Source organism: Trichosurus vulpecula, chromosome 1 (assembly GCF_011100635.1).
Source record: "Trichosurus vulpecula isolate mTriVul1 chromosome 1, mTriVul1.pri, whole genome shotgun sequence".
NCBI classification, from domain to species: Eukaryota; Metazoa; Chordata; class Mammalia; order Diprotodontia; family Phalangeridae; genus Trichosurus; species Trichosurus vulpecula.
The window spans coordinates 126,213,022-126,357,200 of record NC_050573.1 but is presented as its reverse complement, the minus strand read 5'-3'; the positions used below and the strand labels follow the sequence as shown (position 1 = coordinate 126,357,200).

The following is a 144,179-nucleotide window of genomic DNA, read 5'->3' as shown; positions in this document are numbered from 1 at the left end:
GATTCCAAAACGTAGGAGAATGTTCATGGTCATCCTTGAGGTCATGAATCTTGCCTTACTGATATATAATTACCACTACAAATGGAGGAAGAGATAGAAAATTATGATAATTAATACCATTAAATAATAATTTTATTGAAACATATTCTATACTCCCTGGACAATGACTGGAATATGAATTTATGATGAAATACAAACATATTTTAGTAAGATCTATACTGAAACATTTTCTACTCTTAGAATAATGCCTGAATTATGTTTATAGTAATATGTGTAAGTATGAAGTTCTATACTGTTATAAAGTCATATTTCAGGCATTCAGATTTGAGGAGGATAAAACATATTCTAATATAACCCTTCTTTTAAAAATCATTTAATCTCTTTTCCTCTTCATCTATCAGCATTAGCCTTTTTGTCAGTTAGACATTGGAAGATGATAACTCTAGATTCTTAATAATTATATCAATTGACTAATCAATAAGCATTTATCAAGTGAGACAAATTTATGCCATAACAGCATTGTAAAGACAAACAACTTTGAAATAGTTAAGAAATCTGATCAATGCAATGACCAACCACGATGCTAGAGGACCCATAATGAAGAATGCTGCCTATCTCCTGACAGAAAGGTCATTGGTTAAATATGTAAAATGAGAGACACGTTGTTTGACATGGCCAATATGGGACGTTTATAAGCTGACTATGCATAGTTGTCACAAAGTTTTGCTTTGTTCTTTTCAGTGGGAGAGAGAAGTAGAAAGAGAAGAAAATGATACTTACCAAATTAAAAAAAATGTTAAAAGAAACTGAATTGATAGGAGAAAGATACTAACTACAGCTAGCGGTTAATTTGTAGGAAAAATATTGTGGAACTGGACCTGAACTGATATGTTCTTTAAAAAAATGCATCCCTACCAGTAATCTTACATTCCTAAAAGGAATGTATAGCTTATCTGCCATCCTGCGATCCATCTTAACAGTGAGAGTGGGATAAGGACCACAGAAACTATAATTAGTCTTCTTCTGGGACCTATTTATCAATGAGAATGGGAGTTGGGGTAAGAACATCCAATGATAATAGTTAGAATTTATTTTATAGCTAACATTTATATTATAGCTAGCCTTTATGTGCCATTTTAAGATTTATAAAGTGCTTTATTTATTTATTTTGAAAATCTCATTGATTCTCCTAAGTCTATAGTCATCTGTAAGTTTGGAATATTGAAATGTCACTGAGAGAATATAAAGGATACAAATGCAAATGGATATGAGAGAGAGAGAGGGAGAGAGAGAGAGAGAGAGAGAGAGAGAGAGAGAGAGAGAGAAGGAAGGAAGGAAGGAAGGAAGGAAGGAAGGAAGGAAGGAAGGAAGGAAGGAAGGAAGGACAGGAAGACAGGAAGACAGTACTGAAAGATAACTACTGTTATCTTGAACAACTTGCTCTTGTTCAGTCGTGTTGATTTTTCATGACCACATGTGAGGGTTTCATGGCAAAGATACTGGAGTGGTTTGTCATTTCCTTCTCCGGCTCATTTCACAGATGAGGAAATTGACGAAAACAGGGTTAAGTGACTTGTCCAGGGATGAAATCAGACTTCCTGGTTCCATGCCCTGTGCTGTATCCACTGGGCTAACTAGCTTCCCCAAGAAGACAACATATTTCAGGTTAAATACATTGGCCAACCAAGGTTCCAGATGAATGATGTTAAAACACTTTCGGTTAAGAAATAGGAAAACAGTAGAAAGATATATGTTCTGTCAGTTGTACTCTATGAGATGATCCAATCCCCCACAAAGATCACATTACATGGTGGTGGTGAGGGGGATTTTTGTATTCCTATGTGATCCCTGTATCAAAACAAAATGTGTTAATCAATCAATGCCTGTCTTCCATAGCAGAAAGGCTTTACCTAAACTTCTTGGAATATCACCGTTCTTTGAATATTTACCTCACAGCTATAACCCAGGCAACACCTTTCCTGGTATGTGCATTCATTCTCACACTCCCCTGAGGTTACTTTTCTGTACTTTGACATATTGTTTCTTTTTGGCAAACAATAAACTCCCTTAGAGGAGGGAATTTTATTTTGTTGGCTTTGAGTCTTTATTGATTAATAAAGTTCACATAATAGCTCTGATGGAAGGCTGGGTCAATTGAATTAAAGTCAAAACAATTCCTCTTACAAAGCAAGGCATTTTAATATCTTTGTGTGTCATTCACCTTTTTGGTAGTCTGGTAAAACCTGTGGGCTCAAAATAATGTTCATTATGTTTATCCATAACTGAAGGAAGTACCAAATTTCTGTTAAAGGTTATTAAAAAATAAGGATATAATTTTCCCCATCCAAATTCACAGACTCCCTGATACAAATCCATAGATGCCTAAGGGGTCTACAGACCTCAGGTTAAGAAACTCTGTTATAACAAATGAGTGGAAAAGGGTGGAAGGGAAGAAAATAGTTAATAGTTATTGGAATTTTCTCAGTCAAGAGAATCTTGTTAATCATTGACATTTTAGAAAAGATGATGCTGGGTGTACTTGTGGATTGGAGTGAATTAGGAAAAGTGTATATGAGGAATAATAGTAGTCATGAAAAAGAGTCAGGCCAAGGAATTAATATGAGATGGAAAAGATTGGAAGATAAGTAAACCACATAATTTTTTTTTAATCAAAGGACAACTACACAGAAGAACATGAAGCAGAGATCAAGGAACTTGGTCATGCCACAGCCAAAGCAGGATGACTAAATAACTCACAGAAGCAAATATCCATTAAGAATTGTAGTGCAGCAATGAGAAAGAAAGGATTTAAGGTGAGGAGTTTTCAAAGCAAGAATCACAATGGTTCTTTTGGAAACTAAGCAAGATCTGGACATGAACATCTGTCCTACAGTGACAGAAAGTAAGGGACAAATATTAGCTTTTCGTTAAAAAGGAAATCAGTGTGTGTGTGTGTCTGTGTGTCTGTGTGTGTGTGTGTGTGTCTGTGTGTGTGCATTTAGCCAAGAGAGGGTTAATGAACATACTTTTTTTATAACCCCCTACTTAAAATGGAAGTGAAATGTTGTTATAAACCCCTTGAAAGTAGGGAGTTACCTGCTTTTTATTTGTATCCCCAACACCAAGGAAAATACCTGTTGCATAGTAGACAGTGAATATATGCTTGTTGATAGGTCATTTGATCAATTATTGTAATGAAGAAGTTGAGAATGAAACATATAATAAAAGTGGACTTTTTTGACACTACGCTGACTTGAAATGATATTGACATAATATTACTTAATTTATCAAGTTCATTCCTTTTTTCTCAATTTCTTCAAAATATTTAAAGTGATGTTGGGAAATAAAAAGATAAAAAATATATTCATTTCAAGGTGATTTCCCCTCACAAAAACTGAGAGGCCTTCCTTCTCTTTCAAATTAGTTTTTATTCTCATCTGTACACACACACATACACATACACACACACACACACACACACACACACACACACACACAATTTTTATGTAGACCCTGGGATCAAAGATGCTGATTGTTTATTTCTTTAAAATTAAAGGTCAGGTAGGTTGTCTCATTTCTATTTGAGCTGCAAAACTCTTTCAGAATCACATTTGCTTATCTATCAAAAATATCAGAAGGACTGGGTATTGCCCTCAATCTATTCAAACAACTCTAGCCATTCTGTATATCTAAATCAACAAGATCCTGCTTGGGGCAGAATGCACAGAAACACTTCCTAGGAATTATTTACATCCATTCTATTTCTGACATTTTTCCTGTAGAAGATCCATATGTCCATTGCAGAAAATTTTAAATGTTAGATTAGATAGTCAAAGGGGCTTTCTAACCTTATGTAAATTGAATCACTTTTATCCTTTATCCACGTAAAAGTATTTACATGAAGCATGTTAAAAGTCTTCTTTAGACTTACAGCTTTGGAAAATCTTGAGTGGGTCCTTGGAGCCCCATGAAGGAGCATTAGTCCATTATTTCCTGATGATTTACCTGAAGCAATATAATTGATGATTTCTTTGATGAGAGCAGCTTAGCACATATTTTAGCATCCTCATGATTTTTAAAGTCACTGTTTTTTAGTGAAAACAACTAAAATCTGAGGCATCAGCTGTAGCTTATTTCATTAGTAATTTATTTTGCCTAGAGCCTTTATTGAATACCTGAATCACATCCCTTTCTGCATCCTGCACAAATAAAATTAAAGATGAATACATCTGGTATAAAACAAATGTTAAACATTAATTCTTATACCTGTAAAATATGGTAATGAATTCTTAATATGGAAAGGAACCAATTAAAGACAAAAAATGAATGTTTTTACATCTTGAGCAAAATGACAAAGTGTTTCTTTGATCCCATAAGAGCACAATTATATTGCAGAAAGTTGTACCATCTTTGCCAACTGGCTAAGGGGTAAAAATTAAAGATAACTCATGTTTTAGATGTCAATCAATTCAGGTCAGTCAACAAGCATTTATTCAGGGCTAACATGTACCAGGAACTGTGCTAAGTTTGGGAATATAAAGAAAGACCAGAGCATAGTCCCTCCCTTCATAAAGCTTATAGTCTAATAGTGTAAACAATATTTGAAGATATACATATGAACTATTTGCATCATAAATAAATAAATAAATAAATGTTCATCTCAAGGAGGACTGAGGGAGTAAGAACAATGAATGCTTCTTGCAGAAGGTTGGATCTGAAGTGAGTCTTGACAAAATCCAGGGGAAACTATAGGGTGTAAGTGAGGAGGATTACGATCATGGAGAGACATCAAGTGGAAAGGCACTGAGTTGGGTAGAGTTTGTGGAAGGGATTAAAATATAGGAAGATCACATAGCTAGGAAGAGATCAGGTTTGAAAGACTTTTAGTGCCAAACAGAAAATAGCATATTTGATTCTTGAGGCAGAAGAGAAGGTGTATAATTTATTGAGGGAGGTAGAGGAGTTATGTTTTCATGCCTATGTTTTAGGAAGATTACTTTGATAGATAAGTGGAGAGTGAGATGAAGTATAGAGACTTGAAAGAGGAATACCAACCAGAATGTTATTACAATAGTCCAGGGATGAGGTAATGAGGACTAGTAAATATTTCACCTTTTTTTTTAATTAAGATTAAATGGATCAGGGGCAGATAGGTAGCACAGTGAGTTGAGCACTGGCCCTGGAGTCAGGAGGACCCGAGTTCAAATCTGGCCTCAGACACTTGACACACTTACTAGCTGTGTCACCTTGGGCAAGTCGCTTAAGTCCAATTGCCCTGCCTTCCCCCCTGCAAAACAAATAAAAATAAAAATAAAAATAAAAAAGATCAAACAGAGCAGGGTAGATAAAATACTTTGCAAAATGCAAAATTATGTGCATATATATATACATATTTATACACACAGATATACACATATACACATGTCACATAACATGTGATGACAATTATCATAATAACTTATTAGATACAGATGTGATTTTGGAAATCTCTCTTATTTTTACTCATCATTGATTATTCTTTAACTTCTAATATTAGAGATGTACCTGATTAGTTGACAGTTTAGGGGATATTTCAATGGCACACAGTTAGTACATAGTCAAAACTGGACATGAACGCAGATTTTCTGAACTCTAAGTCTGACCTTGTATTATGCAAAGAAATGCTACTGGAGTCAGATAGTAGACAGAATATTAAACTTGTAGTTGGGAAACTGTAGGTTCAAATTCTTCAGACAAAAGCTATGTGGCCATTGATTAAGCACTTAACCACTAAGTGGCTCATGTAACTACCTGGAATTATGCATTTCTGTTGAGGAATCCCACACTGGGAGATCACTACATAGATGAAATCAAAGATGCTGAAGTACTTATCTATTATTGTTATTATTATGAATGCTAATGATTATGTTGTCTTTCTATGCAAGAGTTCCTTAAAGGTAAACAAAATATGTGAAACCCTGGAAGGCTACTATAGTCAATAAATATTTATTAATTTTTACTCTATACCATGAATTGTTCTAAGAGTTAGGGATAGAAATAAGAAAAAAAAATAGTCCCTGCCCTCAGGAAGCTTACAATCTAATGTGGAAGACAATACACAAAAATAGGCTAAAAGGGAAAATTGGCTGCAGAGAAATGAGGGGCATCAGAAGTTCCTTGGAACACATGTAAAATGATCCCAGTGCCAATAGCAAGCAGAGTACCTGATGGAAAATGAAGTTAACTGGCAAGTTCTGAGTAAAATAATAATAATTCTCATTTATGTGGTGCTTTAGGTCTTGAAAGCTGCTGTGCATATGCTATGAGAGAAGTAAAGTGATTTTCTTGAGGTCACAGAGCTAATGAGTACCTAAGTCTGTTTCAACATATATCTTCCTTACTCCGAGCACATCATCTATCTACTATATCATTCAAGTGCATCCAGAGGACATATTAGCAGCATAGACAATTTACAAAAGACTCCCATCCTTCTCCTGAGGGTTTTTTTCAGTATCAGTATTCTGTATACGGTATCACAATTCCATGCTGTACAACAAACTTATACAATCAAAGATCAAATAAAGTATTCTCTTTTAGTAATTCAGGAACTAGACTTCCTTTTACAGAGAGCAAGATATGTCTCCAATACCAAAATATTTACTACAATAAACAGTGATAAAGTTTACAATCTATCATATTTGAGCTTAACTAAAATCCATTAAGACCCTGGTGCTTAATAAATGCAAAAAATGACATCCATCTTTAATAATTTCTTTTTGTTGAAGGGAGGCTGACAATGGGAGGTATTAATCATATTCCTTGGATATTAAAAAAAAATCACAATACCCATAAGAATGAGACATTGTCCAGTCTTTGTTAGCATGTATTCATTTCCTATCTCTCTTATTAACCATATTATTCACTGTTTGAAGCAATACTATATAATGATTATTTATCTCTTTTAATCGGAAATTACATTCTGAGAAACTACAAAAATACTGATATATTTTTGCTACTGGTAGCAATTAATGGTGAGTATTATTACAATACTACAGTACTACAATACCACCTTCAGAGGGATATCCTGAGGAATAAAGAGGCTAAATTTGTGTGAGGCCAATCTGTAAGTGAAAGATCTTCCCAGCCCATTCAATAGGCCTCAGGTTGGGCTAACAAAGGGAGGCTTGATTAGAGGTAGGCCTACACCTTTGTGATGCCAATCAAGGATTAAAGACCTTTCCCACCCACTGAATAGACCTCAAGTGGGGCCAATTAAGGGAAGCTTAGCTAGAGGTTTGTTTGTAGGCAGGCCTAATCCCTTTACTTACTAAGGACTAAGCCTCAGGCCCACATTCTTCTGCTGATTGGGCATGAAGCCCTTGGGCCATAAAAAAAAGATATACACCCCAGCACATAGCCATTGAGAACTGAGAATTCAGAATTCATCAGAGAAACCAGAATTCAGAATTGAGGCCAAGGAAAAGGAGTTGACAGATCTGCAGAAGAGAGGGCTGAGCAGAGAGTGGAAACCAGGGAGTTTCAGTGACCTGAGAACTGAGCAGGGAGAGAATGAATGCAAGCAGACAATTAGAATTTGTGAGTGATTGTTTATGGGAATGCCCTGGGGGGGGGGGGAAGGTTACTCAATCACTTGATTTCTTGCTATAATGCTGTGTTATAATTTCCTTGTTGCTACATTGAGGTGAACTTACTAGATTTTGGAATATAATTACTGCTATATCAATTTGGAGTTGTTGGTGTTGGGTATTTATCCTTTGGAGCCTAAATAAATGTTTTAATTCCTCTGCCTTCTGCCTAGAGAGTTTTTCATACTTTGGGATTCCAAACTATACAGTCATGTTCATGGTCATCCTGGAGGTCATGAATCTTTCCTTACTGATACAGTTTGGCAGGTCTTATGAAACTTTTGGATGAAAGCTACTACAGAAGTACCGAGTCCTGAAATCTATTCTGCTATGTATTGGTTGACAAAACTTTTACCTAGGTATGAAGAACATATTCCTGGGTGTTCTCCAACACTGTGAGAAAGTCAGAATTTGTTCTGACCAGACCCAAAGATTTAAAAGAATAGCAAAATGACAAGAGAGACAAAATGAATCAAGAAAAATCAATCCATGGTTTCAGGTTAGAAAATATCCCTTCAGAACAATCCATTTTCTGCCCATTTTCTTCCAGTTCTTAAAAACTAATTTATAAGGTAAAGTCTAATACAGCTACCATTCTTTAATAATATAATCATAGGAAGGGAAAATGCCCTGCCTGTAGGGCCCAAATTTTCTGTAGGTATTTGTTTTTGGCCAAGTGAAATAACAGTTTTTGCTTGGTTGTTTGTTTTCTCAGAGCATGCTAGCATTCTAAGAGTAGAGGTCAGAAGACCTAATCTGTCAGGAATAGCTAATGATTATGAGAAGGTCTCTCTAGAACCACTTAGCAAGGTAAAACCATTCTTAGTATTACAAAGGTACCAGGCCTATAAAAGCAATATACATGTGCTTGAGAAACTAGACCTAGTGAGGAAGATGGCCATTATCCTTTCAGGAATAATGTTACTAGAAATAAAGGAATGAAAAAAAATGAATACTAAAGCTAAGTGTAAGACATAACACCAACATATTTCAAAAGAAAAATTATATGAACTTATCGAATGCATAACTCCTGATTTTGCTTTAACATTAGTGACACTTCATGTGATACATTGTAAATCCTTCAAATAGGCAGATATATACCATAATAGAAATGCATGATTCTGGTAATAGAAAAGATCTAAGGAATCCTATTTCATGGCTTAAATATGAAAACATAAAGAAATCCCAAGTGTTAGGCTTGTACTGATTTCCCACCTGATAAGTTGCTAAAACTTAATATTGTAAATAATAAATCGTTGTGCATACCACTAAATATGTGTGACAGAACAATGTTTCCCCTATATAATAAATAAATAAACTACTTCATTGTTTCATGCTTGAAATTCAATGATGTTTGGTCATATTAGAAAATAATTGCAAATTATTTCATAAATCATCACTGGAGTTTTTCAAAAGATACGTAAAATCTAAAAAAAGCAGTATGGTGTAGTGGATAAAAGGCCATCCTACGAGTTGTGAAAGACGTGAGATGAAGTCAAAAAGAAAGTGCTAGTAGAATGGAATTATGCATCTCAAGGGTCGGGCCAATACTTTTTTCACTGTCATTAATTTATAAAAACGTGACTTTTCAAATTGAGGGACAGAAATTTCCCAACTGATAGTTCCACTCAAATAAGAAGTTGCATATCTTGAGCAGAAAGAAAAAAAATAATAATAATTCAATAAATATAGTAAGTCAATTGTGAGAGAAATGAATTTGCTTTGTATTAGAATCTATTTCAGTGCCTTCTTACAAGTGAACTAAATGCCAAAAAATACTAGCTGATAAAACTTTTTATGGTCTCATCATAATCAGCGTAAGATATTCTAACAGCTATTACTGGGGAATAATGGTATAAAAGTCTTGCTCCCTTTTGAGCTGATTAGTGCTATAATAAGTGGAGCTAATTCATTAATTCATTAGATAGTCATTCAGAAGAAACATGCAGAAGCAAGCAGGTAAATATTTGGATAGGCAGATCTATTTCATTTTTGTCTAACCTGTCTGTGAGCCCTTTGACCAATTAAAGTTTAGCTCCCATTTCAAATTCAAGTACATTGTCAAAACTATTCCCCTATCAGGTACTCTACCACCTGTTTGGAGAAGTCCAGTCATTGTAGGAGGTAACAAAAATGATGTAATTGGCATTCATTCTTTATAGCAAAGTCAGGATATCTACATTTTACGTAACTGGTACCTGGTATAGTTAAGAGTGACCTACTTACCCTAATAATTTCTCAGAATTCTGAGTTGATTAACAGAACAGATTTTTGTGAATATTTTAAACCAACTGGGCCACTGTTGTTTTCCATTATGATAACTGTTATCATAACAGTTATTATAGCCACTGTTTTCATAGCCACATACAGGTAGAGCCAAAATCTCAGATACAAAACACAAGTGGACTTAATAGCTCTATAAACCTTTCTTAGCTCAAAGAAACAATGCCCATCAGTGGAGGGGAGTGGTAAAGGCGAGGCACTATTAGCTCTTCCTGTTTTCCATTCTCTATTCCCAAGTCATAGTACCTGTGGAGAAAAGAGATGAGATATCTTGGGATATCAGTGGCTGGTATAACATTTTCTCACTGTTTGGGGTATACCCTACTAACTGGTAAAATCAGTGCATGCCACAAGTTAAACCATAGTTTATCAGGCAGATAGTCTAAGGTGCCTTCATAGATACCTTTTGAAACCATAGTTTATCAGGCAGATAGTCTAAGGTGCCTTCATAGATACCTTTTGAAGTATCCTAAGAAGTCACTATTGATATTTCAATGTTGAATAGATTGACTCTTACCCGATCCCTTCTATTCCCATGCAAACATTTCTTTCCTCTTCCTATGAGCTATCTATGACCCTTCCCCAGCCCTCAGATGTGCTTTACTCTTATATGAATGTCTAAATAATCTTTTTTATAAACATTCAATTTCAGGCATAGAAATCTTGCTTGGTGAGGAGCTCTAAAACTTCTTATATTCCTTATCTAGCATATGCCTTATCCTACCCATCCAGTGGTGACCTCTCTTTTCCTCTCTCTTCTTTTTTCCAGTGAGTTTCTGATCAAGTTCAACTCCACAATACAAAAGTCTGCTTTGATAGAGTAGACCTGTGTAGATCAGACCTACAGTAATAGTAACTTAAATTCTTACACATTTTGCAAAATTAATATTTCCTACTTATCCACAAACTCACTACCTAACTATATAATCCTTAAAATTAAATGTCTATAATTAGTCAGTCACTAGACACTCAGCTTATACTGTTTGTGCATCTCTTCCCTTTGATAGATGTGCTTTCTATAGATAATAATGTTTGTTTTGGCCCTCATTGCCTAAAGACCAAGTACATTAAGGGCACTACAGAATCCTAGGGTTACGGTGATTATATAAATCAAATGTAAGGCTCCTTGAGGGCAAGAATCCTCTCATATACTTTCTATTTTTGTGTTTATATATCTTGTGATGATCATAGGGCCTGCAACATTGTAGACAATTAAATATATTTGTTGATTGACATGTAAAATTGACAGGAAATGTTGATTAATGGTTAAGGGATGTTGCTAAGGAAAAATAGAAAGTAAGCACTATGATTTCAAGCATCAGTGACAAAGTCAATGGAAATACCATTTACAATGGAAATACCATTAGCAAAAATTGGGATTTCAAGAGATTTATTGTAGAGTAGGAAAGTAGCCAGTAGAGGTAGAGAAAGTTAGAATGCTCCAAAGAGGGTCTTTACAATTCAGTTTCCTGGGAGAGGTGAAGATGAGATCAAAGGCATGGATATAATTTTTAGCACTGGTATTAAGACATGTCATCTCTTCACTCATAGTTGTACATAATGCATGAAGACACCAACAAGTTTCATATAGGGAAGAGTAGAGTTGGAGCAGTTTAAATCACATGAGTTAGATGTTAGTAGTAAAGCAAGTTCATATTCAGGAAAAAAATAGAGGATTGGAGGAAAGGGCTTGAAGATAATGAAAAATGTCAAAGAATCATCCAAGACAATGTGAAAAGATATCAGTATTCAAATACTGAAATAGGCTGGTGATCTTATTAATTTAAGTGAAGATTATAACCCATTTATAGCTACTCACCCTGTGTTACTGTTTCTTATGCCCTGCAACTAGTTTTCTAAAGAGACTACCTAATGTGATGGAGGTATTCCTTTCTTTCTCCTCAAATTGTGAGGGCACCAGTGGAACACTGGTTGTCTAGGTCTCATGCCTCATTTTTGCAAAGGGACCAGTTCATTCTCTTAATGTGCATAGCATCTTGATTATTTTCCCTGCCTCTTATTCTTTAAAGTTCATCATTGATTAGATATTAAAACCTAGTTATACCTGCTATGTTCCTCTCCATTGCCTTGTATGTGATTTACATTTTATGTCTTCTGAGCAAATCCAGTTCAAATTTCGTTGTCATATTCCAGCAAAACGTTAATATTGAAAAGAAGACCAAGATGAGAGGTCAGAGTTTTCTCAAACATGATTAGCCTTTAGAGAAATCGAGTTTAAGGTAACTGAAATGTTATCAGATACTATGAATCATGCTATAGGTATCATCTTTGCAGTGTTGAGACTAGATGCATTTCCACAGAGAGCAAGGATGTAGTAACCAAAATGTTCTTAGTATCTCCCACCAGAAGTATCTTCTCCTCTGAGTGTTCTCAGAATAGATGTGCTCCCACAGAGAGCAAGCATGTAGTAACCACAATGTTCTGCCTGTCTCCAACCACAAATATCTTGTCCACTGAATGTTATATAGTTATGCTGACATTTTTTTCCCTTCCCCTTCCTGGAGGTGAGGGGTGCACAGGTCTTACACATTACAAACACTTTCCAAAAGCATCAACCAGTTGGGTTAATTTTATTTTTTCTTCTCCCTCAAACACTCCAATGCATGCATATGCAGGGGAAGGGAGAGGACTAAGTGAGGGGAGGTGGCTAACAGATATAGATGGTGGGTGGGGCAAGCAGACTTTGAGCTGCCTGCTCTCCTCTCTCCTGACTCTGGGGAACAGGAAACTCACCCTTCCTCATCTAAAACAGTCTTTACTAAATGTTAACCTGCTTGGTTTTGTGGTCATAGCTTGGCTGGAAGTGTGGTTGTTAAACTTCTTCCTGCAACATCCAACTTCTGATTTTACCTGGCGTCTTGAGCTGAGGTGGCTACGTCTTCTGTCTAAGGTTGAATTGAGCCCAGTTTTCCATTATCTGACTTGGTGCTGAAAGTACTTTGAGTGAGGAACACAAAACTATTCATACCATGCTTTTATCTGTATTAGTCCTTCATTTTTGAAGAGGACCATGATATCAGAGAAATGATGAAATGACTTGCAGTTGACTTGGATTTGAGTGAGGGAGGGCTGTGCAAGGTCACCAGCTTCACTTTCTCCTCCAGAGCCATCTGGATCCAGTGACCTGATATTAATCAGGATGACTGAAGATGAACCAGGATGCTATGGGAGACCCTGACCCTTTTAGGCTAAGGCCTTTTCATGTACTTAGAGTAAGGCAACACCCACTTAGTGAATAGGCTTCTGTAAGAAGTGAATCAAGGGATGACCCCTTTACAAATGAACCTGGGGGGGGGGGAAGGAAGACCCTCTGGGTTGCTGTTCCAAAGTTACCATTGACATTCACTTTAAGCCAGGAGGGCCCAAAATAAAGCCATTAAGTGGAGCTTGGGCAGGAACCTATTGTGGTCCTATCTATGAGCTTCAGAGTGAACTGGTTTTAATGTTTTGTGAAAGAGAGAGAGAGAGAGAGAGAGAGAGAGAGAGAGAGAGAGAAAGAAACAAAGAAAAGAAAGAAAAAAAGAAATCTAGCCAATAAACCCCAAGTTAAGTGGGCAGCTTCTGGCCATCAAAATTTACCTTCCTTTGGAAAAGAGAAGGAGAAGGAGAGGGAGAGGGAGAGAGAGGGGGTGAGGCTGAGGGTAAGGAGAGGGAGAGAATGAAGATGAGCTGAGTTGCCCAACTGGCTGGGTTCCCTTTTTCTTCTTCAGCAGTTTTTAATCTTCAGAGGCCAATTTCTTTTTGAATACAGAATACTTTGCCAGTTAGTTAGACTCTACATGTATTTAATGTGTATTTTGAACCTACTTCCTTTGATTAAGAGGATATATATAGAAAAAGACCTATCCATCTATCTATCTGTCTATCTATTCTTGTCCGTTAATTAGCATTTATTAACCACCTTTTATGTGTCAGGCACTGTGCTCAGTGCTTCAGATACAAAAAATGGGGCAAGACAGGCCTTGCTCTTAAAGAGCTCACATTCTAATGAGGGAGACAACAAACAAATGAATACTATATATCTCTTGCTATAGACAGATATATTTGTAGATATTTATCCATTTATATCTACATCAATATTGAGAGACAGAAACAGGGAAGAGACAGAGACAGAGAGAATTAGAGATAACTGAAGGAAGGCATTCACATTAGGGGGGTTAGGAATGGCTGTTTGTAGGGGTGAAAGCTGGAATTTTAGATAGGATTTAAAGGAAACCCAGAGGCAGAGTTATGGAGAGAAAAAATTCCAGGTATGGGAGACATCAGTAAAAGTTCCCACAGTCAGGAGATGGAGTGTCCTGTTCAAGCAACATCAAGGAGGCTAGTGTCTCGGGATCACTGAGTATATGTGAGAGTTCAGGGAAAAGGGGAACAAGATATGAGGAAACTGGAGAGATGCGAAAGGTTCAAGTTATGAAATGCTTTGAAGATCAAACATAAAATTTTATATTGGAGCATGGAGATGATAGGGAGCAACTGGAGTTTATTGAATGGGGGTGGTAGGTAATAGTGATGGTGACATGGTCAGACCTGCCCTTTAAGAAAATCAATTTGAGACATGAGTAGAAGGTGGAATGTAATGGGGAAAAACTTGAGGCAGAGAGACAATGAAAAGGCTTTTTATCAATGTTCCAGGTATGAGGTAATGAGGTCCTATACCAGGTGACAGTGTCAGAGGACAAAATGGGGGCATATACAAAGGCTATTATGAAGGTATAATTAACAGGACATGGCAGCAGATTCAATTTGGGAGTCAGGAGTGAAGAGTCAAGGATGATTTGACTTAGCACAACTTAGGTTGTTCCCATGATGATTGGGAAGATGATGGTATCTTCTATAGTAAAAAAAAAAAAAAAAAAAAAAACCTAGGAAGAGGAGACAGCTTTGGAGTTGAGGCTAGTTAGTTTTGTTTTTCTTGTTTTGTTTTGTTTTGTTTTTTCCCAAGCCTCTATAAGCTTTACATATAGAAATCTTTGTAATTCCCAAATAAATCATTTGCAAGAATCCTGTTCCCTCAAGCCAATTTCAAGGGAGAAGTTTCTATGAAAGAAATCCCATAATAATTACTTAAGTCCCAATTTTTCCACCACTCAATAATATCTAGGTCACCCTTGTGAAGCAGAGGTAGAACATGCCCTCGACCTACCTTTTCCCCCCAAAATTTCTACTTTTAATATTTCTGTATGTAGCCAGTTGCAAATATCTAAGGATTTGAGTTGCTCTAAACTGATATGCCTGGGTCTATAATGGTCCCCATAGTGACAATCTAAGCATTAGCATGTACAGGATACTGAATTCATGGTGAAAATTGTTTGTATTTCAATGTCTTAGTTATACTAGAATGTAAACTTAATAAAAATAGCTTTATAAAAGTTCATAAACTGAAAAAATAAATTAATTTTGCAAAAACTGTGATAACTTGCTTAGTAACAGGTTAAATCTCTTGGACATTATCTGAATAGTCAGATAATGTGTGACATATTACAATAATTGAAGAGCTGGGTTTAAAACTAATTTCCTCAGTCCCATTCTCAAATCCATAGGGAAGGTTGGTATTTGCATACACAAATCATACAGTTTTGACTAAAATAGTATAAATTTTTTTGACTCATCAAATATTCATCATCTTCAAATTGTCAAACTTTAAGTAGAAAAAGGAAAGTTCAGTGATTTCCCTCTTTACGTTAACAACATATTTCTAATCTGCCTGTTGTGAGCAGTTGTGTGGGGTTGGTGACCGGAAAAAATCAAAGACAAATTTCATTTTAATTTCATATTACAGTCATCTGGAAGACTAATGACACTGTAGGCTAGAAGTGCTATTTTGGGTTGGTAAACTGCATTTCATAATGACTTTATGATAAACTTATCAATCCAAGTTTTAGAGACTACTTATTTTCCTCAATCTTTATAAAATGAAATAAGATCACGGAATTCTACTTTCTTTTAACTAGGAGATCATGATTTTTAAGTGTCAACTCATAGTGATATTAGGATGCCCATTTCATGCATACATATTCAGAAGATTATATAATGTTCAATCTTGCCATAAGAAAAATGTTACAAGAATGACAGAATGGGAGTTAACCCTAAATTAATATAATTCTGAGGTTTATAGATTTAGAACTGGAAATGGGCCAGAGGTGAAAGTCGTCTACTTCAAATATCTTATTTTAAAGATAAGAAAACTGAACACCAGAGTGGGTTAAGATCGTATAGGTAGTCAGTTAAAGCTCTTCTGTCTCCAAATGTAATGTTCCTTCCAAAGTATGTATTAATTCCGCCTCTTGTATTAGCAAATTGTATGTCTGTAAACAAGTTACTTATGGACTATCACTAGTGAACTTATACAAAGTACAGGAAGTCTTTTTCTATTCACCATCCCACCCTAGAGAAACGACCTCTCTCCTCCTAATTGGTGAGTGATGTATTGGTAAACAAAATGGGCTCTTAGCACCCAGTTCAACCAAGTGCCCTTGAAGAGTTTAGACCTTGTTTCCTTGATTAGATTTAGGAGTCCTTGATGACCTCCTTGCCTCAGGGAAGGGCCTAGTTTACACATGAGTTTGAGTGACATGTTTGGGACATCAGAGGCTTTTAGACCATGTGGGTTTAAGTTGCCTCTTTGTGACAATTCTAGGTCACATGGGTGAGTTGCTGTGACGATTCTAGGTCACATGGGTGAGCTGCATGTGTGATTCACCCTTGAGCCTGAAAAAGATATAAAACCAGTGGTTGACTTTCTCTTTTTTGGAGCTCTTACCCACAGCAGTGATGGTGTGTGACTCTGGGCCAGCCCTTGTTATGAGCTCCCGGGCTGAACCCAGATGTTGGTACTATGAATTGCATTGGGTCTGTCTGTGAATGTTTGAACTTTGTTTGTATTTTGCTCTAAAGTTCAGGGTGCTGACTTTTTCCCTTGAACTAAGTGAATGATATTTGTATGCTGGATTAAAATAAGCTTGATAATCCCTTAATGTTGCTTTCCTTACTAAAGCAGATCAAAAGAACCTGGGCTTTGGAAGCGTTCTTGTTGTTGGGTTTGTGTTGGTCTTTCACCCCTGCAACAGCTGCTAGCCAGATTGTTGAAACAAGTGACTGCATGCCTGGATTAGAAGAGTGGTTTTCACTCACCAAGCCTTCCTTCCTCCCTCCCTAATCTTTCTCCTCCTTAGCCTGTCAGAGGTATCATATTAGCTAATTTTTCAGATTCCAAGGCTGGCCCTCTAGCCATTATGTCAGGCTGCCTCTCTCTGTGGATGGAATACATTGTTGGAAAGTCCATTAGTCCTCAAAATTTGTCATGCTGTAATTCCTTAAGCCAATGAATGAATCTTGCTCATGAAGTATATATGACATTTTGTGCAACGGTTTGCCTAACCTCTATCTTCTAAGATACGTTACCTGGGCATATGCTTTTTTTGTGATTTTTCTTCCATTATTCTTTTCCAGTTTGATGTCAAATACATACCATAATCTTTGTTCAAGCCCTTTAAATGTTGTTTAAATTTAAATAATTCAGAACACATTCTGTTAATTTAAAAATCTCAGGGTCCCCTTCCTGACTTCACCATGGAAACATAATTTGATTAAAAATGTCCATTTTCTACATCAAAATTGAGATGACTTTTTTGGGAAATCACTAAAAATGTGCTTATGAATTTCAACATTCAGTTTGCAAAAAGGGAAAGAAAAATGGAAAGTTGTGCTAGACTGAATAAATTGCTCATCAGAATTCACCAGCTTGAAAAATTGCCTATGCATTTGGAGCTCATGCACATCTTCTGTGCAATTCAACCTTCAACCCCAGCCCAGTCATTTGGCAGTTAAGAAATTATTGAGGAGTTCAGTGCAAGCATTTCAACATGCTAGGGACTGGCTGCTAATTCTGACCAATGAATTTTAAATGATAAATGTTAGCATGAGATTTTTAAAGACATTCGATAATATCTCTTTTGCTATTTTTTCTTTTTTTTTTTTTGTTTTGTCTTAATTTGAAAACTTTCACCCTTGATAGAAGGGTAGACACACAGAACTGACAATATACCCTAAGCCTTATCTAAAAATGAGTGATGATCCAGTAATTTTTTTTTATGAATATTGATTTCTCCTGATTTTAATTTAGTGCAGAAATAGTGATTGCTTTAGTTATGTTTTTATCTGGAACAAGGTAGCATCAAAAAAATTTAACCAAAATTGAAGCTAAACTGGTATTTTTAAAAGTTATTTCAAGCTCAGACACTTCCAGGTGATCAAATGGACATTTTTCTTTATCCTGGTTTTTAACCAAATAATACTAATGCATATTGCATCTGTGCATATACTGAGGAAGTGATGTGATGGCACATTTATTAGGAGCCAATAGTGTAAAACGTCTTTTTTAAAGTCCCTATGGAAAGCTGCTCTGAAGTAAATAAATCTTATGCCCTAGTTATGCTCTAAAATGCAATGTAAACAAATGATTATAAATGTATTATTCTGACATGGGTGAAATATTACAGTGTCATTTAACAAATAATTATTAATCACTTGCTTTGAGTTACCACATATGCTGCTAGATACTGTAGGAAAAAGCTTATATTCTTGAAGAAGAGACAAGATATATGTATAAATAAGACCATGTTTGTACCATAAGATTCATATCACAATTAAATATGACTTTGGATGAAGTAAATATTACTTAGGGCTTGAGGAACACTCAAGGGCATTGGGCACCATAGAATTTATAGAAGAGTTGCCATTTAACCTGACTTCCATGAACTTTTACAAACTTTTCCTTATTCCCCATGTTTCAAAGGGATTCTTGTGTTGCCTACACCTCATACAATTCCTCACTATTTTGAAAGAACGACTCAGGGGACATAGCCTGTACAAGGCCTTGACTGATGCCCTTGCTCTTGATAGTCATATAATGAGAAGATTCTGGGAAGACTGCAGTGTATGTCAGAGAATTCCAAGCTCTTTAGATAAAATAGCACCTCAGGGTGAACATAGGTAAAAACAAACAGGAATTAGGGCAGGACAGTGGTTCTCCTGGGACAATTAGAGAAGACATGAAAAAAAAATACCAGGATGAGTTTTGGTCCCTGAGAAGAGTAAACACCTCCAGGCTAGGGTGGGTGAAACCTGGGGCTAGCTAGGTTAGGGTATAGCCCCACCCCCAGCCACAGGAACTTTCCCCTCCTGGACAGTGTGGCAAGTTGGGTGTCTGGGCAGGAGAAGATTGAGGGACCCTCTGTTGCTAAAGAAGGCCAGACCCAGCTGTGCTACCAAGGTGTAGCTCTGGGCTAAAAGGAACCGGCACAGGTTCCAGTGAGCACAGAAGCAGTGGAGCAGGACTTTGTTGGCTGTGGGCACTTACAGAAGGGCAGAGTTCTTGATTTCAGTTCCAGGCCAGAGGGGAGAACGAAAAGAGAATCTGAGGCCAGAAGCACTAACCCTCTTACCCCAGAACTACAGCTGATTACAAAAAATAAGCTGCTACAAATAAAATTTAAAAAAAAAAGCAGGCAAAGGAGAAAGAATTAAACCATATAAAGTTACTACGGGAATAGAGAAGACTGGGGTTCATCTTCAGAAGAGGATACTGAAGAAAAACAAAAAAAAAACCCCAAAAACCCTCTCTTACCCCAAAGAGTAACATCAAATGGTCACCTGCCCCAAAAGTATTAATAAAATTTTAAAAAATACTTTAAAAATTAAATGAGAGAGATTGAAGAATTTTTTTTAACATAACAATTGAAGACAAAGAAAATGAAAAGAAAATCAACCAATTAGGAAAAGAGATTCAGAATCTTAAAGAAGAAAATGAATTCTTGAAAATTACAGGTGGAACTAAACCATACCAGAGCGGGACTAGGCGTAGGCCCAGGGCTGAATTACTAGCTGCAGTGGTGATCCCCAGGCTCTTGGGGCAGGACAGGAGTCCATCGGAGCTAGCTGAGAGAGAAGTGCCCATCAATAGCCCATCGATTGGGGAATGGCTAAACAAATTGTGGTATATGAATGTAATGGAATACTATTGTGCGATAAGAAATGAGGAGCAGATGGAATTCATAAGAACCTGGAGAGTCTTATATGATGTGATGATGAGTGAAGGGAGTAGAACCAGGAGAACATTGTACCCAACCACAGACATATTGATTCTGTGATGACTAATTTTATAGATTAGGCTCTTCTCAACAATTCTAAGACAATTCTAAGTTCTAAGACAGTTCCAAAAGACTCATGATGGAAAAGGCTGTCCGTATCCAGAGAAATAATCATGGAATCTGAATGCAGATGGAAGCAAACTATTTGCTCTCTATTTAAAAAAAAAAATTGTTTTATTTTTGGTTTTGTTACATCTTCTCATGGTTTATTTCATTGGTCATAATTCTTCTTCTTTAATTATTGGAAAAGAAATTTAATGTGAAGGTATATGTAGAACCTATATCAGATTACATGGTGTCTATGGGAGAGGGGTGAGGAGAAGAAGAGGGAGAAAAGTTGGAAATCAAAACCTTGTGGAACTGAGCATTGTAAACTAAAAAAAAAAAATTAATAAAAAAAGAAAATTACAATTGGGTGAGGGGGAAGACAGTGAAGTTATGAGACCAAGAAATAATAAAATAAAATATAAAGAATGAAAAAATAGAAGAGAATGTAAAACACCTTATAAGAAAAACAATTATTCTGGAGCTCAGATTAAAAAAAGAAAATGTAACAATAATCAGACTACCAGAAAGCTACAGTCAGAAGAAGAATCTTGAGACAATGTTAGAAGAAATAAAAGAAAATCTTCCTGAAGCATTAGAACTTGGGGGGAAAGTAGAAATGGAAAAAAGCCCACCAGTCACCACCTGTAAGAGATCCTACAAGGAAAACCTAGGGGAATATTAGTCAAATTCTGAAACTTCCAGCTCAAGGAGAAATACATTTCACAAGACAAAAAAAAAAACATTTTAAATATGGTGATGCCACAATTAGTATCACACAAGATGTAGCAGCAGTGACACTAAAAGGTCTTAGAGCATCATATAATGAAGGGGAAAGAACTGGGGTTGTGGCCGAAAATATTATACCCAGCAAAGTTAAGCATGATCCTGAATGAAAAAAAAAAATTAATGAATTGCCAGATTTTCAGGATTTTGTTTAAAAAAAAACCTGAACTTAAGAGAACATGACATATAAGATCCAAGAGAAATATAATTACAAGGAACTCAATAAAGACAGCCTGCTTACTTTTTATATGAGGAAATGTAAAACGTATGTCTAAGTTTGTTATTAGTAATTGGGTAGTTTTAATAAAAAGATTGGGGTAGACCTGAATATGATACGATTCTAAAAAAGTAAAACCATTTAGGAAAAAGTAAAAAGAGTAATTATCTTATACAAATGGGTTATGAGAGGAAGAACTGACAGAGGAATTAGATGGAGAAGATGGGCTGGTAGCTCGGGAACCCTACTTTCATTGGGAATGGGTTTAAGAGCAAATAATACATATATATCTAGAAGGTTATAAAAGTCAATTAAATTCAGAAAGAAATGAAAGGCAAAGGGGATAGGGAGGGGGAAAGGGAAAGAGAGGGAGTTTTAGAGGGGAGGGTGAGGGAATAGGTTAAGGTGGGTATAGAAGGGTGTTTAGATTAACATGAATGGGAGGATAAGGGAGGGATCCTTGGAGGGGGCATATGTTAAGTAATAGGAGGTAGTGGGTAGAAGTGAAGTAGAGTAGTCAGGAGTGATAGGAAATAAGAGATACACATAAACATAAAATAGAGATCAGAAGTAGAATTTATTAGTAAATAAAAATCAGTGGTAGTAATCATGATCTCAGACAAAATTAGAGCTAACATTTAATCAAAAGAGAAAAATAGGGAAACTACACTATATGTCAGCCATATTAATCAATATTGTTTTAGACTATTTAAAATAACTAGACAGTACAAGATTGGAATATTGCTGTGGTATAGGAAATGATTTGTTGGTGGATTTAGAAAAAAATGGAAAGACTCAGACTTATGAAGGAAGAGGCTATCCACTCAGAGAAAGAGGATAAATAAGTATAGTAGTCTTACATTGATGCATATAAATGTATATGTCTATATAAGAGTATGATTATAGATATCTAAGTATGTGTATTGTATGTGTATGCATGTATATATGTATATAAGTATATGTATGTATATGTGTATATGTATATGTGTGTGGTTCTATATCCGTGCTTCATGCTTAATTGTAGCCTTCTTGGGGTGGGGGGAGGAAGAGGGGAAAAAGGAACAAAGTAAAAAGTGTACAGCAGAGAATAAAAGAAAATTTACAAGGAAGGAAAGATGGACAGCTCTGCACACAATGCATAATATTTATTATATAGGCTTTCTTGAAATTGAAATTTATTGCTGTATATTTTGAAATCTCTCATATTCTGCTGTGCACATGGCAATGCTTTTTTCTTTTCTTATTTTGTATTTAAGCTTTAATATTGGTTTATATGTTTCTTTTTCTTTTATTGTGTATTTAAGTTTTAGTATTTTAGTTTTTTAAAATGTTTTAAAAAGTCATATAATAATAGTTTTAGAGTCCAACATTCTCAGATGAGAAAATGGAAGTACAACAAAATTAACTTAGCTACCCAGCATCACACAGCTTGTTGTCTTTGTCCTTTCAGGCTTCTCTTTGATCCCATGCATGACTTGGAGAGACTGCTGTCAATGTGGCAGAATTCAGTAACTGCTATCAATTCTACCCCTACCATGCAGATAGAGATTCTGTCCCAGGATTTGTACTCTGCAAGTTAACAAATTATTTCACTAGTCTTCTAGTTAGTCAACTTGGAAAATAGCTCACTGCAATACTATTTATCCCGCATTTTTTAAGGTTACTATGTTTTCTGAATACCATTACCAGCATATGTTTGATTCTAACTAAGTGTCTCAAGGACTTCTGGGGAGGCTGGGAACCTACTGAGAATTCTTGACCTGCACTGTGTACCTTACTCTGGAGGCCAGATTCAGGAGAGCAGAAAGTGAGCTTTGAATAATTGCATTGATCTATTTCCTTTCCCTGTAATTTTCACTTTCTTTATGTTAAAATGTGAAAGATAATGTATTCCACAGTCTAAACAACCATCATCAAGCTGAAAGCCTTTCCTGATAATGAGCAAAACATTAACATTCTCAGGGGAAAGAATATCTTTCCCCTAGGTTGTCAAAGTAGAGAATTTACCTCAGTGATTTCATTAGATCCTCTGAGTTTTTATTGTCTCTATTTTTGTAGGAACGTAACTGTCTTTAGGTATAAGGCCAAATACAATTTCCTAGATTTTAGATTTGATTTATTTATTTTAAGTCATATTTTCAAAGTGGAATATAGGCAATAAAAAAAGAAAATACTTTTTTAGGATCCTATGAAATCATCATGAGATATTCTCTGCCTTATTGGGGAAAAGCATATAGCTGAGGATTTCCTCTGTTGGTAGTACCATTCTTGCTTTTTCCATCCTGAATGGGCCGCATGAATCTAGCTACTAATATATTTAAATGCCACATGATTGACAACAGATTGTTAGATTATAGATTCCAAGTATGAAATGATTTCAGCTGACATTGAGTCCTTGTTTTACAAATGATCCAGAGTGTTTTAAGTGACTTGCCCAATGTCACAAGTGAAACAAATTTCAGACATATGATTTGAATCTAGTTCCTTTGATTCTAGTAAGGTGCCCTTCTGAGTCCACCATGCTCTTTTGATGACACCTTCCTTTTGAAGGACAATACAATGAAGGAGCACACTTCTGTTTACCGCTATTACGTATGTAAAAACAGGAAGAACATTTATATGTATATGTATATATAATATACACATACACACATATACACATACATATGTATGTATACATACATGTATATGAATGTATATATACCAAACTAGTCCTAGTTTTGAGATAAGTTTTTCAACTTGAAACCCAGGAACAATGAGATCACAAGAGTTTAGGTAGGCATGAAAAACTCATCCTGCTTACTGACATTCAAAGTGAGCTTCCTGGGGCTTGGAAGGACATTGTGTCCTAAATGTTTTGCTTTTTAAAGTTTCAGGGGGCTTATGTTACAACCAGTGAATAAACTTTTCAAATAAATGGTCTAGTTTATAACCCTTAACATGGAAGTGTAACAGTTCTGTGCCTGATGAACTTCTATAATAGGTAACCCATATGAAGGAAGCAGATTGGGGGAATTCAGCAAATAGAAATATTCCTCAAGACTGACAAACTAGAATCTCAGAATGTTGATGAAGTTCCTATAATAGCAAGTGAGGGTCAATGGAGTAGTACATGTGAAATGCTATATCATTGTAAACATGTTATTTTTATGACAGATATTAATGTTTCCTTTGAGTTTTCTGATACTTTCCCAAGGCTACTACATGACTCCTTCACAAAAAGATGCCTCATTATGAAAGAGATGTTACCTTAGGTCATTCTTAAAAGCTGGTCCAGCAAAGAACAATCTCTGGCAACATGGACAAAAAGGGGAGGCATTTACTCCAACACTAGTGATAGAACGCATCCAATGTCCAAGGACTAGATTAGTAGAGTATTGCAGAGTGACCATTAGTTGGTTGTTTCATAGGACTTATTTCATAGTATCATAAATTTAGAGCTGGAATAGATCTTGGAAGTGAAGAGGTCCAACCCCTTAGTTTTACAGATGAGAAAACTGACTTTCCCAGGGTCACCTACCTAATGTCTGAGATAGGATTAAACCCAGGTCTTCCTGAATCCAAGCCTAGCACTTGACCTCTTACTCTAGTGATGCATTGGTCATGGAAAATCATTTAAAAGAACACAAAAAACCTGAAAAGTAACAAATAGCCCTCAGAACTATACAATCTCCTTTGTCGTCTGTAGCATTAGAGGAAGATTAATGGAAAAACTAGCATTCATGTTAAGAATAATAATTTTGAGATCATCTAATAACATTCATTTAACCATTGGTTCTCTAAATCATAGATCCTTCTCCAAGTTAATAGTCTTCCTGTACTCTGCCCTGCTTAGATTCCATCTGGAGCATTGTGGTCAGTTCTAGACATCATAGTTTTAGAACAGCTCTAATAAGCTGGAGAGTGTCCAGAGGAAGAAAACCAAGATGGTGAATGGCCCTGATGATCAAGGCTTATAAAAATTAATTAAAAGAATTGTAAATATCCAACCTGATGAGAAGACATAGAATGGATATAGTAGCAGCCTTCTAAAATTTGAAGGATTGCCCTATAGAAAAATAAGGAATAGTTTGTTTTTCTTTGCTCCTAAAGCTGGAACAATGATTAATGCACAGAGTTTCACAGAGGCAGATGAAGGAAAACTTGCTAATAATTAAAGTGATCAAAAATTGACACGTTCTGTCTCAAAAAGTAGTGGGCTTTACAAACAAGAGCTAGATGTTCACCTTATTCCATAAATAATAATAATAGTTGTTATTACTTTAATAATGATATGAACAGCAATAAAATAATAATAAAGTTTATATAGCACTTTATAGTTTATAAATAACATTCCAAATATTATCTCTTATATTCAAAAAAACCCTAGAAGATAGATTCTATAATTATTTTCATTTTTGCAGATGAGGAAACTGAGGCAGACATGTTAAGTGGCTTTGCCCATAATCATTATCTTAAGAAGGCTGGATTTGAACTCAGGTTTTCCTGATTACATTTCTAGTCATCTATCATGGAGAAGATATCATTACTGGTAATGTTTAGACTATGAGAGTTAAGGTGCCTCCCAAGCATGAATTGTGTATTCTCTATGTTATAGAATGAACATACAGAAATAATAAACAAAAGGAATTTTCAGTTAAATGGAAGGATGACTTACAAATTGTGCTCTTCTCATATTTAATATTTTCACTTTATATCTTTAATTTCCTACTGATGCTGCTCTTCAGTGACATGGCCCTCCTTGGCAGGTAGAGTAAGCACAAACTTACTGAGCCCAAAAGACCAGGCCCTTTTGTACTTCTCATTTGTGCAGTTACTTAAACTCCATTAATTTTCTGTAGAAAATATATTTTATATGACTTCACATGTATAATTGATACATTACTTGAATTCTCACCAAAATATTAAGCAAATTACCGAGGGAAATTCAACCAATATGTTTCTTTTTTATTAAGATTTTTTTTTTATTTTTAGTTTACAACACTCAGTTCCACGTGATTTTGAGACCCAGGTTTTCTTCCCTTCCCCCATCCACAAGACTGTATGTATTCTGATATATCTTCTACATATAACTTCACATTGAACTTATTTAAACAATAGTCAAGTTGTAAAGAAGAATTATCACCAATGGAATGAATCATGAGAAAGAAGAAACAAAACCAAAAAAAAAAAACAAAAGCAAAAACAAAAGAAAGAAAAATAACAAAAGAAAAAGGAGAGCAAACAGTTTGCCTCAATCTGCATTCAGACTCCATAGTTCTTTCTCTGAATGTAGATAGCTCTCTTCATCATGAGTCCTTTGGAGTTGTCTTTCAACCTTGTATAGCTGAGAAGAGCAAAGTCTATCAAGGTTAGTCATCACAGAATCATGTATCTGTGGTTCTGTATAATATTCTCCTAGTTCTGCTCTGCTCACTGAGCATTATATTGTGTAGGTTTTTCCAGGTTATTATGAAGTCTGTGTCTTCTTCATTTCTTACAGCACAATAGTATTCCATTACATTCATACACCACAACTTGTTCAGCCATTCCCTAATTGATGGGCATCCTCTTGCTTTCCAATTCTTTGCTACTACAAAAAGAGCTGCTATAAATGTTTTTGTACATATGGGTCCCTTTCCCCCTTGTATGATGTCTTTAGGATACAACACTAGAAGTGGTATTGCTAGTACAAAGAGTATGAGCATTTTATAGCCCTTTGGGCATAGTTCCATATTTCTCTCCAGAATGGCTGGATCAGTTCACGACTGCAGCAGCATTGTAACAGTGTTCCAATTTTCCCACATCCTCTCCAACATTTATCATTTTCCTGTTTTGTCATTTTAGCCAATCTGACAGGAGAGATGTGGTACCTAAGAGTTGTTTTGATTTGCAGTTCTCTAATCAGCAGTGATTTTGAGCATTTTTTCATATGCCTATAGATATCTTTAATTTCTTCCTCTGAAAACTGCCTGTTCATATGCTTTGACCATTTCTCAATTGGAGAGTGATTTTTATTCCTATAAATTTGGCTCAGTTGCCTGTATATTTCAGAGATGAGGCCTTTATCATAGACATTGTTTGTAAAGATTTTCTTCCAATTTCTGCTTCCCTCCTAATTTTTGTTGCATTGGCTTTTTTGTACAAAAACCTTTCAATTTAATATAATCAAAATAATCCATTTTGCATTTTGTAATGCTCTCTATCTCTTGATGTGTCATGAATTCTTTGCTTTTCCATAAATCTTATAGGTAAACTATTCCTTTCTCTCTCAAATTGCTTATAGTATCAGCCTTTATTCCTAAATCATGAACCGTTTTGACTTTATTTTGGTATACGCTGCAAGATATTGGTCAATGCTCAGTTTCTTCCCTACCATTTTCCAACTTTCCCAGCAGTTTTTGTGAAATAGTGAATTCTTAGCCCAGAAGCTGGATTCTTCAGGTTTATCAAAGAGTGTATTGCTGTAGTCATTCACTTCTACATCTTGAGTACCTATCCTATTCCACTGATCCATGACTCTGTTTCTTAGTCAGTACCAGGTAGTTTTGATGATTGCTACTTTATACTACAGTTTAATATCTGCTTTGGCTTGGCCACCTTCCCTAGCATTTCTTATGATTAATACCCTAGTTATTCTAGACATCTTGTTCCTCCAGATGAATTTTGATATTATTTTTGGTAGTTTGCTGGGTATGGTACCAAACAGATAGATTAATTTAGGTAAAATTTTAATTTTTATTATTTTAACTCGGCCTAACCATGAGCAACTGATATTTTTCCATTTATTTAGATCGGACTTTATTTGCGGGAAACGTGTTTTGTAATTGTGTTCATTTATGTTCTGGGTTTGTCTTGGCAGATAGACTCCCAAATATTTTATGGTGTCTACAGTAACTTTAAATGGAATTTCTCTTTCTATCTCTTGTTGTTGGGCTTTGTTAGTAATGTGAAGGAATGCTGAAGATTTATGTGGGTTTATTTTATATCCTGCAGCTCTGCTAAAGTTGTTTATTATTTCAAGTATTCTTTTACTTGATTCTCTAGGATTCTCCAAGTAAATCATTGTATCATATGCAAAAAGTGATAATTTAGTTTCTTCTTTGCCTATTCTAATCCCTTCAGTTTCTTTTTCTTCTCTATTGCTACAGCTAACATTTCTAATACCAAATTGAATAGTAGGGGTGATAACGGACATCCTTGTTTCACCCCTGAACTTATTGGGAATGCATCTACCTTATCCCCATTACAAATAATGCTTGTTAATGGTTTTAGGTAGATGCTATTTATAATTTTAAGGAAGGCTCCATTTATTCCTATGCTTTCTGAGGTGTTTCTTATAGGAATCGGTGTTGTATTTTGTCAAAGGGTTTTTCTTCATCTATTGAGATGATCACATGGTTTCTGCTAGTTTTGAAGATCAATTGTGTTGATAGTTTTCGTAATATTGAACTAGCATTGCATTCCAGCAAAAAATCCTGCCTGGTCGTAGTGTATTATTCTTGTGATAAATTGCTGCAACCCTTTTGCTAATATTTTATTTAAAATTTTTGCATCAATATTCATTAGGGAAATTGGTCTGTAATTTTCTTTCTGTGTTTTGAGTCTTCCTGGTTTGGGTATTAGTACCATATTTGTTTCATGAAAAGAATTTGGTAGGACTCCTTCACATATTTTCTCAAATAGTCTATAAAATATAGGAATTAATTGTTCTATAAGTGTTTGATAGAATTCACATGTAAAACCATCTGGTCCTGGAGATTTTTTCCTAGGCTGTTCATTGATGGCTTGCTTAATTTCTTTTTCTGAGATGTGGTTGTTCAGAAATTTTATTTCCTCTTCTTTTAACCTGGGCAATTTACACTTTTGTACCTATTCATCCATATCTCAAAGGTTGTGAAATTTGTGGGCATAAAATTGGGCAAAATAATTGCTAATTATTATTTTGATTTCCTCTTTTTTAGGGGTGAATTCACTCTTCATTTTTGATACTGGTAATTTGATTTTTTCTTTTTTTAATTAAATTTACAAAAAAGTTTATCAATTTTATTGTTTTTTTTTTCATAAAACCAGGTCTTTGTTTCATTTATTAATACAATAGTTTTCTTGGTTTCAATTTTATTTATCTCTCCTTTGATTTTCAGTATTTCTAATTTGGTATTTAATTGGGGATTTTCAATTTGTTCTTTTTCTAGCTTTTTCACTTGCATGCCCAATTCATTGATCTCCTTTTTCTCTATTGTATTCATGTAAGCATTTAGAGATAAAAAATTTCCCCTAAGAACTGCTTTTGCTGCATCCTATAAGTTTTGGTATGTTTTCTCATTATTGTCGTTCTCTTGAATGAAGTTATTAATTGTATCTATGATTTGTTCTGTGGCCCACTCATTCTTTGGAGTTGGATTATTTAGTTTCCAATTAATTTGTAGTTTATTTTTCTATGGTTGTTTATTATAAATAATTTTTATTGCGTCATGACCTGAAAAGGATGCTTTGATTATTTCTGCCTTTCTGCACTGGATTGTGAGGTTTTTGTTTTGTTTTTTTTTTCCCTAGTACATTGTCAATTTTTGAGTACATGCCATGTACCACTGAGAAAAATATATATTCCTTTTTATCCCCATTCAGTTTTCTCCAGAGGTCTATCATATCTGCCTTTTCTAAAATTCTGTTCACCTTCTTAACTTCTTTGTTATTTATTTTTTTTTATTTTTTATTTATTTTTAGTTTACCACACACGGTTCTACATAGTTTTGAGTTCCAGTTTTTCTCCCCTCCCTCCCCCCTCCCTCCCCAAGACGGCATAAAGTCTCATATAACTGTCATGTATAACTTCGCATTGAATTAATTTATGCTCTAGTCAAGTCGTGGAGAAGAATTTTGACCAATGGAATGAATCATGAGAAAGAAGAAACAGAACCAAAAAAAAAAAAACCAAAAAAAAAACCCAAAACCAAAAACAAAAGAGAAGCAGAAAAGGCGAGCATGTAGTAGTGTGCCTCAGTCTGTATTCAAACTTCGCAGTTCTTTCTCTGAATGAAGATAGCATTCTCCATCGTGAGTCCCCTGGAGTTGTCCTTGCCCCTTTAGGTTGCTGAGAGAAGCGCAGTATGTCAGGGTTGGTCCTCACGGAATCCACATATCTGTGGCTGTGCACAACGTTCTCCTGGCTCTGCTCCGCTCACTCAGCATTATGTCGTGTAGGTTTTTCCAGGTTGTTATGAAGTCTGCATCATCCTCATTTCTTATGGCACAATAGTATTCCATCACCTTCATATACCACAGCTTGTTCAGCCATTCCCCAATTGATGGGCATCCCTTTGCTTTCCATTTCTTCGCTACCACAAAGAGAGCTGCTATAAATATTCTTGTACATATGGGTCCTTTTCCCGCTTGCGTGATTTCTTTGGGATACAACCCTAGAAGTGGTATTACTGGGTCAAAGGGTATGAACATTTCTATAGCCCTTTGGGCATAGTTCCACACCGCCCTCCAAAATGGCTGGATCAGCTCGCAACTCCACCAGCAATGCAACAATGTTCCAATTTCCCCACATCCTTTCCAGCATTTATCATTCTCCTGATTTGTTATTTTAGCCAATCTGACAGGAGAGATGTGGTATCTAAGAGTTGTTTTGATTTGCATTTCTCTAATCAGCAGCGATCCAGAGCATTTTTCCATATGCCTGTAGATAGCTTTAATTTCTTCCTCTGAAAACTGCCTGTTCATATACTTTGACCATTTCTCAATTGGGGAATGGCTTGTATTCCTATATATTTGGCTTAGCTCCCTGTATATTTCAGAAATGAGGCCTTTATCAGAGATACTAGTTGCAAAGATTTTCTCCCAATTTTCTGCTTCCCTCCTAATTCTTGTTGCATTGGCTTTTTTTGTACAAAAACATTTCAATTTGACATAATCAAAATTATCCACTTTGCATTTTGTAATGCTCTCTATCTCTTGTTGGGTCATGAATTCTTTACTTTTCCACAAATCTGATAAGTAAACTATTCCTTGCTTTCCCAAATTACTTAGAGTATCAACTTTTACTCCTAAATCATGAACCCATTTTGACTTTATTTTGGTATATGGTGTAAGATATTGGTCTATGCCCAGTTTTTGCCCTACCATTTTCCAATTTTCCCAACAGTTTTTGTGAAATAGTGAATTATTAGCCCAGAAACTGGCTTCTTTGGGTTTATCAAAGAGTAGATTGCTAAACTTGTTGATTTCACCTACTTGTGTACCTATCCTATACCACTGATCCACACCCCTGTTTCTTAACCAGTACCAGGCAGTTTTGATGACTGCTGCTGTGTAGTACAGTTTAATATCTGGTGTGGCTAAACCACCATCCCTAGCATGTCTTTTCATTAATATCCTAGATACTCTAGACCTCTTGTTTTTCCAAATGAATTTTGTTATTATTTTGTCCAGCTCAGTAAAAAAAAATTTTGGTAGTTCGATTGGTATGGCACTGAATAGATAGATTAATTTAGGTAGAATTGTCATTTTTATTATATTAGCTCGGCCTAACCATGAGCAACTGATATTTCTCCATTTATTTAGATCTGATTTTATTCATGTGAAAAGTGTGTCATAGTTATGTTCATATAGGCCCTGGGTTTGTCTTGGCAAATAGACTCCCAAATATTTTATAGTGCCTTCAGTAACTTTGAATGGAATTTCTCTTTCTATCTCTTGCTGTTGGGCTTTGTCAGTAATGTATAGGAATGCTGAGGATTTATGTGGGTTTATTTTATATCCTGCAACTTTGCTAAAGTTGTTTATTATTTCAAGTAGTTTTTTACTTGATTCTCTAGGATTCTCTAGATAAATCATCATATCATCTGCAAAAAGTGATAATTTAGTTTCTTCTTTTCCTATTCTAATTCCTTCAATTTCTTTTTCTTCTCTTATTGCTACAGCTAATGTTTCTAGAACCAAATTGATTAATAGGGGTGATAATGGACATCCTTGTTTCACCCCTGATCTTATTGGGAATGCATCTAGTTTATCCCCATTACAAATAATGCTTGTTGATGGTTTTAGGTAGATGCTATTTATAATTTTGAGGAAGGTTCCCCTTATTCCTATGCTTTCTAGTGTTTTTAATAGGAATGGGTGTTGTACTTTGTCAAAGGCTTTTTCTGCGTCTATTGAGATGATCATATGGTTTTTGCTAGTTTTGTTGTTGATATGATCAATTATGCTAATAGTTTTCCTAATATTGAACCAGCCTTGCATTCCTGGAATAAATCCTACCTGGTCATGGTGTATTATTCTCGTAATGAGTTGCTGCAATCTTTTTGCTAATATTTTATTTAAAATTTTTGCATCAATATTCATTAGAGAAATTGGTCTATAATTTTCTTTCTCTGTTTTAACTCTACCTGGTTTAGGTATTAGTACCATATTTGTGTCATAAAAAGAATTTGGTAGGACTCCTTCTTCCCCTATTTTCCCAAATAGTCTGCAAAGTATTGGAATTAGTTGTTCTTTAAATGTTTGATAGAATTCACATGTAAAACCATCTGGCCCTGGAGATTTTTTCCTAGGGAGTTCGTTGATGGCCTGCTCAATTTCTTTTTCTGATATGGGGTCATTAAGAAATTTCACTTCCTTCTCTGTTAGTCTGGGCAGTTTATGTTTTTGTAGATATTCATCCATATCTCTAAGGTTGTCAAATTTATGGGCATACAGTTGGGCAAAATAATTCCTAATTATTGTTTTGATTTCCTCTTCATTAGAGGTGACCTCACCCTTTTCATTTTTTATACTGGTAATTTGATTTTCTTCTTTCTTTTTTTTAATCAAATTGGCCAAAGGTTTGTCAATTTTATTGGTTTTTTCATAAAACCAGCTCTTTGTTTTATTTATTAATTCAATAGTTTTCTTGGTTTCTATTTTATTAATCTCTCCTTTGATTTTCAGTATTTCTAATTTGGTATTTAATTGGGGGTTTTCAATTTGCTCTTTTTCTAGCTTTTTCAGCTGTATGCCCATATCATTGATCTCCTCTTTCCCTATTTTATTCATGTAGGCATTTAGAGATATAAAACTTCCCCTAAGAACAGCTTTTGCTGCATCCCATAAGTTTTGGTATGTTGTTTCATTATTGTCATTCTCTTGAATGAAATTATTGATTGTTTCTCTGATTTGATCTTTGGCCCACTCACTCTTTAGAATTAAATTATTTAGTTTCCAATTAGTTTTTAGCTTATTTTTCCATGGTGCTTTATTAAAAATGATTCTTATTGCATCATGATCTGAAAAGGATGCATTGACTACTTCTGCTTTTCTGCACTGGATTGTGAGGTTTTTATGCCCAAGTACATGGTCAATTTTTGAGTATGTGCCATGTACTTTTGAGAAGAAAGTATATTCCTTTTTATCCCCATTCAGTTTTCTCCAGAGGTCTATCATATGTGCCTTTTCTAAAATTCTGTTTACCTCCTTAACTTTTTTCTTATTTAGTTTGAGGTTAGATTTATCAAGTTCAGAAAGGGGGAGGTTGAGGTCTCCCAATATTATAGTTTTGCTGTCTATTTCTTCCTGTAACTCCCTTAACCTCTCCTCTAAGAATTTGTATGCCTTACCACTTGGTGCATATATGTTAAGCAATGATATTGCTTCATTGTTTATGGTGCCTTTTAGCAGGATATAATGTCCTTCCTTATCTCTTCTAATTAGATCTATCTTTACTTTTGCTTTGTCTGAGATTAGGATTGCTACACCTGCTTTTTTTACTTTAGCTGAGGCACAATATATTTTACTCCAGCCTTTTACCTTAACCCTATGTGTATCCCCGTTTCAGATGTGTTTCTTGTAAACAGCATATTGTAGGATTATGGTTTTTAATCCATTCTGCTATCTGCTTCTGTTTTGTGAGAATGTTCATCCCCTGCACGTTCAGGGTTATGATTTCTATCTGTGTCTTTTTCTCCATCCTAATTCCCCCTGTTTATGCTTTTATTTCTCCCTTTCCCCTTCTCCTCCCCAACAAAGTTTTGCTTTTGACCGCCGCTTTCCTCAGTTAACCCTCCCTCTTTATTCCCCTCCCTTATCTAACTGTTACCCACTTGCTACTTCTCCTCTTCCTTCTGCCCTCCCCCCTCCCTTTTTCCCCCCTTTCCCTCCCACTTCCCGTAGGACAAGTTAGATTTCTAAACTTATCAGAGTATGTTATTCCCTTCTTGAACTAGATCAGATGACAGTAAAGCTCAAATACTGCTCTTCTCCCTCCCTTCTTTCCCTCTACTATAATATGTTTTTTTGCCACTTCCTTTGGTGTAATTTACCCTTTTCTACAACCTTCTTACCACTTCCCTCATAGCCCTCCCTTTATATCTCTTATTTATATTTTATATCTTTACATCAGTTAATTTATACAGGCATTCACAACCTATGTATATCCCTTTCATTTGTCACAATAGTTGTACCATTCACAAGAATGACTTATATATGTATATGTATATATATATATACATAAAAAACATACATAAGATGATATAATCCCACATAAAGATGTAAACAACCTAAGCTTATTGGTTAATGAAGTTTGTGGGGTTTTTCCCTCGGTTACCTTTTTATGTCTCTCTTGAGGTTTGTATTTGGAGATCAAATTTTCCATTGAGTTCTGGCCTTTTCATCAGGAAGGTCTGGAATTCCCTTATTTCATTGAATGTCCATCGCCTTGCCTGGAAAATTATGCTTAGTTTTGCTGGGTAGTTGATCCTTGGTTGTAGTCCCAACTCCTTTGCCCTTCGGAATATCATATTCCAATTTCTCCTGTCTTTTAATGTGGAAGCTGATAGATCCTGCGTGATCCTGACTGTATTTCCACGATATTTGAATTGCTTCTTTTTGGCTGCTTGCAGTATTTTCTCCTTAAGTTTATAGCTCTGAAATTTGGCTATAATATTTCTTGGTGTTTTCAGTTTGGGATCTCTTTCAGGAGGTGATCGGTGAATTCTTTCAATGACTATTTTGCCCTCTGGTTCTAGGACCTCTGGGCAGTTGTCTTTGATAATTTCTTCGAAGATACTGTCAAGGCTCCTTTTTTCATCGTGGATTTCCGGTAGACCAATAACTCTCAAATTGTCTCTCCTGGATCTATTTTCCAGGTCAGTTGTTTTGCCAATCAGATATTTCACATTTTTTTCTATTTTTTCATTCTTTACATTTTGTTTTATTACTTCTTGATGCCTCATAGATTCATTAGCTTCCACTTGCTCAAGTCTAATTTTAAATGAGTTAGTGTTTACATTTTGCTTTTGAGCCTCCATTTTCAATTGGTTGATTTCACCTCTCAGGGTGTCCTTTTCTCTCTCTAGATTCTGAATCTCCATAGCCATTTCGCCAATCTTATTCTTTAGGGACTTGATTTCGTCAGTGGATTTTTTCTCCCTTTTTTCCATTTTTTCCATATTTTCTTTTAGCTCCCTAATTTGGTTTTTAAAATCCTCTTTTAGCTCTTCCAGCAGTGCTTTTTGGGCTGGAGACCAGATCATATTAGCTTTTGAGGTATCTGATGTATCTACCGTGTCATTGCTATCTTCTTCTAAGTCGATATTTTGATCCTGCCTGTCTCCATAAAAAGAATCTATTGTCCTCGGTTTTTTTGTGTTCTTCTTCATGTTGGATTGCCTTTTGCTGGCGTTAGAACGAATTTCTATCTGTGAGTCTCAGGGCTTTCTGTCCCAGCTTTCTTATTCTGGGGGTTGTGAGTCTAAAATTATAACCTTCAGTTTCCTGAGGTGTGGGGGAGGGGTCTGGCTCCCTGGCGTCTCACTCCCTGTGGGTGCTCTCCAGCACTTGCTTTTCAGCAATGGTCTCAGCTGTTTGTTGTTTGAGCTGATGTCTGGCACTTCCCCTGGGGGAGCAAGGTTACATCTGGGCTGTTGGTGTTGACCCCTGCCGACTCTGCCCCTCTGGGACTAATGAGCTTCTAGTATTTGTCCTGTGAAGCCCCGCTACTCTCTCCTCTGTTTCAGTTTTTTTTTTTTTTTTTCCCCCGAGGAATTCTCTGGGTGAGGGGGGGAGGGGTTAGAGCCGCTTACCTAGCCATTGAGTCTTCCGGAAGTTCAAGAGGCCGAGATCCTGGTTTTTGCAAGCGTCAGAACTGGGTGTTTTCGCGGCTGTTGGCGTTGCGCTGCCTCTCGTCGCTCCCAGAGACTGCCGTCCTGTGTTGGGAGTCCTGGGGATCTCCGCCGGTTTCGGGCGCCCAGCTTTCTCCCAGCTCGTCTCCCACGTGGATTTCCCAGCCGGCCGCTTCCGCCTTGGTCTGGAGCAGCTCCGCACCGAGCACTCTCCGCGCCTGCAGATTCGTTCCTCTGGCCTTTCAGACTCTCCCGGCTCGGAAATTTGCCCCATGCAGACTGCTCGCGGTTTCTGACTCTCTCAAATCTCCTTTGTTATTTATTTTGAGGTTAGATTTATCAAGTTCAGAGAGGGGGAGGTTGAGGTCTCCCAATATTATAGTTTTGCTGTCTATTTCTTCCTGTAACTCCCTTAACCTCTCCTCTATGAATTTGCTTGCCATACCACTTGGTGTATATATGTTAAACAATTATATTACTTCATTGTTTATGGTGCCTTTTAGCAGGATGTAGTGTCCTTCCTTATCTCTTTTAATTAAATCTATCTTTACTTTTGCTTTGTTTGAGATTAGGATTGCTACCCCTGCTTTTTTTTTTTTTACTTTAGCTGAAGTACAGTATATTTTACTCCAGTCTTTTACCTTTACCCTGTGTATTCCCCTGTTTCAAATGTACTTCTTGTAAACAACGTATTGTAGGATTATGGTTTTTAATCCATTCTGCTGTCCACTTCCATTTTATGGCAGAGTTCGTCCAATTCACATTCACAGTTATGATTACTCTCTGTGTCTTTTTCTCCATCCTATTTCCCCCGTGTTTATGCATTTATTTCTGCCTTTCCCCTTCCACTCCTCAACAAAGTTTTGCTTTTGATTTCTGCCTTCCTCAGTTTACCCTCCCTCTTGATCCCTCTTCCTTATCTTACTGTTTTTCCACTTACTACTTCTTCCCTTCCTTCTGACCACCCCCCTCCCTTTTTCCCTCCCCCCCCTTTTCCCTCCTACTGCCTGTAGGACAAGTTAGATTTCTATACTCATCAGGGTATGTTATTCCCTTCTTGAAGCAGATCCGATGAGAGTAAAGCTCAAATACTGCTCTTCTCCCTCCCTTCTTTCTCTCTACTATAATGTGTTTTTGTGCCTCTTCATTTGATGTAATTTACCCTTTTCTACTACCTCCTTACCTCTTCTCCCAGAACCCTCCCTTTACATCTCTTAGTTATATTTTTTATCCTTATATCAGTTATTTTATACAGACATTCACAGTCTATGTGTATCCCTTTCAAATGTCATAATAACTGTACTATTTCCAAGACTGACATATATGTATACATACATATATATATATATATATATATATATATATATATATATATATACATAACATACATAAGATGATATAATCCCACATAAAGATGTAAACAACCTGCCCTTATTGGTTAATAAGGTTTGTGGGGTTTTTCCCCCTGGTTACCTTTTTATGTCTCTCTTGAGTTTTGTATTTGGAGATCAAATTTTCCATTGAGTTCTGGCCTTTTCATCAGGAAGGTCTGGAATTCCCTTATTTTGTTGAATGTCCATCTCCTTGCCTGAAACATTATGTTCCGTTTTGCTGGGTAGTTGATACTTGGTTGTAGTCCCCTCTTCTTTCCCCTTTGGAATATCATATTCCAATTTCTCCTGTCATTTAATGTAGAAGCTGAAAGATCCAGCATGATCTTGACTGTAGTCCCATGATATTTCAATTGTTTCCTTTTGGCTGCTTGCAGTATTTTCTCCTTGACTTTCTAATTCTGAAATTTGGCTATAATATTTCTTCGTGTTTTAAATTTGGGATCTGTTTCAGGGGGTGATCAGTGGATTCTTTCAATGACTATTTTACCCACTGGTTATAGGACCTCTGGGCAGTTATCTTTGATAATTTCTTCAAAAATACTTTTAAGGCTCTTGTTTTCGTTGTGGATTTCTGGTAGACAAATAATTCTTAAATTGTCTCTCCTGGATCTATTTTCCAGGTTAGTTTTTATTCCAATTAGACATTTCACATTTTCTTCTATTTTTTCATTCTTTACATGTTGTTTTACTAATTCTTGATGCCTCATAGAGTCATTAGCTTCCACTTGCTCCATTCTAATTTTTAATCAGTTGATGTCTTCATTTTGCTTTTGAGTCTTCTTTTCCACTTGGTTGATTTTACCTCTCAGGGTGTCATTTTCTCTATTTATATTCTGAATCTCTGTAGCCATTTTGTCAATCTTATTTTTTAAGGACTTGATTTCATCAGTGATTTTTTCCATTTTTTCTTTTACCTCCCCAATTTGGTTTTTTTAAATACTTCTTTAGCTCTTCCTGTAATGCTTTTTGGATTTGAGACCAGTTCATATTCCCTTTTGAGGTATCATATGTGGGTATAGTGTCATTGCTACCCTCTTCCAAATGGGTATTTTGATCATGCTGTCTCCATAAAAAGAATCAATGGTCCTCGGTTTTTCCATGTTCTTCTTCATGTTGCTTAGCTTTTTCCTGGCTTTACAGTGAATTTCTCCTTTTGGGCCTCAGGGCTTTCTGTCCCAGACTTCTGGTTCTGGGGATTGTCAATCTAGTTACTGGCTTTGTGTATTGTAGCCTTCAGTTTCCTGAGGTGTGGGGGAGGGGTCTGGCTGCCTGAAGTCTCTTCTTCCCCTGGGCTGCTCTCCAGCACTATTGCTCTTCAGCAATGGTCTCAGCTGTTTGTTGTCTGTGCTGGTGTCTGCCACTTCCCCTGGCTGTGCAAAGGTACATCTGGGCTTCTGCTGTCTCTGCCCCTTTGGGACTCAGGAACTCGCACTGCTTGGCCACTGAAGCCCCACTTCTGTCTCCTCTATTCCAGTGTGATTTTCCTGAGGAATTTTGTGGGTCAGGGAGGGAGGGATTAGAGCCATTTACCTGGCCATTATGTCTCCCAGAAGTTCACGAAGATGTGTTTCAAACCTTTGGGCTGCAGGCCTCAGGAGTTGATGCCTCATGGCTGGTGGCATTGCGCTGCAGCCTCTTGTTGCTTGTACAGACTCCCCATACTGTTTTGGGAGGCCCGAGGATCTCCGCTGGTTTTGGGCACCCAGCTTTCTCCCAACTTGTTCTGTTGGCTGGTTTCTGAAGCTGCTTTTGCTTTGGTGCTGTCTGATGAAGCTCCACACTACGAGTGCTCTCCCAGCCTACAGATCAATCCCGTCGACCTTTTGGACTCTCCTTGCTTGGAAATTTGCCCCACTCAGACTGCTACCAGCTTCTAACTCTCCCTTCCTTATCTCTTTTATTTAGATCTATCTTTCCTTTTGCTTTGTCTAAGATTAGGATTGCTACCCATGCTTTTTTTTTTTTTTACTTTTGCTGAAACACAATATATTTTCCTCCAGCCTTTTACCTTTACCCTGTGTGTATCTCCCTGTTTCAAATGTGTTTCTTGTAAACATCATATTGTAGGATTATGGTTTTTAATCCATTCTGCTATCTGCTTCCGTTTTATGGCAGAGTTCATTCCTTTCACATTAACAGTCATGATTACTGAGTCTTTTTCTCCATCCTATTCCCCCCCCATTTATGCTTTTATTTCTCCCTTTCCCCTTCCACTTCTCAACAGAGTTTTGCTTTTGACTGCTGCCTTCCTCAGTTTACCCTCCCCCTTCATCCCCCTCCTTTATCTTACTCTTTTCCCCTTGCTATTTCTTCCCTCCCTTCTAAACAACCCCCTCCCTTTTTCCCCCCTTTCCCCTCCTACTGCCTGTAGGACAAGTTAGATTTCTATACTTATCAAGGTATGTTATTCCCTTCTTGAACCAGATCAGATGACAGCAAAGCTCAAATACTGCTTTTCTCCCTCCCTTCTTTCCCTCTACTACAATATGTTTTTGTGATTGTTCACTTGATATAATTTACCTTTTTCTACTACCTCTTTACTTCTTCTCCCAGAACCATCCCTTTATGTCCCTTAGTTATATTTTTAATCATTATATTGGTTATTTTATACTGATACCCACAGTCTATGAATATCCTTTCCAATTGTCATAATAAGTATACTATTCTCAAGATTGACATATATACATATATATATACAACATATATAAAACAAAATAATCCTATATGAGGATGTAACTAATTACCCTTATTGATTAACTAGGGTTTTCCCACCATTTAACTTTTCATGTCTCTCTTGAGTTTTGTATTTTGAGGTCAAATTTTCCATTGGACTCTGGAATTTTCATCAGGAAGGTCCAGAATTCCCTTATTTCATTGAATATCCATCTCTTTGCCTGAAACATTATGCTCAGTTTTGCTAGTTGTTGTCCAAGCTCCTTTGGAATATCATATTCCAATTTCTCTTGTCATTTAAGGTAGAAGCTGAAAGATCCTGCATGATCTTGACTGTAGTTCCATGATATTTGAATTGTTTCTTTCTAGCTGCTTGCAGTATTTTCTACTTGACCTGGTAGTTTGGGAATTTGGCTATAATATTTCTTGGAGTTTTCAATTTTGGATCTTTTTCAGGGGGTGATCGATGGATTCTTTTGGTGATAATTTTACCCTCTAGTTCTAGGACCTCCAGGCAATTTTCCTTAACGTTTTCATGGAAGATATTGTCCAGGCTCTTTTTTCTTCATCATAGCTTTCAGGTAGACCAATAATTCTTAGATTATCTCTCCTGGATCTATTTTCCAGGTCAGCTGTTTTTCCAATCACATATTTCATATTTTCTTCTATTTTTTCATTCTTTAGATTTTGTTTGACTGATTCCTGATGTCTCATAGAGTCGTTAGCTTCTACTTGCCCAATTCTAATTTCAAATGTTTTGTTTTCTTCCTTTATCTTCTCTATCTCCTTTTCCATTTGGTTGATTTTACTTTTCAGTGAGACATTTTCTCCATTTATATTCTGATTTTCCTTAACTATTTCACTGATATTACCTTTTAAAGATGTGTTTTCCTCATTGCATTTTTTCCATTTTTTTCTTTTACCTCTCTAATTTGGTTTTTAAAGTCCTCCTCGAGTTCTTCCAAGAATGCTCTTTGATCTGGAGACCAGTTCACTTTCCCTTTTGAAGCTTCAGATGTGGGTGTAGTGTCCATGCTGTCCTCTTCTGTATTGATATTTTTGGTCTTCCCAGTCTCCATAATATGAATCAATCATCTTTGGATTCTTAGATTGTTTTTTCATGTTTTTTTTTTTCCTCCTGGCTTCTAAAGTGGATCTCTGTTTCTGAGGCTCAGGGGGCTCTGTCCCAAGGTTATTGTGTTGGAATCTGTGTGTCTGATCACTGACTTTATGTTCTGTGGCCTCTGGTTTCATGAGGTATGGGAGAGGGGTGATCTGGCTGCTGGGGGGTCTCCTCCTCCCCAGGACTATTCTACAGAATGGGTGGTCTCAGCTCTTGTCTGTGCTGGTGTCTGCCAGTTCCCCTAGCTATACAGAGTCCAGTCTGGGTTCCTGGCATTCACGTTTGTTAGCTCAACCCCCTGGGGCTCAGTTACTCTCATTGTCCCACCAATATATTTCCAAGGGAAGACTTCACATCACATCTTCCTGGCTTTGAGACCATTCTTTTATTACACTACTTTTTTTTGTTATATGAAGAAATGTAAGTAATACTTATCAGGTTAACCTCAGGAAGAGCTTTAAAACCATACTGTATGTGATCCATGATAGAAATGACTAAAATTTAAAATAATTAAAAGATCATATTTTATTTTGAAAAATGCAAAATCATCAAAATATCGATACTAAGGATTACCTCTACTTTATGATGCAATGACATATCCATTACTTCTAACTCATATGTCTCATTTCATCTATATAAAATCTTTATGATTATGAAATTATGGCATATTGTACAATTCTGAATGTATGTGTATTTAACAATGTTTATATCTATACATATAGGTATAGGACATAAATTGGCAGACTTTTCATGAAAAATTTTCTAAAGCAAACCAATCCTTTATAAATTTTATTGAAAAGAGAACATAACATACAGCTGTAGGTATAATTTATATTTACATAAAAATTTGTATGTTTACTCCCCAGAATATGCACTACTTTTTGGTAGGAACCATGGATTTGTCTTTTTTTTAATCCCCAATACAGTCCAATGCAGCAAAATGTAGACTTGAGGGATCTCCTTCAACAAGGTCTCTTCTGCGAATGTCAAGATCATAAAAGAGTTGTTGCATACTAGGATATTAAGCATTATATGATAAGGTCCCACCTCCATGAGCTAGATGTGTATTTTTGTTTGTTTTCTTTGGTCTTAACTTATTGAAGCTATCCCTGAGACTTCAATGGACCCAGGACTAAAGTTCCAAATACTGCCATAGCTTCATGGTTGCCTAAGCAAAACAATCCAGAACATGAAGAGTAAGGAGGTCAGCCTTATGATTAGTGTACCAACATGACCAGGCCAGGGGTAGAAAAGCTGTCTGCAACTAAATCAATTTTATATCCTTACTGGATATGATTTCAATGTTCTAAGTAAATTTAATTTTTGGAAATTTTTTCAGTGATCAAAAAATTTGCCAATATGTTCTAATTCCAATCCTAAAGTACCAAGTTGAATTAGTTCCTTCATATAAGTTACTTATAAACACTTAAACAGAAATAGCATTATTAAATGACATGATTATCAGTATCATGTATGGAATAATAAAGGGAAGAATAAACACCATGAATTTTCCCTCCAGTTATAAAGGATGTCCTACAAAAATTCTTAATGGAAGAAGGTTCCTTTTAGATGTTGACATTATTCAGTTCCTTCTTTTTTGAGTATGATATTGTGCTGACTGAATGAAGCCTCAGAGTACTTCAAATTAATTTCAGTAAGACCTGTGAGTGCTTAAAAGAGGCTACCCTCAAAGCGTAAAGAAAAAAAGAAACCCTAAAACTGAAATGAATAAAAACTGCCCATTTTCTGAAACACAATAAGCAATAGAATTGGTAGTACATTGAATTAGTCCACCATTATGTATCTCTTGGATAGGTACTAAAGATAAACAGTGAGATGGTTCCAGAATTGAATAGGAAGAAGAGAATAGGATAAATTAATTTTCAGAAATTATACAGTACTTTCAATTAGATTATTATTAATATTATTATTAATTACAAGATGTTCCCTTACCTACACACAAACACCTTTTAAATATAAATATATTCCCAGTGATGTTATATATGTCTGAGATTTACTGAAAGCAATCTCTGAAGTCTCAAAAGTTGTAAGTGAATCAAAAGACAATGGAAAAATGTATAGTGTGCATAAGGATGTGACAGCATATTTACAATGATGATAATATAATGAGTGGTATAAAAGTTATCATTCAAGAAATGTCTGACCTGACAGGGAGTTAGGCTGACTGGGTAACAAAATCAAGTGATTACAAATGACAAGGCTAAGTGATTACCTAATGCATGTAGAATATGAAATCATTTGTCTTGGGAAGTAAGGTAATATCTTTCTATGTAGATCTTCAAGCAATGGCTAAATGGCCACTTGGAAAATTTCTTGAAAGATTCTTATTCAGGAATGGTTTACATTGAATAGCTTTTGAATTGCATTTGAACTATATTATTCTATGACTGTAAATATACAAAGGAATAAAGGAAAGTCCCAAGGATGTTAGAAAAATTATGGAAAGGTATAGAAACATAATTACTTCAAATGGGAAGACATGAGTGAACTGTGATCTACACTAGTGGACAAACTGTACAAATAGAACTTGGATCCATTAGAGGATAATAATGCATTTAATACTTTAATTCCATATAATTCAATTACCTGTTAATAATTACAATACCTTCCCTCCATATAAGATTTTCCTCTTATGAATTAAAAGCATTTTAATATTTATTAGTCCTCTTTCTTATCATATCCTTCTTTGAAAAAAAAAGAGGAAATGTTTTATCAACTATTCAAAGTTGTAGAAATGGAAATATGGGAGGGTTGGTCATATCCTTCACAGTGACTATAAATTTACAACATAGTGAATCTGTCTGTGGAGATGACTGCAAAACACGAACCAAATTGCAGATTTGATGAATATAAACAAATCTTTCCTCTGGGCTATATAAACAAACACAACAGCTGCAGAGAAATTAATTCAACACACATACATGCACTCTCACCTAATACGGAATGTGTCTCCAGGGTGTTAGGGACAGGGTAAGTTAGGAGAGAGAAACCAACAATAATGAAGAGGGAAGTATGGAAAAGAAGAAGGAAGCAACATGAGAAGACTGACTGCCAGCAACAACAGCAGCCTTTAATTCCTATGTTGCTTTCTTGAGCAATGTTTCATTAGATCAAATTATTTATTTTCATCTTTTCTAGTATTTAAAATATAGGTAATTTCCCTGGTTCCCTGAGTCACTTCAAAATTTGATCTGGAAGCTAAGAAATTAGTTTCAAATTAGGCAGGCTGCAGGGAATTTATTTTTTGCTTTCATAACAGTATGCATGTGTTAGCACCTAGTGGTAAAGAGGTGAAAGGATAATACGACACTTTACAAAATCTTTGCAGCACTGAATTATCAATTATTTACCACCCCAACAGACCAGATGTGTCTGCCATTCCCATCTTATATCCTCAGTAGTCATGAAACAAGCAAATTATGAACTTTAGACCAAACGATGTTTAGCAGATCTTGTTCCTCAGGGAATTTCATAATCATAGCACATAAAATCAAATCATTAACAAGAATACTTTCCCTTTATATTATCAAGCAGCAAATTAGAGAGTTTAAAAAGGTTTATTAACATGATTTTCTTCACTTATTGTACATTTCCTTGTACATGTAATACAAATTGACCATATTCATGGTTAACCACAAGTAAAGCACTCTTGAATTTATCAACTCATGAAAAATAAAACTGTTTTATTTTTTGGATGAGATGTAAATTCCTTGGCTAGTTTCTAAAATAGTCCAAACAGCTTTCTGTACTAAATCTATGATCCTTCAATGTTTACTGACCAATTAATTCCACAAAATAAAAAGATTTTGATTCTCTTAAAATGGAAACTTTGAAACAGTCTATTATATTTAAGATATGCAAATGTTTTAGTGAAGCAAGACTTTGAAGTAAGAGTATTTGCCTTACCTTGATATTATTCTTTCCATATTAAAAGTAAAAACACAAATATAGAGGACTTGTGCTTCAGTACCATACTGTCTTAGGAATTCACTAGTATACATATAATAAACTTCCTTTATCAAAAGATGCTTCCACAGTACTTAAGTCTTCATTTATTTATATTTCTGTCATCCCAATGTCTCTTTTTATAAGATGGCTTAATGAAATTAGATGAACATGCTTAAAGCCCCAAAATACAAGGAATGGGCTACACTCTGATGATATGAAGACAAAAAATAAACAATTAAAAGTCTTTCTTCAAGCTGCTTATATTTTAGTAGGGGTTGAGTGGGAGGTTATAAGATTTAAACAAGTATAGTAGAAGGAAAATAGGACATAAACAGCAAGAAGTGGACCAGGGAAGATTTCATGGAGATGCAACACGTGGACCCAACCTTCAAGTATTAAAAGGATAATGAAACTTGGAGAAGTAGAATGAGTAAATTCGGTGAATGGTGTACACCTTAAGAAAATACATAAGTCATATTCTTTAAGGCATTAACAGGAAATTAATAGTTTTCATCTTATTCTCTATTATGACATCAGAATAAATTTTTCTTTGGCCATTAATTATATTTACATGGAAAGCAAAATATATGGATTACCATTAATTTATCAGATTTATCAAGCCTGGAGTCAGGAAGACTTTGCTTCCTGAGTTCATTTCTAGCCTTAGACACCTACTAACTGTGTGACACTAGGCAAATTACTTAACCGTGTTTGCCTCAGTTTCCTCATCTGTAAAATAAGTTGGAGAAAGAAATGGCCAGTTACTCCAGTAGCCTTGTGAAGAAATCCCCAAAATGGGGTCACAAAGAATCAGATATGACTGAAAAAATGAGTAATAAAAAATCAAATTTATCAGAACTAAGGAGAGTAGTCTCTTTAAGCTAAAGTTGATATTCCTTTACTCTTCCTCAGATTCATATTTTCCCATTTATTTTGTAGTCCATTCTCAAATCCACATTGCTTATCTTTTTTTCAGATGGGCCTCAAACCTCTATTTATATGTATATGCATATGTGTATGGGAACAACTACCCAGAGAAACAAGAGATCTTATGGTTATAATACCTTTTTTGTTGCAAAATTGAAGTACATTCCAAACTTCTTTTTTACTATCATGCTATATTTTCTCCATTCTGATTTCTCTTGGATGCAAAGTTCTCCAAGGATATTTAAAATGATTTACCTTAATATAAGAAGGCTTTCTTCCAGATGATTATAAAAATGTTATTTGAATTGAAATTGTGAATTTAACTATTGCATGCCTTGGACTTTTTCTCTTTCAACGATCTATAGATTCATTCATTCATTATTTTGTCATCTTAGAGAAACAAAAAACATTGGGTAGATTTCTTATATTATTCCCTTCATTATTATTTTATGTTTTTAATCATCAGTTTTTTGGTATACTTATGTACATGGTCATCGCTTCATATTTTCTCTTCAAAGACATTTTCATTGACATTTTAATTTATGTATTGTTTCAAATCCATTGTCTTTTGCTTCTCTTCCAACAAATTTTCTTCTACTTCTGTATTCTGACTTCCAAAATTATCATTTTATTTTTTAGAGGCTCTTACTGCTTTGGATTTTTCTTTGTATTTTCCTAACATCTAGGTATCATATTCTGTTTTTTGTCATACATATGTCTTTTTTTGAGAGCTCTTATTACCAACTTAATTTCTCTCTTAATACCATCTTTTAAAAGTTTCATCACAGAATAAGAGAATTTGAGAATGGGAAGGTATGTATTTGAATAGCCAATTCAACCTATACCTGCTAGAAATAACCATTATAACTGTATTTTTTAACCATTATGAATGAATTCTTTTCTTTTTTTGGCAGGGCAATTGGGGTTAAGTGACTTGCCCAAGGTCACATAGCTAGTACAAGTGTCAGGTGTCTGAGTTGAGATTTGAACTCAGGTCCTTCTGACTCCAGAGCCAGTGCTCTACTCACTGTGCCACCTTGCTACCCCCATGAATTCTTTTCTTTATGTTATTCAGTGCTCTTTGATGAAGCCATGAAATTTTCTGCCTTACCACTGGGTATTTTTACTCAATATTCTCCAAAGAAATTCATTTTGTTGTCACTTTAAAAAATTCTTAATGTATTTCTTCCTTCTACTTTATGAGTTGTGCTTTAGAGTTTTATATTTAGATGATCTTAGAATACATGTTTTTATAAACCCTTCTCTTTCTCATTCCATTTTTTCTTGCATTTCAGTAGCTTTTCTCTACTTCCTCCCTCATTATTTGGCTCCTTTCTGGTCCTCTGCCTTTGCATACATTTTCTTCTGCACAAAACCATGAGAGTCACATCATCATTTTCTTCTACTTGTTGATTTTGGGTACCCAATATGACTCTCTACACAGTATAAACTGGACCAGGAGAATAACAATAGCTACTAAGCTTCTGGTTCCCTTTCCCAATGCCCATTTGTTTGTTCCAAAGTTTGATGAACAACCCTTTAAAACTGTTAATTTTCCCCATCTCTTGGACTGTTCAAGATCAATATTTTCTACCTCTTTTGGAAAATTGACACAGATTTCTTTATGTGATGGGATTGAGTCTATCCAACTAGCCAAAACAAAAAATTTTTAATGTTCCTAGAAGGAACTTTACTTTTTCAGATTTTTTTTAATATAAATGTACTTTTATACATTTATATTATATATTTGTTGCTGTTCTGTTATATCTGACTCTTCCAGACTGCAAGGATTTGTCCATCGTGTTTTCATGGCAATGATACTGGTGTATTTTGTCATTTCCTCCTCCAGTGTGTCCCCATTTTTACAGATGATGAACTGAGGCAAATAGTGGTTAAGTGATTTGGCCAGCATCACATAGTAAGTGTCTGAGGCCAGATTTGAATTCAGATCTCCCTGACTCTAGGTCTGATATTCTATCCATGCCCCATCTAGCTGCCATATAAATATAAATATATGTAGGTATTTATATTTTATACTTGTATATTATATGTAACATATGCAATGTAGAACATATACAATGTATATGTATATATACATATCTAGTTTTGTGTATTTTTTATTTTTAAGGACTATTTTTATATTGTTTATTGAAATTTGCTATTTTCTACATTTGGCGATGTAGTTTTAAATTCAGATTTCCCTCAGTTTCCTTCTCCTCTTGTTCTGAAATTTTAGGGCTAGAAGAAGTGAGTTGAAAAGAATTTTTCTACCATCTTACTTGTGACTGACACTTCACTGATACCTGAAGGGTATTCTTACCTCTTTCCTTATATCCAAACAGGATTTTTTTTAAAAAAATAGACAGCTTTAGGCTCATTAAAAGGATAATAATTGCCATAGATTTTTAATTATTTTAAAAATATGATGTATATGTATTAAACATACATACATACACATGTGTTTATGTGTTCCATCAAACTAATTTAAAAAAACATTTCTGGTTCTTATAGTTGATGAATTTCAATGTTTATTCTTTCCTCTTATTTCATTTCTGTCTCTTTTCTACTGTGTGTTTCAAACTCCTAAATAGTGTCTTTCTTACTTTTGCTGTACATGTGTATGTTTCACTATTTCTACCATAAGAGTCTTTATCCACAAGATTATAGTACTTTGGTCTTCTCCCTTCCATTTTCTTTTTAGCAAATCTCCATAAACTCTTCCTTGTAATTATGGTTTAGTCATGTGTTCTTACTTGTATTCTTTGTGAACTTGATATAAAAGTCTTTTGTTATGGTTGAATCAAAAGCAAAGTTTTTCTCTGCCTTGAAATTATACAACCTCTCCAAGCAAATAATTTCATTTCGTGATCTGTCAAGAAGTACACAATTACATATATGTAAATTAAATTCCTCTTACCTCCATTTAAGGTGTGCCATTTGTGAGACCAGATACAGTAACCATCTTCTCAGTTTAGCCTTCAGCTAGTGTAAAAATTCATAAACCTTTTCTTCCATCAAGATAAGATTAGAACTTTAAAGTCTTCTTTATCTTGTACTTCAGACTTAGGTCATCAAGACAGGATCTTATTAATCAAGTACCTGTAATATTGATGATAGAAATAGTCAAAGTCATGGAATAATAGAATCAGAGACTCTCAAAAGTGAAAGTGAGCTCAGAGTTTATCCAACTTAATTCCTTCCTTCAATGAGAATTCTGTCAATAACAATACCTTGCTACTTCCCAAAGCAGTTCATTCCATTATAGCTCTACAATTATTATTCTTATATTCATTAAAAATTTGTCTCCCTGTAATTTTTACCAATTTATCCTAGTTATGTACTCTTTGAAAAATAAGTGCAAATAACTTCTCTTTTCAATATAGCAGCTCTTGAAAGTATCATTTTGGGCCAACATGCCTGTCATATATCAATCTCCCAAGCAATCAAGTCACACAAATTTTAATCAGTCTTTCTATGCAATGATTTTTAATTCCCATATTTTCCCAGCTACCATCTTCTCAATGAAATCCAACTTGGCAATATATTTCCTAAAATATATTCTCTAGAACTATATCCAATATTCTAGATCTTGTCCAATTAGGTCAAAGTAGAGATTATTATTCTCCAATTTTGTCCTGTTTTAACACTCTTCAGAGAAGAGAAAAAAAAATAAAGAGGAAAGGGGACCCTACTGGGGAGGAAACATAGAGGCAAATCAATATTGCATAACACAGGTCCATATGACTAAAAGCATATAGCCATGGAGGAAGGAGTGTAGGGAACGAATAAAGGAACTTTAATACAAATACATGCAACCACACATGCATACAAATACAAACATCATGATATAAAAATACCTTAAACTTGAATTGGACCTAAGTTAGCAAATATTCAAGGTACATCTAGAAAAAATAATTGAAAATTTCATCAAAGAAAATAACAATAATGATATATATATATATATAAACATAACCAAATTTATGGGAGGCAGATAAAATACTGCTTAGGATATTTTTTAAATATCTCTATATTTTCTTTAATTAACCAAAGAGAAAAAGAACAAACCAATGAATTGGACATGAAATTTTTAAATTACAAAGAAAAAAAGAATTTTTTTTTAAAACCACCAAAGAAATAACAAAATAATTGGGGCAGAGCCAAGATTGTGGGTGGAAAGTGGGAACTTGCCTAAAGTTCTCCCCCAGGAACCTCCAAACACCTATAAAAATGTCTCTGAACAAATTCTCGAACGACAGAACCCACTAAATAGCAGAGGGAAGCAGGGCTTAAGCCCAGGACAGCCTGGATGGTCTCTGGGTAAGGTCTACCACACAGAGCTAGGAGCAGAGCAACAGAGCCCAGTGTAGGCTGTGTCTGGACCAACCAGACCAGGAGCTGAGCAGAACAGGCCCTAGCACCCTGAATCAGTGAGCTGTGGCAGTTACCAGACTTCTCAACCCACAAACACCAAAGACAACAGAGAAGGTTGGTGGAAAAAAACTGTGGGGAGAGAGTGAAGAGAGTTCACGGTTTGGCCATTGCCCCGGGGGCAGTGGAGGTGGTGGTACAGCTCTGAGGAACTACAGCAGCAGTTCCTTCCAGCCCCAGGCCCACTTGGTGGGAGGAATTAAGTGGCAAATCAGAGCAGGAATGCAGAGCCTGCTCAGATCTGAGTCCCTCTCCGGGTTGGTGGTTCTTGGGGGAGGAGGAGCTTGCTATGTAGAAGTAGCTGTGAAAAAAACAGTGCAGCCCCTAAAGTTTGGGACAAAGTACTCTATACTCTACAAGCAGTCATATCCTGATGAAAAACTCAAAGGTCAAGTAGTTGGCTGGGAATAGGCCAGGCTGCAAAAATGGACTCAAATTCAGACTCAGACTTTGGAATCTTTCTTTGGTGACAAAGAAGACCAAAACATACAGCCAGAAGAAGTTAACAAAGTCAAAGAGCCTCATCAACAGCCTCCAAGAAAAACATGAACTGGTCTCAGGCCATGGGAGAGCTCAAAAAGGATTGGGAAAAGCAAGTTAGAGAAGTAGAGGAAAAATTGGGAAGAGAAATGAGAGTGATGTGGGAAAGACACGAAAAACAAATCAACAACTTGCTAAATGACACCCAAAAGAATACTGAAGAAAATAACACCTTAAAAAATACACTAACTCAATTGGCAAAAGAGCTCCAAAAAGCCAATGAGGAGAAGATTGCCTTGAAAGGCAGAATTAGCCAAATGGATAAGGAGGTCCAAAAGAACACTGAAGAAAATACTACCTTAAAAATTAGATTGGAGCAAGTGGAAGCTAGTGACTTTATGAGAAATCAAAATATTATAAAACAGAACCAAAGGAATGAAAAAAAAGAAAGACAATGTGAAATATCTCATTGTAAAAACCACTGACCTGGAAAATAGATCCAGGAGAGAGAATTTTAAAATTATTGGACTATGTGAAAGCCATGATCAAAAAAAAGAGCTTAGACATCATCTTTCAAGAAATTATCGAGGAGAACTGCCCTGATATTCTAGAGCCAGAGGGTAAAAAAGAAATTGACAGAATCCACCAATCACCTCCTGAAAAAGATCCCAAAAGAAAACTCCTAGGAATATTGTCACCAAATTCCAGAGTTTCCAGGTCAAGGATAAAATACTGCAAGCTGCCAGAAATAAAAAAAATTGAATATTGTGGAAATACAATCACAATAACACAAGACCAAGTAGCTTCTACGTTAAGGGATCAAAGGGATTGGAACATGATATTCCGGAGGTCAAAGGAGCTAGGATTAAAACCAAGAATCACCTACTCAGCAAAACTGAGTAGGCAAAATTTGCACTTTCAATAAAATAGAAGACTTTCATCCTTTCTCAGTGAGAAGACCAGAGCTGAATAGAAAATTTGACTTTCAAACACAAAAGTCAAGAGAAGCATGAAAAGGTAAACAAGAAAGAGAATTCATAACGACTTACTAAAGTTGAACTGTTCTGTTTACATTCCTACATGGAAAGATGATGTGTGTAATTCATGAGACCTTTCTAAGTATTAGGTCAGTTGAAGAGAATATATATATATATATATATATATATATATATATATATATACACATATATATATACACATATATATATACACATATATATATATATATATATATATATATATATATATATATATATATATAGACAGAGGGCACAGGGTGAGTTGAATATGAAGGGATGATATATAAAAAAATGAAATAAATTTAAGGGGTGAGAGAGGAATACATTGAGAAGGAGAGAAATGGAGAGATAGAATGGGGTAAATTATTTCACATAAAAGTGGCAAGAAAAAGCTGTTCTGTTGGAAGGAAAGAGGGGGCAGGTGAAGGGGAATGAGTGAATCTTACTCTCATTGGATTCAGCCTGAGGAGGCAATAACATACACACCCAATTGGGTATCTTACTCCACAGGAAAGTAAGTGGAAGGGGATAAAAATGGGGGGAGTGATACAAGAGAGGGCAGATAGGTGGAGGAGGTAATCAAAAGCAAACACTTTCAAAAATGGACAGGGTCAAGGGCAAAATTTGAATAAAGGGGGCCAGGATAGGATGGAAGGAAATATAGTTAGCCTTTCACAACATGAGCATTGTGGAAGTGTTTTGCATAATGATACATGTGTGATCTATATTGAATTGCTTGCCTCCCTAGGGAGGCTGGGTGGAAAGGGAAGAGGGGAGAGAATTTGGAACTCAAAGTTTTAAAAGCAGATTCTCCAAAAAAAAGTTGTGTGTTTTGTTTTTTTTTTTTTTTTTGCATGCAGCTGGGAAACAAGATATATATGGAATGGGGCATAGAAATCTATCATGCCCTACAAGAAAGTAAGGGGAAAGGTGATAGGGGGGAGTGGGGTGACAGAAGGGAGGGCTGACTGGGGAATGAGGCAATAAGAATATATGCCATCTTGGAATGGGCAGAGGGTAGAAATGGGGAGAAAATTTTTAACTCAAAATCTTGTGGAAATCAATGTTAGAAACTAAAATATGAAATAAAAATAGCAATATGCAAAAAATAGATTATTGGCAACTTTATCATTTTTGGTAAATATTGAAATTGGAAGCCAGATTGCTGAGGAGTTAGAAGATATTGAGAGAAAAGGAAATGAAGGCAAAAAGTGAAGATTATTTTTTCTAAGAGTTTAGTTCAGAAGGGGAGGAGAAATCTAGGACAATAAATTGCTTGGATTCCACATTTGGTAAAATCTTTTTAAGAATGGGTGAGACTGGACCATATTTCTAGGTAGCAGGGAAAGTAACTTTAGGCATTGAATATTAAGGGGAAAAATAGAGTATAGTGGTTCAATATCCTAGAGAAGATGGAACAGATTGACTCAAAGGTAAACATATAGGCTTTCTCTTGGACAAACAGAAGAGTCACCAGTTTATCAAAGACTGGAATGAATGATGACAAAGTAGAAGAAGACAACAATGCATATAAAATTGGGAGATGGCAAGTTTGTTTTTTTTTTAATTAAGAAGTTAAATGCCTTACATAAGATCACACAGATATACAGTGCAACACGAAGCAAAAAAAGGATCTAGAACTCAGATACTCTGACTCCACATGTTGTTCTTTTGCCCCTCTTTTTTATGTATACATCATTACATAAACTTTTTATTGTTATTAACATTTCGCTGAAACTATATCAAAAGCCAAAGAAACTAGCCGGTTCAAACTCTAGCATGATGAAAGCTGCAAAATAGAAATATTAGTTATATTAATTATAAGCCTCAAGAATAAATATCTTCCTTTGCAGACAATTGTATCCTAACACAATTTTATGCATTGGGTGAATAGACACTAACGATATGATTTTATAGAATTATTTAATTTTAAAACTAGCAGTGATCTAGACAATTCTTCTTGAATCTTAGTTCTAATTTTTATTTATTCACTCATTTCTGTTTATATTTCTTAAATAATTTTATTGCCTATGACTTTATCAGTGTATGTATTCTATTACCAATTCATGAGCTAGCCCCTCTAAAACTTGGTAAATAGACTTCAAGATTGATTTGAACTCAAATTTGATCATACTGTGCCCATTGCCAGCTCTATTCTCTTAGACTTTCTACCTTGGTAAATCACACCCTCTACTAGCATAGCCTTTAATAATTTTGAATCACCCTCCATGCCACAAGGAGGCAGTGGTGGACTTTGTAGAGATGAAATGCTATTACAACCCTAGGCCTAAAGAAGTGGGTCTTCTTGGATTTAACAGTCCAAATTGGGTGGTGAATTATATCTGAGGCTAAAAAATAGCATAAAAATCGTATAGCCAATAAGTAAAGGAAGGTTAAAAATAACTTTGAAGAAAAAGTTCAAAATTTTAAATGACACTGGAGATATAAAATGTGATCCATTACGATGGACAGTTACTTATGTACAGAAATGTTCTGTGTTGTATTTCCTCTAAGCAGCTAGGTGGATAGAGTGGTGGACTTGTAGAAAAGAAGACTTGGGTTCAAATCCTCCCTCATACACTTACTGACTGTGTATGACCCGGACAGGTCTCCCAACTTCTCAGTTTCCTCACACATATAATGGGAATAATGATAGCATTATCTCATAGGACTGGTGTAAAGGGCAACTAAATTATGTAAAGCATTTTGCAAATTTTTAAGCATTCATAATGTACTTGCTCATATTAAAATCCTAGGCAAAAAATTATCAGCAAAATATTTTTTGCCAATAATTATAAATACTTTTGATCAATGTCAAAGCCTTAGAAAACACAAACTAATAGGTGGAAAGACAGATGTTCTCCTACACACATTATATATTTTATTCCCTTAACAACATTGGATGGAACCCAAGAAAGACAATTTCCTCTAAAATTTCTTAAGGTGAAAAAGTCATGTTCACTGGAAATTGCTTCCAATTCCACTCATCAAGAGATGAATATTCTGAAGAACAGAAAATTACTCTACATAATTCAAAGTTGTTTTAGTCATGTAGAATAGAAATGTATGATGTGTGACTCTAAAGGGAATGGCCTTTAGAGTCCCATTACAAGCTGCAGTAGGAATGCAGACACGTTGCTTTTTAATCACAGCTCATCTTTTACCGAAAACAACTTTATCACCCACTTTACTCACCAGAGCTGATCCAGAATGGCTTCAACCATTGTCAAGAAATGGAATTCATACTCAAAGGACAGTGATTTGTCACTATTGCAGAGATTTTAAAAAGAGAGAGAGAGAGATGCAATAGTTATAATAAAGAGAATAACCAAAGGAGAGCTCCAAAAATGTGGTTATCAATTACAACATAATTTGAATGGCTATAAACCACCATGGCTTCTGCAAAGCAAACCACTAATTTGTATAGCTCAGTTCTGCTAGAGTGATTAAAAGTAACTATACTGGTTCTGTTCACTTTGCATCAGTTTCCAGGTATTTCTGAATCCATGTCCTTCATCGTTTCTTACAGCACAGTAGTATTCCATACCATTAAGATATCATAGCTTGTTCTGCCATTTCTAAATTGACTCCCCAATTGATGAGCAGTCCCCTCAATTTCCAATTCTTTGCTACCACAAAAAAGAATTGCTATGAACATTTTTGTATGGAGAAATCCTTTTCCTTTGATCTCTTTGAGGGTATAGAACTAACTGGGTATTGCTGGGTCAAAGGGTGTGTACAAACTTGGTAATGCTGATCAGCACAATAAACCCAAAGCATTGATGATGAAAAATTATATCCACAGATGGACTTTTTGAGAAATGTGGCTAATTCATAAAATGTATTTTGAATGATTTTATATTTGTAATGATTTTATATTTCTAATTTTATATTTGTAATTGCTTCTCAATAGGTGGGTGGGAGGTGCAGAAAGAGAATATGGAACTGAGAATAAAATAAAATTGAATTTAAAAAACTTGTTACTTTATAGTGACATCTCATATTCTGGTCAGAGTTGCCAAAATATTCATGTGACTTAACCTAATGAATGACAAGACTTTTTTACATGTTTTCCAAGAAATTAATTCAGGGGAAAGGCATTTTTACATCAGGAAAAGCATAAAATTGTCACATCCATCATACTAGAAAATTATTAATGGTACTATTGTTGATGTTGTCATTATACATTTTGAAACCAGAGTTTAGTGAGGACTATAAAAATGTGATAGTTGGACTAGTTTTGTGCTGTTTAAATTTGTGAAAGACTTATGCTGGGAAGTTCATTGTTATCATGCAATTGAAATAATATGGTTGACCAGAAAACCCACATCACAGCTTCTGTGCAAAGGGAATTATTACGGCTGTGAGCTCATTATTGGGCACACTCCATCATAGTTCTGTGGTCTTACTAATGACCATAGAACCACAGAATTGTAAATCTGGAAGAGGCCTCAGTAGCCATCAAGTATAATCTCTGTATGAAAAGGCATTCCTGTTGCAATGTACCCAGAAGTGGTGATACAGCCTTTTTTGAAGACTTGACAATAAGGGGGAAGCCACTACATTCTAGGCATTTAGATGGTGCTCATTTTTAGGAAGTTTTTCCCTAATATCATACTCAAATTTGCCTCTTTACAACTTTTATCTGTTGCTCCCTGTTACACCATCTGTAGGACAAAGTCAACATATGTAATCCCTCTTCCATATGTCAGTCCTTCATATGCTAGATTATAGTCATATTAACCTCCCACCCCCACCTCTGACTTGTCTCTAGTCTGAGCAAAACCTCCTTATCTCTTTCAAAGAATGCTTATCTAGTATGAACTTGATATCCTTCACCATTTGATTTACCCTCTCCTTGACTCTCTCCGGATTAGCGCAATCTGTTTTCCAAAATGTGATGCCAAGAATTGACCACAATACTTCAGATATGGTGTGACAAGAGTAAAATTAAATCTGATAAACACTTCTTTATTCTTGGAAACTATTAAAGCTAAGTTCCCCTCCAAATTTTAGACTTCTATATCCTGAGCAATACTAGATTATTTAAGGAACAACTACTAACTTTTAAGCAGGTCAAAAGTAAGTTTAAGATTTAGAATTATAGAATCTCCAATTTGGAAGGAACTTCAGAGGTTATCATATCCAAATATTACCTGCTCAGGAGTCCGCATAGAACTGCTCTGACAAATGCCTTTATTTGAACATGCCCTGCAAAAGGAACTTAATTATTGAGTAAAATAAGTCACTCCTAGTATTCATTAAGAAGCTATATTCATTAGAAAAGTTTTCCGTAAAGCAAAGCAAAATAAGCCTCTCTTCAATATCCTCTTTCTCTTACTTGTCCCCTGGAAGGATAAAATCAAACAAGCAAACAAATATATAAACATATATGTGTACATATATACATATATATGTACATATGTATATATACACACATATCTGTGTATGTGTGTATGTATGTACACATAGTTACTGTAAGAGGCAGAGCATGAAGAATACAGAGAAGCACGGTGAAACATTTGAACTGATGCTAAGGGAAATAAGCAAAGTAAGTATAACAATATATGCAGTGACTACAAGGAGTTAAGTGAAAACAACAAATGCTTTGCATCCATAAGGACCAATTAGAGACTGAAACAGTTTTGAGAATTTACTCCCTTTCTCTTCTTGGCTCCGAGTGGGGGACTACGAGGATGGAAACTGCATAAATTGTCAGCATGTACTGGTTAGTTTTGCTGAGCTGCTTCCCCCTACCATTTCTTTTTTGTTCTATACTCTGAACGTATGGCTCTCTGTCTGCAACACAAAGAATGTTGCATTGGAAAACGAAGTTGCTATAAAAGCAAATGCTATTAACACAGTTTTAAAACAATAAGTACAACATGACCAAGAAACTTAGAATACTAGCCAAAACAAGGGATCAAATATCACAGATCTCACTCAGACCTAGAGCACAGCTAAGAGATTATAAGCTCTTTGAGGGTGTGTTGGTAATTAAGGTGGGAGTTTTTGTCCTATCCTAATTACCAATACAGAAGGCAGGAACATCATCATAGTATCCTTATATCCACACTCTCTATTAATATTAATAAATGTTTTTATACAATTGAATCTGAAGACTTATTTTTGCTTGTGAGAAATTTGACTCACATGATCTGAAAATATTAGAATTCATCTAATCATTTTACAGATGAAAAAACTGAAGTAAGAGATTTTTTCAACAGCACTATGAAATAACACACATATTGGCTGAACAATTTGTGGTATATGATTGTGGTGGAATACTACTGTGCTACAAGAAATGATGAGCTCAGTGATTTTTGAAAAAATATGGAAGGACTTGCATGAAATAATAGAGAGCTAAATGAGCAGAACCAAGATATCATACTGTACAGTAACAGCAAAATTGTTTTAAGAATGACTTTGCGCAAATAAGCTCTTTTTAATATTATAAATACCCAAATTAACTATAAAGGATATATCAAGAAAGATGCTATTGGCATCCAGAGAAAGAACTGATAAATAGATGTATAGAATAATCTCTCTCTCTCTCTCTCTCTCTCTCTCTCTCTCTCTCATAAATCTATTTATGACTAATGGTAGCCATCTCTAAGGTGAAGAGGAAGGAAGAAAAAAAGGAGTTTGCATGATAATGTTGTATATTTGAAAGAAATAACAATTGCATATAGTAGATTTGCAGTTTCATGTGCAATATTTTTCAATTTTACTCTTGGGAAAATGCTTGTTTTATTCCATAAGTTAAAAATAAAATTAAAGAAAGAAATAACACAAAAAAATTAAAAATAAAATTAAAGAAAGAAATAACACAAATTTTGTCCATAAGAACAGGCTCAATGAGGCTATAGTGACTATTTCATTTTCATGCAGAAGCAGGACTTAATTATCATGAATTCATTTTGATACATATCTAAGCCACCATCTCCTCTCTGTAATCCCTGAGAAGTTGACTCTTTTTCAGACTATTGTAACAGAGAACCAGCTACATTCCTCGGCAGCCCCTTGCATTTTGAGACAGTTTTTAAATGTTGAGAAGTGTTTTCTTAAAGTCAAGCAAAAATCTGCCTCTTTCTAACTTCTACCCATCTGTCCTTTGGATATAAGTAGAACAAGTCTTATCTTCTTACAAAGCACAGCTCTTCAAATATTTCCTCTAACATCACATCTAGTTCTTATACCACACCATGCTTCATCTCAGAGTACTGATAATTCACATAAATATTGAAGTTACTGCTATTGAGGAGCATTAGTTTAAACAAAATTTGAAGGAATGGAGAATGAGGAAGACATTTAGAGAAGGAGGGATCATGTCTTCTGACTTAGAGGTAGAAAAGTGTGTGTGTGGTAGCATGGGGAGAAAAGGGTAGCAAGAATACCTAGAATAAGAGATACATGAAGATGAGCTACAGTCTTTTTATTATTTTTGTTTTACCTTCTCTTCTCAGTTATATCCTTAATTAAGATTTAATTAAGATTTCACATGATTCTCTAGGATATGGCTCAACAAATACTCTTTTAACTGAACCAGAAGAAGTTCATTGAATCCAGTAGTAAATTTAGGGCCAAGATAACTTCTTTTAAAGTTTTCAAGAAATAAATTTTAAAACACAAAAAAGTGAAAATATATTACTTCAATGAATTGATTCCCAAAGTTGAAAATCTACTTAGACTCAACAAGGATCTAGTTAAATGTATAAAAGCATTCATTAGAAAGGCTTAAAGAGAGAGTTCCACAAATCTGCCCAGAAGTAGTGAAGGATTAGTGGTTTCTTCTGCAGTTCAGTTCCTCTCTATCATTTCCATGCCTTTGTGGGGTAACAAGGATTAGAACACAGGTGCAAGTCGAAACAAGCTCAGTAGTGTCTGAGAAGGATATAGAGATCCCATGTCAATTTTCAAGTGATTGTATTTTCACATTTTGTTGGTGTCTACAGCTAGTAATATAAATATAATTATAACAAGAACAACAGAGAGATCTTTAGATTTGTACCTCAAGAGGATTACTGGCATCCTTAAATCAGATTTCCACGAGAATATGTTTTAAGGAATTAAGACTTTTTCAAAGCCAGTCTTAACATGAACTTTTGGAACAGTAAAATGGATGACTAAGAAAGTACAATATGTACAAACACCTATATAATTTTTTTCTTTTTTATTTTATTTTTTAAAATTTCTTTAATTTATTTAATATATTTACTTTTCAGTATTGATTTTCACAAGAGTTTGAATTACAAATTTTCTCCCCATTTCTATCCTCCCCCCCACTCCAAGATGGTGTATATTCTGGTTGCCCCGTTCCCCAGTCAGCCCTCCATTTTGTCACCCCACTCCCCTCCCATCCCCTTTTCCCTTCCTTTCTTGTAGGGCAAGATAAATTTCTAAGCCCCATTGCCTGAGTATCTTATTTTCTATTTGCATGCAAAAACTTTTTTTTGTTTTTGAACATCTGTTTTTAAAACTTTGAGTTCCAAATTCTCTCCCCTCTTCCCTTTCCACCCACCCTCCCTAAGAAGTCAAGCAATTCAACATAGGCCACATGTGTATCATTGTGTAAAACCCTTCCATAGTACTCATGTTGTGAAAGACAACTATATTTTGCTCCTTCCTATCCTATCCCCCTTTACTGAATTTTCTCCCTTGACCCTGTCCCTTTTTGAAAGTATTTGTTTTTGATTACCTCCACCCCTATCTGCCCTCCCTTCTATCACCCCCCCCCTTTTTTATCTTCTTCCTCCTTCTTTTCCGTGGGGTAAGATACCCAATGAAGTGTGTATGGTATTTCCTTCTCAGTTCAAATCTGAGGAGAGCAAGATTCACTCATTCCCCCTCACTTGCATCCTCTTCCCTTTCTACAGAACTGCTTTTTCTTGCCACTTTTATGCGAGACAATTTACCCCATCCTATCTCTTCCTTACTCCCTCTCTCAATATATTTCTCTCTCATCCCATAATTTGATTTTTTTTAGATATCATCGCTTCATATTCAAGTCACCCTGTGCCCGCCCTCTCTCTCTCTCTCTCTCTCTCTCTCTCTCTCTCTCTGTATATATTATATATATATATGTATATATATAATATATATGTATATATAATATATATACACACACACAAATACATATGTATATACATACAAACACACATACATATATATATACATATATATACATATATACATATTTGGAGCTCTTTTGCCATTTAAGTTAGTCTATGTTTTAAGATATTGTTTTCTTCAGTATTTTTTTCCATATTTTTTGGGTCTCCTTTAGCAAGTCATTGACTTGTTTTTCATGGTTTTCTCACATCATTCTCATTTCTCTTCCCAATTTTTCCTCTACTTCTCTAACCTGCTTCTCCAAATCCTTTTTGAGCTCTTCCATGGCCTGGGGCCAGTTCATGTTTTTCTTAGAGGCTTTTGTTGTCTGCTCTTTGACTTTGTTGACTTCTTCTGGCTGTATGTTTTGGTCTTCTTTGTCACCAAAGAAAATTCCAAAGTCTGAGACTGAATCTGAGTGCATTTTTGCTGCCTGGCCATGTTCCTAGCTAACTTACTTGACCGTTGAGTCTTTTGTCAGGGTATGACTGCTTGTAGAGTAAAGAGTACTATGTTCCAAGCTTGAGGGGATACGCTGTTTTTTTCAGAGCTATTACAGCCAGCTCTGCCACACCAGCACTCCTTCCCCAAGAACCGCCAACCCGGACTGGACTCAGATCTTAAGCAGACTCTGCACTCCTGCTCTCATCCCCTACTTAATTCTTCCCACCAGGTGGACCTGGACCCAGAAGCAACTGCAGCTGTAGTTCTGTAGCTGCACCACCTCTGCCGCCTCCAAGGTGGTGGCTGAACTGCGAACTCCTATCAATCTGCACCTGCAGCTTTTCCCACTAACCTTCTCTGTTGTCTTTGGTGTTTGTGGATTGAGAAGTAGGGTAACTGCCACAGCTCACTGATACAGGGTGCTAGGGCCTGCCTCATCCGGCTCCTGGTCTGGTTGGTCCACATGGCCCATGCTGGGTTCCGCTCCCCTCCACTCCCAGCTCCATGCATGATAGACCTCACCCAGTGACAATCCAGGCTGTCCTGGGCTGGAGCCCTGCTTCCCTCTGGTATTTTGTGGGTTCTGCAGTTATAGATTTTGTTCAGAGACATTTTTTATAGGTTTTTGGAGGGACTTGGTGGGGAGATCACGCAAGTCCCTGCTTTTCCAACCGCCATCTTGCCTCTGCCCCCAACACTTGTATAAATTAATAGAAATCATTACTCCAAGGCAATTTGAGAAAAATAAATACTTCTTTATCAAAAAAAGGAAGATCTATAGATCTAGTAACATCATATTATAATAGGTTAAAAGTTTTCAGAAGTACTGTTCATTCTACATGTGGATAGTGTACAATGGTCTTTGTTTTATTGATTGCAAGTCTGACTCCCTATAACTATTAATCATCAACTTTTTTCTTCTCTCTGATATTATTTAAGAGTAATAATAAATGTTGATAATTTTACAGAAGAGGAAATCAAGAGCTGTTAATTTACTTGCCCAGGATCATGTATGCAGCTAGGAAGGGTCTGAGGTCCATTTTCTTACTCCTTATGTGCTGCCTTCTTCTTGGATTTATCATGATGGTAAATGTGAACATACACGTATAAAAAGATGAATGGTACTTCTGCAGTTTAAAGTAAAAAAGAATATTATAACATGAGTCTGGGAGCAGCAGTCTCATATCTAACTCAGAACTTTCACAGACTGACCAGCAGCTTCGATATCTCCCCAGATAACCACAAAAGTGGCATCTACTGTCAAGGATTAGCTGATTTTGTATGTCCTAAAGGAAAACCAGGTTCCCCAGAACAAGATCACTGTTGTTGGGCTTGGTGCAGTTTGCATGGTATCATGTTAACAAAGTATTTGGCTGATGAACTTGCCCTAGTTGATGTAATAGAAGACAAACTAAAGGGAAAGATGATGGATCTCCAACATGCAGCCTTTTCCTCAAAACACCAAATATTGGGGGGCAGAGCCAAGATGGAAGGTGGAAAGCAGGGACTTGCCTAAAGCTCTCCCCCAGGAACCTCCAAAAACCTATTAAAATGGCTCTAAACAAATTCTAGAACTGCAGAACCCACTAAATAACAGAGGGAAGGAGGGCTCCACCCAGAAAAGCCTGGATGGTCACTGGATAAGGTCTATCGCACTGTGCTGGGAGCAGAGGGGAGCAGAGCCCAGCTTGGGCTGTTCCCAGACCAACCAGACCAGGAGCTGGGTGGAACAGGCCCTAGAACCCTGAATCAGTGAGCTGTGGCAGTTACCAGACTTCTCAGCCTACAAACACCAAAGATAACAGAGAAGCTTAGTGAGTCTGCGGGAACAAAGTTAAAGGAGTTTGCAGTTCAGACACTGCCTCGGGGACAGCAGAGGGGGTGCAGCTACAGAACTACAGTTGCAGTTCCTTCTGGCCCCAGGCCCACCTGGTGGGAGGAATTAAGTGGCAGATCTGAGCAGGAGTGTAGAGTCAGCTTAGATCTGAGTCACAGTCTGGGTTGTCGGTTCTTGGGGGAGGAGGCCTGCTGGTGTGGCAGAGCTTGCTGTGTAGAAATAGCTCTGAAAACAACAACACAGCCCCTCAAGTGTGGAACAAAGTATTCTCTACTCTATAAGCAGTCATACCCTGATGAACTGGGATAATGGCTGGGAACATGGCCAGGCTGTGAAAATGGACTCAAATTCAGACTCAGGCTTTGAAATCTTTCTTTGGTGAAAAGGAAGACCAAAACATACAGCCAGAAGAAGGCAACAAAGTCAAAGAGCCTACATCAAAAGCCTCCAAGGAAAACATGAACTGGTCTCAAGCCATGGAAGAGCTCAAAAAGGATTTGGAAAAGCAAGTTAGAGAAGTAGAGAAAAAATTGGGAAGAGAAATGTGGCAAAACCATGAAAAACAAGTCAATGACTTGTTAAAGGAGACCCAAAAAATACTGAAGAAAATAACATCTTAAAAAATAGACTAACTCAAATGGCAAAAGAGCTACAAAAAGCCAATGAGGAGAAGAATGTCTTGAAAGGCAGAATTATCCAAATGGAAAAGGATGTCCAAAAGATAACTAAAGAAAATGCTACCTTAAAAATTAGACTGGAGCAAGTTGAAGCTAATGACTTTATGAGAAATCAAGGTAATATAAAACAGAACCAAAGGAATGAAAAAATGAAGACAATGTGAAATATCTCATTGGAAAAACCACTGACCTGGAAAATAGATCCAGGAGAGAGAATTTTAAAATGATTGGACTACCTGAAAGCCATGATCAAAAAAAAGAGCCTAGATATCATCTTTCAAGAAATTATCAAGGAGAACTGCCCTGATATTCTAGAGCCAGAGGGTAAAATAGACATTGAAAGAATCCACCAATCACCTCCTGAAAAAGATCCCCAAAATAAAACTAGGCATATTGTCACCAAATTCCAGAGTTTCCAGGTCAAGGAGAAACTGCAAGCAGTAAGAAGGAAAGAATTTGAGTATTTTGGAAACACTATCAGGATAACACAAGATCTAAAACTTCAACATCAAAGAATCGAACGTCTTGGAATATGACATTCCCGGAGGTCAATGGAGCTAGGACTACAACCAAGAATCACCTACCCAGCAAAACTGAGTATCATGCTCCAAGGCAAAATATGGATTTTCAACAGAATGGAGGACTTTCAAGCTTTCTCAGTGAAAAGACCAGAGCTGAATAGAAAATCTGACTTTCAAACACAAGATTCAAGAGAAGCATGAAAAGTTAAGAAAGAGAATTCATAAGGGACTTACTAAAGTTTAACTGTTTTGTTTACATTCCTACATGGTAAGATGATGTGTATAATTCATTAGATCTTAGTAATAGGGTAGGTGAAGGGAATATACATATATATATATATATATATATATACATATATATGTGTGTATATATATATACACACACAATATATATATATATATATATATATATATATATATATATAAAGAGAGAGAGAGAGAGAGAGAGAGAGAGAGAGAGAGAGACAGAGACAGAGACAGAGAGAGAAAGGGCACAGGATGAGTTGAATATGAAGGGATGATATATAAAAAAATAAAATCAAATTAAGGGATGAGAGAGGATATATTGAGAGAGGGAGAAAGGGAGAGATAAAATGGGGTAAATTATCTCACATAAAAGTGGCAAGAAAAAGTAGTTATAATGGAAGGGAAGAGGGGGCAGATGAAACAGAATGAGTGAATCCTGCTCTCATCGGATTTGACCTGAGGAGGGAATAACATACATATTCAATTAGGTATCTTACCCCACAGGAAAGAAGAGGAAGAGGATAAAAAAGAGTTGACAAAGAAGGGAGGGCAGATAGGGGGAGGAGGTAATCAAAAGCAAACACTTAAAATGGTACAGGGTCAAGGGAGAAAATTGAATAAAGGAGGATAGGATAGGAAGGAGCAAAATACGGTTAGTCTTTCACAACATGAGTATTGTGGAGGGGTTTGCATAATGATACACATGTGGCCTAGGTTGAATTGCTTGCCTTCTTAGGTTGGCTGGATTGGGAGTGAGGTGGGGAGAGAATTTGGAACTCAAAGTTTTAAAAGCAGATGTTCAAAAAAAAAGTTTTTGCATGCAACTAGGAAATAAGATATACAGGCAATGGGGCATAGAAATCTATCTTGCCCTACATGAAAGTGAGGGAAAAGAGCATGGGGGGGGAGTGGGGTGACAGAAAGGAGGGCTGACTGGATAATGGGGCAATCCGAATATATGCCATCTTGTAGTGGGGGGGTAGAAATGGGGAGAAAATTTGTAATTCAAACTCTTGTGAAAATCAATGCTGATAACTAAAATATTAAATAAATAAAAATAAAATAAAACAAAATAAAATAAAAACACCAAAGATTGTTTCTGGCAAAGTCTACAGTGTGACTGCCAATTCAAAACTGATCATTGTCACAGCTGGGGCACATCAATAGGAAGGAGAAAGTCACCTTAATTTGTTCCAGTGTAATGTGAATATCTTTAAATTCATCAATCCCAAAATTGTTAAATACAGCCCTAATTTCAAGCTGCTTATTCTTTCTAATCCGGTGGATATTTTGACATATGTGGCCTGGAAGCTAAGTGACTTTCCTAAAAACTGTGTCATTGGAAGTGGTTGCAACCTGGATTCTGCCCATTTTCATTACGTAATGGGGGAGAGACTTGACGTCCAGTCTTCAAGTTGTCATGGACAGTTCCTTGGGCAACATGGAGACTCCAGTGTTCCTGTGTGCAGTGGTGTGAATGTTGCCAGTGTATCTCTGAAGAATCTTCATCCTCCTTTGGTAACCGATGCTGATTCAGAGAATTGGAAAGATGTTCTTAAACAAGTTTTTCAAAGTGCTTATGAGGTGATCAAACTGAAGGGTGATACTTCCTGGGCCATTGGCTTGTCTGTGGCAGAGATTGCAGAAAGCATTATGAAGAATCTTAGGAGAGTGCATCCAATTTCCACCATGATTAAGGGCCTATATGGTATTAATGAGGATATCTTCTTTAGTGTCCCATGTATCTTGGGGCAGAATGGCATTTCAGAAGGGGTGAAAGTAAATCTGAATCTGGATTGGGGGAGCTGTTTAAATAAGAGCACAAATACTCTTTGGGGAATCCAGAAGGAGTTGTAATTTTAAAACCTTTTAATGTGCTGCCATCAAGAGAGAACATCACAGTGGTTAAGGGGTTATGTATGATGAGCTTTTCAAACAGGTCAAACCCTTCCTCTGATTAGTGATTGAACACTAGAAATGTAAAACCCATGAAACACTTTAGTGTCTTCCTAAAGTTAGAAATGGGGAATAGTACAGAGTGACTACTATTTGTTAAACCCTCTTGTTGTTTTCATATGATGCTGGATATAACTTACATAGTCTCAGTAGTTGGTGTTAAGCAGAGCCAGCACCCCACAGGTATATAAACTACCTGCCTTATAGGTAGGTGCTACAGGTCCCTTTAGGTTCAGAAGGCAACACTCCTGGATACAAAGCACAACACAGTAGTAATTCTTTATTGATGCATTGATCACTCTTATGCTCCCCTCCATTAGGGCTCTGCAGCATGGCCGCATGTATCACTTTTCCAGAGGACCTGATTTTGTCTATATATATACATATATATATGTATGTATGTATGTATGTATGTATATGTATATATATGCATATATGTATATATACGTAATATACACATACACATATATATATATATACACATATCTCAAGAGGTGTAAATTTATGTATTACCTAAAAAGATCTGTATATGTACAACAATGTAACCAATTCCTCAAATGTCATACTAACCCTAAATACTGAATAAACCACAAATGACTGATAAAAAGAATATTACTAAAATATATGCATCACAACCCAACCAGTAGATACTTTGGTGACTTCATGTCCATCATTTATGCAACTAGAGCATTTTGAGTCACTAGCTCTTTTATCCAGGTGCCTGATGCATCCATGACTTTGCTTCACTGCACCAAGCAATTTATATTCTACAATCTAAGTCATTAAGGATGAGTGCCTTCATCCAACTGTGGTCTTAATTGCCAATCACACAAAGTATGTTCACAATTTTAAGGGGCACAATTTTATACACCGAAAGGAAATTCATCCTTTAAAAATTAGGAAAGGTCTTAGGTGCACAATGCTCTATTCATTTGTATTAATAAGTCAAACAAGCTCTATAGTAGACTGGGGATCAGCCATAATTAAACCTTATTTCCTGCAGCATCTTTAATGGAGTACAGTGGCTCTCCATCCATCAGCTACCATACAGTGTTTTGATCTAAATGGTTATGTTAACCCCTCTGACCCCAGGACATAATGAAATGAGTTCTTCAGTGTTCATGTGGCTACCGGCATTTTTTTTTCTTAAAGCCTTGATACATTTATCATTAAAATTTCCTGTATGAACATGAACCTCTGGACATCAAAGGGTCAACTATCTCAGTCTGAGATGGTTCCTGTTTATATGAATTGCCTTTAGGGGCAAACTCTGCATAACTCAGAGAGCTGTGAATGAAGTATTCAGTATTATAGATCAGTAGTAGTCTGGCAATTTATAGAATAACCACATAGTAACACAGCCACAAATACAGACAGTACTGTGTTCATCATATTCCTTCTGGAAAGAGCAACAGTGAGGGCATTTCATATTTAATGTGTCTTGAAAATTTTGTAACCCCTTTATTAGCTGATTTGTTATAAGAAGCTATTGAGCAGCTAATCCCTGAGGCATTTTGGACATTGACAAAAAATATATCAACAAAAGTACAATCAATGACAAAATATTATCATATATTTACTGGGTGGTATAATGTTTTCTATCAATTAAAATGTTAATTTTGCAGAGCTTAATTAACTTGCAATATTATTTTGCAAACTGAATTGAGGAATCACTGTGTTTGTGAAAACATGCTTGTGGCTGATACATAAATATTGTCCAGATTTTCTATTTGCATTTTCCCTCTCTCAGGTTATATATAAGCTTTTTATGACTTGAAATTAAGATACTCAGGTTCTAGGTCTGTGCTATCACACAAAATGGTGATATACATTTTACATAAAAATCCTAAAAGACAGAAAGTTATCTACCCAGTCCTGCATGGTTTTTCTAAGCATCTAGAGGACTGAGAGAGGTTTTATCCATCAAATCACTATATTTTGGAATTATATAGAGGTGCTGGGTTTGCTGAACTGCAGGGCACTCTAAGAATGCTAGTATCTCTTTTTACTATATGAGCAAGTCTTGAAGAAAAATATCCTCAGATGCAGTTAGGTCCACTAAGGAACCAGAAGCAAATTTTTTTCTCCATTACATTTATCCCAAGTCAACAGATATCTCAAGGCAGATACAAACTTACTTTCTTTCTTTCCTTTCCTTTTCTTTTCCTTTCCTTCTTTCCTTTCATCTTTATTTTACAGATCTGGAAACTGGGACATAGCCAGATGAAGTGATTTTCTAAGGTCATAAAGGACCTGGTTATAAATCAGGATCTCCCAAACTGACTTCTATCTCAAATCTCCAAGACCACACTGGCTACTCCTGATGCTTGGAATGCTACCTTACCTTGCCTCCACTTTTAGTTTAAATGCATAATTTCAAAACAGCTTAATTCCCACTTCAGCAGTAGATCTTTCCTGGCTTCCCAACTGCTAGTGCCATTCCCCATTGAGATATCCTTCCATCTCAGGGATTATTGTGAATGAACTTAGTCACTCACATGTTGTATCCCTCTTTAGAATGTGAGTTCCTTGTTTGTGACTCAGCTTCACTAGCTCATGGAAAGCAAATCTGAGCTAACATTAGAAAATATTTCAAATCCTTATCTACTATCTAGTTCAACTATATACTTTGCAGCATTCCTCAATCTGCAAAAAGTAACCATTTCAAAAAGAAGGAGGAGGAAGAGGAGGAGAAGGAATAATATTGAGGGTTGACATTATGTTCTAAGGAAACAGAGCTTTGAATCCTCTCACATCAATGACAGACCAGATACATGGAAGCCAACACCAATAAAGAGAGGAGTGCTATGATTATCTCAGACCAACCTCAACAACCCTAGCCCTCCCTTAGGATTATGGAAGAAAATGTGTGGAGCTAAGGAGAAGATTAAGTGCCAAGGTGTTTTCTGGGTCCAGACTTTTCTTTCATTACATGACCTTCTTGGCCACCATTACCCTAAATACCACTGCCTCCTGATCTGATCAAAGGAATGAGCAATCAATTGCTGAATCCTGTCTCCTATGGCTAGCAGATTTTTCCCACCTGCTCCCCTAATCCATACAATTCACAATCACCATACATTGAGAAAATAATCCTTTTCCTTGCTATTTCTATACCCTCTGATCCCTGTCCAGATCAGTCTCTTCCTTCTCTCTGTCCTTCTCTTTACTCTCTTCTGTATTATACCATTATACTATCATTATACCATTAAACTGTCATAATCTTTCCAGGGGAAGGGAGAAGGGAAATAAACATTTATATAGTACTTACTATGTGCCAGGGTCTGTACTAAGTGCTTTAAAATGTTATTTCATTGTTTCTTTATTTTTTACCAGCCACACTGCTTGGTTTTACTCCACCCTCAACATTTTCCCTCTTCCCCTTTCTACCAAGGCAAATTTTATCACCATGGAGAATTAATCAGTTTTGGTCCTCAGACTTCACCAGGATTCTCAGTAGATTCTGTTCCTCTCATTAGAGCTGGAGGAAAAAGCAAAAAAAAAAAGAATTATTCCCAAAGCTCCCTGTTAAAGAAGACTCAAAAACCCAACCAACTCTTCATTTCCCACCAGCTGCACAAATTGGTTTTGACTGCATCAGCATTCCCCCACACCAAATATATTCATCTTCATTCTCAAGGAGATTATAATCTCCTTGAGGGCAGGGAATACCTTTCTTTTTCTTATTTGCATCCCCTGTGCTTAGCACAGTGCCTGGCACAAAGTAGGCATATAATAAATGTTTATTATATTGTATTTTATTGTATTGATCCTTACATGATTTTGAAAAGTAGGCTCTATTATTATCCCCATTTTACAGTTGAGGAAACTAAGGCATATAGAGGTTAATTGCTTTGCTCGGCTGGATTTGAAATTAAGTCTTCCTAACTCCTGGCCTTTTTATCCTCTGAAGCTTCTGGTACCCCATATTATATGTATGGTATCTTACCCTCTCCAATTCTGCTCGTTTCTTTTCCCATGCTCTCTGAAGTAGCAATCCAGAAACACAATAAACTCATTGTTCCACAACATTAATTCCTGATGTTACTTCTGCTATGATCTTTAATCTATATCATAACAAACAAATCTTTGTTGTAATATCTTGAGCTGTGGGTCTCTTCATATGTTTTCTTAAGAAATGCATTAGCTGCCTCATAACCTTCTTCAACACTAACCCATGTTTCCTACTTAATGATTTCAATATTTGTCATATTGAAGTTCATCATATTCATATCAGTATCTTGTCAAACACTCTGGCCTCTTAATTTATCAGCCTCATCAATTCCAATCATTTCCATCTCTACTCTTTTTCACCATCAGATAGCACTGTTCTTCTTATATGAATATGAATTCTGGAAAGCACTTCTATTTATAAATTCCAATTCCTTCCAGCTGCTTTATTCCTCGTAACCTTTCCTTCATCCTAACCTCATCCTTCAATTTTTCTATCCCTCCTTGGTCTCCCAGTTTATTACCCCTATTTAGCCTTCATTTTTATTTCACTATAATCTTAAACCTGTAACTGACCTTAATAATGCACTTATGCATTATTCCCTAATGTTTAATTCTTTCTGCTTTTTTACTTCTGTGGTTTATGAGGCACTAATATTCAAATTCTATGTTAGTCTCACCATCTGTTTTCTCTAATAATACTTTGAGATGACTGGATGAACCTAAAGGTAGTCATACAACTATTCCAACTGTATCAACTAATTGTCTTGTTTTTTAGGAAAGTCATACCTCAATATGCTTCACAAACAGCCACAACACTAATGATGCCATATTAAAAAACACTATAGTTTACTCTCTGGCCTAGTTGCCTAAGTGGTTGAAAGTGTTATGGTAATTGTCTACTACTATTCATTATATCCATTTACTAACAGTTAATGCTTAACTGTAACATGGTAGATGTCTATCTGAAACCAATTGAGAGATTTGAACAAAAAAATGACAGAAATAATGTGATTTTAAGCTGCATTAATATAAATAAAGCATTGAGATGTAGAAAGGTGATGCATCTACTACATTCTATTCACAACATGTCTTGGAATGATCTCTTGTGAGTGCCCTGAGTGAGCTATCGTGACCTACCTCACATCCAGAAAGGACAATATAAATGAAGCCAATTTAACATTGGTGATGGGAAAATGCCAATCAGTACCTAGAACTATCTAAAAGTAAAATAAACTTTTAAAAATATTGATGTTTCCCCCTCCCTCAAAGTCTTCAAGCATAGACTTAATACTTATCTGTTGTGTCTTCATGGAGACTCCAGGTGTATGTGAGTTGTCCTAGATAGGTACTGAAATCTCTTCCAACTCTCCAATTCTATGATTTTTGCAGCCCTGAATTTCACATTTTGAAAAGATAATGTGTTATTATAAGAAAAGTGAAAATAAAATATGAATCCATTAATTAGCAATTAGTTATTTCCAAATATATAGGTAAAATTTCAAAGTCAGCTTTCTGACATATTCAGAATCTTCTCCCTCTGTAAATTTTCTGCCTTTTCCAGCAAGTGTTCTCAGGCCTTGAAATTCTGGATTTCCCTCTCTCTTTCCTTCCCCTTCTCCTTCTCTCCCTCTTAATAGAAAGTTCCAAGCATTGGTCTATTTCATGGCTTTTCCTGCTATTAGACATTATCCCAGTAGGTGACACCAGATGCTTTTCTCTATCACCTCCCTCTTCTGGACTTAAGTACAACAGTTGTCTCTGGTGGGACTCTTTTTCTATTGATGAATCTTTGTTTCTGTCTATTCAGACAGGAGTTACTACTGATACAAAATTTTCATTTTTGTTTGTTCAGTTAATTGAAAAATCAGTATTATTTGTGTATCTCTCTTATACCTATCCCCTATTGCCATAAGTCCTAGGCCAGTCTCTTACTGCTTTTTTTTTAAAAGGACGGGTGGGCATGGTGTAGCAACATTACTTTTGGTAACTCCCTGTCTTCCTTTAGCCCTCACTTCCCATCAAAAACTGAAAGAAAAACAAAACAAAATAAAACAAAACCTTGTAACAAATAGCTAGTCATAACGTTATGCAAAATGAATCCACATACTCTAGATGTACAAAATATGTATCATTTTCTTCACCCTTACTTCATCACCATGGATAACTTGCTTTATCATAGGCTGAACAGAAACACAATTGGTTACTATATTGATCAGTTTTTTTTTTAATTCTGTCAAAGTTGTTATGTAAAATGTGGGTATAGTACAAATTATTCTCCTGTTTCCTACTTCATTCTGAATCAGTTTCTACTATCCATAATCTTTTTTAAATTGTCTCTTTTATCTTTTCTTACACACCAGTGATACCCCCACAATTTTTAGCTATTCCTCCGTTTAATGAAAATCCTCTGATTTCCCCCCCACACACACACACACAGCTTTTATTCCCCCTTCTGGATCAGGACTTTTGCTTTGCTTGTTACTATTCCCTACTCAGTACTCTCATGCATTTAAGCCTTATAGGCCATTTTGACATAGCAGTTAGGTGTAGCAGTAGATAGATTTCTGGGACTGGAATCAGGAAGATTTGAGTTCAAATCTAGCCCTACACTTACTAGCAGTTTAGCCATGGGAAACTACATCAATGTCTGTTGAGGATAACAATACCTATCTCCCAGGATTATTCTAAGGATCAAATGAGATAATATTTCTAAATCGCTTAGTTCAGTCCCTGTCACATATAAGGTACTTAATGTCAGTCTTTCATTCCTTCCTGCATCCTTTGCTCACCCTTTCCTCCTTCCTTTGTATGTTTCAGATCAGAGGGAAGTTCATCTGATCCTCAATTCCCTTAAAATCTTTTCACCATGTTTGTATACTTCTCTCATTTAAATCAATTATGTGAAATAGCAAGTTATACTTTATATGTGAAATAGTAAGTTATACTTTATTTCCCATTTAAAAATCTCAGAGGGAACAAATTAATCCCTATGTCCAAAGCATCTTTTTTGAAACCAAATCCCTCAGTACTTCATCTGAAAGTTTCTGAAAGGACATTTGTTTATTTTCTCCTTATTGAAATCAATTAAAATTTTCACAGGATTACTAGGATTTGCTTGAGCCTTGGTTTAAATTTTAAGTTCCTACTCAGTTTTTTCATCAGACAATCTTTGAAAATACTTCATTATTAAATTTTATCCTTCTTTATCCCTAGGAGGCTTAAACTCAGTTTTGTAGCCTAAGATATCCTTGGCTAAAGGTCTAAATTTGGGGGCATTTTTGCATTTAACAGTATTTATTTTTTTCAATTACATGTCAAGATAATTTTCTACATTCACTTTGTAAGATTTTGAGTTCCAAATTTTTCTCCCTCTGCTTTCCTCTCCCTAAAACACCAAGCAATCTGATGTAGCTTATACATATACAATCATGTTAAACATTTTTTCACATTAGTCATGTAGTGAAAAAAGAATCAGAACAAAATGGAAAAAACCATGAGAAAGAAAAAAAATGCAAAAACAAAAAGAGTGAAAATACAATGTTTTGATCCGCATTCAGACTCCAAAGTTCTTTCTCTGGATGTAGATAACATTTTCCATCATGAGTCTTTGGAATGGTCTTTCATCATTGTATTGCTGAGAAGAGGCAAGTCTATCATAGTTGATCATTAAACAATGCTGCTATTACTGTGTACTGTTCTTCTGGTTCAGAAACTCACTTCACTCAGCATTATATGTCTTTCCAAGTTTTTCTGAAATCTGCCTGCTCATTCTTTTTTACAGCATAATAGTATCCCATTACATTCATATATTATCCATTCCCCAATCAATGGGCATCCCCTCAATATCCAATTCTTCACCATCACAAAAAGAGCTGCTATAAATATTTTTGTACATGTGGTCCTTCTCCCTTTTTTATGATCTCTTTGGGATGCAGACCTAGCAGTGGTATTCTTGGATCAAAGGCTATGCACTGTTTTATAGCTCTTTGGGCATAGTTCTAAATTGCTCTCTGGAATGGTTGGATAAGTTCACAATTCCACCAACAATGCATTAATATTCCAACTTTCCCGTATCTTCTTCAACATTTATCATTTTCCTTTTCTGTCATATTAGCCAATCTGATAGGTGTGAGGAGGTATGTCAGAGTTGTTTTCATTTACATTTACATTTCTCTAATCAATACTGCTTTAGAGCATTTCTTCATAAGATTATGGGTAGTTTTGATTTCTTCATTTGAACACTGCCTGTTCATATCCTTTGACCATTTATCAATTGGAGAATGACTTGTATTATTACAAATTTGACTGTTTTCTATATTTTGGAGAAATGAGGTCTTATCAGAAACCCTGGCCATAAAAATTGCTTTCCAGCTTTCTACTTTCCTTTTGATCTTGGTTACATTGGTTCTGTTTATGCAAAACCTATTTAGTGTAATCAAAATTATCCGTTTTGCATTTCATAATGTTCTCTATATCTTGTTTGGTCATAAATTCTTTGCTTCTTTGTAGAAGTGACAGGTAAACTATTATTTGCTAATTTGCTTATGTTATCATTTTTAATTAATTTATTTTAAACTTAAATATGAAAAATTAAAACACAATAATAAAAGAAAAAGAAACATACTATAAACATAAGTATTAAAACTAAAATAAAAAAATAAAAACTATAACACAACATAAGAGAGGATTCAAAATATGCAACAATAAATTTCCATATGGAAAAAGCTTATGTAATAAATATTATGCATTGTGTTCAGAGCTGTCTCTCTTTTCTTTGATTCCTTGTAAGTTTTCTTTCATTCTCTACTGTGCACTTTTTACTTTGTGCTTTTGTTCCACCTCCCTCCCCCCTTCTCTCAAGAAGGCTGCAATTAGGCATGGTTATATTTATATACACATACCTATATACATACCTATATACATATACACACATATATCCATATATGCATGTATTTTTACACACAGACCCACCACACATATAGATCAATAAACATATATACACACAAAAATATATATACCACATATGCATACATACACACATTACACATACATACATATACTTAGATATCTATAAACATACTCTTATATAGACATATACATTTATATGCATCTATGTAAGAGCATACTACATTTATTTCTCTGGTGATGGATAGCCTCTTCTTTCATATGTCTGAATCTTTCCATATTTTTCTATGTCTTCCAACACATTTCCTAAACCACAACAATATTGTGATATACCTGCAGCATTTTAGTGTCACCTCTGCAATGTCTTGTGTGATTCTAATTGTGGTACTGCCATATTTAATTTTTTTTCTTGTTGATTGTAACATTTTCTCCTTGGGGGGTTTCAGAATTTGACTATCATATTCCTTCAGGTTTTCCTCATAGGATCTCTTTCGAGTGGTGACCAGTGGATTTTTTCCATTTCTACTTTCCCCTCTTGTACTAATATTTCAGGATAATTTTCTTTAATAATTTCTTGTGTTATTATATCAAGTTTTTTTATTGTCACTTCCAGGTACTCTGATTATTCTTATGTCTTCTCTTCTTGATCTGTTCTCCAGATTAGTTGATTTTTCTTGTAGGTGTTTCACATTCTCTTCTATTTTTTTTTCATTTTTTCTATTTTGTTTTATTATTTCTTGGTCACTTATAACTTTGCTGACTTCCCCTTGCCCAATGCTAATTTTCAAAGAGTTGGTTTCTTCCTTAAGATTCTAAAGTTCCTTTTCTAATTGGTTGACTTTTTTCATAATCTTGTTTTGCTTGGATTGTTCTTATTTAAAAAAAAATTCCTCAATTTCTCTCATTTGATTTTTAAAGTGTTTTTAAAGTTTTTCTATGAATTCTTTGGGGGCAGGTGACCATTTTTTTGTTACTCTTTAGGGTAGGAGAGGCTTTTTTGCCTCACTATCCTCATCTGAAGCAGAATCCCAGTCTTCTCTCTTCTCATAATTACATTCTGTGGTTGGATTCTTTCTCATTTGCCTACTCATTTTTTTTACTTGTATCAGCTTATTTTTTTGTACTCACCACTAGTCTCAGGGTAGGGGGGACAGTGCCTCTGGCCTCAGATCCTCCTTCAGTTCTCCCCTCTGCCCTGGAATGGAAACCATAAGCACCACCTGTAAGTGCCCAAAGTAGCAGCATCCCTGTCCCACTGCTTCGACTCTCACAGGGCAGGCATGTGCTTATGCCTTCTTGCCCAAGGTAACATCTCAACTTCATTCCTTATCAACAGTTTCCCTGAATCTTCTCCAGCTTAGACACCTGACTCCCCACACTGTGTGGGAGGTGAAAGTTCCTGTGGCTGGAGCCAAGGCTACCTCCCAATCCAGCTAGCCCCAGGGTTTGCCCTTTGCTATTTCAATGGAACTGACCTGAAGGTGTTTACACTTCCTGGGATATGTCTTCAAATCTCTGGTTTTCCCAGGAGGACCACTGTTCTGCCCCAACTCTTGTTTATTTTTACCACTCAATGTTCACCCTGAAGTCCTGTTTTATCTTGTTTGTGGGGGAAATCTGGAGAACTTGGAATCTTCTCACCTACTCTGCCATCTTCCCAGAATCCTCTAGGTATCACCATTTATTTCTAAATCATGTACCCATTTTGACCTTATCTTAGTGTGAGATGTTGGTCTATGCTAGTCTCTGTCACGCTATTTTCCAGTTCTCCCGGGAGTCTTTGTCAGATAGTAAGTTTTTATCCCAGAAGATGGAGTCTTTGGGTTTGTCAAACAGTAGATTACTGTAGTCATTGACTACTGGGTCTTGTGTACCTAACCTATTCCATTGATCCACTACTCTATTTCTTGGCCAGTACCAAATAATTTTAATGATTTCTACTTTACACTACAGTTTTAGATCTGGTACAGATAGACCACCTTCCTTTGTATTTTGTTCCCATTGATTTCATTGATATTCTTGGTAATATATAGAAATGTTGATGATTTAAGAGGATTAATTTTATTCCTTGCAACTTTGCTAAAGTTATTTATAAAGTACATTTTAGTTGATTCTCTAGGATTCTCTAAGTATACCATCATATCATCTGCAAAGAGAAATAGTTTTGTTTCCTCACATCCTATTCTAATTCCTTAAATTCATTTTTCTATCCTTATTGCTAAGGTTAAACATTTCTAGTACAATATTTAATAATAGTGGTGATAACGGGCATTCTTGTTTCACCCCTGATCTTACTGTTGTTGCCACTACATAAAATGCTTGCTGATGTTTTTAGATCGATATTGCTTATCACTTTAAGGAAAACATTTATTTCTATGTTCTCTAATGTTTATTTTTTAATAGGATTGGGTGCTGTATCTTGTCAAAAGCTTTCTGTGCATCTATTGAGATAAACATATGATTTCTGTTAGTTTTGTTATTGATATGCTGATAGTTTCCTAATATTGAACCAGTCCTGCATTCCTGATATAAATACCACCCAGTCATAACATATTAGCCTCATGATAAATTATTGTAATCTTTGTTAATATTTTATTTAATATTTTTGCTTTAATATTCATTGGGGAAATTGTTCTATACTTTTCTTTCTGTCTTATGGCTCTTCTTTGTTTAGGTATCAGTACCATATTGGTGTCCTAAAAGGAATTTGGTAGGACTCCACCTATTTTTCAAAATAATTTATGCAGTATTCAAATTAATTTTTCTTTAAATGTTTGGCAGAATTCACTTGTTAATCCATCTGCACCTGGAGATTCTTCTTAATGAGTTCATTGATGGCTTCTTCAATTTCTTTTTCCATAAAGTGGTTAAATATTTATTTCCACTTGTGTTAATCTCGGTAAATTATATTTTTGTAAATATTCATGCATTTCACTTAGTTTGTCAGATTTATTGGCATACAGTTAGGGAAAATTGCTCTTAATTATTGCTTTAATTTCCTCTTCATCAGTGGACCCTTCACCCTTTCCATTTTGGATAGTGGTAATTTGCTTTTCTTCTTTCTTTTTTTTACATTAAATTAACCAAAAGTTTTTCTATTTTATTGTGTTTTTTTCTTCACAAAACCAGCTCTTAGATTTATTTATTAGTTCAATAGTTTTTTTTTTTACTTTCAATTTTATGAACGTCTCCTCTGATTTTCAGAATATCTTATTTAGTATTTAATTGGGGATTGTTAATTTGTTCTTCTAGCTTCTTTATTTTCAGTCCGAATTCATTGATCTCCTCTTTCTCCATTTTACTCATGTAATCATTTAGAGATATGAAATTCCCCCTAAGAAGTGCTTTGGCAGCATCCCATAAGTTTAGGTATGTTGTCTCATCATTGTTGTACTCTAGGATGAAATTGTTGATTATTTCTATGATTCGTTGCTTGACTTACTCATTCTTTACAATTAGATTATTTGGTTTTCAATTAATTTTAGCCTACCTTTCTATGGCCCTTGATTACACGTAATTTTTATTGCATCAAGATCTGAAAAGCATATATCTGCCTTTCTGCATTTGATTGTGAGGCTTTTATGCCTAAATACATGGTCAATTTTTGTGTATGTGCCATGTGCCCCTGAGAGAAAGACACACTCCTTTCTATCCCAATTCCTTTTTATCTGTTGGTCTATAATATCTAACTTTTCTAAAATTCTATTCACCTCCTTAACTTCTTTCTTGTTTATGTTATGGTTAAATTTGTCTAGTTCTGAGAGAGGGGTACTGAGGTCTCCCAGTAGTAAAGTTTTGCTGTCTATTTCTTCCTGTATCTCACTTAACTTCTCATTTGGATCCTATACTATTTGGTGTCTGTATGATTACTATTGATATTACTTCACTTCATATTACCTTTCAGAAGATGTAGTTTCCTTCCTTATGTCTTTTAAGTATATCTGTTTCTGATTTTGTTTTTCCTGAGATTAGGATTGCTACTCCTGCTTTTGTTACTCCAGCTGAAGCATAATATAGTCTCTTTCAGCCCTTTGCCTTTATCTGTGTGTATCTCTGCTTCAGATGTGTTTCTTGTAAACAACGTATTGTAGGATTCTGGTTTTTAGTCCCCTCTGCTGTCCTCTTCTATTTTATGGGAGACTTCATTCCATTCATTCTCAGTTATAATTACAAACTGTGTATTTCCCTCCATCCTATTTTTCTCCATTTATATTTTTCTCTGTCCTTTCACCCTGTCCCTCCTCACTAGTGTTTTGTTTGTAACTTCAACCTCTCTCAATCTACCCTCCCTTCAGTCAGCTTCCCCCCCTTTTATCCCCTTTCTCCTCCTACTTCTTCCCTCCTTTCTGTCAGTCCCTCCCTTTTCTTTCCCCCATTTTCCTCCTACTTCCCTAGAGGGTAAGATATATTTCTATACCCCACTGACTGTGTATGTTATTCCCTCTTTCAGCCAAATACAATGAGAGTAAGGTTCAAATATTGTTCACTCACCCCCTTCTTATTCTCTACTGTAATAGGTCATTTGTGCCTTTTCATGTGAAATAATTTATCTTGCCTTTCCCTTTCCTCTTCTCCCAGTATAATTATGTTCAATAATGTACCTTGCCTTTCCCTTTCCTCTTCTCCCAGTATAATTATTTTTCCCCCCACCTCTTATTTTTTATGTATAATATCAAAATCAACTTATACCCACAACTTCTGTCTATGTATATCCCTTCTTACTGTTCTAATAAACAGTTCTCAAGAGTTACAAGTATCATCTTCCCATTTACTTCTTTCCTGTTTACCTCTTTATGCTTCTCTTAAGTCTTGTATTTGAAGATTGAATTTTCTATTCAGCTCTGGTCTTTTCATCAGGAAAGTCTGAAAGCCCCCTATTTCACTGAATGTGCATCTTTTCTTCCCCTGAAAGATTATGCTCAGTTTTGCTGGGTAGTTGATTCTTTGTTGTCCTCCAAGCTCCTTTGACTTCTGAAATATCATATTCCAAGCCCTCCAATCCTTTAATGTAGAAGCTGCTAAATTCTTTATAATCTTGGTTGTGTCTCCTTGATATTTGAATTGTTTCTTTCTGGCTGTTTGCAGTATTTTCTTCTTGACCTGGTAATTCTGGAATTTGACTACAATATTCCTAGGAGTTTTGATTTTAAGATCTTTCAATGTGGATTTTTTCAATGACGATTTTACCCTCTGGTTCTATGATATCAAGGCAGTTTTCCTTGATAATTTCTCTGTAGATGCTGTCCAGGCTCTTTTTTTTTTTGATCATGACTTTTCAGTAGTCTAATAATTCTTAAATTTTATCTTCTGGATCTATTTTCTAGGTCAGTTGTTTTTCCAGTGAGGTATTTCACACTGTCTTCTATTTTTTTCCATTCTTTTGGTTTTGTTTTATTTTTTATTGATTTCTCATTCTCTATTCTATTTTTTTTCCATTTTCCCAATTCTAATTTTTAAGGCATTATTTTCTTCATTGAGCTTTTGTACCTCATTTTCCATTTTGCCAATTCTATTTTAAGGAGATTTTTTTCTTCAGTGAATTCTTGTGCCTCTTCTCCCATTTGGCAAATTCTGCTTTTTAAGGCATTATTCTCCTTTAAGGCATCATTCCACCTTTTTTCTTCTTCTTGCGTTGCCTGAGATGTATAATTGTGGGAAAACTTCTTGCATCAATCTTCAGATCTAAATGGAATTCTAGTCAGCACAACATAGATTCTTAGTTTAAGGGCCTCTAAGTAGCAGGTAGAGGTGATCCAGCTTCCCAGTCATACAGGGTTAAAGTCAAATGATGCAATAAAGTTTTCTTACATTTCCCGCAACTGAATAAAGTTTTCTCATAGGACAGAAACTGGACTAGACCCATAATTGAACAGAAAGGACCTGAGCTAGTTCCAGATCTGAGTCATAAGATGGAATTAGTGTGTTTCCCTCATATCCAGCTACCACTTGCTGTAATAATTTCTTTAATTCTTTAACTGAGATGTTGTGCCAGTGATAGGCCCCTTCCCTCACTGCATTTTTGGTGGAGTGGCCAACTCAGCTCTTTCTTATATTGTGTGTCCTGGCTTGCTCTGCTGACTTCCATTTCCAAAGCTGAGCTCCCCTAGGAACTTTGCATTACAAAGTGCTACATCTTCAGCATCTCAATTGGTAGCTCCTGATCCTGGAGTGACCAGTTCTGGAAAAATCCTCTTCTGGTGCATTTGGATCACCATGGAAAGTTTTAAGGTAGCATTCCACACTTCTTGCTTCTGGATACCGATTCCTGAAGGCTTAACATATCTCTGGCTCATCGTTTCTCATAGTGAGAGGTTGAACTTACTTACCTACTCTGATATTAGTGACACTATATACTTTTTATCACCTACAGACTTCTGACTGACTTACTGGGCCGTTCTGGAATGGAAGAAGTCACTTTCTTTAGTTTATCATTGGATTTCTTGATTGTTATTCAGTGTGGTGCACATTTCAGATTTTGCTAGTAATTATGTGGTCTGCCTCCATTCTGTCAGGCATCTTGGCCAGAAGCTCTTTTTTTATTACTTCTTAAATAGAACACTGTATACATACATTACACATAAATTGTACATGAACCACAGAGTTTTACAGTTTTCCTAGAGCATGTGCCAAGATGTAATAAAGAGATCCCCTAATATGTACAAGACATGATAAACATTACCCAATCCTGATTATATTTTTGAGAACAAATGATATTGCCAGAGTAACATAGTAATGAATGCTAAGCATTTTTAATAGCTAGACAGAACACTGAACACTTTAGGGTCACAATGGCATTTTTATCAATACTAATCACTAAACGTAATAGATTTAGATATAAAAGAAACGCATGACTAAGATGTTATCCCCAAATAGACATTTGGAATTTTGTACCCTGTAGGGCTTAAAATATAAAAATAATGGGCTTCTTTAACTATGGAGTAACATAATTAGGGATGGGAAAATACATATTTGCCTATAATCTTACAAATCTGTTCATTTTTAATCTTGAAAAATAAATAAATAAAATTAGAAAATAAAAGGAGGTTTAGAAGATAGACTAAATGATCAAGCTCAAATTTCTATGTCTTCTTTACAAGACAGTTTACCTGTATCCATAAAACTTTCCATTGTCTTACTTTCGAGATTTTATATTGCCAGTTCATAACATTATAATACCAAATGCTGATATAATAACGAGACAGGCCTTCTGGTGTTTTATATGTATTAACTGATACACAGATAATTTGGAGCATCTAGATGAAAAGCTCAATTTTTCAGCTTACTGTAAATGACTTACTGTGAATGAAGTTGGAGTATTATTTTGATTTCACAAGATTATAAATTTAACATTCACATTCAAATATCCATTTCCTCTCCATTCATTATTTTGCCACACTGGTCCTTTTGATTTAGAATATCATTCCTATCTTCTTGCTCAAAATTGTCTAAGCCATATTCAAGTGAGTCTGCTTGTCTAGATTCTTCTTCTCCAAAGAAATGAAAAGCACAAAAAACTATACTATAGTAGTATCTTCCAGGACTACACTGTAGTATTACAGTAGTAATTAAGGTATCATTATTTACAAAATCTGTTCTGATATCTGGTTAATCAGGATCTGAGTAGACTTTTGAAAGTTTTAAGTCTAAAAGGGAACTATTCTCCGTATTAATATTGTATGAAGATTAAAAGTCTTATTGACTGTTTGACCTTGTGTTTGGTGTGAGTGCTTTCAAAAAGCTGGATTCTTAAAATAATATACAACTAAGTCTCAAATTAAGCCTATGATTTGAGTCTGGAGATTATAGCATAATAGCATAAAATCCATGAGGACAATAAGAAAATGGGATCCTGCAGCCTAATGCATTAATTAACATTAGATTGTCCTGGGGGATAGCAAATGTCAATTTCAATTGATTGTATCAAGGCTGAATCTTGATTTAAAAACCCAGAGGTGTATGTGTGCACATGTGTGCACACATGCAAACATGGAGGGGAGAACTTAAATCATTCAAGATATAAAAATCTATTGGAAATGTTCTGTATCCTTCCCAATGTGAAATATTAGTACACTAGTATTCAAGCAGTTATTATTGCCCTAAGCTTTCCCACTCTGTACTTCTTAACATTAATAACTGATGGAAGAGTAACAACCATTACTGGAATGGCCCCAAATTCTTTCTAACAATAGTCTTGTCTTTGCTGGGTGTGGCTACCTGTGTCTTCACCTTCAAAGCGGTATCTTAAGTTATTTGATACTGTCAGTTGTTGGAAGGATTCAGTTGTAACTTTACGTTGTGAGTGGTAGGATTGGGGATTCATCGTATGTGGTTGAGTCATTTGTCCAAAATCTCCAATAAGCCACTTGTGTCTTTCAGAGAGTGGGCACAGCTATGAGATTTCTTCTTATATTCTGTTAGCTGAGGAATCTGAAGAGGAGATAGGAAAATCGATCTAAGTAGAATTTTAGAATACTGACAGTGCCTGATGCTCTGGACTTAAACCTTGGTTCTAATACCAGCTCTGACACTTGCAATCTAGATAACATTAGACATTTATTTCTCTGGGTCTCATTTTCCTCATCAATAAAACGAGCAGGTTGAATTAAGTTACCTCAAAAATCCCTTTTATCATTAAATCCATCTTTAGTCCTTCCCTCTTCACCTCCCCAGAATTGAAGAATAGAACAAATTTCATATTACTGATCTATTGTGAGTTTGTCTATGAAATGTAGGCCACAAAAATGGGTACTGATATAGATCTGTCAGACAGAAGAAATCATTTTTGTCTACATCTTAATGTAGTCCTTCCATCACTATGCAATCGGAAAAAAAAAAGTTGCATTTAAAATTTATTTTTATTTATTCTTCAGCTCTGTTTCTCTACTAATATGGATAAGGTAGTAACAATACCTGCTAATCTATTTTTTAAACAAAATTAAATTGATTCTGTCAAATCAAACCATATTATAGTCAGTTACTAAATAAGCATAAGTTCATATACAGGTTAAATGGCTATTTTGAATTTGCTAAATTCATGAAGAATTGTGTATTAAATAAGAAGCAATAAGCATTTTATGGAGGACCTAAAGAGCAGTTTCTTGATTTATCTTGATGTCCAAGGTCAGAAGTCATCACAGTCATTATCACAACACAGGTCTCCTTACACAATACCCAAAGCTCTCTCCACTGTGACATGTTAAGTTTTTATTTCTGTACATAGTATGCTCCCCAAGTAGAATGCAGCCTTTTTGAAGGTAGCAACTAGTTCTATTTTCCCCTTTCATTCACCAATCTAGCACTATGTCTTGCATGAGAAAGCAATGACATGATTTTTCACTGAATTGAGTTGTTGTTTTAATATGAATTTTAAGCTATCAGAAGCATAGTGGACACAAAGTCAACATCAATTTTAGGTTTTTCTGGGTTTAAGTCCTACTCTGTGGTCTCAAAGGGTGTGCCAATAAAGCACATGTTGGCTGGTCCTACATCAAAATTAAATGGCTCCACTTAAAAGCTTGGTAAGGACTAACTATTTATTATCTGAGAACAGTTCTAGCTAAATTTGAAGAGGTTCATCACTTGAGTGGTTCAAGTATGATGAATGGTTTTCCCCCAGGAATTGTGTCAAACCATTTACTAAATCAAAGAGAGGCATTCGGTGGAGGGAATAGCCTCAAGAAGGAAATTTTAGTTCCTTGAAATGCTGAAGGAAAGCAAAACTTCATCATGATTAGATCCATCCAAAATTAATTGGGCTGTCTCAGGAGGTTGTGTATTCCTCTTTCCTGGAGAATTTCAATCAGGAATGTAGATGGGATTCTCCTTTGGCTATGTATTGGATTAGATGCTTTCTGAAGCTGCCTTCCAACGCCAGGCTTCTCATACGTCTACGAAGACACAGAGGGGTTATGAATTGTATCAGTGGAGGAACTATCAAGTCCACTGAAATCACAATATAATGACACAGTGGCACTTCCTTTAGTGTTAAAATGGTGGGCCGGGCAGGAGGAGGAGGGAGGAAGAGATGAGAGAGAATAAGAAACAAGAATAATTATATTGATGTTTAATCCCTATTAGGCATTTTGCCCATGCAGTAGAAACATGGTGACCCAGTTAAAAATAAAGTTAAAGATGAGCAGAGGAATAAAATTAGGTTTTCTCAAGGACTTGTCAATTTAGAATTTGATTTTCTACCAAACATCACACTCTATCTTAATACAGCATTAAGTATTCTGTCACATCTCATTTCATAGATCAATTCTTATTGCAGATGTTGGTCTCAAGAAAATTAATTAGTATATCTCCATATCAAAAGAAACTAATTTGTAAAATCTCTGATACAAATGGCTTTCCATTTTCCCTGTGAGTGACATATGACTGTTATTCACACATATTCCCTGAGCAGAAGTCTCAGAAACCACAAAGAATTTTGTTTTTATTATCTAATGGATAGCAATGGCACATGTGGCAAAACTGTCAGATGAGTACCATTTTTATTTGGAGGCAAGAGATAGGAAAAATCAATCAGCAAGCATCTATTAAACATTTACTGTGTTCTAGGCACTATGTTAAATACTAGAGAGGAAGACAAAGTCATATCAAAATTGTGATATCTCTAAATAAACTATCTATAAATTCCGATTTAAAAAGTAGAATATTCCCAAATTCCCTGAAAAAAGATAGGACTAATTTAATCATGCCAAATTTGGAACCTGCCTCACTGCAACTTGCACTTATTGGAAAATTTTACCTTCTGAACACAAGTAGAAAAATTACAATCACTTTTATATATGAAAATCATTTAAATACTTGAAGCTGCTTATCAAACATGATTTATGGTTTTGCCAAGCTAAGTAACCCTAGTGGTTTTTTACTTGATTTTAACTAATCAATTAATATTAATTGAGTTAAAAGAGAAATTTAGACACATTATTAAAGAATATCCATTCTGAAATTTAAATACAAATGAGACAAGACTCCCCTCAAGTACTACCTTCTACACAAACACTTCTGAACCCAGCTGACTTCATTCTATAAACTGTATTTTATTTATTTTTCATTTATTCTCTATATATTGATTTATGTATATATTATTGTCCACTTCAAAGTGAACGAACTTTGAGAGTAGATCCTTTTTTTTTTATTTTTGGGCCATTCACTTAGCACATAGTAGTAACTAAATAAATGGGAATTGATTTCTGTTTTGTGATTGACCTGGACAAATAGGTTCCTTTGCTACCTCCTATGTGTGTTCATTGGGGAATTGGTATTTGGGGAGAAAGGAATTAAGCTTTGGATTGAAAGCTGCTCCTTTCCTTATTAACAAACACTGATTAGAAGTTTAGTTTGAATCTGAAAACCACAACCCCTAGACTTATTTAAGAGAGCTGATAGATATAACTTTAGACTAGTACCATCCTCTTTCTGAGGAGAGCACTGTTAGCCAGTTTCTGGCCCAAATTTTCTGCTTCCCTTCTTGGTGGGAAGTAGAGTCTCTTTTGGAGAAGGAAGGGGAGAATAAGACTAAGGATATCTATTCTACCTCCCTTCAAATCACATAATGGCACTCCTTTGCTATATGTGAGGAGACAGCCTTAATTACATTTTTATACCTTCTTTATTTAATGCATGAATCTGTTAATGAAGTCATGCTGACTCTAAGTGAATAATAATTCTCTTTCATTTCATTCTTTGCATTCACAAAGAGATCCAGCAATTGTGGTGGCTAAAGGAGTGTATTGTGAATATGCATTCTTATGAGATAAGAATACCTATTGGTGCACATATTGGTGGTTTGGTGGTTGAACAAATGTAATATGTTGTAGGATTGACATAGGAGGGAAAGTAGTCTTACAATATAACCTCTGCATGGAATCATGGTGGGGCTATAACCTAATTTATGGTGTCTGGTTTTCTAAAATAATATTTGCTATTTTCTTTGTCTTCATATTTTCATCTCCTTCACCAAGTTTTAAGGCACACATTGATTTGATTTTAAGGATCATTTTACTTCTGCATTTCATATTTAACAATAAATTTTACTGCATAAGCTACAATTATTTTTATGATGATCCGTTTGTTTATATTTATCATGACAATTGTAAAGCAAAGTAACAAAGTGTTCCATGAAATTATTATTTCATGACTTTTGGTAGAATAATGCAACCATTTTTGCCAAGGGGAGATTTTCAGGGGAGAACTTTGCAGATTGTCTTTCCACCTAACTTCAATTTTTTTCTGTATTCTGATTTCAATTATATTGAAAATGCAAATATGAGTATAGTTCAATTCCTCCATTAGTTTGCCAACCACTGGAGAAATAGCTCACATTAGGAAATTATTATTAAAATTAATCTTTGAAGGATAAGCACACTAGCACATTATGAGTGGAACTTCAATTCAGTGCAACCATTTTATTTTAGAAAGCAATTTGGAATTATTCAAATAAAGTCATTAAAATATCTATATCCTTTGATCATGAAGCAACTGTGTTACTAGGTCCATATACACCAAGAAGCTCACTGATAAAAAGTAAGCCCCATATACATGTATGTATATTTGTACATATATAGACATAGATATGCCAATATTATTTATAGCAGCACATTGTATGTGAGGACCAAAATCAAAGTATATTTCTATCAGAGAATGATGAAAACAGCCATCATATTTGAATATAATTAAACATTAATTTGCTGTCAGAAAGAAAGAACATTGCCTAAAAACATGCCCATGTTTCCCCTATCCTGAAAGAAAAAAATACTTACTTCCTCCTTCCACACCTGCTATCATCTTATTTCTCTTCTGCCCTTTGTAGTTAAAATCCTCAAAAAGGCCATCTAAAATAGGTACCTCCATTTTCTCTCCTCTCATTCTCTCCTTAACTCCTTACCATCTGGTTTCTGACCATATCCTACTGAAGCTGCTCTATCCAGTTACTAATGATCCCCAAGTTGCCAAATCAAATGGCCTTTCCTCAATCATTAAGCTCCTGGACCTTCTGTAGCCTTTGACATTGTTGATTATTCTCCAATTCTTGATACTCTCTTCATTCTAGGTTTTCAGGACACAACTCTACCTTGGCATTCCTGCTACTTTTTTGACTATTCCTTCTCTGTCTCCTTTCCAAGATCCTGTTACAGGTCACAATCTCTAATAGAAGTTGTTTTTCAGGGTTCTATCCTGCATCCTCTGCTTTTCTCCTTCGATATTGCTTCATTTGGTGATTTCATAAGCTTCCAGGGATTTAATTCATTTAATTCATTCCAGACATTTAATAATTCATTTCTATGCTGATGATTCTCAAATCTCCCTTTTTTGGTACAATATCTTTGCTCAGCTCCAATCTTCTATGTCCAGTCACCTTTCAGACATTTCAAACTGTATGTCCAATGGATATCTTAAACTCAAAATGTCCAGAACAGAATACGTTACCATTCCCCATAAACCCTTCCCTACTTTACCTTCCCTTTTACAACATCATCCTCCTAGTGCCTAAGAATCATCCTGAATTATTCACTATCTCCCACCTGCCATATTTTAGCTCTTGCTAAGGTCTGTCAATTTAACCATCATAACATCTCTTGAATGTTCCCCTCTCTCTCCTCTCACACTGCCACCATTCTACTGCAGGCCTTCATCATCAACTCATATCTTGATTACTGCAATAGCCTGTTGGTGGGACTGCCTACCTCAAGTTTCTCTCTATTCCAATCTATTCTTCAGTCAGCAATTAAAGTGATTTTCCTACAGTTCTGGTCACATCACCTTTGACAAATTCTAGTCAAGGAACAAATACAAAATGTTCTCTTTAGGTTTCAAAGCCCATCACAACCTATCCCCTTCCTATCTTTCCAGTATTCATTCATCTTACTTTCTGACCCATATTCTTTGATCAAGTGACACTGGCCTTATAGATGTTTCATGAACAAAACACTATATCTATGGTATGGGCATTTTCTTTGGCTTTCCCCCATACCCATAAGGCTTTTCCTCCTCTACTAGGACTACTGACTTCACTGGATTCCTTTAAAGTCCCAACGAAAATCTGACCTTCTACAGGAAACTTTCCCTAACCCCTCTTAATTTATGTGCTTCACTCCTTTTAATTATTCCCTATTTAAGCTGTATATAGCTTGATTTTTATATATTTGTTTGCCTGCTGTCACCCCCATTAGATTATGAGTTCCTTGAGGTCTGGGATCATCTTTTGTCTCTTTGTAAATCCCCAGAGTGTAGCAGTGCCTGGCACACAGTAGATGCTTAATAAACATTTACTGAATAAATAAATGATGAATTCAGAGAAGCATATAAAAATTTACATTAAATGATTCAGAGTGATGTTAGTAGAGCCAAGAATACAATATGCACCATGACTTCAACAATGTAAGTGGAAAGAACACCAACTACAAAATAATCCAAAGTGAAAGTTACAAATGACAAAGAATAAGCATGGCCTTAAGGAAGAAATAAGAGAATATATTTCTCCCCACTTCTTTCCAGAAAAGGAAAGTCCACAGATACGAAACATCATGTATATATTTAGAATTTTCAATGTATTGACTGATTTTGCTGATCATTTTTTTTCCTCTTCTCTTTCTCTTTTTGTTTTCTTTAAAGTTGCATTTGTTTTATGTGATGCCTTTCTGGTAAGGAAAAAGGAGTCAGGGGAAAATTTAGAAAAGTAAAAAAAGTTATTAATAAATTTATTTTCAAAAATAACATATGTAAATAGTTTAAACATGTGATTCCTATCAATCCCATACTCTTCTCCTCCCTACCACAACTACTACAAAACCATCACTGTAGAAAAAGAAGAAAATCACACAGGACTAGTGAACGATTTCTATTTTTTTTGTATAATATATGTAAAGCCATGACAAAAAATGTAACCATTTAGCAGTCACCCTTTTGGTAAAACTTTTTTTTCTTAGCTAGGCTAGTCCTAGAACATCAGAAGCAGTTCATCAGTACAACCATTTGAATAAAACCTTTCTAGTTTGGAAGAACATCAAAGGATCTGAAATCTATTGACATAAACTTCCTTAATCTAGTCATTTCAATAATGCAAAACTTTTTTAGAGGTATTATCAATAATCTACATATTTCCAGGATATAATATTAAGAGATGAGCCAAGACCTACTCAACAATTCACCCAAATCATTTAAAATAACTGATAAGAAGATGAGATTACTTGATTTCAGTTACAAGTAATATAACTCAGTAATGTGACTGAAGTAATCTCAGTTGTAGTGTGAAAAGTTTTTAAAAGCCCATTGGAGGAAGTGAAATGATGCCAGGCAGGAAGCCGGTTCCAAATAGCTGAGGGATTATTTTGTTATACCCTGTGCATCCTGTATAAAATCATTATTAGCTAGAATGCAGGAGGTCCAGGGGAAAAAAAAAAGGCAATCTAGGATAGAGAAAGTGTTCCATCAGACTCTTGAGGAAAAATAGCCTGGAGCAGAGGCCTTAGGTTTTGAATTAGCCTAATGATGATTTTTGCCAGAGTTGTACCTTAGCAGTTTCCGTGGGTCAAGAGGACGCTGTACTTTATTCTTCATATCAGATAGTTTTCTAGATTTCACAAATACGCACACACCCCAGACACACACACACACACACACACACACACACACACACACACACACACACAAACAAAACAAAACAAAACAAAACACCTGTAAGTAGTAGATGGTGGCAGTGTATGAATTAGAAGCCAGGAATAAACAGGATACAAATTTGTTTTGCTCAAGAGGAAATTCTGGAAACCCTACTACCCCATTCAACATCCAGGAGCTATGAATTTCTCCTTTGCCACATGTATTCCTTACTCTTGAGTCCATTTTCTTTTCAACTCTAAATGTACCTGTGGAAGAGTGTGTCAGAAATAAAGGAGGAATTATCTTGTACCACTTGTTTTTACTCTACAATCTTAGTAAATACCAATTTCTAAATTAATTCTCAATTTTGGAGGAAAGGGGACTGATGGAGGATTCAAACCATTTGCATTAGAGAATTAATCATGAGTCCTCAGGAGTATTCCTGGAACTCTATAAGGAGATATACATAGCCTTGTTATGGAACCAGAGACTCATCTGTAATTGTTGAACATGAGATAATGATTTTCAGGGCCTATGTGGGCTTCAATGCTATGATTAATATAAACAGTGAAGGATGTAAAATAAATTTGATGAGAACTGGCTTCTTGCTTATCTTCTATAATGAATTTGTCACTACTTCCTAATGCCAATTCTCCATGCTGAAAATGAAGAAATAAGTTTAAAATGTTTTCTAATATCTTAGATTGAGCCAGAGAAATCAAAGTTTGGGATCTGCTTCTCAGAAACCCTGGACTATCCTCCTTCACTAACCCATGCCCAGGATCAAATTCATAGCTCTGAATAAATTCAGTTCAAATAAAAATAAATTGGTTTCCCAATTATAATTGAGGTAGGCAATTAATTCTGAAAATAGAGAAATCCCTACCATTAAATGACCAATTCAACCTTTTTTTTATTTTCCAGTAACTAAAACCATTAGATAAAATCCAAGCCAATTTAGAAAATTAAGCAATACAATTAACAGAAGCTTTGTCACAAAACAAATTGATGGGAGTTGAAATGTAAGTAATTTTGTTTTACAACATAACCTAAGCTGGGTTTCATTGTAGAAACCTGGACAAAGAGGAAATACCACCTTCACGGATAGAAGTATACTTGAAATAAACTTTTACACTACACAGAATAGATATTTACTCTTTAGGGAAAAAAAAGCTTATTTATATTCTTTGACCACCTACAGGAGATAAAACTTGCTTTTGTAATACTTACATCAATTCCTACTTATTTTAGTTATCAGAAATTTACTATAGATTTTGGCTGTGAAAATGTATTCTTCAAATCACTTCTTATTTGAACTGTGGGGATTTTGTTTATTTAAAACCTTCTAAATCTTATTTAATTGAAATTGTCCATTTATCTTTTATAATGACGTTTAGCCTTATTTTAGTTCAGAATCCCCACACCCACCCTAACTGGGTAAAGTCCCTCTTCCCATTTTCCTCTGGTTTTAATTGTGATACGGTGCATTTAAGATGCATATTCTTAAGATGCACTTTTCATGTCATATTATATACTATTTTTGTATGAAATAGCATAGAAATTATGAGGTAATATTTATAACAATTTACATTTATGTGTTACTTTAAAGTTTGTCCAGTGTTTTACACACATTATTCGACTGACCTTAATTTGACACATTTGTTTAAACACTTGATATGTTTGAGGCAATGAGCATATAAAAACAAAATGCTGCCTGCCAATAATTTTAATTTAAGGGTTACTGTAATAGCCTTCTACTTTTCCCTATATCATGTCTCTCCCCACTCCAAAACATCATCCACCCAGCTGCCAAAATTATTTTCTTCAATCATTAGTCTAACCATGTCAAATTCTTTCCTCAAAAAATTTCAGGGTTTCTCTATTAATATCAGGAACAAATATAAAATCCATTGTTTGGTTTTTTGATCAACTCACAATCTGCCTCCCTCCTACATATCCTGTCTTATCACATTTTATTCCCCTCCACAATTTCTTCTGTGTAGTTTTTTGAATGACCTGAGCCAAATAATTTACAAATATTAGATATTAAATAAATCTACTCTGAATTTTAGTGATGGGGCAACTCAGAATATTAAGGGTGAAATGACTTATTTAAAGATGTGTTTAGTACATGACTTAATTGGTAGAGGAGTGAGAAGCCCTGAGTTCAAAATTAGTTAAGTATGCTAAGCACTTCAGAAAAGAAATTGATATTATCTTCCTGTGATTTTTTTTTGTTTTTTTTATATTTCTTAGAAAGTATTGAGTGGAATGTCTGAAAGTTTCTCATTTGAGGGGGAAAACATATCTAATACTTTAGTCCCTGTAGAGCTTAAGCCTTGTTTCCTTATATCATAAAGATTTGAAGTTATCCCCCCTTGCCCCCACTTGAACCTGCACACACATGAAGGCTCTCTGAAGAGAAAAGCCATATAGTCAGATACATCCACATCCTGCATGCACACATGATTACAAATTTTGCAACTGCTGTCTCTATCTCTTTTAGCCAAATAAGGAAGCTAACTGAAATATGTATTCAGGTCAGGTGAGTGTCCTTCCTTGTTCCTAGAATGTGAGGCCATTCATCTCCACCAATAGAGATGGAGGTCCAGACATTAAGTAAGGGGTTTTTCCTCTGAATTTTTTTGGGGGTTTTTCTCTGAATTGTTTTGCATTCAAGTTTTTCTTGGAATTGTTTGTACAAGGGTATATAACTGCCTGCCTGCTCTCTGTAAGTTGCTTCTGTACACCAGTCCTCCCTCAGGTAGGGGATGTCTGACTCTCATGTGAGACTTGTCAATAAAGCCTCTGTCTTTACTTTGAGAGACCTCTGATTCTTATTTCTGTAAGGGGTTACTGTCCCACCCAGTATTAATTGTTACTAATGATAGTTTCAACACCCCAGTAATAATTTCAGAATACTTAAAAAAGAGATACAAGTGGTGGAATAGGGAAAAAATACCTACATTGTGGCATGGTATTAAAGTACATACAGTTGAGTGGAGTCTGAAAAGGAGAGAAGGGTGACGGGCCTTGGCACTTTCTCAAAATCACTTTCCTGGAGGTACTCATCAGTGGGAAGAGATGGTCACAGAGTGGAAGAATCTTCTAGCAGGAGAATAGAATGGCAGTATATTATTGAAATCCAGATATTTAAGAGGAGATTCTTCTCTATGAAGTAGAATTCAGGGTCTCAGATCCATAGATCTCAAAACCAGAACTTAAAGGTTGATTTATGGATCTCAACTTGAACCTGTACCACCATTTCCCCTGGTTCTGGTTCTTGCTTTGATAGTGTTTGGACTGAACAGATCTGGGGACCCCAGCAACCCTTTCTTTTGACCTTCAACTTTCTGCAGTCAGGCAGTACCTGGGGCCATCCATCTCCCAACCCTGAGACTATCTGGCTCTCCCCTGGGGACCAACCACACCTTCCCTTCACCTTTGGTGCCAAAAGCTCAACCTCTTAGACCCACCAAAACTTCTCCTCCAAGGCAGATGTCTACACGCAGGCCACCTAGTGCTGCCAGTCCCTGGGTTTCTATTTTGACCACATAGGTTAGGGTGTAGGGTGTGTTCAGGGAGGACTGGTACCTCTGATGTGATGGCTGCTGAGCCCTTTTCAATTCTGGTGTCCGCCTATTCCACACAACTCTCACCTGTGACTCCAAGAAGCCGTGGCATGCACAGCAGCCACATCCCAGTAAACCATTTTGACAGATGGGCTGAACCAGGTTGACGGTAATGAAAGGGTCTTAAACCCACTGGTGATTTGGGGGGTGGGGGGTGACTACCCCAAGCATGTGAAGACTTCCCCTGGTGGAATGGGAAGATGAGAACAATTTCTTCTAATGGCCATGAAGGCAGCTGAAGCAAGCACTGTGGAGTGCTTAGAGCTTGGTTAGACATCAAAGACACCAAGGTCATCCACTGCATCTTAAGCCATCACCAGTTGTCTTGATTCAATCTTGCCACTGGACTTCATGCAACTCTGTCTCACTTAAATCCAATTTATGCATGAATCAAAAGACAATGCCCATACCATTTTACCATTATAACTATCTCAAAGTCCTGTGGTGACAGGCAGGTGACAAAGCAGCAGGCGTGGATACACTGGGTGCTGTAGTCACAATCCTGCACGAAGCTGGCCCAGGCCTTAGGGTCATTTCTTACTTGAAGCAGCAGTGGGATGCGGCAGCCCCCTGGGTGTCTGAGCAGCCTTTCAAGGATTGCACTTCTCACCTCCTGGTGTGAGGAAGGGGCTAGAAAAAATGCCTTAAAAATTGTCTGCTTACCCAACCCTGGCCTGATTACCATGGTGGGCAGGAATCCCACTCTGTGGTTGAAGCATAAAGAAATGTTCAAAAACATCTGCAAAGACTATTCCACTCATCATTGGCACATGGAATGTGTGTACACTTACAGACAACACAAAATCCAATAGACCTGAAAGATGAATGGCTCTTGTTGCAAGAGAACTCAGTAGGTATTGCATCCAAATAGCAGCCCTGAGTGAAACAAGGATGGCAAATGAAGGCCAGCTTACTGAAGTGAGACCTGGATACATGTTTTTCTGGAGTGGCTACAGTGAAGGGGAGTACCTTGAAGCTGGCATGGGTTTTGCAGTCAAATCTAATCTAGTCAACAAGCTTGTATGCCTGCCAAAAGGAGTGAATGACAGGCTCTGGACAATGCAATTGTCACTTGCAGGAAAATATTGCACCGCCATCATCAGTGCCTTTGCTCCCACTATGACAAACCCTGATGAGGTCAAAGAAAAATTTTATGAAGACCTGGAGACCCTTATCATCAATGTGCCAAAAGAGGACAAGTTTATAATTCTCAGCCACTTTAATACTAGAGTAAGCTCAGACTACCAGATTTGGCAGAGAGTCCTAGGGAGGAATGGAGTTGGAAACAGCAACAGCAATGGTCACTTACTACTTGTGTAGTGTGGAGACTTGTGCATCTCATGACCTTCTCATCACCAAAACTGCCTTGCATTTACCTAAACACAATAAAACTTCACAGCAAACATTGGCATTTAATAGACTATGTAATTGTAAGGAGAAGAGACAGACAGGATGTGAAAGTGATGAAGGCGATGTGTGGTGCAGAGTGCTGGACTGATCATAGACTTATTCTTTCCAAGCTAAATATTCACATTCAGCAAAAGTGGTGCCTCCAAGGCAAAATGGCTACCAAAAAAATTAACGTCAACGAATTAGAGATTTTCTCTGAGCCTGAACAGTTTGTTGCTAATTTGGAGAGAAAATTGAGCCAACAAACACCTGGCCATAGTAGAGCAGAAAAAGAGTGGGCAGCTTTCAGAGATCTGGTGTATAGCATTACATTTGCTCATCTGGGTCATACATTCATAAACACCAAGACTGGTTTGATGAAAATGATGGGGAAATTCAGAAGCTGCTAAATGAAAAATAGGAACTTCACAGGGTTTGCCAGCAGGATAGCTTATCCATTTCTAGGAAGGCAGCATTTAATTCCATCAAAAGTAAAGTTCAAGCAAAACTTAGAGAGATGCAGAATTCTTGGCTCAGTAAGACGACAGATGAAATTCAGTTTTATGCTGACAGAAATAATCCAAAGTGCTTCCATGATGCCCTGAAGGCTATTTATGGGCCAAAGACCTATGGTGCATCCCAACTACTCAGTGCTAACAGAGCCACATTAATTACTGATAAGGACATGATCCTGGAGAGATGGGCTGAACACTTCCAGTGTTCTTAAGAGACCATCATCAATCAATGCTGAAGCCATTGACTGTTTACCTCAGGTTGAAGTCAATCGCTCCCTAACTGAAGCTCCAAATGTAGAAGAGCTTTTGAATGCCATTAGGCTGCTTCCATGTGGCAAAGTGCCTGGTCCTGATTCTATTCCAGCTGAGACTTACAAGGTAGAGGGTCCATTGCTTATACAAAAGATAACTGAAATATTCCAGGTTATATGGCAAGAGGAAGTTATCCCCCAGGAGTTCAAGAGTGCCTCCATTGTTCATGTCTATAAGGGTAAAGGAAATAGATTGTCCTATGACAATCACAGTGGGGTCTCTCCATTAGTCATTGCCAGCAAGATTCTTGCCAGAGTCCTCCTTAATAGACTGATCCTTTACCTGGAAGATGGTCATCTACCTGAGAGCTAGTGTGGCTTCAGAAAGGGTTGAGGAACAGTCAATATGGTGTTTGCTGTCTGACAACTCCAGGAGAAATGCCAGGAGCAGAACAAAGGTTTGTACAAAATATTTGTAGATCAGACAAAGGCCTTTGATACTGTTAGTCATTGGGGTTTATGGAAAATTATGTCAAAATTTGGTTGCCCAGAGAAGTGCATCAGCAGTGTATGTCAATTTCATGACAGCATGCTTGCCTGGGTTCTAGATGATGAACAATGCCCTCATGCCTTCCCAGTCACCAATGGAGTGAAAAAAGGCTGTGTGCTTGCTCCCATGCTTTTTATCATAATGTTTTCAGCCATGTTGTCAAATGTTTTCAATGAGGATGAACACGGTATCAAGGTCAGCCTTGGTAAATTCTTCAACTTGAAAAGGCTACAAGCCAAGACCAAAGTGGAGAGAGTATTGGTGCATGATCTTCTATTTGTGGATGACTGTGCACTCAGTGCAGGCTCTGAAGCTGAGATGCAATGAAGTATGGATCAATTCTCTGCTGCTTGCACTAATTTTAGCCTAACAATTAACACCAAGAAAACACAGGTATTCCATCAGCCACCACCACACCATCCATATGTGGAACCATCAGTTACAGCAAATGGAGAAGTTTTGAATGCTGTGGATAAGTTTATTTACCTTGGTAGTGTACTTTCTAGGGATGTACACATTGATAATGAGGTTGACACATGCATTGTCAAAATTAGCTCAGTGTTTGGGAGGCTCCAAAGGAAAGTATGGGAGAGAAGAGGTATTAGACTGACTACCAAACTGAAGGTCTACAGAGCTGTGGTGCTGACTTCATTGTTGTATGACTATGAAACCTGGACAGTCTACCAGCACCATGCTAGGAAACTGAATTGCTTCCATTTGAATTGTCTTAGGAAGATTCTGAAGATCACCTGGCAGGATTAAGGTAACAGATCAGTGTCCTCACTTGAAATAAACTGCCAAGCATTCAAACTCTGCTTCAGAGAGCACAACTCTGATGGGATGGCCACGTTGTTCAAATGTAAAATGCACACTTGCCAAACAGACTATTTTATGGAGAACTCACACAGGGCAAGTGCTCACATTGTGGTCAGAAGAAGAGATACAAGGACACTCTCAAGGTCTCTCTCAAGAACTTTGGAACTGATTGTTTGACATGGGAGACATTGTCACAGGACCACTCAGCATGGCATGCCCACATTAGAGAAGGTGTTGTGCTCTATGAGCAAAGCAGAATTGAAAAAGCTCACAGGAAACACCAGATGCATAAATTTAGAGTATCCACCCCAAATGTTCACATGGACTATTTGTGCCTGACCTGCAATAGAGCATTCCAAGCTCATAATGGCCTGATCAGCCACAGTGGGACACATTAAATCTTGATTCAAGCATAGTGATGTCATTTTCTCCATCTTTGAGAATGAAGGACAACAACCAACCAACCATTTCAACCATAATGAAGTCACCCTCCTTGGGTGTTGCATTTCTGTGTTCTGTTTTGTTTTTCTGTGAGCTGGTGAAAAACAAATGTAAAGGTGCCAAGACCCTTATGAGATTCCAGAACCAGAGTGGGGGCCATGTCCTCCTCCAGGCTGCATAGAAATCTGCCCAAGATGAGTAGGGCTGCAACTCAGATGCTGTGGAGGCTGCCCTGAGTCTGGAGAAGGGCCTGAAGCAGGCCCTCCTAAAGCTGCACAACCTGAGCCAAGGCACCCACACCTCTGTGACTTCCTGGACAGCCACAATCTGGGTTAGGAGGTGAAGTTGCCAAAGAGCTTGGGCAACCACCTGACCACTCTGCACCACATGCAGATAGACCTCCAGTTTGGGCAGGATGAGTACCTGTTCCAGAGGCTGAGCATGAAGCACAACTAGGGGGAGCAGCCTGGGCAGGCATCCTCAAAGCTGAACTGAGAAGGCAGTGCTATGCCCACAATAAAGCTAGCTGCTCACCAAAAAAAAAAAAAAAAGTGACTGTCAAAGCTATCATTTCTGCTTTTTCTGAGAAAGCTGTCATTTCCTCCATACCATCTAAACCCAAATTTAAGTCTCTGCCATCACTGGAAGATATTTCTGGTATTTCACAAATAAATCCCAACTCAACCACAGCAATAAAAGAAATTCATTTGGCATGAAAGAGATTATAACAATTAAATATAGTTGGTTTAAATAAAAATCAATTGCCTACCAAACAACCCCGAGGGAGAATTATTCAATTAAATATGCCAGAGTTAAAACTATCTTGAAGAGTTATACAAGTATATAAATAATACATACAAAATAAAAACAAAGTAGTTTAGAATGTGTGCCCACTAGCAGCTGGGAGAAATAGAAAAGCCTTCCTGGGCGGAACCAAGATGGTGGAGAGAAGCCATGAAATTATTTGGCCTCTCCTCAGTTTCCCTCAGAAACATCATTAAATCAAGCCTCCTAAAGAATTCTGGAGTGACAGAATCCACAAAAAGACAGAACAAAACAATTTTCCAGCCCAAGAGAACTTAAAAGAACAGTCTGTCTCACTTGGATCAAAGGAGAGCAGAGCCCAGCATAGGCAATGTTCACCCAATCAAGCCAAAGGCTTCTTAGCCACAGCCCTGATCAGAAAATGAGGCCCCGAATATAAGTCATTCCCCAACTTAGAAATGGTCAAAGGATATGAACAGATGGTTTTCAGAGGAAGAAATTAAAGATATCTATAGGCATATGAAAAAATGCTTGAAATCACTACTGATTAGAGAAATGCAAATCAAAACAACTCTTAGGTATCATCTCTCTCCTGTCAGATTGGCTAAAATAACAAAACAGGAAAATGATAAATGCTGGAGAGGATGTGGGAAAATTGGAACATTGTTACATTGCTGGTGGAGTTGTGAACTGATGCAGCCATTTTGGAGAGCAATTTGGAACTATGCCCAAAGGGTTATAAAAATGTTCATACCCTTTGACTCAGGTTTATCCCAAAGAGATCACACAAGTGGGAAAAGGACCCATGTGTACAAAAATACTTATAGTGGCTCTTTTTGTGGTAGTGAAGAATTGGAAATCAAAGGGATGCCCATCAATTGGGGAATGACTGAACAAGCTGTGGTATATGAAGGTAATGGAATCCTATAGTGCTATAAGAAATGGGGATGATATGGACTTCATAACAACCTGGAAAAACCTACACGACATAATACTGAGTAAGTGGAGCAGAGCCAGGAGAACATTATACACAACCACAGATATATGGATTCTGTGAGGACTAATCCTGACAGACTTTGCTCTTCTCAGCAATACAAGGTACAAAGACAACTCCAAAGGACTCACAATGGGGAATGCTATCTACATCCAGAGAAAGAACTACGAAGTATGAATGCAGATCGAGGCACACTTCATGCTCGTCTTTTTCTCCCCCCCTTTTTTTTCTCTCTTTTGCATTTGTTCTTGGGTTGTGTTTTTGTTTTTTTTTTTGGTTCTGTTTGCTCTTTCTCATGATTCATTCCATTGGTCATAATTCTTCTCCACAACTTGACTAGTATATAAATTAATTCAATGTGAAGTTATAAATGGAAGTTATATGGGATTGCATGCTGTCTTGGGGAGAGAGGGTGTGACGGAGGGGAGAAAATCTGGAACTCAAAATTATGTAGAACTGTGTGTTGCAAACTAAAAAGAAAAAGAAAAAATAAAAAGAAAAAAAAACAAATTAAAAAAATAAAATGAGGCCCCACGGTTCTGGATTAGTGGCACAGCAGGCTAGCTGTGAGGCCTCCAGCTCCAGTGCAGCAGGAAAACTGCCATTCCCAGACCCCAGAGCACAACAGGTGAGTCTAGGCCAAGCTCACCCAGTGGAGTAAGCAAACCGCCAGACCCAAAGCTCCAGGCACAGAAAGCTAATGACCAGGCCCCTGGTATGCAGTGCAAGAAATTTGAGACAGTGTGTCCTGTTTCCCAAGAGCAGTCAGATCCATGGAGAAGAGAAGAATTTATGACCAAACAAGAGATAGAAAAAATTATGAAATGTAAAATAGATGATTTTATTACATTAAATATAAAAGGTTTTACAAAAAAATGCCAATGCAAACAAGATTAGAAGGAAAACAGAAACATGGGAAACAATTTTTTCCAGCCAGTGTTTCAGATAAATACCTCATTTCTCAAATACATACAGAACTGAAGTAAATTTACAAGAATACAAGTCATTCCCCAATGGATAATTGGCCAAAGGATAAAAGGGCAAATGAACAAGTAGTTTTCAGATGAAGAAATTTAAATTATCTATATTCGTATGAAAAAAAAAATGCTCTAAATCAATATTGATTAGAGAAATGCAAATTGAAACAACTCTAAGGTACCACCTCACACTTATCAGATTGGCTGATATGACAGCAAAGGAAAATAATAAATTTTGGAGAAGATATGGGGAAATGGGAACACTACTGCATTGTTGGAGTTGTGAACTGATCCAACCATTCTGGAGAGCAATTTGGAATTATACCCAAAGGGTTATAAAATTATGCATCTCCTTTGATCCAACAATACTAGCATTTGGACTATATCCCCAAGAGATCATAAAAAAGAGAAAGGGACTCACATGTATGAAAGTATTTATAGCAGCTCTTTTTGTGGTAGCACAGAATTAGAAATTGAAATGATGCCCATCAATTGGATAATGCCCAAGCAAATTCTGGTATACAAATGTAATGGAATGCTATTGTTCTATAAGAAATGATGAGGAGGAGGATTTCAGAAAACCTGGAAAGACTTGCATGAATTGATGCTGAATTAAGTAAAACAGAACCAGGAGATTATTGCACACAGTAACAGCAACATTTTGTGATGATCAACTATGAAAGACTTTACTCTTCTCAGCAATACAACGATTCAAGACAATTCCAAAAGACTCATGAAGAAAAGTGCCATCCACATCCAGAAAAAGAGTTATGGAGTCAGAATGCAGATCAAAGCAAACTATTTCCACTTTTTTCTCATGTTTTTTCCCTTTTGTTTTGATTCTTTTTTCACAACATGACTAATGTGGAAATATGATTAATATGATTGTACATTTGTAACCTAAAATTTATATTAAAGTAGATGAGATCTCTCATAAGAAAAAAAGAGAAAGAGAAGCCTTCATGTTTGGTGATAGACCAAGAATCAAGAGACTGTAATCTTTTTTTTTTGTTGTTGTTATTTTGGTGTGGTTTTTTTGAGGGTGAAAGGCAGGGCAATTGGGTTTAAGTGACTTACCCAAGGTCAAACAGCTAGTAAGTGTGTCAAATGTCTGAGGCCAAATTTGAACTCAGGTTCTCCTGACTCCAGGGCAGGTGCTCTATTCACTGCACCACCTAGCTGCCCCAGACTGTAATCTAATGCAGGAGACTCTAATCTAATCCAAGGCACTTTCTACCTACATGATAATGAGGTATGTTTAAAATCTCTGAGTTTCAGTTTCTTCATTTATACAGTGAGAATAGAACACAATGCTTGCATTTCCAACTGGAAGGATTGTTGAAATGAATGTGCTTTGCTAACATTAAGGCATTATAAACAGATGAGTCATGGCAGCATAATGAAATGGGAATTTGTCTAATAATCAGGAGATCTAAATTCTTGTTCTGCCTCTATTTCAATGCATGTGTCCATGAAGAGAAAAAAAAAAACCTTTTTTTAATGTTGCAGTTTCCTCTCCTTTAAACTGTGATTACCAAATCTGCAATACCTACCTCACAGATATGAAAGGAGATAATTTCATGGAAAAACACTTTTTAAACTAAAAGTTTTTTTGCAAATTTCAGGGATTATTGGTATTCAATTCAGCAAATATTTATGAAGTGTTTGAATCCACTCTTTCCAGAGACCAAGGAAGTAAAAGAGAATATGCTCCCATTTGGGGACTTTTTAATATGAAACTAATTACATTTAAATGGTGATTGTGATAAGCTCTTCCTTTGGCTCCTCAGGTCTAGCCTCTGTCCTGACTTCTGCCTCTCGCTTCTTTGCAGGATTTATGCTTTGAGTTGTAAAATGTTTGGCCTGCCAGTGAGGAAACTTGTTAGAAATATTTTTCTGTGCTCAGAATGTCCAGGGGGTGCTTTCTTCTGTTTCACACTATAGAAAAGAATTGTGAGTAATGTTTTATACCCTTTTATACCTGATTTATAATTTTAATTATTAACATAGTTTTAATTAGTTTATATAGTCCACAAATACCTGTTTTAATATAATAAAACTAAACCTTAAAGCTGCTGGAGTTGTCCAGATTTAGGCTTTGCCAAAGATAATTACCAATGATACTAAGACGATACCAACTTTCAAAATTGCTAGTGGATGCAGTAATCAAAAATCTAATCCCTAGAGATGGATATTGAGGGAACATATCAGATGGCACATAATGAGCTATAAGAGCATGCAATTATCTCAATAGCTGATGAGCATACTTTTCTATATCCCTGAAGGAAGAATGTAACTTTTAAGTGAAGACCAGATATTCCAGTAGAGTCTGAGTTGAGAATGTGAGCCTGGAGCTTATAAACATAGTACACATGGTGCCTTATGAGATAAATGTTAGGTCCATCATGTTGGTATGGACCTACAGAAAAAAATTCTTTGCACAGATTTTATTTTTTAAATTGGATTCCCAGTTTTGGAGATCCACCAGTAAATTGCTGTTTTCCCTTGTTTGGGGCAGAAATTTTACAGACGTGTTCTAATGCATTTTATGTGCAAGTAATGCAAAAATTGTTTTTGTGTTACTTAGTTGAGTAATGATATCTAGAGTTTCACTAAAAGTAGCATAATAAATTACTAAATGTTGACTCATAACTCAAAAATCTATTTGTTTGATTTGGTTTTGTTTTTTAACAAACCTATATTACTCTCCTTAGTATGAGATTCTTATGAATTATCTAAAGTCTGTCAGATAGCTTTGCCTCTTGACTTAGAAATCCTGGGTAATCATCATTATGTGTTTAATCCAATTAAGATAAAGTAAAAATATTTTTGCATAACTTTCTTGGAATAACATGTTTTATCTTTCTTTAAACTTATGTTATTCTAAGCTTCCAAATAATCTTATGTTTAGCTGACATTTATATAGTCTTTTGAAGTTTGCAAAATGCTTCATACCCACCGTCCTCTTTAAGTCTTGCAACTACTCTAATAGTTTTGATAAAACAAAGTTAAAATATCAATAATGGGTATAATCTGACTTACACCAATAATTTTCCATTATCTTTAGAGAGAGAACACCAGTAACACTAGAGAATTTGTTTCTCATTTTAATAAACTTGAAGAGAAAATTATTGTAGGTGTCATTTTTGTATTTAGTTGTTATTTAGTATTTTTTGAGTATCAATTTAAACTGAGTTTAAGATGTATCTTAAAATGCCTCAAATATAAAACAATGTGCTCAAAAGCATTATTTTAATACATCTGCTAAAAAGGCAAAAAGATCCCCACTCATTACATTGAAAGGTCATTTTTTTATCTACTTAACACTTTTGACTTACTGTATTAGGTCTTTTTTTTATTCTTTTTTATAATTAACATTTTTTAATTTTAGTTTACAATGCGCAGTTCCACATAATTTTGATTTCAAGATTTTCCTCCCCACCCTCCCCAAGATGGCATTGAACCCAAAATATCTTCTACATATAACTTCTCATTGAACTTATTTACACCATAGTCAAGCAGTAAAGAAGAATTATGACCAATGGAATGAATCATGACAAAGAAGAAACAAAACAAAAAAAAAACCCAAAAACAAACAAAAGAGAAAAAAAACAAAGGGAGGAAACAAGGGAGAGCAAACAATGTGCCCCAATCTTCATTCATACTTCATAGTTGTTTCTCTGAATGTAGATCGCTCTTTCCATCATGAGTCCTTTGGAGTTCTCTTTGCACCTTGTATTTCTGAGAAGAGCAAAGTCTATCAGGGTTATTCATCACAGAATCCACATGTCTGTGGTTGTGTATAATGTTCTCCTGGTTCTGCTCTGCTCACTCAGCATTATATAATGTAGGTTTTTCCATGGTATTATGAAGTCCATATCATCCCCATTTCTTATAGCACAATAGGATTCGATTACCTTCATATACCACAAGCTCTTCAGCCATTCAACAATTGATGGGCATCCCCCTGATTTCTTATTCTTCGCTACTACAAAAAGAGCTACTGTAAATATTTTTGTACATATGGGTCCCTTTCCCACTTGTGTGATTTCTTTGGGATACAACCCTAGAAGTGGTATTGCTGGGTCAAAGGGTATTAACATTTTATAGCCCTTTGGGCATAGTTCCACATTGCTCTCCAGAATGACTGGATCAGTTCACAACTCCACGAGCAATGAAACAGAGTTCCAATTTTCCCACATCCTCTCCAGCATTTATCATTTTCCTGTTTCATCATTTTAGCCAATCTGACAGGAGAGATGTGGTACCTAAGAGTTGTTTTGATTTGCATTTTTCTAATCAGTAGTGATTTTGCGCATTTTTTCATATGCCTACAGATATCTTTAATTTCTTCCTCTGAAAACTGTCTGTTTATATCCTTTGACCATTTCTCAATTGGGGAATGATGTGTATTCCTGTAAATTTGACTCAGTTACCTGTATATTTTAGAGATGAGGCCTTTATCAGAGACACTGGTTGTAATGATTTTCTCCCAATTTTCTGCTTTCCTCCTAATCTTGGTTGCATTGGCTTTGTTCATACAAAAACTTTTCAATTTAACATAATCAAAATTATCCATTTTGCATTTTGTAATGCTTTCTATCTCTTCTTGTGTCATGAATTCTTTGCTTTTCCATAAATCTGATAGGTAAACTCTTCCTTCCTTTCCCAAATTGCTTATAGTATCAGCCTATATTCCTAAATCATGAACCCATTTTGACTTTATTTTGGTATATGGTGTAAGATATTGGTCTATGCCCAGTTTCTGCCCTACCATTTTCCAATTTTCCCAGCAGTTTTTGTACAATAGTGAATTCTTAGCCCAGAAGCTGGATTCCTTGGATTTATCAAAGAGTAGATTGCTATAGTCTTTGACTACTGCATCTTGTGTACCTAACCTATTTCACTGATCCATGACTCTGTTTCTTAGTCAGTACTAGGTAGTTTTGATGACTGCTGCTCTATAGTACCATTTAATATCTGGTATGGCTAGGCCACCTTCCCTAGCTAGCATTTCTTATGATTAATACCCTAGATATTCTAGACCTCTTGTTCTTCCAGATGAATTTTGTTATTATTTTATCTGGCTCTGTAAAATAATTTTTTGGTAGCTCAATTGGTTTGGCACTGAATAAATAAATTAATTTAGGTAAAATTGTCATTTTTATTATATTAACTTGGCCTAACCATGAGCAACTGATATTTATCCATTTATTTAGATCTGATTTTGTTCACATGAAAAGTGTTTCACGACTATTTTTATATAGGCCCTGTTTTTATTTTTGGGGCAGATAGACTCCCAAATATTTTACAGTGTCTACAGTAACTTTGAATGGAATTTCTCTTTCTATCTCTTGCTGTTGGGCTTTGTTAGTAATGTATAGGAATGCCAAGGATTTATGTGGGTTTTTTTTATGTCCTGCAGGTTTTTTAAAGTTGTTTATTATTTCAAGTAGTTTTTTACTTGATTCTCTAAATAAATCATCATATCATCTGCAAAAAGTGATTAGTTTCTTCTTTGCCTATTCTAATTCCTTCAATTTCTATTTCTTCTCTTATTGCTACTGCTAATGTTTCTATCACCAAATTAAATAGTAGAGGTGATAATGGACATCCTTGTTTCACCCCTGATCTTATTTGGAATGCATCTAGCTTATCCCCATTACAAATAATGCTTGTTGATGGTTTTAGGTAGATGCTATTTATAATTTTAAGGAAGGCTCCATTTATTCCTATGCTTCCTAGTGCTTTTAATAGAAATGGGTTTTGTATTTTGTCAAAGGCTTTTTCTGCATCTATTGGGATGATCATATGGTTTCTGCTAGCTTTGTTGTTGATATGATCAATTATGTTGATAGTTGGCCTAATATTGAACCAGCCTTGCATTAATGGAATAAATCCTACCTGGTTGTAGTGTATTATTCTCCTGATAAGTTGCTGCAATCTTTTTGCTAATATTCTATTTAAAATTTTTGCATCAATATTCATTAGCGAAATTGATCTATAATTTTCCTTCTCTGTTTTGACTCATCCTGGTATGTGTATTAGCGCCATATTTGTTACATGAAAAGAATTTGGTAGGACTACTTCTTCACCTATTTTTCCAAATAGTCTTTAAAGTATAATAAATTGTTCTTTAAATGTTTGATAAAATTCACATGTAAAATTACCTGGCCCTGAAGATTTTTTCCTGAGGAGTTCATTGATGGCTTGCTCAATTACTTTTTCTGAGATGGGGTTATTTAGGAACTTTACTTCTTCTTCTGTTAATCTGGGCAATTTATATTTTTGTAGATATTCATCCATATCCTTAAGGTTGTCAAATTTATGGGAATAAAATGGGCAAAAAAAATTCCTAATTATTGTTTTAATTTCCCCTTCACTGGATATGAATTCACCCTTTTCATTTTTGATATTGGTAATTTGAGTTTTATTTTTTTAATCAAATTGACTAAAGGTTTATCCATTTTACTGGTTTTTTTTATAAAACCAGCTCTTGGTTTTATTTATTAATTCAATAGTTTTCTTGGTTTCAATTTTATTAATCCCTCCTCTGATTTTCAGTATGTCTAATTTGGTATTTAATTGGGGATTTTCAATTTGTTCTTTTTCTAGCTTTTTCAGTTGCATGCCCAATTCATTGATGTCCTTTTTCTCTATTTTATTCATGTAAGCATTTAGAGATATAAAACTTCCCCTAAGAACTGCTTTTGCTGCATCCATAAGTTTTGATATGGTGTCTCATTATTGTCATTCTCTTGAATGGAGTTATTGTTTCTATGATTTGTTCTTCAGCCCATTCATTCTTTAGAATTAGATTTAGTCTCCAATTAATTTTTAGCTTTTTTTCCCTGGCTCTTTATTACGATTAATTTTTATTGCATCCTGATCTGAAAAAGATGCTTTGATTACTTCTGCCTTTCTGCACTGGATTGTGAGGTTTTTATGCCATAGTAATGGTCAATTTTTTAGTATGTGTCATGCGCCACTGAGAAAGAAGTATACTCTTTTTATCCCCATTCAGTTTTCTCCAGAGGTCTATCATATCTGCCTTTTACAAGATTCTGTTCACCTCCTTAACTTCTTTCTTGTTTATTTTGAGTTTAGATTTAACAAGTTCAGAGAGGGAGAGGTTCAGGTCTCCCATTATTATAGTTTTGCTGTGTATTTCTTCCTGTGACTCTCTTAACCTCTCCTCTAAGAATCTGCATGCCATACTACTTGCAGCATATATGTTAAGCAATGATATTGCTTCATTGTTTATGGTGCCTTTTAGCAGCATGTAGTGTCCTTCCTTATCTCTTTTAATTAGATCTATCTTTACCTTTGCTTTGTCTGAGATTAGGATTGCTACCCCAGCTTTTTTACTTTAGCTGAAGGACAATATATTCTACTCCAGCCTTTTGCGTTTACCCTGTGTGTATCCCCGTTTCAAATGTGTTTCTTGTAAACAGCATATCGTAAAATTATGGCTTTTAATCCATTCTGCTATCTGTTTGTGTTTTATTGGAGAATTCATCCCATTCGCATTCACAGTTATGATTACTATCTGTGCCTTTTTCTCCACCCTATTTCCCCCATTTATGCTTTTATTTCTCCCTTTCCCCTTCCACTCCTCAACAAAGTTTTGATTTTGACCACCACCTTCCTCAGTTTACCCTCCTGCTTGATTCCCCTCCCTTACCTTACCCTTTTTCCCTTGCAACTTCTTCCCTCCCTTCTGACTACTCCCTCCCTTTTTCCCCCTTCCCCCTGCTACTACCTGTAGGACAAGTTAGATTTCTATACTTATCAGGGTATATTATTCCCTTCTTGAGCAAATCCAATGAGAGTAAAGCTCAGATACTGCTCTTCTTCCTCCCTTCTTTCCCTCTACTTCAATATGTTTTTGTGCCTCTTCATGCGATATAATTTATCTGTTTCTACTACCTCCTTACCTCTTCTTCCAGAACCATCCCTTTATATCTGTATAATTATACTTTTATCATTATATAGGTTATTTTATAATGACATCCACAGTCTATGAATATCTTTCAATTGTCATAATAAGTATACTATTCTCAAGATTGACATATATATGTATATATATATATATATATACACACACACACACATATATAAAACATATATAAAACAAAATAATCCTATATAGGATGTAATTAATTTGCCTCATAGATTAACTAGGGTTTCTTCCCCCATTTACCTTTTTATTTCTCTCTTTAGCTTTGTATTTGGAGATCAAATTTTCCATTGAGCTCTGGCCTTTTTATCAGGAAGCTTTGTAATTCCCTTATTTTGTTGAATATCCATCTCCTTGCCTGAAAAATTATGCTCAGTTTTGCTGGGTAGTTGATCCTTGGTTGTAGTCCAAGCTCCTTTGCCCTTCAGAATATCATATTCCAATTTTTCTTGTCAGTTAATGTAGAAACTGAAAAATCCTGCATGATTCTGACTGTAGTTCCATGATATTTGAATTGTTTCCTTTTGGCTGCTTGCAGTATTTTGTTCTTGACTTGATAATTCTGAAATTTGGCTATGATATTTCTTGGAGTTTTCAATTTGGAATCTCTTTCAAAGGTTGATCGGTGGATTCTTTCAATGACTATTTTCCCCTCTGGTTCTAGGACATCTGGGCAATTATCTTTGATAATTTCTTTGAAGATACTGTTCAGTTCCTTTTTTTTTTTCTTTGTGGCTTTCTGGAACAACAATAATTCTTATATTGTTTCTTCTGGATATATTTTCCAGGTCAGTTGTTTTTTTCAATCAGATATTTCATGTTTTCTTCTATTTTATCTGTCTTTACATTTGGTTTGACTATATCTTGATGCCTCATAGAGCTACTTGTTCAATTCTAATTTTTAATGAATTGCTGTCTTTGTTTTGCTTTTGAGTCTCCTTCTCCAATTAGTTGATTTTAACTTTCAGGCTGTCATTTTTTCTATTTAGATTCTGAGTCTCCTTAGCCATTTTGTGAATTTTACTTTTTAAAGATTTGATCTCATCAGTGGTTTTTTTCTTGTTTTTCCCAATTTTTCTTTTACATCCCTAATTTGTTCTTTAAAGTCCTCCTTTAGTTCTTCCAGGAATGCCTGTTGGACCTGACCAGTTCATATTCCATTTTGAGGTATCAGATGTGGGTATAGTGTCAGTGCTGTCCTCTTCTGAATTCATAGATTCTTAAGCCTAGGAAGAAAACAGGAGCTATTTCTATGGAAACATTCAGCTTCAGAGGAAGCAGGAAATCAGTACCTTTGGTGTCAAGGAAGCTTGGGATTTTTGTATCAGTTGACTTCCCTGTAACCACACTGGTTGATATTCAGGAGTTGAATATTTTGACACTCTCTATTATTTTGCATTTCTGTTTTCTCTAAGCCTTTGAATTTTCTGTGTTCTATTAAATGGTGAATGATTCTACATCACCTTCCTTTACAACCTACCATCTATTATTTATGCCTTAGGGAATGAACCAGCAAACATAACATCTTTATCTCCCTCCCCAGTGTTCAGAGAGAAGTGTTTAAAGAATAGAACAAGGAGAACTCTGGGTTTGTTTGAAAGGTACAGAATTTTAATATGCTTCAGAGTGCTGATTTTTGCTGCTTTTCCACAAGGAACTAAGGAAAGGATAAGTAGATGCAAGACTATTACTAACGATAGCCCCTGGGAAGAGCCTGAATAATTCAGGCAGGCCTATGTTTGGTTAAGGCCTATTCTAACAGTCTCAGATTCACTGGGGTTCATTGCTGTAGAGTTTAATTTTTCATTATAATTTATTGAACTTCACCATTCTCCTCACAGAATTGATGAGTTTATCTGTTTGCACTTCCTTACTGTTAACAAGTCATGAACCTCTACTATGTAACTGTAAAGTTTAGAATGTATCTAGGTGTATTAAATCTGAACTCTATCCATGAGCTACAAATCTTAAAATTCAATATTCCTGTTGAGTGACCATGCAGCCATTAATCATACATGTCCACTGAACTTTATCATAACATTTTAGGGTAGTTTTAATGTTAGGATTTTTTAATCCTTTATGTTGAGACCAAATCTATCTGTAAATTTCTACTTCTTGCATCTTGGTGCTAAGCTTATAAGTCTTTTCCTTCATATATATGAAAACCTCTTCAAATATTTGAAGATAAGTACTATGCCCCTGCTCAGTCTTCTCTTCTCCAGGCTAACCATACCCATTGCCATGAACTGATCCACATATAGTATGATATATAGTCCAGAGGTGACTAAGTGATACAGTGGATAGAGAGGTGAGTCTGGAGTCAGAAAAAATCTGAATCCAAATCCAGTCTCGGACACTTTCTAGCTGGGTGACGCTGGACAATCACTTAAATTGTCTGCCTCAGGTTCCTCATCTGTAAAATGGGAATTATAATAGCACCTATCTCCTAAGTTGTTTAAAAGGTAAAATAAGAAAATGTTTTTAAAGTGTTATGCAAATCTTAAGAAGTGTGATAAAAATAAATGGTAGCTTCTGTTATTATCATTATTATTATTCTATCTTGCTGCTCTTGTGGATAATTCTAGCTTTCACTGCAGCATATAAAATATTGCATCAATAATTAAACAAAATATTCCAGATGCAAAATGACAAGGATAGAACATAGTGAGACTGTCACTTAGATGAGTACAGATATATTTTTATGCAAGCAGCTTAAAAGCAAATTAGATCTTCTGGCTTCCAAATCAAATTGTTAACTCATATGAAACTCGCAGCTCACTAGAATCCCTCTCTTTACAGCAACCGTTTAGCTCTATCAACATATCATATTTAAGTATATTGTGTTTTATGCTTTAGAATTTTTTTTATTTTTTTTAATAAATTTATTTATTTATTTTAAGACATATCTTAAATTCAGTTTAAATTGATACTTAAAAAGTGAGAAAAGCAACTTAATGCAAAAAATGCAACTATGATAAAGAATTTTCTCTTCAAGTTAACTAAAATTCTAGTTCTATAAAATAATTCTTTGGTTATTTGATTGGTATGGTATTGAATAATTAAATTAACTCTAGCAATTTGTTCTGTTTTAGTTTTTTTTTTAACTTGGTTAAATGATGATTAATTTATCTGCTCCTTTTGAGACTGTTATTGATGTATTCTTTTTTAAAAAAAAAAATTTGTTTATAACACTCAATTCCAAAAGTTTTTGACTTCCAAATTTTCTGCCTTCCTTCTCCTCCCTCCTGCCCCCTCCAAGACTGTATGTAATCTGATATAGTTTCTACATATACCTTCACATTAAACTTCTTTTCCAGTAATCAAACTGTCAAGAAGAATTATAACCTATGAAATGAACCACGAGAAAGATGTAACGAAACCAAAAAATTTTTTTTTTAAAAGAGAGCAAATGTTTTGCTTCAATCTGCATTCAGATTCCATAATTCTTTCTCTGGATGTGGATAACCTTTGCTATCATGAGTCTTTTGGAATTGTCTTAGAACCTTACATTGTTGAGAAGAGCCAAGTCTATCAAAGTTAGTCATCACAGAAGTAATGTGTCTGTGGTTGTGTACAATGTTCTCCTGGTTCTGCTCCCTTCACTCATCATCAGATCATATAAGACTCTCCAGGTTCCTTTGAAGTCCTTCTGCTCCTCATTTATTATAGCACAAAAATATTTCATTACATTCATATACCAAAATTTGTTTAGCTATTCCCCAATTGATGGGCATCTCCTTGTTTTTCAATTCTTTGCCACCAGAAAAGGGATCTATAAATATTTTTGTACATAGAGGTCTTTCCCTCCTTGTATGATCTCTCTGGGATACAGCCCTAGAAGTGGTATTGCTGGGTCAAAGAGTATGCATGTTTTATAGCTCTTTGGGCACAGTACCAAATTGCTCTCCAGAATAGTAGGATCAGTACACAATCCCACCAACAATGTAATAGTGTTCAAATTTTCCCACATCTTCCCCAGCATTTATCATTTTCCTGTTTTCTTAAGTTAACCAATCTAACAGGAGAGATGTGGTACCTAAGAGTTGTTTTGGCTTGCATTTCTCTAATCAGTAGTGATTTAGAGCATTTTTTCATATGATTATAGGTAGCTTTCATTTCTTCTTCTGCAAACTGCCTGTTCATATTCTTCAACCATTTATCAAACAGAGAATGACTTGTACTCTTATAAATTTGACTCAGTTCCCTGTGTATTTTAGAGATGAGGTTTTTGTCAGAGACACTGGTTGTAAAAATTCTTTCCCAATTTTCTGCTTCCCTCCCTATCTTGGTTGCATTGGCTTTGTCTGCAGAAAACTTTTCAATTTAACATAATCAAAATTATCAATTTTGCATTTTGTTATGCTCTCTGTCTCTTGCTTAGTCAAAAATTCTTCCCTTCTCCACAAGTTTGACAGGTAAACTATTCCCTTCTCTCCCAAAGTGCTTATAGTATCAGCCTTTATATCTGAGTCATGAACCAATTTTGACATTGTTTTGATATATGGAGTAAGATGTTGGTCTGTGCCCAATTTCTGCCATACTATGTCCCAGTTTTTCTGGCAGTTTTTGTGGAATAGCAAGTTCTTACCCCAGAAGCTGGACTTTTTGAGTTTATCAAAGAGTAGATTACTATATTCGTTTACTACTGTGTCTTATGTACCCAACCTATTTCACTGATCCACCATTTATTTCTTAGCCAGTACCACATAGTTTTGATGATTGCTGCTTTAGAGTACAGTTTATTATCTGGTATGGCAAAGCCTCCTTTCCTAGCACTTCTTTTCATTAATTCCCTTGATAGTCTGGATCTTTTGTTCTTCCAGATGAATTGTGTTATTATTTTATCTAGCTCTGTAAAATAATTTTTGGCAGTTTGATTGGTATGGCACTGAACAAATAAATTAATTTAGGTAAAATTGCCATTTTTATTATATTAGCTCAGCCTAACCATGACCAAATCATGCTTTTTCCATTTATTTAGATATGACTTTATTTGTGTGAGAAGTGTTTAGTAACTGTGTTCATATAGTTCCTGCATTTGTATTGGCAGGTAGATTCCCAAATATTTTATAGTATCTACAGTAACTTTAAATGGAATCTCTTTCTATCTTTTGTTGTTGGGCTTTGTTAGTATTATATAGAGATGTCAAAGATTTATCTGGGTTTATTTTATATCCTGCAATTTTGCTAAAGTTATTTATTATTTAAAGTAGTTTTTTTGCTTAATTATTTAGGATTCTGTAAGTATATCATCACATCATCTGCAAAGAGTGATAACTTAGTTTCTTCACTGCCTATGCTAATTCCTTCAATTTATTTTTTTTTCTTTTGGCTAAAGCTAACATTTCTAGTACCCAATTGAATAATAGGGGTGATAATGGGCATCCTTGTTTCACCTCAATCTTATTGGAAGTGCATATAGCTTATCCCCATTACATATAATGCTTGCTGATGGTTTTAGGTAGATGTTACTTATTTTAAGACTCCATTTATTTCTATGCTTTCTAGTGTTTATGATAGAAATGTGTGTTGTAGTTTATCAAAAGCTTTCCTGCATCTATTGAGATAATCATATGGTTTCTGTGATATGATCGATTATACTGAAAGTTTTCCTAATATTGAACCAGCCTTGCATTCCTGGAATAAATCCTGTTAGTAGTGTATTATTCTTACAGTAAATTGCTGTAATTTTTTTTTAATATTTAATTAAAATTTTTGCATCTATATTCATAAGGATAATTGGTTTATAATTTTCTTTCTCTATTTTTGCTCTCCCTGGTTTAGGTATTATTACCATACTTGTGTCATAAAAAGAATTTGGTAGGACTACTTCTTTGCCTATTTTCACAAATAGTCTATAAAGTATTGGAATTAATTGTTCTTTAAATGTTTGATAGAATTCACTTTTAAATGCATCTGGCCCTGGAGATTTTTTCCTGGGGCGTTCATTGATGGCTTGCTCAATTTACTTTTCTGAGATGGGGTTATTTAAATATTTTACTTCCTCTAAGAGCATGTTTTATGAAAAAAAAATAATAAAATAGATAAACCTTTGGTCAATTTGATTTAAAAAAAGAAAATTGTCCTCATTTAGAGTCATAAATTTTCCACTAAATACTGCTTTGGCTGCATCCCACAAATTCTGTCATGTTGTCTATTCACATTATTTGGGTTGTTGTCATTCACTTTGATGAAATTACTGATTGTCTTGATGATTTGTTTTCTGACCTCATTCTTTAGGATTAAATTATTTTGTTTCCAATTAATTTAATCTATACTTCCATGGTCCTTTATTGAATGCAATTTTTATTGTATTTTTGGTCTAAAAAGGATGAATTTAATATTTCTGCTTTTCTGCATTTGGTTGTGAAGTTCTTATGCCCCAATTCATGGTTAACTTTTGTGAAGGATCCATATGCAGCTGAGGAAAAAAAAGGAATTTCCTTTTTTATTTCCATTCAGTTTTCTTCAGAGGTCTGTCCTATCTAACTTTTCTAAGATTCTATTCCTCTCTTTGACTTCTTCCTTATTTATTTTAAACTTAAATTTATTTAGCACTTAGAGGGGAAAGTTGAGGTTGCCCCCATTATAATTTTACTTTTGCCTCCTGCAATTCATTTAACTTTCCCTTCAAGAATTTAGATCCTATGCCATTGGGTGCATATATGTTTAGCATTGATATAACTTCATTGTTTATAGTGCGATTTAGACTATGTCAACCCACTTTTCTCTTTTAGTTAGGTCTGTTTTTACTTTTATTTTGTCTGAGATTATAATTGCAACCCCTGCCTTTTTTTAATTCTGTCAAAGTTTATGAGATCTTCCTCCAGCCCCTTATTTTAACTCTATGTATGTCGGACTACTTTAAGTGTGTTCTTTTAAACAGCATATTTTTGGATTCTGGTTTCTAATCCATTCTGCTATTTGCTTTTGTTTTATGGGTGAGATCATCCCCTTCATATTCATTGTTATGATTACTGAGTGTCTGTTTTCATCCATCCTATTTTCTTCTGTTTATCCTTCTCTCCTTCTCCCTCTCCCCCCTTTCTGGCCCTCCTACAAATTCTGTTTTACTTCTCAACACTGCTTTGCTTTATCCAGTCTCCCTTTTATCATAATTAATTTCTCTTATCTTCTTTCCCTCCTAATTCTCTGTTGAGCAAGATATATTTCCATTCCAGACTCTGTGTGTGTGTGTATCCCCCCTTGACCAATTTAGATAAGATGTGGCTTCACCACATTTCCCCCCTCACTCTAAATGCTCTTCCTTGCATGCCTCTTTTACAGGAGAATATTTTCCCATTTCTTCATCTTCCTTTGCCCTTCTCCCAGGGCATACTCTTTCTCACCCATCATTTTTTTTTACATCATCCCAACATCACTGACTCATTTTACACCATATGTCTACTTAGAACCCTTCTAACTATTCTAATAAAGTTCTTAAAAGTTACACACATCATTTTCATATGTAGAAATACAAACAGTATAATGTTAATGAGTTCCTTTTGATTGCTTTTCCATGTTCATTATTCTATGTTTCTCTTGAGTCTTGTGTCTGAAAGTCAAAATTTTATTCTATTTAAAATTTCTATTCTATATAAAACGTATATAAAAGACCAGTGCTGGAGTTTTCATTAGGATTCCTTGAAAGTCCTCTATATCATTGACTCTCCATTTTTTTCCTCAAAGAATTATACCCAGTTTTTCTGGGTAGGTTAGCATTGATTATACGTCTATCTCTTTTACTTCTGGAATATCTTATTCTGAGCTCTCCAGTCCTTTAATGTGGTAGCTGAAAAACCTTATGTAGTCTTGCTGGTGGCTCCATAATATTTGATTTTCATATATGGATGCTTGAAATGTTTTCTCTTTGACCTGGGAACTCCAGAATTGGGATCTAATTTTTCTGGAAGTTTTCATTTTAGGAATGCTTTAAGATGGTGAGTATTATAGTCTTTCCATTTCTAAGTTACCCTCTGCTTCTAGGATATCAGGGCACTTTTCTGTGATAACTTCTTGAAATACAATTTATAGTTTATTTCTTTGATCATGGCATTCAGGTAGTCCAATTAATTCTCAAATTATCTCTCCTAAAACTATTTTCTAGATCACTTGTTTTTCCAATGAAATATTTCACATTTTCTTCTATTTTTTCATTCTTTTCATTTTGTTTTATTGTTTATTGATGTTTCCTGGAGCCATTAGTGTCCAATTTCTCAATTATAATTTTTAAGGAATTATTTTCTTCAGTGAGCTGTTCTACCTCCTTTCCAACTAGACCAATCATTCCTTTTAAGGAGTTATTTTCATTAGTGAATTTTGTAACTCCTTTTCCACTTGGCCTAGAAAGATTTTTAAGGAGTTACTTTCTCCAGTGAAATTTTGTGCCTCTTTTTCTGTTTGGACAATTCTGTTTTTTTTAAGGTAATTTTCTCTTCATGATTTTTGTGCCTCTTTTACCAAGTTGTTAATTGTCTTTTCATACTTTCCTTCCCTTACTTTAATTTCTTTACCTAATTTCCCTATACCATTTATTTGATATTGAAAATAATTTTTAGCTCTTCTAGGAATTTTTATTGGGCTCGTGTCCAATTCACAATTTTCTTTGAGGCTTTGCTTATAACTGTGTTGATTTCATTTTCTTCTTTTGAATTTGTTTTTATCTTCCTTCTCACCATAGTAGATTTTTATGCTCAGGTTATTTTCTTGTTGTTTGCTCATTTTTCAAGCCTATTTTTAAAAAAAACTTTCAATTTATTTTAATGTTAAGTTCTGTTCACAGTGTGGGGGGAGAGGCCCTTTCCCAATAATTGGACATTTTCATGGTGCCATTTCCAAGTCCATTTCTGGGATTTGAATATTTTTGGTACTACTAAGGGGTGTAATCTGGAGAGAGGTGTGGTCACTAGTCTCCTAGTCCACGATCTAGGAAAAGCCCCTGATCTTTTGGGGTTGTGATCATTATTACCTCTCAGTTCACTTGCTCCCTTGCTCCCAGAAGGGAAACAGCTCCTCAGGACCCTTACTCCCTCTTGAACTGTGACCCAGAAGTGAGTATAGGCAGTGGAGTTGACAAACAGATTCTGGTTCTGTGTCCTATTCAAGCACAGGGGTACTCTGCAATCTCATTCTGACCAGATGTCAGGTTCTCTTACCACCTCTGACATGAGAACCCCAAAGATGCTACTGCTTCTGCTGCCACAACCTAGTTCTACCAGTATTATTGCATTGTCATGGTCCTCAAGCCAGCTTCTGTCCCAGTGTCTTGAACCACCTAAGTTGTCTTTGATTGGAAGAATGTCTTACTTTGACTTTTTGTTGGCTCTGCTACTCCAGAATTAAACTTAAGTAATTATTTTTAAGTTACTTAGAAAGGAATGTTGAGAGAGGTCATCTGAATGCTTCCTCCCCTCTGCCATCTTTGTTTGCTCCCCCCCCCAAATATATCCTCTTGATAGAATTATGATCCTGTCAATAGGGGATATATTATTTGCCTTTAATAACCCATGTTCACCCTTAATTATCAGTCTTTTTCTTTTTAAAGGTTTATGTTCTCTCCTTTTAATAATCTGTTCTAGATTTTTACTAGTGCATTGAAGGCAACTAGGTGTCTTATCATACTGTCTAATTATACATTTAATTCCCTCCCCAGTGAAAAGGGTTAAAAGACAAAACTAGGGAGTGTTACAAGAACCAAAATAGTAGGAGGAAGAGAGAGAGAGGATGAAGCATTGAGAAAAGGAACTGATATAGAATAGGCAAATATCATGAAAAAAGTGAAGGCACTGAAAGAAAAAAAAAAACAAATTTTAAAATTTACTCATTAGACTCCCATCAGGTCTTATCCTTTACCCATTTTCTTTCTATTACCAAGGTAATACATTTGAAAGTAAATGAGACTTCAGTAATCCATCTTTTCTTGAGTCTCTCAATAATGAGGATGATGTTTAAAATACTAGTTCTTCCTGCTGTTGCTTTTCAAAAGAGATGATAGAAAGTGACCTAAATCTTCTTAGGATATTTCAGGAGGGAAAAACTTTTTTTAAATTTGTGTTTATTTATATTATGTAGATATTTGTCTTTTCTCCATTTTTTGCGATTGACATGTTCTATGGGCAGGAAGGAAAATTGACTTGCTTTGCTGTGGACAACCCCAGTCTTTCCCTTTGCTTCTCTTTCAAAGTCCCAGCGCACCAACTCAGTACAATAATATCCTTTTGTTTCCATTATCAAATTTTTCAAAGAGAGTGGTGGTTTGGGGCTGAATCATGCAGATGGTTGGCTCCAGTTCTTCACCTCACTTTTCATGTATCAACAGCCAGAGATAGAAAAACTGCCAAGGGGAAAATTATATTTATGTTTCAAAACACAAAAAATAGACTACTTCAAGCCAGACAGACCTATTCATCATCTTCTGCATATATTTCCCATTGACCAAGCTCTGAGTAAAGATAAATGATTCAGGGAATATCTTACATAGGCTATGGTTATCATCTCACCAACCTCCAATCAATTCCTGGGGAATACTTAATGTGAATGGACACAGTTTATCCTCTTCTAGCAGGATAGAGTTCTCTGAAGAGAAATATTAGATAAGCAAAGATTCAATCTAGAAATAAGAAGAGGATTTAAATTACTGAATTAAACACAAGTGATAAAGAGAGAAATAAAGATTTGGATATTGATTAACATCAAAATACAGGTTTAATAACTTAAAACTACATTAAGATTTTTTTGGAAGACTGAAGTGTATAATGGAGGGTGGGTTGATTGATAAAAAAAGAACTAACTTTGCACAGCCACCATCATAGACACTTTTATTACTGAATTATAAAAAAAAGAATTATAAGAGAAATAGACCTAAGGAGGAAGAGTTGCTCAATTGCATTTAAATCACAGTAAAATGAATGTAACATGCATTCATTCAGACCTAAGTAGAGACAGTCAGAAGGCAGTTCTTTGAGCTCTTCTGGTAGCCTTTTGATTGCATGTTAATAAGGTCTAAAGATTGTCTTATACTGTCTTGAGGATACCCAATGATTCTGACTCTTTGTTAACAAATATATCTTATAGTTCGTTTGTCAACGTAAAGGCTTGCTATATCATGACATACCATTGATTCATTACTATTTCTATCACCACATATTAACCTTGGCCAATGGGCAAATGGGCAAATGACAAATATAGGGAGTTAAAAATGAGTAGAAAATGAAAGCCTTAAAGAAAAAAAAAATACTCCCCAGAACAGCCTGCTCCATTGACCAGGCATAATCTCATTTATCTTTATGTTTTAAAATAATTTTCTGTGGTACTTTGATCCAGTCACTGAGAGGGGAAGAAAACAGTTTTAAGAACTTAAGCAGTCAGTTTCCATTTAAGTGAGATCGAGGAATGCAGCTGCCATGAACCCTGACTTTCATCACCCCCATCTATCACTGGTTGGGATCCACCATTCCAGGATTTGGGATTCCCAGTGCATAGAAGAAAAAAAAAAGCAGGAGGCATTCATTAAAAACTAGTTAATAGTTGAAACAGTAGATGTTTTCCATATACTTGGAAAGTGGGTCTTTTTTTTAATAGATTTGCTAGTCACAAATCTCTTTGGAGCATATTTGTGTGTGTGTGTGTGTGTGTGTGTTTGTAACTTGGTCTAAGGTCAGAGCTTGAATAACTCCCACAGTCCTCAAGCAAAAGTTTCAACAGACTCCCTAAGCATTTAATTGTTCTGCAAAAACAAATCTTTTAATGAATGAAGTTCTGAGATGATGTTATATTGAAGCATCTCACAAGAAATTGATCTAAGTAATTTTTTTTCTCTGTTCCTCATGAGAAAAAAAAATGAAAAAATGTACTTACTCTATTACTGTGGGAAAAGACAGAATTCATTAGGATGCTACTTTTGTTGGTTTTAAATGAGGTGACACTCATAAAAATGAACGAAGTAAATATGTTTCCCCTCAAGTTGACATTGTAATGATTCTCCAGGCTAACAGGGGGCATTGGAGTGGGCTGAGATGAGGAATAGTATTTTCTAGAAAGATCTAATTCTATGACATTATAATAGATTTCACAAATATCTGAGTTTTTGAAGGACATTCTTTGCAATGCACAAGGATATAATGCAACAGCTATAGAAATATATGATATATATGTAATGTGTCTGTGAATATACATACATATATGGACTATCTTCCTACATCTATATTTCTCTATGATTATTTATGCTATGTTGATATATATTTTCAGGAGTCACTTATACATATACATATATATATATGTAATATGCATGTATACATGGTCATGTATACACACATACACACACATTTGACAGACAAGGAATCTAAGACTCACAAAGTTTTAGTCAATTCCCCAAGGTTACATGGCTAGATAGGAGTAGAGCCAGTACCCCCCCCAAAAAAAAACAGTGTTTTAATTTTTATAACAAATATATTATTTATTTTAACATTTTTTCTTTTTAAGTTACAAGTTCCAAAATTTCTTTATCTTTCCTACACCTCCTCATACACTGAAAAGTCAAGTAATATCATATAAATTATGTATGAAATCATTCCAAACATTTCCATATTAGCAATATAGCAAAAAGAAAAAGAATGAAAGAAGGGAAGGAGGGAGGGAGAGAGGCAGAGCCAAGATGGTGGAGTTAAGGCAGGGACTTGCCTGAGCTCTCCCCTATAAATCACCAAATACCTTTAAATAATGACTCTAAAGAAATTCTAGGGTGGCAGAACCCACAAAGAGATAGAATGAAATAATTTTCCAGCCCAAAACAACTTGCAAGGTTGGCAGGATAGATATATTGCATCACAGTAAGAGAGGAGTGCATTCTAGTAAAGGCCATAACAGCACAGACTGGGCCCCAGCAAAACAGGAGCAGGCCTTGGGGTAACTGAATCAGTGGCAGCACTGGCAATTTCCTGACCTCTCAAACTACAGATGGTAAATGAATCAGACAATGGGTGAGAAGGATATTTAGAGGAGTCTTTTTGCTGGCACCAGGGGCAAGACACTGGTACATTGCCTATACTTGGATCTGGGTCACAGTCCTTGATCTTAGTCCCAGTACGGGAGGCACCAGCACATCAGAGCTTGTGGCAACAGGGGGGCAGGGACCATGCTCACAGATCAAGGGTTCAAAAGAGTGTTTGTGGTCACTTGCAAAGCACTGCACAGTAGAGACTAGATCATACCATGCTGAAAAAGCCAGAAACTTACAGGGCCCCAGAATTACCTCTGAAAAAAGCTGACAAAAAAGTTGAAGCTTGAGAGAGTGCCCCCTCCACTTTGGTAACAGAGCCCCACTTTAGCATAGATTTAAATGTCAAGAAATAAGCTGGTAAATGATCAAACAACAGAAAGAATTCTGACCATAGAAAATTACTATGGTGACAACGAAGAACCAAACACACACTCAGAAGAAGACAACAAAGTAAAAACTCTTGCAGGCAAAGCCTCAAATAAAAATATGAATTAGTCTCAGACCATGGAAAACTCCAAAAAATTTTAAAACTCAAGTAAGTGAGGTAGAGACAAAAATGGGAAGTGAAATGAGAGTGATGCAAGAAAATCATGAAAAACAAGTCAATAGCTTGGCAAAGAAGGCGCAAAAAGTACTGAAGGAAATAAGACCTTAAAAAACAGAATAGGCCAAATGGTAAAAGAGGCACAAAAATGCAAGAAAAAGAAGAATGCTTTGAAAAGTAGAATTAGCCAAATGGAAAAAATAGGCACCAAAAATCACTGAAGAGAAGAAATCATTAAAAAGTAAAATTGGACAAATGAAAAAGAAGGTACAAATGCTCACTGAAGAAAATAAATCCTCAAAAGTTAGAATTGGGCAAGCAGAAGCAACTGACTTTATGAGACATCAAGTAAGAATCAAACAAAATCAAAATAATGAAAAAAAGAGAAGAAAATGTGAAATATCTCATTAGAACAATAACTGATCTGGAAAACAGATCCAGGATACATAAATAATTAGTGGACTACCTGAAAGTCATGGTACAAAAAAAAAGAGCCTAGACATGATCTTTCAACAAATTATCAAGGAAAACTATCCTGATATTCTAGAACCAGAAGGTAAAATAGAAATTGAAAGAATCTACCAATCACCTCCTGAAAGAAATTCCAAAATGAAGACTCTCAGGAATATTATAGCCAAATTCCAGACCATTCAGGTGAAGGAGAAAATAGCATCCAAAGTATCAAGCATCCAAAAAGAATCAATTCAAATATTGTGGAGCTACAGTCAGGATAAGACAAGATTTAGTAGCTTCTATATTAAAGGACCGGAGGGCTTAGAATATGATATTCTGGTGGGCAAAATAGCTAGAATTACAACCAAGAATCACTTAGAAGCAAAACTGGGCATAATCTTTCAGGGGAAAAAGGGACATTGAATGAAATGGAGGACTTTCAATCATTCCTGATGGAAAAAAAACAGAGCTGAATAGAAAATTTAATTTTCAAATAGAAAATGCAAAAAAATCATAGAAAAGTAAACAGGAAAGAGAAATCATAAAGGATTCAATAGCATTAAACTGTTTATAGCCCTACATGGGAAAATGGCATAACTCTTAAAAACTTTCTCATTATTAGGGTTGTTAGAAGGAGTATACATAGATAGAAAGCAGAGGTGTGATTTGAATGTGATGGCGTGATTATCTAAAAAAAAAAATAAGGAATGAGAAAGAAGAATGCACTGGGAGAAGGGGAAAAGCAGAGGTAGAATATGATAAATTTTCTAGTCTAAAATAGGCCTGAAAGAGATTTTACTGTGGAGGGGAAAATGGGAGAAGCATGGAGTGGAGAACATGAACCTTAGTCTCATCAGAACTGGCTCAAAGCGGGTATAATATACACACACACTTGGATGTAGAAATCTATCTTACCACATAGGAAAGTTGGAAGGGAAGGGGATAAGAGAAGGTGGGGGAACACTGATAGAACGGGGGCAGTTTTGGGGGAGGTAAAAATCAGAAGCAAAACACTTTTGAGAATGGACAGGGCAAAATGAGAGAGGGAGTAGGATAATTGGGGGAAAATAGGATGGAGTAAAATACATAGTTGGTAATCATTACCATGAAAAAATTCACATCGTTTCTCTGATAAAGACTTAATTTCTCAAATATATGGAAAACTATTAAGCTTTAGTCTTTTCATCATAAATTCTTGAAAGTCTTCTGTTTCATTAAATTTCTATCTTCTCCCCTGAAGGAATATATTCAGTTTTACTGAATAAGTTATTCTTGGTTGTAAAAGTAGCTCCTTTACCTTCTGGAATATTATATCCCAAGTATTCTGCTTCTTTAATATGGTAGCTTCTAAATCATGTAGAATACTGATTGTGGCTCCACAGTATTGGAACTGCTTCTTTCTGGCTGCTTACAATACTTTCTCCTTCACTTGGGAGCTCTGGAATTTGGATATAATATTCTTGGGAGTTTTTATTTTAGGATCTCTTTTAAGAAGTGATTGGTGGATTTTTAAATTTTCTATTTTACCTTCCATACCTAAGTTATCCTTTATGATTTCTGGAAATATGGTATCTAGGATCCTTCTTTGATCATGGCTATCAGGTAGTCCAATGCTTAAATTATCTCTCTATAACATATTTTTCCATGTTAGTTTTTTTTTTCTGATAATATATTTCACATTTTCTTTTTTTTCCATTCTATTTACTTTGTTTCATTGTTTTTTGATGCATCACAGAATCGTTAGCTTCCACTTTCCCAATTCTAATTTTTAAGGAATTATTTTCTTCAGTGTGCTTTCCACTGGACCTATTCTGCTTTTTTAAGGATTTCTTATATTCAGTGAATTTTTGTTCCCCTTTTACCATTAGGCCAAGTCTGTTTTTTTTAAGGTGTTATTATCTACAAGCCTTCCCTAATTGATATATGATCAAAGTATATGAATAGGCAATTCTCAGATGGAAAAATCAAAGCTATCTATAGGCATATGGAGAAATGTTCTAAATCACTTTTGATTGGGAAAATGCAAATTAAAACAACTCATCATACCTATCAGATTGGCTAATAAGACAGAAAAGGAAAAGAAGTGCTAGAGATGATGTGGGAAAATTGGGACACTAATGCACTGTTGGTAGAGTTGTGAACTTACCCAAATGTTCTGGAGAGCAATTTGGAACTATGCCCAAAGGGCTATAAAACTGTGCATACCCTTTGATGTGACAATACCCCTACTAGGTCTGTATCCAAAGGGATCATAAAAAAGGGAAAAGGGTCTACATGTGCAAACATATTTATAGCAACCCTTTCATGGTAGCAAAATATTGGAAATTGAAGGCATGCCCATCAATTGGGGAATGGCTGAACAAGCTATAGTATATGAATGTAATGGAATATTATCATGTCACAAGAAAAGATGAACAGGATGATTTCCAAAAAAACTTGGAAAGACTTGTACTAACTGATGAAAATGGGATGAGCAGAACTAAGAAATCATTGTACAAAATGTCAGCAACGATGTGTGATGTTTCACTATGAATGACTCAGATCTTCTCAGCAACACAATGATCCCTGACAAGTACAAAGGATTCACAAAGGAGGATATCATCCATATCCAGATAAAGAATTAATGGACTCTGAATGCATATCAAAGTATATTTTTTCCACTTCATTCTTTCTTGTGTTTTTTTCTTTTGATCTGTTTCTTCTTTCACAACTATGACTAAAATGAAAATATTTTTACATGACAGAACATGTACAAACTATTTCAAATTGCCTAACATTTTAGGAAGAGGGGAGGGAGGAAGAAAAATTTGGAGCTCAAAATCTTGTAAAAAGAAATGCTAAAAATTTTCTTTACCCAACTAGGGAAAAATAAAATAGTATTAATTTTTAATGAAGTGTTATTTTCTAATACTTTATGGCTCTTTTACCAATCTATTAATTCTCTTTTCATATTTTTTGTGTGACTCCCGTTTCATTTCCTAATAACACTCCTTTCTTTCTTTCACTACTCCAGGAAATTTTGTTGGAATTGGGTTGAATTGGCATTTTTCTTCAAGGCTTTGCTTGTAACTATTTTCAATGTTATTTTCTTCTGAGTTTATGACTTACTCTTCCCTGCCACCATAGTAGCTTTTTATGGTCAAGTTTATTTATGGTTTACCCATTTTTCCAGCCTACTGTTTTTTTACTTTGAATTTCATGTTAATGTTAGCCTCTGCTCACCTGGTGGTGGGTAGGCACTGTCCCAATCTTCAGGCTTTGTTGTCATTATTTTCAAAGCTAGTTTTGAGGATCTGAAAATTTTCTGTGTCCCCAAAGTGTTATGGTCCAGGGCAAGATGGGCTCACTGCTCTCCTGGTCTGTATACTGGTGTTTACTAAAAAGGTCCCTAGATCCCCTAAAACCACAAGCCTGAGAGCTCCTCTCAGCTGTGGAACTATGACCAAGCCCCCTATGAACCTTTTACAGTATTCTTCCATAGGACATTAATCCTAATTCCGTTTTGCACAGGACACTCTCTAGCCTTTCCTGGTTTGGTGGAACCTGACAAATTTATGGAGCAAATCTATATACTGTGGGAGACACCTGTTAATCCAGATCATTTAATCCAGATATAGCAATAAGACAAGATTCATGACCTGAAACATGACCATGAACATGCCTGAATGGTTCAGAATCCTGAAGTATAAGAAACTCTCTAGATAGAAGGCAGAGGAAGTATAACATTTATTTAGACATGAGAGAATCCAATCCCAGGACCAATAATTCCAATTCCATATAGTAGCAATTATATTCCAAAACCAGTAAGCCCACCTCAATGTAGCAACAAGGAAATTATAATAAAGTATTATAGCAAGGAGCCAAGCCATACAGTAGCCTCCCCCACCCCCCAGGGCCTTCCTGTAAACACTCTCTCAGGAATTCTAACTCTCTGCTCAGCACTCTCTCTTGCTGCTCTGCTGACTCTGAGTTCCTTGATCTCTGCAATTCTCTCTTGTTCTGCACTGTCCACTCTTCAGACTCTTGTGATGCTGGCTCTCCCTTAGTGTCTGCTGCCTCAATGTTTCTTGATATCTGCTTCTGAATCCTGCCACTCTCTGTTCCACAGCTCCAGTTTTGCTGCTCTCAGTTCTGGGCTCTCTTTTTCTATAGTCCTAGCTGGTATCTGATTGGCTAGAACTCAGGTCTCTGATTGGCTGAATTCATGATTGACTAGAACTCAGTGCACATACCATTGGCTCTGGTCTTAGTAACTCACCTTAGGGGTCTGAGGGTTTAGCACCTAGTAAGTTGGGGCTTTAGGCCCACTTACAAATAAAGATGTAATCAGGCTTTCCACTTAGGCCCACCTAAGACCTATTGAATGGGTGGGGAAGATTTTCTATCACATTAATACTACACCAGCCCCTTCATTTTACTAATAAGGAAACTGTTGGGCCCAGAATTGAAGCAGCATTCCTAAGGTCATCCAGTTGATCCCATGTTATTACATTTCTTTTCTTCTGCATTTCTACTCCACATTCTCAGCTATTCATCCTGTGAAAAATTATATCTCCTTTTTCTTACAGAATGTTTACCTTTAGCCATCTATCCTGATTATTATCAAAATTCTAAATGACTAATATCCATAATTATACATTTTGGTTTTTTACTAATACAATATTGCCTATTAGCTATAACATGCAAATGTATGTGTGGGTATGGAAAAATCTGTGTTGTGCACCATTTCCATTAGAGGAACAAAATTTAGCATGATTTTTCTTAGTCTGTACCTTTTGAGTATTTGGGATCAATAGAGAGAACAAATAACTCAAAGCAACCTATCATTATTAGACTTGTATCTCCATAGCATTCAAATAACCAATTGTCAGAAGAGAGACTAGAGATCGATATGAGGTTGTGAGAATCATCTGCATTGAGGGGAAAGTTGACTCATTAGAAGCTCAAGAGATCATACTAAAAGAAAGTCAGTTGTGTTCATTTAAGTATAAAGGACAGTGAGTGCCCTAGGAATTTTTATCTCAAAATCAGATAATTGGAAGCCATCTCTTGTATCTTATATTGAATTCTATAGCTTTAAGCAAATCATTTTTTGTAGTATTCGCAATGAGTGAAAACCCAGCCTTTGGATGAAACCTTCTCATGAGGGAGAATCCACTACTTCTCCAGACAGCCCATTCTACTTTGGGTCACCTATAATTTTAGGGAATTTTTCCTTATGTGAAGCATAAGCATAAGCCTGCTTCTCTCCAACTTCTTTTACTCCCTCTGTCTTCTGGCTCTGAAAAGAAAAAGTCCAATCTCTTGTTCATAGGAAACTGTCAAATCTTTGAAATAGACTGTCATGTCCTTCCTGTGTCATTTTTTCTCCAGGCTAACCTCAGAATATCTAAAGAATATTAGTATGAACATACTAGTAATTTAACATCCTATTTGTACTCCATGGTACAATCTCCAATGCTGCCTAAGTTATGGTACCCAGAGTAAAAACAGTGAACCAGCTGTGGTCTGACTAGGGAAAGGTACAGTGAGACAAATATCTATCTCATTTTTGACAGTTAATTTTAATGCAAGAATAATTGTATTTTTCCCAAATGTGAAAAAGTGAGGAATCTGTGGTCTTAGTAGAGAACCTTAAGTATAGGAATTCCTTTAAACATTAAACACTACTACCCAGTAACAGTTTAATAACATATCCCGCATATTTGCCTGAGACACAGAAAGGTTAAATGCCACACACCCAGTAAATCTCAAATTTCTAACCTACTAATTCAAAATGACCTTGGGGCACACTAAAATACCTCGAGCTTTCTTTTTCAGCATAACCTGCTAATTTTTAGACATGATTCCAAAGTTGCATATTTATAAATTTTATTGCTGGACCTGTGTTTGCATTTATGTCTATTTAATTCCACCTTGTTTGATTTTTTGCATCATTATCATGTAAGGATCTTCACGTTAAATCTCTATAATTCATGGCACGTGAAAATCTAATAAACACATAACCTGAGCTTTCATCCAAGTCTGTGAGAATTAATGTTGAGCAACACATTAGGCTACCATAAGAAACTGACAAAAACCTAGGAAAAGCTAAAATTTGGCCGGATGTAGTCTTGATGCAGCCAGTCACTGCTGATCCTTTGTGAGCACCACTTCCTTTTGAAGACATTCAGTAATCATCCTCTTAATAGTATATTCTGGAATTTTCAAGGAAGCAAAGTCAATGTAATGCCCTAGGGCAGGGGTGGAGAACCTTCGGCCTTAAGGCCACATATGGCCTTCTAGGTCCTTGAGTACAGTCTTTTGATAGAGTCCATTATGGGGATTTGTTTCCTGAGGTTCGGATTCAGTCAAAGGGGACTTAGAGGGCCACATGTGGCCTTGAGGTGCCAGGCTCCCCATCCTTGCCCTGGGGTTTGAAAATTCCTTTGTTTTGCTTTCTTTTTAAATCATGGCATTTAGGCTTTTCCAGTTTTGTACCATCTCTGTAATTCCCAATGATCTCTCAGTAATTATTGATAGTGGCTCATCCAGTTCTTTCAGTATCTGAGCACATAATTTTCCTGGGTCTGGTAACATGAAGTGATTAAGGGCAATTAAATGTTTTATTTTAATTGACTTGGATATTACATACCTATTAGCCAGTTTATTTCTGTCAGAACACAACAAAAACAAAAACTCTGATTTCTCTTAATAATCCATTATCATTATTTCATTATCCCCCAAGTAGTGGTGCCATTTCTTCTTTTCCCAATTAAGAGTTGTTTTTTTTTCTTTTCATTTTTTGGGGGTTGGGGGGTGGGATGCTACCCATACTTTTCTTTGCTACCCTCAGTTCATTCTTTACAATAGTGATCTAACACTAATCTTATAGGTCCCAGTCAGACTTTTGAATTCATCTTTCATTATCTGCTCACACATCCTATTTGGCAAATGTATTTTTTAAATATCTGAACTGCTTGCTTAACATGAGTCTCTTTCAAAAACTTCCTCTCTTTCTTCCTTATCAAAATTTCTGTTTCACTTGATTCTAATTCTCCTCACTTCTGGGTTGACTTTCTCTATAGAATTTTAGTCCATGAGTAGTCCTCTACTTTCTCTGAACCTTTTGAAATGCATATTCTTAAAATCTAGGATTTAAGACTGGATTTTTCCTGTCTTGATTTTTCTAGAACATTTTAAGTAGTCAATTCTACACAATATTCTCATCATTTCAATACTAGTAACCAGCTCTTCCTTGCTGGTATGAATCACATTAAAAATATTGGAATTTCAGGAGCAGGTAGATGCCACAGTGGGTACAGTATTGGCCCTGGAGTCAGAAGGATCTGAGTTTAAAATCTCATTTCAGATACTTAATAGCTATGTTGACCCTCAGCAAATCATTTAAACCTGATTGCTTCCCAAAAGTAAAAATCAAAAAATACTATAATTTCAAATTCTTGGTTTTTTTTTTACTGTACAAAAAAATGGAAATGTAATTAAGCAAGTCAAGAAATTAATAGCTGGTTAGCTCTTAAAAGAGAATTCCAACATACATCAAGAAAATTGAAATTCTTTATGATTATTTTATCATTCCTCTGTGATAATCTTATAATCTGTTTATTGAATGCTTCATAAATTTCTTACTTCTGACATAGTAGTCTGTAATATATTCCAAGGCAATATCACTTAGTATCTTTCTTCTTCAATTGGTCCTCATTCAATGCTCTCCATTATGATTTTATACATTGTTCCTTGGATTACATCACAATATTAATTATAGATGTCACCCAGTGTGCTGTCCTGTGACCTCTTCTTTTCTCCTTCTATACTATTTCCCTTGGAGACATCATAAGCTCCTGTGTTTTCAATTATCATCTTTATGTGGATGATTTGCCAGTCATGCTCCCATACCACTTAGTCTCAGTGTTACCTTTGAGGTCAAATTTCCCTCTTTGCCCTGGGATTTCTAATTCATCTTATTACCATATTTTTCATCTTTTTTGATAAACATTAAAGGTTATGTGTTTTATAATTTTCTTTTTGAATTTGTATCCTATAAATTGTAAGGAATATACCACTATTACTTTCTCATTCCTCCTTCATTCATTGGTATCTAACTTGATATATGGACAACACATACACAGACACCCACACGCATGCGCACGCGTGCACACACACACACACACACACACACACCATATTTTCCCATCTCTCTTTCTTTTTTTTTCTGAAACTAAATATCCTAGCTCTAAACCTTGATCACTTCTCCTTCCCTTTCTCTCCTGTGTTACATTCTTCCACCCTCCAATTCACTAATATGGGTCTGTATTACCTTCTCATTCTTCTGATACTTTTCTTGTTTTCACATTGCAACCAGTTTCCAATATTTTAAAGAATATTTCATTCTCTCTGGTTACCTAGAGAGTAGAATGGTGTTCTAGACTCATTGGTAATCTGTTGTAGCAGGGATATAATCTTGCAATTTGAGAACAGATAGCAATTACTAACACAGTACTTGACTTAACATACCATGGGTGAAAAAACCATCATAGAATACTTCAAGGAACTACTAATGATTTTAATTTTAAAAATAAATCACAGAAGCTAAGAGCTGGAAGGGAATTTAATGGCCATACAGTTCAACTCATATCTGAAAAAGTTTCTTTTTATGGCACTTACAATAAGTGCTGATCCAGAATTTGATTGAAGAAGTCCATAAATGGGAGGAATCATTACATTTTGAGCAAACTAATTCCACTTTTGAATAGTTCTAATTATTAAAAAACACAACTTGTTTCATCATACCAACATTTGACTCTTTGCAAATAATCCCACACTGTTCCCAGTTCCCCCCCGAGTTCAATCAGAACACATATAACCCCTCTTCCATATGACTGTCCTTGAGATACTTGAAGATAGCTATCAGCTCCTTTTCCAAAGTTCTCTCTCTCTCTTGGCTAAGCATCCCAAGTTACTTCAACTAGTCCTCATAAGGAATGTATTTTAGCCTTTTACCATCCTAATTACCCTCCTTTGGATGTTCTCAACACTGGGAATAGTTGGAGCATACTTAAATTTCAATCACATAGAAAGTCACCTTTAAATTCCCAAATCATACTAGCATTGCACCTCATGATGATAAGATTCATTACATCAATAACAAGTAATTCATTCACTATTTTCTTTACTTCAAACCATTTGCTCATTATGACTTGAAGATATCCCTGAGTTCTTAAAAAATATGCTAATAGAAATCAAGATTGTAAACTTTCTTTCAAGCAGCAGAGTTCAGAGAGAATCTTCATCATCATATTGGCCAGAGAGGTATAGATTGTTAATGCCATATAAATCTAACAAGATATTTGGTTAAGATTAAGAGGGTTTGCATTGTTTTCTTCACAGTAAAATTGTCTACATTGAATTAATCATAGTTCCTTATATTTCTATGTAATAACAAAACAGGGAAAATATAACAGGATAGAAAATTATTGATGAGGAAAAAAAAACTAAGACAAAATAATGTAAAAGCAAGGGAACTTAACTAGAAATTAGAATACTTGGGTTTAATCACTAACTATGCTACTGACCAGCCATGGGAATTTGCACAATTCATGTCAGTTCTCGGATTCCTCATTCATCTGTGGGGTAAGGGGACAAAATTAGATTTTTCCTCAATATAGATTTTATATGATTCCAACCATAACAAATAATTCATCTTTGACTGAACATCTATTTTAGGGGAGGTTTACAATTCAATGTAAAGATTTCTCTTCAGACACAGGTAGGATTACATTATCCTTGAGGTACCTTCCAACACAAATTCTGACATCCTGTGAACATTCGGATGTGGAGTCATATGAGACAAAGATATAATAAAATAGAAAGCTTCTGGACTCTGATAGGGCAGCTGAACCTTATTTTGTCCCAAACCAGACTTCCATGTTGCTTCCTGGATATTTTCAAACCATGCCACTTATGTGTTCATCACCTTCCTTATCTGACTGGTGAGTTGTGTTTCTTTTTAATGCCTCCTAGAATTATAACCTTACTTTATTTTGTGGCCATTTACAAACTATGTCACTGCATGTGCATACTCGAGTTCTTCTAGCTCACTTTTAGGTGTTGTCCTCACACCCCTCCATTAGAATGTAAGCTCCTTCAAGTCAAGTACCATGTTGCTTGCTTGCATTTGTATCCTTAGTGCTTGCCATGGTGTTCCACACATTGAAAGCATTTAATAAATACTTTTGATTTGTTCAGCTCAATTTATGAAAATTCCTTCTGAATAGAATTTATACACTCTTTCATCAGTCAACAAAAATTTATTAAGCATTTATACTGTGCCAAGAATTTCTTTTATTTTTTAAGCCGGGAGAATATAAGTAGAGTTGTGTATGTTTAAGTGAGACATCTCAAAAACCTGTACGAAAGTTCTATGGTGCTAAGAGAAGAGGGGAAGAAGCTTCTCTTTGCCTTTTCTTACTGTCCTAGTAGGGCTAAAAGAAGAGACTCATTATTTCCTGAACTATATTACTAGGAATGGGCCTTGCTTACTACTAGAAAAGAACTTCTGTGCATTTTTTTCTGCATGTTTTTACATATATCATGTTACCTTGAACTCCTATAAAACAGAATGGGTTTTGGTGTCATATTAAGTCCTTTAAAAATTGTGAGATCTCAAGAAATATCATGAATAATATTCTCATTTCTAAAGGTCCTTGCCACTGGAGTAAGGTGAATATTGCTGTCAGCACTTGCATGTCAACTAATAAACTGAAGTCCTTTGAAAATGACAAGGACATAGAATCTGTTGTTTTTGTTGGTAAAGGTTTTCGGATCCATCCCAGAAATTTTGAAAAGGTTTCTCTTTTATTACCAAAATTGATCTTGGCTCTTAAGGGTCAAGAAAGTAAAGACTTGATTTTGGCTTCTAAACATCTCATGAGATAGATTATTGATAAGTCAATTTGTCTACTTCACAAGTTAACCCCTTATAAAGTTATAAGTTAATGTTTGCCCTTGCTTTGCAAAACTGTGCACATATCAGAGTATGTATTTTAATCTCCAATTGCTGCCTCTTAGTTATGAAGACAAGAGTATTTAAGTTACAAATAGTAATTTATACAAGACTTTATTTTTTTTTCAGGTGTCAGGCCTGTACAAAAACAAAACTCAGCAATAAACGCCTGTGGTACCCATGAGTTTACTAGAAATGTGTGACTAAATTCAACAGAACAATTTTCTTAAGATTATGTGAATAGGAATTTAGTTCGTACATCAGAGCTCAACTTAGAGGAAGAATAATCCATTACTATAATCCATGTTACTCATAGGAAAAGAGGATATAGAGTTAGAATGAACCTTAGAGATCATCAGAGAAAGAAGTGTCAAACACACTGCCCACAACACTCCTGAGGGAAGCCTGATTCAGATCAAAATGTTATTTGAAAATATTTGAAATAAAAAAGAAAATACTTGAAACAAATTAAATAAAATAAAACACAGATAATGTTAATATATGATTTTCTAAGCCAATATCAACCCATAGGTATCCTTATATATAGTTTAGTGGCCCTTGTATCTATTGATACCATTGATTTAGAATAACCCTTCATTTTTTAAACAAGGAAGCTCAGACACAGAGAGTTGTTTTTTTGTTAAAAACTGTTTATTAATAGACAAGGCCAGTGAAGTTGTTTACTTCTTCTTGGACACACCCACATTGCAACCCCTGTGGCCTGTAGTCTTGGTGTGCTGACCTTGAACCCAGAGACCCCAGAAGTGCCGAAACCCACAATGTGCCCAAATCTTCTTCAGTCGCTCCAGATCTTCACACACCTTTTGTCCAGATAGTTGGCCAGAACCAGGCTATATTTTCCAACATTTACATTCTTCTGCCTGTTAAGGATCCAGTCTGGAATCTTCTATTGCCAGGGATTCTGCATGATAGTGATCACATGCTCCACCTCATCTTCAGTGAGCTCACTAGCCTTCTTGGTGAGGTCAATGTCTGCTTTCCTCAGTATTACATGAGCATATCTTCGACCCACACCCTTGATGGCTGTGATGGCAAAAGCTATTTTCTGCCATTCATCAACATTGGTGTTGAACACTCTCAAAATGTGCTGGAATTTCTCAGGGATTACAAGAGACATGGGTATAACAGTGGCTTGAGAGCCTTCTCTGGAAAAGCCACAGAGTTTAAATGCTTGCCAATGCTCGTACGCTTCCAAAATCGCAAAGGAAGGATTCAAATTCTCGCCTTCTCAAAATGTACTATTTGTCCATCTACACATCTTACTTTCTACACATTAATCACACTTTTTATAAGTCTAGTATAGTAGAGAGGAAAGTGGCAAAGTAGTATATTACATAAAGAAATATATCTGGAGAAGAATATTGGATTCAAACCCTACCTTTGACATACACTGGCTATTACCCTGGGCAATTCCCTCAACCTCTTAATGCTTTAAGTAATCTTAAAGATTATATATTATAGATATGCTTTGAATTTCCTCTTTGGAAGTCCCCTACACCAATGCAATTGTAATTCCAGTCCAAAGAGGGGAAAATAGTGCAGAGAAAAAGATTACACATAAACACAAAAAACAAACATGATAGAGAAAGAGATAGTAGGTAGATAGATAGTATTCATTTTTAAAATTTTAAAAATTAGTTCAAACAAGTGGAACAAACCACAAATCCCTCAATCTTTTAGTTACTTGTAGGTATCAAAAGTATACATTTCAAAATCTGAGAAATTATTTCTAATTTAAATTAAAAAAGATAATTATTAAGAATTTATCATGTGTTGTAAAGTATTCTGTGTCTTGGGAGTAAACAGATTTTTTTTGAGTCAGTCTCTCTCCTCAAGGTGCTAACATTCTTTTGGTATAAGAAAACAAATAATAGAGAAAGTTGCATAATAAACATTTTTAAGCACCTACTATGTGCTGTGTACTATGCTAGGAATGAGAGAAAAGTGATGAGAGAATGGTGCGTTTTTTGATGAGAAAGGGGGGGTGGGGAGTTGAGTGGCAAAAAAATTGTGGTGACCCCAATAGACAGATGGCATGAAGGCTTCAATGAATGTTGTAGAAATATGTGAAGCTGAAACATGACCTGGTGTCAGTCAATCAACCAACATTTATTAAATGCCTACTATGTGCTAAGGAAGAAGTATACAAAAAGAGATAAAAGTCTCTACCCTCACAGGAGATTGGGCCAGTAAGCAGAGAATTATAAGTGATCTAGTTTGCAAATGCTCAGTAAACAATCAATGGATTTGGGCACTAAGAAAGAAGCTTCAGAGATGAATGGTTTAGCCTCCCAAAGGACTGGGGCATGGCTTCAAGAAGAGCTAAGTATGGACATAAAAGTATCATGTTTAATGTATATGATCCTCATCTAAGTAGGGAAGAACATAATGCAAGGACATAATGATAAGGCTTCAGTGATTGACTGGATAGGATGTAAAGATGAAAGAAATTCCTAATATATGAGAAAACTTTGCTAGTTCTAACCTCATAACAGAGTTTCATTGAGGAATAACTAATTATTCACCTACATATAAAACTAAGTCAGTTTTGAAATACTGAGTGTATACATTTATCTCTATATACATGAAGATATATGGATATACAGGGACATGTATATATCTGGATAAATATAAACTTAGACATAGATATATAGAAATAATAGCTGATTGAGAAAGAAAGGAAGGGAGGGAGGAAGGGAGGAAAAGATACTTTTAAAACAATTCTGCCCATGGTAGTACGTGCTTCTAATCCCAGATATCAGGGAGGCTGGGTCAGATGGATCTCCTGAGCTCTGGAGTTCAGAGTTACAGTGAACTAAATTGATCAGTTGTCCCCTCTGAATTTGGCCTTAATATAATGAGATTGGGAGCAGGGAGCCACAAAGTTTTCTAAGTAGGGCTTAATTAGCCCAGGTAAGAAGTGGAGCAGATTAAAGCTCACATGCCAGTTAGAATCAGTCCATGACCATTAGTACCCCCCTTCTCCTTGCATCCTGGGGAAGCTAGAGAGACTCAATCTTTAATATAAATATATAGCACACAGTATACAAAATTATACTACATGAATATGTATAAATATATACCAAAAGGTACATATAAATATGTCTACATATATATATATATATATATATGTGTGTGTGTGTGTGTGTGTGTGTGTGTATTATATGTGTATGTGTTTATACATTATATATGTGTGTGTTCCACATATGATTGACTATACAAAAACAATGAAACATGCAACAATGCTTTCTAGTTAGAAAATGATAGACTAAATGAATAACTAGATGATACTGATAAATGTGAGTGATCTCATAGATTACTTTTTGTCAATGTTAGCTTAATATATTATTGAGACCAAAGAACAACCGACAGATGTGACATCAGAACCCAACCACAGACTTATTATTTGTTTTCTGTAGTAGTTTTGATGTTCTTGTTTCTATCAGGCACCGATTCTCCAAAAAAAATACAAAAAAATAGCCTCCTGTTGTGGCATTTGAGGTACCACACACATTTCCACAACCTTTTTTTCCATGATTGAGGTCAAATGTGAAATGCCATTAATTTTGCCTTTAGGGAAACTTTGGAGTGTTTTCTCACATGATCAGTAGCATGCATTATGCCTGAGTGCTGATCAAAAAGAAAAAAAAATAATTTGGGGGATTTTAACCAACTTCCATTCATGACACCTGACCAAGTGTGAAGGTCATAATGTCATAAAGGACTCATTTTACTGATGTTACATTGCTAGGGTCTTACTCTACTAGGAGTTATAATTTGCCATGTTCTTAAAAGGCAGTATATGTGAAACTGGTTAAGTTTCCTTATCCAAAGATAGCTCAAGGCCATTTTTACAGTTGTAAAGTGGTGAGTAACATAGCATGCCACTTGATACTGTTCTGGAGGCCATGGCATTCCATAAACACCTTGTTAGCTATTCAAAAGTAGCATTGGCTTCCAGGAAATGAATTGAAAATTTCCTCCTCAAGTGTATGTAACATTGTGAAGGTTGATACCACCAGTCATATTTTAGGCACAAATTTCATTGGCAAGCCATTGAGAAGGATGAAATCAGTTACATATATATATGCATATATATGTGTATATATATGCATATATATATATACACACACATATACATATATATGTATATTATTGCTATTATCAGGAGAAACTCAGCCTAAAAATTGAGGTTCACCATTTTTTCTCCCAAAGCCATAAAAGTTTCACATTTTCTAGAACTCTTATCATACCCGGAATACCCTCACAATGGTTATATAGGATTGTCCCAATTTGTAGACATTGAGTATATCCCTTTTAAAATTAACTATGCTTGTGATAGAAATGTAAACAACAATTTTTACAGAGCTGATTTTTACCAACCACTTCATGAGACATCTAGGTACTATAGGGGCTTGGTGTTGGGAAGCACTGAGCTGAAGTCACGCCTCTGACACTTATTAGCTATGAAAACCTGGGCAAGTGACTTTCCCTATCTTACCCTCATTTTCTTCATTTGTAAAATGGGGATAATAAGAATATCTAACATTTAAGATTATTGCATAGCTCAAATGATATAATACTATGAAACTCAAAATAAAATATGTAGTTTATAAACCTTAAAACTATGTAAATGCTTACTATCATTATCATTTAATCATCATCATTATTATCATGGGTACATACAATATATCCAGTTTCTAATGAGTACATCATGGGGCCATGAATGCAACAACAAGTATTTATAAAATGCCACTATATCCCAGTTACTGTAGATACAAAGACAAAAGATAGTCCATGACTCAGGAAGATAGATAGAGTGTACAATATTATTGGGACTTTGAATGTAAATTTATACTGAAGGCAGAATGGTTTGTAAATTCACAATGTTCTATCTAAATTTTGAAAATACAGGGACAGAGCCAAGATGGCTGTGTGAAAACAATGTCTTACCAGAGGTCTCTCACAAGTTCTGTCAGATACCTCTAAAAAAAGTGAATCTGAGCAGATTTGAGAGAGTTAGAACCTACTAGTAGATTGAGTAGGACAAGTTTCCAAGCCAGGAAAGTCCGAAAGGTTGACGGGATGGATCTGTAGGCTGGGAGAGTGCCTGGCATGCAGAGCTGCACCAGACTACACCAAAGGGAAAGCACCTGAGGAAACCAGCCAGCAATAAAGGCTGGGAGAAAGATGGGCACCTGAAACTGGCAGAGTTTCAGGCCTCCCAGCACAGGTCGGGAGCCTGTTGAAGTGACAGGAGGTAGCAGTGCAGCACCAATGGTCATGAGACATCCACTTCTGAGGCTTGCAGCCCAAAGGTTTGAAACTTGCCTTCTTGAACTTCCAGGAGACATAATGGCCAGGTAAATTGCTCTCACACCCCCATCCCTGACCCTGAGAGAATACCTTGGGAAAAAAAAAAAACCCTGGAATAGAGGAGCCAGAAGTGGGGCTTCAGTAGACAAACAGTGGGAATTCCTGTGTAGAAGAGTGGAGAAAGCAAGTTTCAACACCAGGAACCCAGATGTGTTTTTGCACAGCCAGGGGAAGTGGCAGACACCAGCACAGTTAATGGCTGAGACCACTGGTGCTGGAGAGCAACCCCAGGGGAAGAGTATACTTCCTGCATGCAGACAACCCCTCCCCTACACCTCAGGAAACTGATGGCTATAATACATAAAGCCAGTAACTACACTCACTATTCCCAGAACAAGAAACCTGGGACATAAGTCCCTGAGTCCCAAAAGTAGAAATCCACTGTAAAGACAGGAAAAAAAGCTACCAACATGAAGAAGAACACACACACACACACACACAGACACACACACAAAAAAACTGAGGACCATTGATTCTTTTTATAGAGACAGGGAAGATCAAAATATCAATTTGGAAGAGGACAGCATTGACACTATACCCACATCTGATACCTCAAAAGGGAATGTGAACTGGTCTCAAGTCCAAAAGACATTCCTGGAAGAGCTAAAGGAGGATTCTAAAAACCAAATTAGGGAGGTAAAAGAAAAATTAGGGAAAACAAAACACTGATAAGCTCAAATCTTTAAAAAGTAAAATTTGCAAAATGGCTAAGGAGATTCAGATTCTAAATAGAGAAAATGATACCCTGAAACTTAAAATCAACCAATTGGAAAAGGAGACTCAAAAGCAAAATAAAGAGAGCAATTCATTAAAAATTAGAATTGAAGAAGTAGAAGCTGAGGCATCAAGATATAGTCAAACAAAACGTAAAGAAAGAAAAAATAGAAGAAAACATGAAATATCTGATTGGAAAAACAACTAACCTGGAAAATACATCCAGGAGAGACAAATTAAGAATTATTGTCATACCAGAAAGCCACAAAGAAAAAAAAAGGAACCTGGATAATATCTTTGAAGAAATTCTCAAAGATAACTGCCCAGAGGTCCTAGAACCAGAGGGGAAAATAGTCATTGAAAGTATCTGCCCATCACCCCCTGAAAGAGACCCCAAATTAAAAACTCCAAGAAATATTATAGCCAAATTTAAGAATCACAAAGTCAAGGAGAAAATGCTGCAAGCAGCCAAAAGAAAACAATTCAAATATTGTGGAACTACAGTCAGGATTACACAGGATCTTTCAGCTTCTACATTAAATGACAGAAGAAATTGGAATATGACATTCCAAAGGGCAGAGAAGCTTGGACTACAACCAAGTATCAACTACTCTGCAAAACTGAGCATAATGTTTCAGACAAGGAGATGGACATTCAACAAAATAAGGGAATTCCGGACCTTCTTGATGAAAAGACCAGTACTCAGGGGAAAATTGGATCTTCAAATACAAAACTCAATAGAGACATAATAAGGTAAACAGGGGGAAAAACCCACAAACCTTGTTAATCAATAAGGGCAAATTGTTTACATTCTTATATAGGATTATATTATTTTATACATGTTATACATACATATATATGTCAATCTTGAGAATAGTATAGTTATTATGACAATTGAAAAAAATACACACAGACTGTGATTGTCAGTATAAAATAACTGAAATAAGGATAAAAAACATTAGGATAAGAAAAGAGATGTAAAGGGAGGGTTCTAGGAGAAGAAGTAAGGAGGTAGTAGAAAAAGGTAAATTACATCACATGAAGAGGCACAAAAACATATTATGTCAGAGGGAAAGAAGGGAGGGAGAAGAGTAGTGTATGAGGTTTACTCTCATTGGATTTGGTTCAAGAAGAGAATAACATACATTTCTCATAACATGAGAAATCAAACTTGTCCTACAGGCAGTAGGAGGGGAAAGGGGAAAGAAAAAGGGGCTGGGATGGTCAGAAGGGAGGGAAGATGTAGCAAGGGGAAAAGGGTAAGATAAGAGAGAGAAATCAAGAGGGGGGGTAAATTGAGGAAGGTGGTGGTCAAAAGCAAATCTTTTGAAGAGTGGAAGGGAAGAGGTAGAAATAAAAGCATAAGCAGCAGGGCGGGGGAGGGGGGCATGGCACAGGAGAAACAGGATGGAGAAAAAGACATAACTTGTAATCATAACTGTGAATGTGAATGGGATGAGCTCTCCCATAAAATGAAGGTGGATAGCAGAATGGATTAACATCCATTATCCTACAATATGTTGTTAACAAGAAACACATTTGAAACAGGGGGATACATACAGGGTAAAAGTAAAAGGATGGAGTAGAATATATTGTGCTTCAGCTAAAGTAAAAAAGAAAGCAGGAGTAGCAATCCTAATATCAGATAAAGCAAAAGCAAAGATAGATCTAATTAAAAGGGATAAGGAAGAGCACTACATCCTGCTAAAAGGCACTACAGACAATGAAGCAATATCATTATTTAACAGATATGCACCAAGTGGTGTAGCATGCAAATTCTTAGAGGAGACATTAAGGTAGTTACAGGAAGAAATAGACAGCAAAACCATACTAGTGGGGGACCTCAACCTTCCCCTCTCTGAACTTGATAAATCTAACCTCAAAATAAATAAGAAAGAAGTCAAGGAGGTGAATAGAATATTTAAAAAGGCAGATATGACAGACCTCTAGAGAAAACTGAATGGAAATAAAAATGAATATACTTTTTTCTCAGTGGTACATGACACATACTCAAAAATTGACCATGTACTTGGGCATGAAATCTTCACAATCCAGTGAAGAAAGGCAGAAATATTCAATGCATCCTTCTCAGATCATGATGAAATAAAAATTATTTGTAATAAAGTACAATAGAAAGATAAATTAAAAATTAATTGGAAAGTAAATAATCTAATCCTAAAGAATGAGTGAGCCAAAGAACAAGTCATAGAAACAACTAATAACATCATTCAAGAGAATGACATTAATAAGACAACATACCAAAACTTATGGCATGCAGCAAAAGCAGTTCTTAGGGGAAGTTTTCTATCTCTAAATGCTTACATGAATAAAATAGATAAAAATGAGATCAATGAAATGGGCATGCAACTGAAAATGTTAGAAAAAGAACAAATGGAAAATCCCCAATTAGAAACCAAATTAGAAACACTGAAAATCAAAGGAGAGATTAATAAAATTGAAACCAACAAAAGTATTGAACCAATAAATAAAAATGAGAGCTAGTTTTATGAAAAAACAATAAAATTGACAAATCGTTGGTCAATTTGATTTTAAAAAAAAAGAAGAAAATCAAATTACCAGTAACAAAAATGAAAAGGGTGAATTCACCTCCAATGAAGAGGAAATTAAAACAATAATTAGGAATTACTTTGCCCAACTGTATGCCCATAAATTTGATAAACTGAGGGAAATGGATGAATATTTTAAAAAATATAAATTGCCCAGGTTAACAGAAGAGGGAGTAAATTACCTAAATGACCCCATCTCATGATAAGAAATTGAGCAAGCCATCAATGCGCTCCCTAGGAAAAAATCTTCAGGGACAGATGGATTTACATGTGAATTTTATCAAACATTTAAAGAACAATTAATTCCCATACTTTATAGACTATTTGGGGAAATAGGTGAAGAAGGAGTCCTACCAAATTCTTTTTATGACACAAATATGGTACTAATACCTAAACCAGGAAGGGTCAAAACAGAGAAAGAAAATTATAGACCAATTTCCCTAATGAATATTAATGGAAGTATCTTAAATAAAATATTAGCAAAAAGATTGCAGCAAGTTATCAGGAGAATAATACACTACAACCATGTAGAATTTATTCCAGGAATGCAAGGCTGGTTTGATGTTAGAAAAACTATTAGCATAATTGACCACATCAACAACAAAACTAGCAGAAACCATATGATCATCTCAATAGATGCAGAAAAAGCCTTTGTCAAAATACTACACCCATTCCTATTAAAAACACTAGAAAGCATAGGAATAAATGAAGCCTTCCTTAAAATTATAAATAGCATCTAC

General features: G+C 35.6%; 1 pseudogene; it reads right to left on the bottom strand.

Moving 5' to 3' along the window:
• Positions 1 to 135,417: 135,417 nt before the first annotated feature.
• Positions 135,418 to 135,899, bottom strand: LOC118834491 (annotated as a pseudogene).
• Positions 135,900 to 144,179: the final 8,280 nt, after the last annotated feature.